At 35.2% G+C, this 144,179-nt stretch overlaps 2 protein-coding genes and 1 pseudogene across 2 annotated transcripts; 2 read left to right on the top strand and 1 right to left on the bottom strand.

Moving 5' to 3' along the window:
• The first annotated feature begins 36,953 nt into the window (after window positions 1-36,953).
• LOC149541065 (glutamate receptor 3.4-like) lies at window positions 36,954-98,773 on the top strand. Its single transcript, XM_089802057.1, has 8 exons — window positions 36,954-37,997; window positions 73,016-74,355; window positions 74,485-74,762; window positions 96,346-96,578; window positions 96,694-96,846; window positions 96,988-97,388; window positions 97,531-97,936; window positions 98,071-98,773. Exons 1-8 carry the CDS (start codon window positions 37,721-37,723, stop codon window positions 98,649-98,651), a joined length of 3,669 nt encoding a protein of 1,222 aa, XP_089658183.1. The 5' UTR covers window positions 36,954-37,720; the 3' UTR covers window positions 98,652-98,773.
• Window positions 86,868-89,850, bottom strand: LOC149541066 (uncharacterized). Its single transcript, XM_089800309.1, has 6 exons — window positions 89,391-89,850; window positions 88,545-89,196; window positions 88,173-88,405; window positions 87,905-88,057; window positions 87,356-87,756; window positions 86,868-87,218 (listed from the first exon to the last, which is right to left on the bottom strand). Exons 2-6 carry the CDS (start codon window positions 89,165-89,167, stop codon window positions 86,868-86,870), a joined length of 1,761 nt encoding a protein of 586 aa, XP_089656435.1. The 5' UTR covers window positions 89,168-89,196; window positions 89,391-89,850.
• A 3,946-nt stretch (window positions 98,774-102,719) lies between the features above and the next one.
• LOC149541064 (glutamate receptor 3.3 pseudogene) lies at window positions 102,720-103,641 on the top strand (annotated as a pseudogene).
• Window positions 103,642-144,179: the final 40,538 nt, after the last annotated feature.

Below are 144,179 nucleotides of genomic sequence, written 5' to 3'. Positions count from 1 at the left end.
TCCAAGCTTCTAAAATAGTGTAAGTGTTTATTTGTTCAATTAGTACATCTGGACCTTGGATAAAAGATCCACCCCCCCCCCCCCCCAACCCAATTATTTTAAACATTATAATAGAGGTTATTCCTCATTCTACTACTACTACTAGAAAACAAGTCTCTCTTTATACTAAATTGTATTATGCTTCACTATGACATGCCTTCCTCTATAGTTATTGATAATGGAGGATAGTTCAATAATATAGACCTTAAACATTTGTATAAGTTCAAAATCAAGCAACATTGGTCTCTGATCTACTACTCTCAAGGTAATGGCCAAGATAAAGCTTCTAATAAGATTTTTTTGAAAATATTACACCGAATAGTTAACAAATTGGGTAGAGACTGGCATTTGCAAATCAATCCTACACTATGGGCTTACATAACTAGAATTTATACACCTACTAGAGCTACACGATTTGCACTGGTATATGGATTTGAGGCTATTTTATCTATTGATTTTGAGATACCTTCTTTTAGGGTTTCCTTGAAAGGTGTCATTACTGATGAGGACTATAGAGTCATGCATATATAAGAGTTTGAACTTCTAAATGAATGTAGAAAAGTTGTGCTAGATCATATAAGGGTCTACCAAAAGAGGATATCACAAATTTAGAACAAGAAAGTTCACTGTAGGAAATTTAAGGTTGGAGAACTTGTTTTGAGAGAGAATCCTAAGAATCAACAAAATAGAGCACAAAAAGGAAAGTTTGAACCTAATTGGATGGGTATTGCTACTTTAGGGTCCAGTGCATATCAACTTTCTACACCTAAGGGAGAACAACTCCCTAAACCTATCAACATCCTTCGTTTGAAGCAATTCTATGCATGATGCTCTTTTTGTCCAGAGGTTTTTACATATTCTAATGTCCTAAAAGAATCCATAAAAAAAAAAATGATCTTGAAAAACTCCTAAAAAGAAAAATATGTCTTGAAAAAAGACCATCTTAGTGAAAACCTAGCAATATGCACTTTGATGTATCACCATAAAAATATCAAATAAAAAAAAATCTCTGCCAGGTGGTGAAAACTTGGAAAAAAGTGCCACTTGAGATCTATGTTCTTATATCTATCAGCTTGTCTCTTTGCATTCTTAGACACTTTCACTTTCATCTTGTCTTTGTCTTCTTCATCTAAAACTGATCTTTGTTTAGGTCTAGGGGGCACAAATTATATCCTACTTTGGTCTCTTGTGTGCGATGGTATTTCTTGGCGACTCACCCCAAATAGTATTTTCCAATGCTTCCCTTGACATCAAGTGTTTCTCAACACTTACTAGATATTCTACCTTGAGTTGATACTTTGTTTACAGTCTAGGGTTATGGGATATTTCTCACCTATAGGCATGGGTCCTAGTGAGTCAGTATTTCTCTTCTTTTTTCTCACATCGTGCTTAAACTAAAATGACTAAGACATATTATGACTTATTTTTCTTTGGGTGATGATTGATGATGATTTTTTATTGAGTGTTCTCTCCTTAGTCTCTCTAGGATGCCACTTGGACTAGAGGATTGGGGGCATGGTGCATGTTTTCCTTTGACCTAAATCTGTGGGTGCAGACTTGATGATCTTAGGTTCTCTTACTTTGACCCCTTAGACACTTAGGATAACCAAGGCTATATACTTCTCTATTACATTGTGTTTTCTCTGCAAGACTGTGCTTATGGCCATATTGACATTTTGTGTCTCAGTGTGAGCATAATCTTTTTGTATTAAACCTAGGGAATCTAACAGAATTGTCATCTCGACCTCTATGTATTTGATGCATAGGTTGTGTTCCCATGTCTTATCTAATATATATTATATTCATATCTTCATAGTCTTGTCCTAGTGATGGTTGTATGATCTTGCAATGTCCCATAATAAATCTTGATGATAAAAATAAGGACCTCTTTGTTTGACCCTTTCAATTGTATTCTTGCATTTTCATGTTAGCTTGCACTTAGGGTTTCATTTCTATTTTGCATTATGAGTTAGAAGAGAGTCTCATGCTAACTTGTTGGAAACATCATCAAATGCACTCGATCAAATTTTTCTTCTATCTCTCAATCACATCTCTTATCTTTTTATCATCATCTTCTTTATTTTCTTGCCATCAAAAGGATTTAATATTATCATCACATCTATCTACCCTTTTGGACCCCTTATAAAGCATTTTAAGCTTTAAAAAAATCAATCATCTCATTTTTCTAGGATAAAGTGTACACTAACCTTATTTTGACATCCTAGATTCATTTTCAAGATTGAAATCAAAATTTGAGTTCATCTTGCTTGTCAAAATTGTGTTTTAAATTCTTCCTTCTTCTACATAGTTGATCAAGTTTCTAAGGCTTAACCTTCACATATTTTTATGAAATTATTAGTTTCCCCTTCTACATAATTTTAAAATCTCTCATTGCCTATCTCTTGCATCATCATTTCATCACCTTTCTTCTTTCTTTGACCTAATTCTACTATTTCAACATTTCAATCAAATTGGGGCACATTCTCAATGCTTGGTGGTCAAACTTTTTTCCTTTACTCTTTGAATCTCTTATCTATCATCATGGACCTTATCTTATCCCAATTTTATCATATCTATCTCATTTTTGTATCTCCTCTACCTAATTTTGATTCTATCCTGAGGAGGCATAAATAATCTATTTGCAAATTGATTCTTCTATCTATCTTCTTTCTTCTTTCTCTAGGGTAGACTCTTGACCTATCTATTTTGATGTATAATTTTCATATTATCATTATGGGTTCTAAATTATCTTGATCTCATCCATCTATTTTGGTGCATCAATTCTCATCTGATCATTATGAGTTGTGATTTATCTTGATCTATCTATTTAACTTGGTCATATCATTTCTTCTCTTATAGTTATGGGTTATGATTCATCTTATCTATCTCTTTATGCTTTGTTTGATCAAGTTTGGAGTCAGATCTTTATTATTTTATCTTGACATCATCATTCTTTGACTTAATGTATCCTCAAATTGCTTACACATAAATCAAAGAGGGAAAACATAATCACCCAAAAATGGTCTAGTGAATTATAAGCCCCCTCCTCAACATTTTTAATCTTTATGCTAGACTGTATCTTATGCTTGATCAATTTATGAATAATTATTTAATTACTGATCTTTGATCAAAACACCATTTTATTATTTATTCGATTATATCTTATGCTTGGCAACCTTATCCTAAGTCTTTACTTAATTAAATTAACATGCTCCCTATTAATTTATTAAATCCCCTATATCCTATGTGTGCGCATGAAAAAGGTATTTCCTACTTTAAAAATAAAACAAAAAAAATTATGTCTATACTTTAAATGCACACTTTCCAAGGCAATGGAATCTCTTTTGCCTCTTATTCTCCTCCACACATTTTTTTTAACCACATCCATTGATTTTTCCTCTTGAGAATCATGTGCACCAAAGTCAACATAGGGATTATTCACCATCATAGATTTTTACTCTTAATCTTCTACCATCCACTATTCTTTAAAAGGAGGCTCTCTCTACAATCTCTCATATCTTAGACTCTCATGTTATTATTATGCTGCTAGTTTCATTCTTGAGCTATTGGAGAATTCATTGCACTTGCATCTTGTCGGAGCATTCATGCACTCATCATAGCTCACTTCCATTTTAGCTTACTTTCATACTAGCTTAGTTTTCTGTATTGCATTTATATTATCTATCATACCTTAAATAGGAGTTATTATACTCTTGCTCTTGTTAGTTTATCTTTCTTTCTTGTTGTTGTATTCCATTTTGAAGTAGCTTGTAAGCTCATTCTAGTTCATTGATATTGGTATACTCTCTTGATTCTTGGATACTATCATTATTGCTCTTATCTTTGAATCTTTCATTCTATTCTATGGCACACCTTGCAAGGGTCTCCCACTGAAGTTCCTTTGAGATCCCCATTTATATTATTTAGATTCTTGCTTGTCATTAATTTGAATCTCTAAGCCATCATTCAAGGTTCCTAATATATTGTATCCCTTGGATAGAATGTCTTAGAGAAGTGTGTGACATTTTTGACATATATTCTTCACTTTAGTATCTAATTCCCTTAACTCAATAGTTCCTATATGTAGTGTTGCCCCTAGTTTGTATTTTACTATCATTGTCGAACTCTTTTAGGCTAGTTTTATGCTTATGATTAGTAGCATTCTTTTGAGATTATTAGTATTGTTTCATATTCAGTTAATTTATGATGAGATTACTTGATACTCTATACTTCATGTATGCATGATGATTACTCAGTGATTTCAGTTATTGATGATGATTAGTTAGATGGATTATTATGTGTCTTCTTATGGATACTTACCTCATACTGCATGTGTATGGTGTGCGTGTTTGTTTTCTTTATGTATGGCATTTCTGATGTGGTTAAGGAAGGGAGTTGTAGTCACCTACTAGTCGAGATCTACACAATGCACCACTTCTTGCCATTTCTTGTTTAGCTTAGAATATTGTGTCTATACATGCGTGGATTTTATGCAGGTTATAGGTATCGGGTATCGACTTCGTTGAATTGCCAGGATGAGCGTACCCTATCACATTATTTCAATGGTAAGAGAGGGGAGATAAATTCTTAAGTCCAAATCCCAAACCCTTAAGCCATTTGTCCTAGATAATTAGGACAAGTATCCGAGTTGAGTACCCTCTAACTGTGTCGAATGACGTTAATTCATGATTATAACCCTTTAGTTTGATTTTGTATGTGTTTTTCTTTTATGGGTTTTCGTATGTTGTTTTATGAGTCTTTGGTAAATTTTCTATTAATTAAGTCTAATTAAAAGTATTTAATTAATGATTTAATTTAATGGAAAATTATTATGATATTTTAATATTTAATTATATTTAATTAATTTGGAAATTTATTAAATAAAAAGAATTAAATTTGAAGATAAAAGTTATGAGAATAAATTTAGAATGTGATAATATTTATTTAATTTAATAATAATATATTTAGACTTCATTTTTAAATAAATGCTAAATATTATTATTATTATTATTTTGATCAGTAATAGGTGTGTTATTATATAAATATAAAAAATAGGTTAACCTTGGCCCGAACCAGTAACAAAAAGGTAATACAGCCAACCCAATAACCAATACAATAGGGAGACAACAGGAAGATGCTACAACAGAAACAAGAAAAAGGATCTATGCCTTTCCTTTACCCTGAGACTGTGACTGGAGGATCATCTCAAAAGGCTCTTTTGCCCCCTGCTTCTCCTTTTTGCCCTTCACCACCTGCCATCCATCTTCCACCATCTTTCGTCAACCATGCTGACTCCATCTGAAATGGTAAAACTCCTTTGTTATCCTTTCTTAGTGAAGCCACTTGTGCTGCAGCCTTTTCATAGTGCTTCCTCTTCTCCTAACCTTCTAGTGTTTCTGTACCTACAAAGGCTTGTTGCAAGCCCTTTCCTCCCTCTATTGATACATTTCTATTCTTTTTTGGAGGCACATTCATCACTGCTGGAGATATCTTTTGCGAGGATTCTATAACAATTTGGGAGAAACTTTTTTGTTTCTCATCTCCTTCCACGTTCGTCACAACCGTATACTGTTGTTCCTCACTATCTTTTCACCAAGATACTTCTCTTTGAACTCTCACTTTTGAGCATTTTGAAGCCATATGTCCCACTTGATGACATCTCTTGCATCTAAATGGGATGCCTTCATAATCCAAGGGTTGAGTCCAGCAACCCTTTGAAGTTTTGATCTCAATTTCTGTTGGTAGCCCAAGTGAAACATTCATTTCATCTAAAACCCAAGCATATGTGGAATGTAAAAGGTTTGAAGACCCTTCATCAACCATTAAAAAATGTCCTAATGAATTCCCAATAGCTTCCAGACATGAATTAAACCATAAGTGCAAAGGAAAAAAGGGGAGCCTTACCCATATTGGAACCTTTTCAAAACCTTCTGAATTCGGACAAAAATTTGGGTGCCATGGCTTCAACATAAGGGCATTTTGATCCTCCCAACACCAAAAATGATCACATAGGACCATCTTTCTATCTTGAGCATTCTCAAAGACTACAATAAAAAACCCTTTAGCAACTGGATATATCTAGACTGTTCCTGTTAACAGGGGTCCCCAGTTCTCTGAGATTCATTTATGCAACTCGCTCAAGCTTGTCTGTAACCCACTGAACCTTCCTATTAATCCTAGCTCAAAAAAGATTGACACATTGTGCACAACTTCCTCATCAACACCTGTGTCTAGAACAACATACACACCCCCTTCCATTTGTTGCACAGGGGGTCTTGAAAATAAACCCCCATTACTTCTTCCTCCCTGTTGTTCCTGACAGTCATAGCCAACACACTTATCTACCTTTTTGCTTCCACCTACATATTCCTCTCCCTTACCATTGAAACCACCACCATCAGCTGCACATCCACCTGCATTGCTGCCCTTATCATCTTTGCAGTTGTAAACCCTTGCTAAAAAATGGTTGCCTTCGCTAAAAAGCACTACCCTTCCCTGTGCATCCTTTTTGCCTCTCAGCGCGACATATTCTGCATCATCAAACCTTTGCCCTCCTTTGTTAAAGCTCCTAGGTTTATCATTATGGGGAAACAATTTTTTTTTGCGAGCTATTTTGTCCTTGTCCATTGCAAAAAATTGATCGACTCCCGTCTTTGCCTGAAAGCCCTTAACCAATCCACCATTATCCTTCACCCTTCCATGCTGAGCCTACAAGGGTGAAGCTCTTCGAAATCATCCATCATCGTGCAGCGAGGATAGAAAAACCCTAGGCATCGCCGCAATAGCAGAGGTAGTCGGAAGTGCCATTTCTTTCTTTGTACCTAATTATTATTATTATTTAAGTTAATAAATATTGTATCAATTAAGTTTTGAAAATAAATTAAGAAGTGAAAATATATTATTTATTAAGCGTTTTAAAATTGCATGATGTATGCATGAGATGGAATATAAGAAATTAATTAATTAAAAAGATAAAACAAGTGAAGTTAATAAAGATATTTTAATTGCATAAAGTGCACATGGGATTCAATTTAATAAATTAATTGAAAGAGGAGTCAAGTGAAAATTTAAATAAAGTAATTTAATAATTCAATAATCATGCATGGAAAAGATTAAGAAAAGATTAAGAAACGCTAATAGGAGTTGAAGTTTGGTGAGCACGGAATTCTCCTGGGTGAACGCACAATTAGTGCCCCGATTTAAGGAGAGAACTCTTTTTCACAATTTGAGGGTTCATTTTTGGGGTAGATTAATTTGGAAGGGAAATTTTGGGAAAACTGTTAAAGAGTTCTTGGATAGAAGCAAATTCTCTCGCAAATCTTATGGGCGTTGTGATTTTAGCATCAGAATCCAAGTAGATTCTTATGTTTTGAATTGCACAGATAATTACATTATTTAAATAATTCTCTCTTCTTTGTGACTGTGGATTGTAAATCCGAATTTCTCTACGATGAACTATGAATATTTCAATATTGTAAATTACTGAGTGCATGTCAATATCTCCTACATACGTGGTGGATAGAAAAGTAATAAAGGAATCCCCATTTTGTAGATTAAAGAAAATATATTTAAAAATTTATGTGGGGGGGGGGGGGGGGGGGGGGGGTTGTTGTTCATTTATTATTAAAATAGAATTTAATTTTGAAGGAAATTAATTTTAAAAGAAATAAAATAATAATAAATATATATAATTTTTGGGTGGGCAGGGGCCACCACCCCCCACCCCCCCTCCAATTCTCCTCCTTACGTTGGCGGTTGCGGCTGCTACAATAGACCGCGGGCCTACCAATGGAGGCCACAGCTGCCTTTGGTGACTCGCCGACTGCTCATAGTAGCCCATATATATATAAGGGGGTGTTTTTATTAAAATGATTTGGGTTTAGTTTTATATTATTTTATTGTTATAATATTATTAAATTTTAAATTACGTTTATTATTTATTGAAAATTTATTAATAAATTTATTATTAATTATTTTAGTTAATTAATGAATTAGTAAATATTATTTATTAAAAAGATTTAATTCAAAGTTTTAATTATTAATTATTAAATTATTTAATGATTTATATATATTGGTCATAAAATAATTTTGGTAATAGTTGTTGATTATTAATTAAATTAATAATTATTAAATAATTATTAATATAGTAATGTAAATGGATATATAGTATCTAGTTTGAATTAGTGATAAATATCATTTAATGATGATAATTATATTTATTATTTAAAAATTCAAATATTAATGGAATTGAGATTATTTTTATTTAATAATCAATTATTATTATTTTAATAATTTAATAAATGATTATTATTACTTTTAAGTCATGATACGATTTTCTAATTATAAGAACGAGAACAGGTTAATTCATAGGGGTAAACTATGAACTTCATTTTCTTAAACATACGTTAAACTAGAAACTAAAACATTACACTTAACTCAATTGCATGTTTTTAAATCAAATCGAACTATGAGACTATTATGTTTTCTATGTATTGTTTATGCTTTGGGGTTTCAGGGTTTGACTTAGCCTTGACCAGTCTTAGGATGTTACCAGAGGCTCGGGAGTTATGTGATTGTGGTGTTGTGATGTACGATCTCGATTTTTTTTTAACCCAACCATGGTAATGTGATGGTATGCTCTATGATATGTTTGTGTTTACTATTCCTTATTGCTTTCCAGTGATCTTGTGTAGCACTGATGTGAACGTATGACCTACATGACTTAACCATTTTTGAGTCCTCGATTAGTTATACTTGGGTTACTTTCCAGTCGCCTTGATGGGACTAAAGTGTTTTCTTTGATCTTGGTGGTGTCATGTTGTGACATGTTTGACTTAACCATTCGAGTCATTAATCAGTATTATTGGGATACTTTTTGGTTGCTCATTGAGAATCGATGGGTATTGTGATTTTTCTTGGGATGTTTTCTAGTTGCTCGTAGAGGACTTATGTGATTATTGTGAATTATCTTTTGATGCTTTCTAGTCTCTTGTGTATGGCTGAGGTGATTTTACTATGATTCTTTGATTTGTGACTTTATGAGCCTAGGGTAGGTAATCTATATGTAGTGTCAGGAAGTGGCTTGCAATGGGGGTCAGGGCCCTAAGTGGTTGCCAGGGTAACCCATTGTAAGTTGTTTAATAAGTGAAAACATTACACTAAATGAGAGTAAAATGAACCTAATAAGAGTCTTTGTATGTTCTCACCCACACCTCGAGTGCTAATACATATTAGGATGGGAGGAGAGAGAACGCTTGGTAGTGACCTTGCATTCCGTAGTATGCCTTGTCAGTACAAGAGGATACTAGTGGCTGCATAGGGATCACTAGGGGGCCAAGTTCCTAAGAGACTACCAGGGTAACTCTAGTGTGATTCATGTGATGACACTTGCCTACTTTTATAGTAGGTTTCCTATGTGTCTTTGTGTGCCTCTGGGAATTAGATGTCGATCTATCTTAGAAACTTTAGGTTAGAGTACTTTTAGGATTTCCTGGACTTAGAGAGTATTTTGATATTTGGTTATCTTATCTAGAACTTGAGACTATCACCTTAGCATGGTGGGAGTGGGCCATTTAGGTTCCATGTGGTCAGGTGGTAGTGCTTTTTTCACTCTTACTATTTAGGTCCATCCATAGTCACCGTGACTAGAACATTCTTTGTTTGCATTTCCTTTCATTCTATCTATGTATCATTATGATGGATGTTTATATCTTCTATGATGGATGGATATATCATGTATGGTGGATGGTTTCATTTATTTTATTGTACTTGTATCATGGATCCGAGGAGGATGTATTTCTAGTTATACATATGTATATTATTTTAGCCTTTCATACCTTGTGACATGTATAATGGATGATTGAGCATTCCAAATTTCATTTACCAAGAGGCATTCAGAACAAATGTATATTATGGAAATTGGAGTTTATTATTATTCTTTCATGTGGATATGGTAGTTGTTTGACTTAGTATTAATTAAATTTAAATGTGATTCATCGTCATGGCATCCTTAAGGAATGTAACTTGTTATGTATGCTTATAGTTGAATGTATGTTATTACTTTCGCTACTATGTGTTTGATGTGTATGTTTTATCTTTCTTGTTTTAAAAAAAAATGTTTGGCAAACTTAGTAAAACTTTAGGTTAATTATTTTGGATCCCTTGGTGGGGCGTTACACTCTAGGACTCATGCTATTGACAATCACAAAAAAAGTCTTCTTATTACTTTCATTCGCTGAATTTTTATATGAAAACTCTTCTTGTGCCAAAACCAAATCCCAATTATAAGGTCCATCTCTAATCAAATATTTTAAAAGGTTACCCAAACTTCTTTTTACAACTTTAATTTTTCCATTAGTCTATTGATTAAATGTAGAACAAAAATTAAGCTCAGCATTCAACTTTTTCCAAAGTGTCCTCCATAAATAACTAGCAAACTCAGTATGTCTATTAGATACAATGGTCTTAGAAATCCATGAAGTCCTATAATCTCTTTGAAAAACAAGTATTCTATGTGTACTACGTCTAATGTCTTCTTACAAGGTATGAAATATGTCATTTTAGAAAATCTATCAACCACTACAAAAATAGAATCATTACCTATCTAAGTTCTAGGTTATCCAAAATAGAATCCATACTGATATCTTCCCAAGGTCTACAAGGAATAGGAAAAGGTGTATACAATCAAACATTCTGAGTTCTTCCTTTAGAAAATTGACATATTTTGCAACCTCTAACCATCTTCTAAGCATCCTTAAATATCTGGTTAAAAGTATCTATCTAAAATCAACTTTATTATCTTATCAATCCCAAAATGTCCTACAAGTCCAGCACTATTTTTCTCTTCAATGATATTGTCCCTAATAGATCCTCTAGGTATACACAACTGAATTACTTTAAACATGTCTTCCTAAATGAAATAATTAACCCACTTATCTTTTTCATCAGTCACAAGGTTCTTACAAAATTTTGAAGGTTCTACAAAATTAGGGCCAGTTTCATACAATTTCTTCAAATCCAAGCATTCTAACTCTCATCTCTAAAAAAATAAAATCTTCTCCTACTGAATGCACGTGTTACCTTCTTTGATTGTCCACTCTTATGTTTCAATACAAAAGAAAAGTTCAACATTTACTCAACCCACTTCATATGTATGTAATTCAACTTATTCTAACTTTCCAAATATGTTAGGTTATGGTGACTGATCAAGGAAGTACTGTACATAATCTATAACTCTTAACATTTTGGGGCAATACATACCCTAAAGAAATAAAAAAATACTTGCATAAAATAGCTTAGGGTTAGGTATTTTATAGTGTGTGATGCAATAGTTACTTCTTGCAGCACGATTGAGTTGTAGGAGATTACAAATGGTAATAAGGTTGTTATCACAAGATAACAAAATATTGGACTCACTATCGGTTGATGTAGCCCAGGGATTGGGTGAACCACATTAAATATTTGTGCCTTGTGTTCTCTTCTATGTGCATTATTATTTTTCTGATATTGGTTATAATGCATGCAGTTGTTATTTCTATCTCTCTAAATTCTAACAAAATATTAGAAAGCTTCATGATCAGTGTATAAAAAAAATTCTCCATGCATCAAATAATGTCTTCATTTCTATAAAGATTGAATCATTTCATAGAAGTGATGGGGACACAACAGAAAAATAGAATGGACACACCAGAAAAGGGAAATTGTATTAATTGAAAAATAAGCTAGTACATTCAGTACAGAGAAAATAAACTTCAAAACATGCCCTAAGGCTTACAATAGCATAAATGTGGAGATAATTTCTCCTTTTACTACCTCCTCTCAAACTCCACTCCGAACTGCCTTTTACAATGTCAAAAATCTCCTTAAATAGACCCCAGAGGGTTAAGTACTAGGAGTACATTCTAGAAAGTGCTAGTAGGCATCCACCGACCAAATAGAAGGTTCCAGAAGCTGCGTTAGAAGTTAACGCAAATCTAGAAGAATCCATAAATAGTAACCGAACTTTCAGGAGGCATAACTTTTGAACCGTAGCTCCGATTAACGAACCGTTTACATTTTCAGAAAGTTGGCGAAGCGCTCTATAGCCTTATGGACAAGCTTCACTCGTCCTCCATTTTTCAGCCCTTTTAGAGGTCATTTAATGCCCCTAATCTGACTTTGAAGCATTCTTAGGAGGTCTCCACAACCCAAAAAATTGCAATAACTTTCGAACCGTGGGGCCTTTTGACTTGATTCTTTTTCTGGAATGCTCTAAATTACAATTACATTCATCTAGCCAATTTACACCTCCTAGTTCACCAAAATGATGGCTCAATTACATACTCCTATTTTTTCAAGATTTACACGAACACTGATAGTGGAACTGTGAGAGTTGGAACCTTTATTTGACCCAAATGGGTATCCAAAAATGAAAACACATAAAACAAAAACTAAGTCTAAGTATTTTTTTTTTGGTGACACAGGATTGCCCTTATTCCTCTGGATGCTCCTGCATCAAGAAGTCTTGATCATAGACTAAATATTTCCTCTTAACATCATTCAATTTCTCACTGAAGAAATCTATAGGCTTTCCTTCTTGACTCAAAATAGCACTAATGACATTCCCAGTAGCATCATAATCAACTTGAAAAACTTTGTTAATATGTGGTAAAGTTTTTGTCAAGAATAAACCCAAATATCCCCCAAATCTCATGGGTAAAAATTCATCTAATCAAAACATGGTGAACAAACTTGGGCTGATTATACATAGAGCATATGTTAAAATCCCACCCATATTTCTTGAAAGGAAGTTTGTACAATAGAAACCTCCAAAGAAAGTAGATGGGTTTAGGTTAAACAGGTCTAGCTCACATGTTGACAAGGTACTTTTTTGAAATGGGAGGTTAAAGAGAAAATTTGAAGTAGGAATTCAAATTCTCAAGGATGTCGGAGGAGGAGTTAAGAGTTGAGTAGATATACTTAGATTTGACCAGATGAAGGGGGAGGAATCAAACCAACAGATTTGAAAGGTAGATGATGCATGGGAATAGTAAGAAAATTTAGATCCCTTATCGAAAAGTGCATCCATGGATAAATAATAATTTCTCCAATGATTTTATGGGAGGCAATATCTTTTTTCAAATTAGACCACTATAATAAGGCACCATTACTACAAATATCCTTGAAAGTGCAGATTCTAGCTTTAGCCCATTTTTTTGTTGAACACCCTTGTACAAGTTCAAGTGGTTTTCCATTAGTTTTAAGGCTCTACTAAATAGAATCCTATCCACACAATTTACTACATCTCTGTTTCCCTAAGATATTACCAATCAAGGATCTTTCTTTGGACCAACTTTTCCACAGTGACCTAAACACATTGGATCCTCTCACTGTGATTTTACCTTCTAGGGATAAGAGGTCCAACATGTCCAACTCATTCCCAAATTTAGCTCTACTAGGGTATCCTCCTACTAATATTATTGTTAATAAGATATTTCCAAGTTCATCCTCTTGAAAAAATTTAGCAATCCACTTAATTTCCAAAAAATACTCCTTGAGTTCTAAGGTCTTTTAAACCTAGGCTACCAATGTCCTTACCCATGGCACACCAATCCCACCTTACAAAATGAGTTGTTTTGCAACCTTTATCATCACACCATAAGAAATCTTGAATGAGTTTTTGTATAAATCCAAACTTGCTAACATTGTAAAGCCATGTGGAAGAGAAATAAATTGAGTATGAAGACAAAATCTTCTAACATATTTAGACTCTTGTAGACAAGGTTAAATAGGAAGAATCCCACTTATTCAATTTTGTACTAATTTTCTCTTTAATCCACAACCACATATCATGTATATTTGGGCATACTACAAAAGGGTTTCCATGATACCTAACCACATGGTTAGGTCCCCCCCCCCCCCCCCCCCCCCCCCTCCCAACCAATACCATGCTTGTTACACCATGTTGGGTTAGGAAGTCCCATCCGGGCAACATAGATTAGAGATTGAAATCTTGCTTCCTTAGGTAGAGCAAAAAAGTGACAACTTAACCATTAGGTGACCCATGTTAGGTTCTTCAAGAACAAACAATATTTATGTATCATTAGAAAATTGAGCATTATCTAACATTTATTCTTGATTGGGGAGAATAGGACCTTGAACCCTAGGTTATAACAAATTATCTCTCAAAAGATTATACAAGGAATCAACAACTATTAAAAACAATGCCAGTGTCAATGAGAAACCTTTCCTGATAGACCTGGTTCACTCAAAGGGCTATGATTTCTCCCCATTAATTTAAACAACATCTTTAACCCCTTTCATCAAGGTGTAGACCCTTTGGTAGAACACTAGATAGAAACTCAATTCTTCCAACATCATTAGGATGAAGCCTCATTCAACCCTATTATATGTGTTTTCATAGTATATTAGTAACATCCCAACATTCTTCCTAGAGGTTTTTCTCCCACTCTAGGGTTTTCCAATAGGTGATTAAGTTTTGAAGAATATACCTCCCTTTGACAAAGCATATTTACATAAGATTAATGACCTTAGGTAAGATATTTTAAATCTTAGAAGCTAAGATATTAGCCAAAATCTTATAAGTAACATTAAGCAAAGCAATGGGTCTCCAAACTTAAATGAGGGTATTGTCTCCTCCTTTATGAATCAATTTAATAAGCCATGGGTTAATTTATTTCCCCAAAGAGCCTCACCCTAATGCATAGTCATAAATTTCTTTAAGTTTTGAATAGATCCATTTAGAATTGATTTTTAAAATCTCAGGAGGCATCCCATATGGTTTAGGGGCTTTATTCCTGCTCATAAGTTGAATAGCATTGTTGATCCTCCTTCACATCTATTGGAGCCTCAACAATATTGACATCATTTGAGAAGACTTTTTTTGGAATAAGAGATCTAAATTTATCTCCATCTTCCTTCATTTTATTTCCATCATCTTTGGATTGGAAGAGATGTTTACAATTTTGAAGAATATCCTTAGGGGAAGTAAGTGTGGCTCCATTCTCACAGATGCAATCAATTTTATCTCTTAATTCTTTACTTTTTAGAGATTTGGAAGAAGCATGTTGAATCTTTATCTCCAAAATTCATCTAATTAACCTTGGATCTTATTTTAGCTCCTTGAATCTTTTTATCCTGTAACTTTCTAAGGTCATGCTTAACCTTAGCTAGTTTAGTAGCATTACCATCAAACGGTTGATTTTGAACCAAGGATTCAACTTCATGAAGTGAAGTGATCAAGGATAACTCTTGGGCCCTAACATCTTTGTCCTTTTCCTACATATTCTTTTAAAAATACTCTACCAGAAGTTCAGATTTTGATTACACCTACTAATTGGGTCTTTATGTAACCAAACAGAGGGGTTATACCAGTGAATAATTTTAACAATTTCTAGAATATCTTGATCTTCTAGGAGAGAGCAGGAAAAATATTTGGATATATTAATAGAGGTATTAGGGTATCCAATTTAGAAGATTTCAGAGACTATAGGGAGATGGTCAAAAAGAGAGAAAGGTAGAACTTTGACTAGATTGTCATTAGCAAGTTTAGAGCAGTTGAAGACATCTCTATTAACTTAAATTCTGTCTAGTTTGCAATAGATCCTTTTGTCTCCTTTTTAGAAGCTAGACTAGGTATACCAAATACCCTTAGAGTCAATTTGACAATGGAAATAGGCATATGTAAATTCTTAAAATTTTGAATTCTCTATTTGGGTGCACTGAATTATAATTGTGAATAGGAATACATGTTCCAATTTTGGCTCAAAGATGAGAATTTGTAATTCCACCTAAATAGGTGGAATTGGAATACCTATTCCTATTCCTATTTTATTTATTTTAGAAAACATAAATTTTTAGGTCCGTGAATTCCCTATCAAATTATGATTGAACCAAACAAGAATAGAAATATATCTCTCCATTTTCTATTCTAGAATAACAATTACAATTCCCATATTTCTATTCCCCCAGCCAAATGGACCCTTAGAATGTACTTTAAATCAGCTAGGGGATCCATGAGATTTAGTTTGCCAAAAAGTATGTTCCATATGTACTGCTCATTACTTTTTCCATTCAAACTTCAACCCACCAAATTTGTCTTGTGCCCTTTCTAATGTTGAAATCTCCTAAAATAATCTAAGGTATGTTGGGAAGGGAGGAAAGTCATTGCCAGAGTTTAATCATGTCATACAGTTCATTATTGGGTGCATAGATTGAACAAATACCAAATAATTGTTTAAAAGATTTAATAATTATTATCAAATATAAATTATGAATAAATTATTTCTCAAAATTAGATTTAAAAATAACCATAAGTTTGCGAAGATGATTAAGAAATCTTCTTAAAAATATTGGAAATTTGACTTATATATTTAATTTTTGAATTTTAGATTTAAAAAATGAAAAAAAACTTTGACAAAAACATAAAGATCCATTTTTTTAAAAAAGAATCTTTAAAAATTAAAATTAAAATTAAAAGTCTATGAAAGTATGCCATAAATCCAATTTATATAGATTATTATACAAAAAGGGTTGTCTTCAATCGAGTTATATAAATACATGTAAGGTCCATATTTTAAATTTAGTTTTAAAAAGTTTCTAAATCTAAATATAGTAATTTTCTACAATCCATTAAATTAGGAACACAATCTACCAAGAAAACACAACAAATAGTTTCGAAGTCTCTCTTAGAAGTTTTATATCACCATGAAAATAATAGAATCATGATTGAATGTACACCAATTTAAGTCATACTATTGATGGATAATATTTAGAATAATTATCTTGTAGTGGTTATTTAGGTATTCTTAAACATATTTTATCATCATGCATAAAAATATAAATGGTATTAATAAAAAAAACTTTTAAAAATGAGTAAATGTGCCATTACATTTTAGGTACATTAGAGACTTTAATTATATTTTTTATCAACACAATATCTCCAATTAGACACTAATCATTATTTTGAATACACACACACACACACACATATACATTTACATATACATGTACATATGTATTTATATTTGTGTGTGTGTGTGTGTGTGTACATACATATATATTTATACAAATATATGTGTGTATGTATATAGATATATATACATAACAAACATATACATATATGTGTATATATACACATACATATATATGTATATGTGGGTGTATATATACATACACATGTACACAAAAAAAAATCTACTATGGGGGTAGCAACCATTTATTGTAATGAAAAATGTGTCATAGACATAAAGACACTAGCAAACTGTAAAGAGCACAAAACCCAATTAGATAGGATAGAGGAAGGCCACAAGATGAAAGAGGAACAATGGCTCGATAGAGTACAAATTCTATCACCACAAAGGTCATAGAAGACAATACATAGAAAATAATCCCAAGAAAAGCATCTCCTAGAGAGATGAACAACAAAAGACAAGAAAGAGCTTAGAGAAGAGAAAGAAAGAAATGAGAAGATGTCGACCACAAAAGATGTGATCCAATACATACTGATAGTAACCCACTAAAGGCATATAATTGAGTAGTCAAACCAACCGATACAACCATAAAAGATAACAATAAATGAAGAGAGACAAAAAGATATGCACAAAACATAAGAAATCATAATGTCCAATACCATGACACTTGAGATAAAAGAGAACCAAGGGATGCACTAAATGAAGTATACTGACAAATGGGCCATTACCAAAAGAAAGGGATAGTTAATCTCCTCTCCCCCCATCCCCCCAATAAAAAAAGAAGAAGAAATACATTCATCTAGGGGGAGCTACCACTAGGGTGGATAGTTGCACCCTTGGACCTTGTGAGGTATGTCTTAATAAATGAAATCTTCATTTCACATGTAAATTATTATGACTTCTTCTTGTTTGATTTGCTTCTATTTTTATGCTTGGGATGTTCTAAATTGATCACACAAGAAACTAATTAATTTTGACTCAATAATATCGAGCTTATCCATGAAGGGGTCTTTGGAGAAATTTTTATATGAGGTATCCTCAATGTTTGAATTTGTACACTAGTATAAGTGTAAAACTAGTAGCTAATATGAGTAATTAGTGTCAACTCTAGAATAATGCATATAATCTCTTGTAATATTTTGAGTATCAATCATGGGGGCAACAAGATTGCCTAACATTGCTATTAAAGAATCCATATTTTGAATGCCTAGATCTGAGGTTAAAGTGGTGACGTGATTTGGATGGACAACCCCAACATTGGAAGATGAGGGGGGAAACATTGGGGTGAACTTCAAACCTGATGCAAGAGCATCTTGGGTTCTTGGTAATCATTCATTGTCTTTAAGGAATTTCCTTTTTGATCTATTGAAGTTCCTTGTCTTAGGTAGATTTTCATATGTATGAAAAAAGATTTGTCACTTGTTGTTTTCACAAGTTATACCTATGATAATGCTTCTTTAGGTGTTGTGGATTGTGTGATTTAACACATTCTTGGTGACTAGTTTTTTTCTTCATTTCATTGGTTCAATGTTTATATCAATTTGACTGGTTTACTATGTCCATCATTTTAACAAGCACATTCTTCATTCACTAGTCCAATTGTGTTAATTGGTTTGATTAACAAGGATTGTAGCGAAATAACCTATTTGATGAGGTTGAATGACACAGATCTCAAGGTAGACCTATGCATGGGTGAATTGGTTGCTAGATCACTCTCAGTGAATTACCTTACTATATATTGTAATAATTTGGATTTGGACTGACCAATCTAATACATTTTTCTTGGGATATGTAATGTTTGAATGATGACCTATGGTAGTTATGTGTATAAATTTAGGGCTTGTGATCGTGAAGAGTAGTTAAGAAAGAAAGAGGGGATTAGGATCGAGGAAACATGTTTTTAAAATCTCTATAGGTGGTTAGGTCTTGGATAGATCTAGGAATGGATATGTTTGAGTTTAATGTGTAATGATTGTAGCCTATAATACCTTACAATCTGACACATTATATGATCATTTCATATAATTAGATCTCTGGTGAATAAAATATGGTTTCTTAATTGTATCTTGATGTATTTTCTTTATGTGACTCTTTTATAAAAGGATTTAACATCTCCTTTAGGGGTTCTACATCGTTGAGATAGATCAAGTGGTATTAGAGTTGTAGGTTCCTTCCTTGGTGAATTGATTAATAATTTGAGGAAGTTTCAGTTGAGATCTCAAAGATAGCTCTAAGATAAATCAAAGGTATTATGGATGAAAGTTTTAGTGCCTTAAAGAGACAAGTATAGGCATTTTAAGATGAAATACAAAAATTAATTGCATCAAATGTTAGTCAAGATAGCGGTGAATAATTTAAAGAAGAAGAAGCATTAGATAAATTTGTAGAAGATGACATGGAACCAAAGGAGGAAATTTTTTTTGAAGCTTGTGTCTAAGATAGGAAAGAGACTAAAAATAAAATATTTGAATTTTTGTGCTTGCTTTAAACCAATGTATTTTCTTGATTGGATTAATGAGATGGAAGAATACTTTGGGTATGAAGAAGTAGAGGATCTTGATTAGATTCACTCCATAAAGAGTGAACTGAAAGGGCATACAATTATTTGGTGGAGACAAGTTAAATTGGAAATAAATAATAGTGGCAAGGAGAATATTTTTTAGTGGTATCAAATGGTTGAAAAGTAGAAAAGGAAATTCATATTGGTTGATTATGAATTATAAGTGTTCAAGAAGATGCAATCATTGAAACAAGATGGAAAATTAGTACATGAATATACTAGTTAAGGAGTTCTACAAAATCATGATTAGGGTTAGTCATTTAGAAACTAATAAGGAAAAGGTTGCTAGGTATATCTTTGTTTTGAGACCTAGTGTTCGAGAGGAACTACTTAAAATTTTAATGGTAATGATCAAAGATGCTTATCAGATGACAATAAGAACTAACAAAAAGCTGAATAAGTGATTTGAGTGAAGGCAAAGTAAGCAAACCCAAAGTGGTAAAATGAGCATATTATCTTTTGGGAGTAACATGGTGAATATTCCTAAGAAAACAAGGGAAGGATCTTGTAATAGTAAGAGCATGAAAGGTTACAATGACAAACAAAAAAGAAGAGGTGAATTCAAGGGTACTTAATTTTAGTTTGATGAAATAGAGGATAGGAATTTTTAGTGTCCAAAGAGAAGGATTGCACATTTGGATAGAGAGACCGATTTAGAAAGGATACATTAAGCATTGTTGAGGATATTATCACTGGAAGAACTTCTACATACATTGATGAACAGGTCCAAAACCTTGTTAAAGCTAGATTCTAGTGTAAAGATAAGGTATGTAATATTATTCCTGATAGAATTTCCACTAACTTCTTTAGAGTAAATACGTGGTAAATGAATCATTTATCCAAGGTCCAAGTGTACAAATAAAACTTTTTAGCATTGCAACTTATACTTATGCATCCATTGATCATTCAATATCTTAAACATATGCATATTGTTGTCCTAGGTCAAAATAACTTTGTAGAAATGTAAACTATCATGCCCAAATTTTACAAGGCAAAACACAACCAACAATTTATTTATTATTATTTAAATCAATTGTTGATTATTTATTATTTCCAAACTCCTACAATGTATTACCCGACATACAATTTATCAACAACTTCCTGCACTTTTACTAATTGAAGGATACCTCAAACTATTTCAAAGTGATTATGTTCAAATGTTCTAAATCTATAGATTTACATAGCCACAAGAGGTATATATGTTATTTTATATATTTTAATATATCCTAAGTTAATATTATTATTAAATACCTACTTATTAACACATATCCAACATAATACTCAACCCACATAAAAAGGATCATATTGAATATATTTATATTTAATTGCTAAACTACGACAATCTTCAAAATTATCACTGTCTAATGATACCCTAACTAACCCCATATCCCAACTACAAATCATACCCGTACTGTTTAATAAATAAAAATAAAAGAAAATAAAATAAACCCAAATAATTACTAACCTACATTCCCATCCCTTCCTAACTTACTAATTTTTAATCTAATCAACACCCTAGTTCTTTACCACCTACTAATACCACTAAAACCACTAACCTTCCTTAATACTATCCATTAATCCCATTTCCATGCTTATACTACTTACACGTGCCTTCCCTCAACTCCTAAGTGCATGCACTACCCCAAGTGCATCTACCTAGGTCTTTCTAATCCTAGGCACCCTGGCTAGGATAAGATCACATCAGAAGGATGGGGTCATGTGCCTTAGAAGGCATTTGATTTTTCAAGTGGGAGAGGATGGTTTGGGGAGATGTACGCACATTTCCATCCCCTTCACACGTGTGGTGTTTTTAGCTAGGATTCCTCCTCTCTTTTCAAAAGGGTTCACTTCCATGCATTGGGGTATTACAAAGCATTTCATTCTTCTTTTATTGTCTCACATGAATCAGTGGGTACATTGCTTTTTGAATTATGATTTCCTTTTGATTATGACCATGTTTTGATTGATTAGTCAAGGTATTATATCTTTTCTTTTAGTTAGGGAGATTGTTATATTAGTTTTCTATATGAGAGATTCTAAAGAATATTCCCTTATGATTATTTTATTACTCTGTATTTGGGAGTGGAGTTGTTTCTCACTCCCAATACATTTTCTAGAGAGCTTATTTCCCTCTTCCAGCCTAGTGTTTTGGCTCACATAGTTTGTTTTTCCATTGCTCTTCTCATGTGTAATCACCTAATTCATTTTACTCTCTAGTAGGGTGCTAAGATTTTAAATTAAATGTTAAAGCTAACCTCCCATTAAGTGGTTATGAAGTGTATTATTTAGTTAGCTATGAGAGAATACAAAGATGATGCAGATTAGCTTAGGATGTATATTTTGGAATTTATATCTACATGACTTAAGAGATCTATATAAGATGTGTAAATCAACAATTTAACTAAGGGACTCATTAGCTCATTTCAACACAAGTTCATTGTAACTAAGGAATTATTTATATATTGAGCTAGGAGCATTACCAATATCTTCCACGAAATCAAACATACTTGAATGCATTTCCTCATGATATTATATTCAATCTATATTGAAATAACATCAATTACACAATTACATGATTTTCAATGAATACAATGGAATAAATTTCTTGCAATGATTTCATGATACATTACAACAAAACCTATCAATGTCAGTTCAAGACTTCTCTTCATGGACATGCAAATGAAATAATCAATGATATAAATGAAGGTTTCAACTTTCAAATTCATTATACAAATGACATATCCTTTCCTTGCTACTATGCATTAATTAATTGCAACAACATGAATAAGATGGAGAAAAATTCTCCAATACACATACAAGCACAATGATAGGTTTTCTTCTTCAAGGAACATCTACAAGATGATTATTCCAAGATTTTTCCCTTGCTCCCTTGTGGAAACAAATCTATAAATACATCACAACAAAATAACAAAAACCATGGGTACTCTGCTCCCAACCATAGGCCTCCAAGAGACCACCCCCGAGCTCGGGGAACAAGGCTCAACTGGGTTTTGTTCCAATCTTACAAATGCATACACATCACATTACAACATTTAGCAATTCTATCCCAAGGATATTTCACAATGGTTCACCTATGGAACCATGAACATAGGGTGAAGGTGTGCTTTTCAAATCGAGACTTGCCATATCAAACAATACTTGCAATAAACAATTTCCGTGCCCTTTCAGGGCTTTCACAAAATGAACAATTCCATGCCCTTTTGGGGCTTTCACAATCATCCTCTGAAATACACTACCATCAACTGTAGCTCCCTTGGAGCACGTATTTCATAAAAATCCCTCTATACACCATACTTCCCTTATCACCCCCAACAAGGTATGAATTAATATGGCATACAATGGAGCCCATACTCCAAGGTTCTCAATACATTTCCAAGCCCAACTAACCCATTCACCCTAGACTTATCCTCCCTTCCCAAAGGGTGAGTGAAGTCCTTACACCCATAAACAACATACATAACAAAATGGAGAAACAAAGAGAAAATCAAATGCAACAATAAATTTCATCTCAACCCCACAATACCACAGTATTCCCACAACATGGAACACCATTCAAACATTTACATGAGTACTACATCACAATACAAAACCATGAATTCTACTTACAATATGAACTCACACTCCTTCATCCTCATGAATGCAATGCCATTATGCAAGTTTGAAGAAAAATACTACATGGGCAAAAAAGAAAGAAACCAACTTTGAATCCTTTTGTAAAATGGTGATGAATGGTTGTAGAAGAGTTCCCTCCTAGTTTCCAAAACCTAAGAGTCTCTAAAATTAGAGAGTGGGTAGACAAGCCCCTAATTTTATCCCAAGTCCTCTCGAAAGGATCTCCAAAACCCCCACTATCTAAAAATGGTCATAACATAAGCTTCCTTTACTTACAACATTGTCTCTTTCTATAAATCTAGCCTTGAACAACTAAAAATGTTGTGGAAGGAGTGATGTGACACTCTTAATTTCGAATTTCTTTGAAAATGACTTGTTTGGAGGGTTCCCAAGGTCATCTAGGCCTACTAAAGGTTAAATTTAGACCCCCAACTCATAGTACTATCATGTGGGCACTTATTTTTCACCAAGGTAACCCACTAGGGCCACTTTTTGATCCCCAAAAGTTAATGGAAAGTTGGAATTCGAATTTCCCTTGATGGAGACTTCTCCTAACACTCTACCATAAGAGGTTAACTTGGGTACTGCCTTGGGTTAGGTTTAGGTTAGGTGACATTTTCTAAAAACCCTAAATGATAATTCACCAACACATGGACAACACAAGTGTCAAGTGACACAATAAAATAACACATTACATTTATAGTGACATGTCTCTAATTATATATATGAATTAAACTATTGCACACACATACAAATTCACATTTACAAAACAAAATACATTTCAATGAGGTTTGAATCTTTTCCACCGATTCAACCTTGGCTATGTCATGTTTACAGTGGTTTGAGCCTTGGTTCCCCATAAAACTCCATGGTTAAAATTCTACACACTACAGTCGAGCATCAGTAGTCCAAGAAAATCATATAAGCAATATATATATATATATATATATATATATATATATATATATATATATGTATATGTCTATATATATATATATATATATGTATATGTCTATATATATATATATATATATATATATAGACATATACATATATATATATACATATATATATGTATATATATGTATATATATACATATGTATGTATACATATGTATATATATACATATACATATGTATATATATACATATGTATATGTATACATATATACATATGTATACATATACATATGTATATATATACATATGTATATGTATATATATACATATGTATATGTATACATATGTATATATATATATATGTATATGTATATATATATATATATGTATATGTATATAGATATATATATGTGTGTATATATATGTATGTATATATATATATATATATATATATATATATATATATATATATATATAAGTGTAATAAATCACTTTCACATTCAACATTAGGCTTGCATATTTCATCTTTTCCAACTAACTTTCCCTTTTCTAATCATTTTTGTATAAAACATTCAAAACGTTAAAATATCAAATCTACATATCCACTTACATTGACACACTTAAATCTACATTCCTAACATAATACACCATGATCATTCTTATCTACTCCAAATGAAAAACCAACTTACATACATCAATGTAGGATTCAAATGGAAAATAAATAATTAAATTATTCACATTAACAATAATGATATATGAATTATAACCCCAAATACACAATTATGCTAAAACATAAGTAATTAGCATCACATAGAAACCATGTCTGATAACCAAAGTATCACAATTAATCTATCAAATTAGTATCATTATGGCCTATAGAACATCACATGGAATCATCACATAGTCTAGAGGATCCAAAATATCAATGTCTATAAAATTTCCTAAACAACAACACATGAGATCATCACATTGTCCAAATGAGAAAAATATCACTACCCTCCAATAAACAAATACAACATAAATAATTTACACTTGAATCTCACATAATGTTTAATTCCTTTCCATTTTAGAATCCTTCTATCTAGTGCACATCCTTCTTGTCATACTCCCTTTTCAAATTATTTATTTAGGATTTAATATTACTAAATCATCCCATTATTATCCTGAGATGAGGCATAATCCTAGATTTACTTAACTAATAAAAATTCATACTAGTTATGTCATCGTAGATTTGGTAAATTTTTATAGCATTTGGGGTAGATGAGAACAACTTCAACCAACATATCTAGCTCGCCTATTTATTTTAGTTAAACTGTAGTTAAATTTCTATCACAATTAAATCATCTACTCTCTCGAACATCTATAAAAGTAACTCGAACTTACATTTTTTTTAGTTATCATTTCCATATAGATATTCCATACTCACCATAGTATATCACTATAACATTTTACCACATGTAGCACATTAATTTATCTTAACACCTAACATTATGTTATCGCATTATGGTGTTCTAATTCCTCAATGAAAATTCCCATGAAGGTATATGTAAGACCATTGTTACCAAAATATCCTTTAGATTTGAACAACTATGGTTTTATTTAATGCATAAGAGGAGGGGTCTTACACCCTCCCCCATAAGGATTTGACTTCCTCTTGGAAGTCGGCCAAGATTTTAGAAGGTATGCCTCGACCAAGATTCTAGAAGGTATGCCTCATAATGGTTGTAGAAGAGTTCCCTCCCAGCTTCCAAACCCTATGAGTCTCTAAAATTAGAGAGTGGGTAGACAACCGCCTAATTTCATCCCAATTCCTCTAAAAAGGATCTCCAAAATGCCCACTATCTAAAAATGGTCATAACATAAGCTTCCTTTACTTACACCATTGTCTCTTTCTATAAGTGTAGCCTTGAACAACTAAAAAGGTTGTGGAAGGAGTCATGTGACACTCTTAATTTCGAATTTCTTTGAAAGTGACTTGTTTGGAGGGTTCCCAAGGTCATCTAGGCCTACTAAAGATTAAATTTAGACTCTGAACCCATACTACTATCATGTGGGCACTTATTTTTCACCAAGGTAACCCCCTAGGACCAATTTTTGATCCCCAAAAGTTAATGGAAAGATGGAATTCGAATTTCCCTTGATGGAGACTTCTCCTTACACTCTACCATAAGAGGTTAACTTGGGCACTGCCTTGTTTTTTAGGTTTAGGTTAGGTGACTTTTGCCCAAAACCCTAAATGATAAGTCATCAACACATGGACAACACAAGTGTCAAGTGACACAATAAAACAACACATTACATTTATAGTGGCATGTCTCTAATTATATATTTGAATTAAACTATTGCATACACATACAAATTCATGTTTACAAAACAAAACACATTTCAACAAGGTTTGAATCTTTTCCACCGATTCAACCTTGGCTATGTCGTTTTACAATAGTTTGAGCCTTGGTTACCCATTAAACCCCATGGTTAAAATCTCGCACATTACACTCGAGCATCAGTAGTCCAAGAAAATCATATAAGCAATATATAAATAAGTGTAATGAATCACTTTCACATTCAACATTAGGCTTGCATATTTCATCTTTTCCAACTAAATTTTCGTTTTCTAATCCTTTTCATATAAAATATTCAAAACATTAAAATATCAAATCTACATATCCACTTTCATTGACACACTTAAATCTACATTCCTAACATAATACACCATGATCATTCTTATCTACTCCAAATGAAAAATCAACCTACATACACCAATGTAGGATTCAAATGAAAAATAGATAAATAAATTATTCACATTAACAATAATGATATATGAATTTAAACCCAAATACACAATTATGCTAAAACATAAGTAATTAGCATCACATGGAAACTGTGTTTGATAACCAAAGTATCACAATTAATGTATCAAATTAGTATCAACATGGCCTATAAAACATAAGGTAGTTGGATAAGCATGTCTTAAATAACATCACATGGAATCATCACATAACCTAGAGGATCCAAAATGTCAATGTCTATAAAATTTCCTAAACAACAACACATGAGATCATCACATCATCCAAATGAGAAAAATATCACTGCGCTCCAATAAAAAAATACAACATAAATAATTTACACAAGAATCTCACATAATGTTTAATTCCTTTCCATTTTAGAATCCTTCCATCTAGTGCACATTCTTATTGTCATACTCTCTTTTCAAAATAATTATTTATGATTTAATATTACTAAATCATCCCATTATTATTCTGAGATGAGGCATAATCCTAGATTTACTTAAGTCAACTAATCAAAATTCATACTAGTTATGTCATCATAGATTTGGTAATTGTTTATAGCATCTGGGATAGATGAGAACAACTTCAATCAACATATCTAGCTCACCTATTTATTTTAGTTAAGCTCTAGTTCAATTTTTATCACGATTAAATCATCTAGTCTCTCAAGCATCTATGAAAGTCACCCAAACTTACATTTGTTTTTAGTTATCATTCCCATATAGATAATCCATTATCACCATAGTATATCACTATAACATTTTACCACATGTAGCACATTAATTTATCTTAACACCTAACATTATGTTATCACATTATGATGTTCTAATTTCTCAATAAAAATTCCCATGAACGTATATGTAAGACCACTGTTACCAAAATATCCTTTGGATTTGAACAACTATGGTTTTATTTAATGCATAAGAGGAGGGGTCTTACATAAACATGCAATACCACAAAATCAATCACACATTTTGACACAAAGTTTTTACGTGGAAACCCAATTTGGGAAAAACCACCAGTAACATGCTACCAATTTTCACTCTTTTGAAGTGAGCTTTGTGAGGAGCCAACCTTGTTAAAGGTTATAATGCACATTGTTAAATGTAACTTGATTAAAGGATTTTGATCACCCTGTTAGGAGTGAGCCTTGTTAAAGGAATTTATAACATTCCATTAAAATGTCACCCCATTAACAAATTTATTAACGACTGTTAGGTCAATCTTAATCCAAAGGATTTATCCAAACTAATATAGTTGTTAAAAAGTAAAAACAAGACTTGATCTGATAACAATAACAACTCACTTGCAAATTACAAATCTCAAATTTATCCTCCATTCTACTTGCCATTCATCCTCTTCATCTCTAATTTTTTTTTCACTCTTCAAGCCTCCATCACCTTAAGCCTTCTTGCTTTGTATGCCAACTATAGACTCTTCTATTCGGCCACCATATGAAACAACACCCTAGATTTCTTATATTCCTTAGGTTCTCACACATGACAACTTGCTTCTAGCCCGTTATCTCAATAAATAGAGAACTTAGATCTTTTTTCTCCTAACCACAATCATCCATTCTAGGGTTAGGTTAGATTCATTGAATTTTCCCATCTTTCCATTTTATTCCCTCCTAGAAAATTCCTCTACAATCCTCTTTTAATTCACCTCAAAATGGTTAATCTTGAATTTTGTGCCACCAACTCATCATATTAATCTTCCACATGCTTCACACAATTCAAGAAATCAACTTTGTCAGCTCAGAGTCATCAACTCTTCAATCTAACTCAATTTACTAGCACTCAGTAATAACACTCTATTTGCTCGACAAACACTATCTTCCAATGCTTAGCCAACATTAGATTGCGCGATATCCACTAAGTCTTTATTGGTGCTCGACACATATTAAATTTATTCACTCGACACCAACTAGATTTCTCTTGCTTGACTCATACTAACGTACTGCTCGAATTCCACTAATTTTCTTCTTGGCCTGAACTAACTTTGCTCAACTTGCACTATTTGCTTGTCCAAACTTGGTAGATACATTTCTTTACTTAGCCTACTTATAGTCTTTTCTTAAGTATCCTTTCATTATATCCTTAAGTAGATAAATAATACACTATATCATCAATTTCTTGCTTGGTCTTAGTGCTCCTTTTATACACCAAATAACTCAACTTTTCTCTAGGTTCCCTTGTTATCCTTTCTTTTCAAATCCTCTTCATCAATCAATCCATTGATAGCATTCAAACCAAAGTAAGCAATTGTCTCACCAACAAGTAGTAGGTTTGACATCAGGGACAAAATAATGATTGTTTCATGATAGGTTTCATCAATCTTCTTCACTTCAACAATAATGAATTTTGAAAGGAGAAGACAATCTCATCCATATCTGGTTAGTTATTTACAAGATGATTCAAAGGATAAATTCATCGAGAAATGTCTACTTAGTTTCATGATTGGAGCTTATCGTGATGAGATATTATGTGATGTATTGCCTAAGATTTTTCACCTATTGTTTGGTAGGCTATGGAAGTTAGACAAGAATATATTTTTTTATGGTTATGCTAATACTTTTGTATTGAGACAAGGAGGTTCTAGACATAAGTTATTTACCTTTGTAGAATAAAGGGGATGAATGATGTGGCATCATTAGGATTTTTCCACTTTATGATTTCAAGCATTAGATTCTTAAGGTTGAGGAGATAGTTGAGGAACATAATATTCTTAACAAACTTAAGGAGGTTAAGGTACAATTGGATTATTTGACTTCATTAGTTCAAGAAATAATGAGAATTAAAAAAAAATGATGTTATACTAGAATACAAAGGGATCTGAAGGACATGTCCAATGTGGTATATATGAATCATAATAGTAGAAGAAGATTGTAAAAGGTTTATAACTGTTGGAAATATATGATAGGCTAAGTTATTGAGAGGGGAGGGGTGAATCAGTAACCAATAAAACTTAATCTTTATTTACCAATTAATCCTTCAATTGTATTTTGATCTAATGCATGCATGAAAAAATGAAAGCATTAAAACATTCATAACACTTTGACACACAATATGGTGACCTAGAAACCTTCCAAATAGAAAGTAAAACTGGGGCAGGGATGAAACCCACAAGCTTTAGTACTGCAGAATAAAGTTGGCATGTTAAGGCTTACAATGATCACTTCTGATGATCTACCCTGTTAGGAGCAATAAGGACTACTAGGTGTACCTTGTGAAAGGATTTACAAAACATATAATGAAGAATGCACTTGATAAAAGAGATTTATAAAAGATTGTTAAGTCTACCTTGTGAAAGAATTTAATTGTTCCACATGTTAGGATAAACCAGTGGTTGATCTCTGATCTGTAACTATGATTTGCTAAATGAGATACCCTTTGAGTGTAATGATCACCTTTCTATGATAGATAAATCTTTGTTGCTCCTTATACTGCTTGTAGCTTTTTACTTCACACTTTTTCTTCTTACTACTTGTTACATGCTTATTTGGATGTGATACAATACATTACATATATACCAATCTAAATTACAAATCATCAAAGTTGGCTACAATACAAGTTTCACCAAAATACACAAAGTCATACCAACTACCAAAACTTGGGTTCTGAAGACTAACTCAGTGAGGTTCTGATTCTCGGCAACCATTGCCAACACTCGACATTGTCATGCACTCGGTAGACATAGAAGGTCGGTCCATATTGGTCACTTCCAAGTAGTCTGAACTCAGTTTGCACTAGTAACTCGGTGAACACTACAAAACTTGGCATATAAATGGAATCACTTGGTTGAAACTACATAGCTTGGTCAATGCTATTATTGTGAGCTCGGTATAAACTAAATCACTTGGTTGACACTATATGGCTCAATGAACACTAGATTCACATTGCTAAATCTATGAACTTGATAACCACTGTAGAACTTGATTTGCACTAATAAACTCGGTAAACCTTATGAAGCTTGGTTTACATTGATAATCACCAACTTGGTGTAACTACTAGGTGCAAATTGAATATTATTCCTAAAACTCGGTAGAGCCTAAATTACATGGTTAACACTATTAACTGTACAATAAGCTCAGTAGCTGATATCTGTTTGAATAAGTGTGTCACTAAGAGACAAATTTGACTGAAATGTCAACAATCTCCCCCTTGGTATAAATGAAAAAAAAACTTATCAATCAGAATTGAATTCTCAATAAGTTCAAAACAATCTTTATTCTCCATCCTATTTCTTCAACTCAGTAAAGTACTTTGTTTTTTATTTTTTTTTAAATTGCTTTTGTAAGAGATGTTTATCTGAATAATGCTCCCCCATACATATATATTCCGTATACATTATATACATCTTCTCATCTTCTCCCTTTTACATCTTTTATTACATCTTCTCCCCCTTTATCCTTTACATGATATATACATCTACATCTTCTCCCCTTTTTGACATAAATGTCAAAGGTGCATTCTATATGGCTATTCCAAAATGTGACAAGAAATCAGAATGTATCGTAAGAATTAAAAACATTGTCTTGTCCCAATTTTCTTACAACACCTTATTTGCATGCAATGCAATCTGCACTTGTGTTGATAATTCTATCATGTGGTCAGTAATGGAGAAGTTGTTATCATGGATGAGGGTCTTAGTAGGTGCAATATGTTTCTACAATGCATCCATGTTTGGGAGAATCATGCCTTGTATATCTACTAGTGTACATCTTATTCTAGCTTCTTCCCTTAGCAATTTTTCATGTATATCAGTTAGAAATCTAATTTTTGTATAGTGAGCAGAAGTGTAGCTCGAGTCAAGTGACAACTGGTGTGCACTTGCCTTCAGATCTTCATCTATCTTGGTGAGTTTATCTTTAATTTCCTGTGTGAAAATATATGTGTCATAGAGTTTTCCAAATGGAGAAGTCACATTGTTGGCAGAGGTTTCTAGTGAGCCTAGAATAGTAGACAAGTCTACTTGTTGTATGGAAATCTTTTGTGCTACTAGTTCCAATACTTTATTTTCAATTTTCTTCTCTACTCTTTGCAACAATTTCTCTTGTCCATTCAAATCTTCATTGAATTTTTGGGCCACTTCTGCTAGTTGAGCCAAAATAGGTTGAGAAGTGTCAACCTCAGTGCTGAGTGCCTCTGCAAGAATGTTCTTTACATCTTCAAGCACTTGAAACTCTCTGTTTCTTTCTTCTCTAAGCCTCTGTTGCTTAGCTTTCTTTTGTAGTAGCTCTCCTACTATATGCATTTGATCAGAATTTAGATTGGCGATATCCCAATTTGGGATAACTATATCCTCATCAAGATCATTGTGTTCTTCCTCATCTTTGCCTTTGCTAAAAAAATTTGTACTCAGTTGAGGCTTGGTCTCAACTATCTTTGTACTTATTATTTACATGCTCGAAATGGAAATAATGGTAGAAATAGGACTAGCAGTAAAAGTAGATATTGCACTTATTGAGGAAATACCTTAATGCTAAGAGACCAAAATTGATGGAGGAGGAAGTACTGACTACTCGATAGATGAAGTGCCGATCACTTCTATCAATGAATATTGAGTTGAACAAGTGCAAAGATTGGTTGAGTGCTTGTATTAGTAGTGTTTGACACAACCAACTCGACAATAGTTTTCTCTAAGCTAGATGGCTTTGAAGCTTTGCTTAGAGAATGAGGAAGTGAGGAAGTGAAGATGTAATGACTTCACATACAATCATGTCATCTAGATCAACATGAACCATTTGATCCTAATCACCCAAAATATCTTTCAATGTATTGAATTCTTGATTCAAAGAAGAAATTGAGTCATGTAACATCTCTTCAACACCTGTAATATGTTCAATAACTTTGACTGCATCTTTGATGACCTAAACTCCTTTGTAGAAAACTTATCCAAACCAAGTCTTTGTCACTTCAATTATCCATTTTTTCTAAGCTATTTGAGACATGGTGACTATATGTTGTAAAGACTGCCAACAGATGACCTCAATCAGATGAGTAACCTCTTGCTTAAACTGATTCTTCTTCTCCCAAAGCTCATGATTTCTTTTAGACACATTGGTAAGTGCATCTTGGGTACCTTGCAAATACCCCATCTATGATTATTTACCAAATTCAATTTTGGTGAACTTGTAATCTGAATGGGTAAGATCCTCAATTAGTTTATTTGCCAAAGGTTCTACAATTTCTGCAAACTTAGTCTTTTCAGAATCCAAAACAATCCTTGAAATAACCTTGTGTTTCAAAGATTTACACTTAGTTTTTTTAATATAAAGATTGTCTGGAGGTACTATGACCTTTCTTCTCCTCATAGTGAGTTTCCCCAACCATTCGAGAAAACTAAAACCCTCATTTGTTTAAATAGGGATAATGGCCACCACATACATTGATCTTGATTGTACTTTCCTTATGATTATGCATGATTTAGTTTGCACGACTGAATTCATGGGTGCATGATGAGAAGATTCTTCATGAACATTTCAAAACCAACATGACATGAATTTGAACAAATGGACAAAGATAAGTCAAAATATACAACAAAATAACAAAGTAAGCAAGAAAAGACAAACAAAATTGAAATCTTCTACGTACTTGGAGCTCAAAGAGCCAAATGTGGAAGAGAAAGAGGTTGGAATGAAAGACTTTGCTCCAAATTTGATTTTTTCAAACAAATATTTGACTATTTCAAACCTTGTAAATGTAATCCTCCAATGGGCATTTTTACATGTAGATGCAAAACATGACTCTTTACACCTCCAAATACAAAAAGCATTTGAGAAAACTCATGTATTTGGGTAAAAACATCCCCTTCAAAAGCATAAGTATGATTTTTGCATGAATGATAAAAAATGTGGATTCCAAATGCAAGAATATGCATAAAAAGCTAAAAAAAAAAAAACCCTTGTTGATGGATTTCTTGGCTTGGAAAGGAAGATTTCTAGATGTTTTTGCTAAAAATGTGCCTTCCAAATGTCAAAGCATGAGTTATTTTTGGCTTTGAGATGCAAAATAGTGGTCTCCAATAACATTTGCATGAGTTAAAATGTCTAAACACACTTTATGGAGGAATTTACATGTTCAAAATGCATACCGATGAGGATTGGGAAATCAAATCACACTCTCTATGGGTAAACACATATTTAAAAATGCATGTAAACAGAGTTGGAGATGTAAATCACTCTCCTAGCCCTATTGCATGTTTAAAAATATTTAGTACACATTATCCTTTGTATGCTTTTGGTCTTGGAAGACAAAATCGTGGACTTGGGATGCATTTACATGCATGAGAGTGCAAAATCACACTCTCCATAGAGCATTACATGTAACACACAGTATATAAAAATTTATTTCTATGCAAATCACACCCTTGGATGACCGTTACATGTTTTAAGAACTTAGTTTTTATTTGCCCAAGTTCATAAATTGCCTTACTAGTGCAAATCACACTTTCAAGAGATAATTACATGTAAAGTGATTTACATGTAAAGGGGATTTTTCATGTAAACTGGACTCTAAGAAGTCCATTACTTGAATTTCTAAGCCAAAATCATACTCTAGGAATGCATTTGCATGAAAACATGTAAATTGAGTTTGCATGACTTAAAATATCAATTAAGCACATGTTTAATTGATTTTTGAGTCAACATTACTTAATTGGGTCAAAAAGAATATTTACATTATATAGTTTATATATCATGTAAAAATATTATTTCAAAAAATGATATTTAACTTAGATGTTTTAAAATAAAACATAAAGTGTAACTCTCAAAAATAAATTAAACTATATAGTTGACAAAGTTAAGTGAAAAGTTTAAAAACAACTCAAAATGAAAATATATCAATCAAAAAGTGCTTTATAGTCGCTTAAGTGATAGAGTAACTTAAAAACATAACAAAAAGTCAATTTATGTTATATTTTTCAAATGTGAATTTCAACATTAAAATATAACATTATATTTTAAATATACAATTGCATCTCGAGAGTCCACCTTTTGGGTACCTAAATAATCATATCTTTTGACTGCCAAGCTCGATTAAGCCCTAAGATATATCGAATCAAAGGGGAAATCGAAAGCAGGGATTTGACAAAATCAAAAGACTAAAGACAACTAAACACACACTAAAAAATGAAAAAAAAAGGACGTTAAGGCTTCAAAAATCAAGCACAAGCTTAATAAAATGAAAAATGAAAAGAACTTGACTAAAACCTTCAATGTTAGCCAATTAAATATTGAATTATATCAGTGAAATGTGAAACTAAGTTGACAAAGTTTCATACTATTACCTAGATTTTGTGGTGACAAAATGAAGGACAACTTCCTAGATGATATTTTCATCACAATTTGAAAATTTACTACATGATTTATAGAAATAAGTAGAAAACCTAAATGTGGGTTTATATGTTTAACATAGATTTGAGGCATGTGTTTTCTCACAAGTATGGCGTTGATTTGTTTGTGGTATTGCCAATATAGGATAAATGATGATACTTGAGCGAGTTCCAACATTGCATCAATGGTTGTGAGCTTAATGTTGTTAGTACAATGATGACTACCTATAATTGAATGAAATGTATTTTTAGTTGTAAAAAAAAAATCAATGATGTGATGCAACATGAACTCTCCAAGTATGGGTACCTTTTTTGTACAACCACTGGTTTCACTTTTTATTTGGGCTGTTTGGACAACTCGATAAAAAATATGGTGTTCTGGCATCATAAGTGAAGATGTGGACTTAAAACCTAAGTTATTAGTTATGATTTTCTCTAATAATAAAAAACAACATCGACATGAGTTTTATTACAACAGAAGTGTTCTTGAAGAAGTTGCAGAGTATGAATACCTTGGCATCGATTTCAACAAAAAACTAAGCTGGTCTAGTTGCAAGCATAAAAGGACATTAGGTGGGTGGAAGACTTTTTATGCTCTTTAGAACAGGTGCCGTGAAGCGGAGTTGTGGGATTGAAAAACTATTCAAACCTTGTTCGGTCTCCTTGTGCTGCTGGTTGTTCTTTACGAGAGTGAATTATGGGCCAGCAACACTACTATAGCATAATGGAAACAAATCGAAGGAATCCAAAAGCGTTTGATCACAAGCAAATTTAAAATCAAAAGCATTGTTTCATATGATATCATGCTAAGTGAAATGGGGGCTGCTCCTATCGAGGCACTTGCTATGGTTCGCCTTTTAAGCTATCTAAAAAGAATCGAAAAAATGGAAGAGGATAGATGGCCTAAAGTTGTCTTTAGTGAGACACTATGTAATTGAAAAAGGACATGGATGCAAAAAAACATCAAATGGATGAGTAAATGGAATATTCAATTCAATATGTGCCCCCACAAATAATAAAGAAATAAAGGTCTTTGTTATGGATAAATTCTACAAGAGAAATTGGGGAGGTGAGATCGGGAGGAAGAAAATATATTATATAAATGAGTTCAACCCCACTCGTGATCAACTTCAAAAAGCGTAAATAGGAGCCAACATTTCTTGGAGGGCTAAAATTCTTATTGCGTAGCTAAGAACCAACTCTCACCAACTTTGTTGTGAGACCGGGTGTTGGAAGAGGCCAAAGGAGGCTTGGGAAGAGAGAATTTATAGATTCTACAATTCTGGGAAAGTGGAAACTGAACAACACTTTATTTTAGAATGTGAGGCCTACAAGGACAGTAGAGATAAATTTGCGGATACTATATGTGATAGTTCTTGGCATAACCTATTCAACGAAGAGTACATTGAGCAATTGGGTGGCCTCATCATCATCCTACACAAGAAACGAACGAAGCTACTTAAGTCTGCTTAAGTTGTCTTGCTGTCCCATAGGCTATTTTTAGCCTCGAGGATGTTAAAATTTTATCTATCATTTATCTATCTATCTATCTAAGCAGATGACTTATTAAGTAAGTTGAAGTAAAAAATTAAAAGTGATTTAAAAATGTGTAATTTTGGTAAGTGCAAAGTTAAGATGTCGAGTATAGGTCCTCCCTATATATCTTCTATTGCTGTTGCTGACTGAAGAGAAGATGAAAACACAAACAAAATAGAGAAGATCCGTCATATGCATAGAAGAAAATTGGACCCTTTCGCGTGCTTAAAACCCTTCAGAGGACCCCGCGCGCTGTTCTCGCTGAGCAATCAGACCCACTTCCTTTGCCTTAAAAGACTTTCTGCTTCAAAACGGCACGCCGGAGATCGACGTTCATCGTTAAAGCCCTAAGGCAGCGGCTGAGATCATTCACAGACTACAGTCAATTTTTCTTTTGCTTGCATGCATGTAAACAATAATAAGAAATCACATTTAACGTGTGGAACGTGGAAAAAGAACAGAAAGCGTAATGCGGGCGGAATGCGGAATGTGGAACGTGAATTCTCATTTCAAGCAAACTTTGTGTTTTAGCTTCTCAAGAACAGCCAACACAATGGGTTCAGTACGGCTTTTCTGTCTTTTCGTTTCTTCTCAAGGAGGCCTGTTGAAAAAAGTTAAAAGAAATATTATCAGCCTCAAAGCAACCGTTTCCATTTACGATTCATACATAAATGAGCTTTTGAGTTTATATGTGATATCGATCAAGCCCACATATTAGAAAAACAAGATTTCCTTGTGGAGATTGTCCAAGTCTCGTTACACGACCAAAAAGGGAAAACGTCTGTCTTTCGGGTTCTCTATAAATTTTTTGATGCGAAGGAAATAATAAATTTTAGGGGATTTCCCGAACGATATTCACTTGGTTTTCATTTATGGTATCGGTTTTTGCCTCACCAAACAGAAGCTCTTTCAGTGGCTACTAATTACTGAGTTGGCGAACAAGAATATTTTTTTCCCTCATGATGAATGTGGTGGCATTTCTGGGATTGGGTTTTGCCGTCATTGTTATTTTCCCTGATTGGGTATGCTTCTGCTTAGCCCAAAATGGGGATAGACCCTCTACTGTGAACGTCGGTGCTCTTGTAGCCTATAATTCCACTATTGGGAGAGTGGCCAAAAAGGCCATCGAATTGGCCGTAGAAGATGTTAACAACGACGGAACTTTGCTCAATGGAACGCAGCTCGTGCTCAACATGATAGACTCCAATTGCAGTGCTTTCATTGGCACTGCAGCAGGTATGTTAAGTTCTCTAGCTTGGAGTTCACTATGGAATATTATATGTACAAAACTGGAATAAAGTCGTTGCTTTCTATTTGAAGCACTGAATTGAAGAGAATCTAAGATAATATTGCAACTATTTGTAAGCTGTTTGCCAAATTGATAATATGAAACTTCGTAATTATTGGATCAAGAAAGAGCTGTACCTTTAGGCATCTAAGCACCGAAAACTTCTAATATTAGGAGAATAGCGGCAGAGTTTCATTTACTCTGTGACAGCAACGAATAAGTAGTAGCATCCCAAAACTGCCCTCCTTCGCCCCCTCTTTCAGTTGCAAAAGATGAGAAGGAAGCATAAATGAAACAGTGAAACCCAAAAGTCAGAAATTGTGTTTGGGCGCCTATGAATTTGTGCTGTTTGTTGGTACTTAAACATAGACTTCTTGACTCTGGACAGGTGAGGCTTTCACTTATTAACATTCCCGGTGTGAGCTTGGCTTATCAAGAAGATCGTTATCATGGCAAACTCACCTATTACTGTCACGAAGTGGATCTAATGGCTTTGGGATTTGCCCTCAATTGTAGGAGCTGTAAGAGGCTAATGGTCTCACTAAAAAGGCTTTGCCTTATTAAATTGAGCACTCACTCAAAGATAGACCTGCTCGTGGATTTTCAGCGAAACACAAATGGAAGACAATTATGTTACAGACAATTTAGCGTAAAATCTCAGATCTCTTATTCTCCTCTGCAGAAACCAGGACCAATGAAGTCTTTGACTAGAATTTTTTTATAGAACAGAATAGTTGGCGTGTGTATTTATGGCATAAATAAAAACTAATGCATAACAATACCGTGAATCTTGCCAGGCTGAGCTGCAGCCACTCTAATACAAATTCATATACATTCGACCAACTCAGAAATTTTATGTGGATTACATGTGAATTGATACAATTGGTCATTTGCAAACAATATTTGCCATATTTGGTACTTCTCTGTCCAATATGTTCCTCCGTCGAATTTTTCTTTCAATAACTCCCGGTTCCACACACAGCTCTGAATTTTATGTCTATAAAAAACCTTATAAACTGCTGTTCTCAAACATTCTCGGTCATCCCTTACGCCCCAAAGCAACAATTATGTTCCAAACCAGCAAATCTGTTACAAAGCAGTAATTATGTTGTATCCTCCCACTTCTTTGTTTCCCCGAAGCTTTATTTCACTTCCAGTTCTGCACAGCTATATCCTTTATCTTTATTTGTTTTGCTCAGCAAAGAAATCTCCTCTGTTTTCTTTATTCTTCTGTGCGGCTGTATATTTCCTTCCTCATGCAGCAGCAAAACTTCCCTGTTCTCCTCTACTTCGCACACACTGTCCAAGAGTGCTCACCTCTTCTTTTACTATCCTTTTCCACGGTTAGACTTGTCTGGATCTGTCTCTGTCCCATTACTTCCTCTTATATTTTATTTGATCCTTATATTTATTTTTTTATTCTAAGAATGCTACACTATTCAATTTGGTTGGCTAGAAAACAAAGAAAACAAATTTTAATTTTTTTTTTATCAAAATTATTTTGATGCTCCCACATCAGATACGCTAGGTAGGAAATTTATGAGCATAGCTCCCAAAGTGGAGTTGAGTAATTTAATCACTCCTCCAACTTGAATCAACCTGCAACAAACTCCATCTTTAGGGCAATCTTTCATCATTCAAAAATATTTCATTTCAGTTGTTTGAATAAGAGTTGTCTTAATGCAAAGTTACTTTCTGTGGAGGCTTGCTACTTAGTAAGTCGTTTGAACTCGGAATGTCCTAATTTCAAAGGTGGATGCTCATCTTGGATATATCAGCCTACTAGTTGAGGCTTAGTGCCAATCATGCATATTCATGGATTTATTGCAGATTTTTGGTGTGCAATTTTGTTTACAAACTTCAGGCTCATCGTTGAAGGCCTAAATGTGCCTGGATGAGGCCCAAAAACTTGATAGATGGGCGCTTGTGTGGATTTGAGCCTACAGATCAGAAGCTAAGGATTCTGAAAAGTGGTTATAATAGCCAATCAGAGCAACGGTTCAAGAGTTTTGTCCTTCGGAAGTTGGGCCGACCAAAACTTCCAAAATAAATTTCAAAAATGTATTTGGCCAACTGTATATGTATTGTTAGGGTCTGTAGGCCCTAGGTATTAAGTTCCAGTGTCTAGAACCTTTTTGGGCAGCATAAAATTGCATATTTAAGAAATGCCCCAACATTGTCTAGGACAACTCTGGGTGATAGTTTGCAACTTTGTCTTGAAGATTATTGTAATGAAGTCGCCAATGTGGGTTAGCATATTTTAATTCTAGATTTTGTAATTCCACAATTGCGGCGATAATAAGAAGCTCATATTTTGTTCTCGCAAATTGTTGTTACTTCTTTGTTTTTGATATGTGTTTAAGGTATTAAGGGGAGCACCTTTCATCATTGTGTCTTCTTTTTACTTGTGCTCTTTTAGCTCTTTATCATGGGTTCTATTGCAAAATTAACTCCACATAACTATGCTACGTGGAAATATAAAATATGGGAAGAGTTATTAATGAAAGGTTTAAATTCTTATGTGGATGATTCATTTAAACAGCCTACTGATGATGCTGATAAAGATTCAATAGTTTCTTGGCAAATAGAACAATCTCAATCTTTAGGAACCTTGCTAAGACATACATCAGATGTAGTCAAATATCATATCAAAAACATCAGCAATGCTAAAGAAGCTTGGGATAAACTTGTAGACTATATGGTGAAGGAGATGAGGATATGGCACACACCACCGAGGAAAATCTTCTCCAATTCCATCCTAGGAACTTTGACACCATATAAGATTATCTCAACAAAGTCAGTGAATATAGAGCACAACTTGTAGATTGTGGTGAACCCATTAAGAGTAGGAAGTTGGTTAATCATTTGTCGAAACATCTTCCTCCAGAATCTGCAACTTTTGTTTCAAGTTACCAAATTGATCAGTTGACCATGGGAGATGCCTTTACTAAGCCTTCATTTGAGTCATTTGCACAAATGTTGGTCTTAGAACAAGATAAGTTGATGAGCATGGAGATTCTCAAGTCTTCAAAGTCTAAGGCATTGGTAGCTAATAAAGGTAATCAAGGTGGCAAGAATTCCAACAAGAAGCAAAAGTAGTGTAAGGTCTAATCACAAGATGAGACACTATAGTCTTCCTCCTCACGACAAGGCGAGTCTTTTTCCAACAATAATAAGAAGGGGAATGACTTCAACAAGAAGGAGAAACTAATTTGTGCATACTGCAAGAAGCCTAATCATGATGGAGCATCATTGCAAGGATAAGCGAATTGATGAGTTGACAAACATAATCAAGAAGCACAACATCAATTTGCGAAATGGTTGCAAGGATAAGGGGTCATCATCTACCACTTGAAAAGTTAGAGGTTGGTGACAAGTACAAATAATTGGAGGATTGGGTTTTTGACTCAGGTGCTACACATTATATGGTTACTTCAAAGAAGCATATTTTTTTCTTTGAAACCATTCAAGGTACCTCACATCTATGATGAAGATGATACATAAGTAGAAGTTGAAGGAAAAGGGGATGTTGAGATGGACAATGGAGTTTTCAAAGATGTTCTTCATGTTCACATCCTTAACACCAACCTCCTTTCAATCTACCAAATTACTCACTATGGATGTGAAAACAAAGTGGAGTCCCTTTTAGATTTAGTTATGGTAAAAAATCTTAAGGATGATGAAATGTTCCAGACCTCCCCTGGTAAATAGACGATTGAATAATGGTGTGAATGCCCTGTAGGAGAGGGTTGTACGGTTGGTGTATGGAGTAGAAATGAGGGATGTTTGCTTGGGAGTCCGTACGGAAGACCACAAAGGCCGTACGATGAGAATAACTAAGCCGTACGGTGAGGAAGGATGATGGCATTTGATGGGCGTACGGTGAGCAGGTGACTAGCAGTACGGTGGAGATTGTCCAGGTCATACAGGGGAAGTGGGCAGCTGTACGTTGAGGATAGATGTCGTGCGGAGACTGGACAATGGTTTGTGTAGTCCGTACAAGGAAATAAGAGGCCATACGGTGGTGTATGAAGGCCATATGACTGAACTAGAAGATTGTATGGTAGACAGGAAACATAGCCGTACAATGACAGTTGGGTAATGGGGATGGAGGGATGAATGAGGGGCTGTACGGTCAAGTAGTGAGCAGTACGGAAGAAGACAGGAAGCCACACAAATAGGTATCCGAGTCCAATACGGAATACAATCTAATTCATACACAAAACACAATAGTTCTTGATAAAACTCACGCAATAATAGAGATTTGAATGCGAATAATAATTGCCGAAAGATGGTGCTCCGATTTGCCAGATCCGAGTGAAGTAATACATGCAACAACGGAATAGGGTGAGGGTTGAATCCCACTGAAACCGGAAGAGCCAAATAGGGAAGATCTTTCACTTCCAAAATGGAAAATTACAGAGAACTCCAATAGGAACTCACTGTACAAAGAAATATAATCCAAAGCATGCCTACAGACTTCCTGCAAGCCATGCTTAAATACCCGTTGGGAAACCTTTTTGAGGGTGTACAAAGGTAGCCAACAGCGACACAAACTAGGGAAACAAAAATACAAATGGGTCCGAGATACATTAAATCAATCGGCTCGTTACAAAAGTTTACTTTATTATTTATTTTATAACGGGAACATTACAGTCCTCCCATCCCAAAGTTTGCTTGTCCTCAAGCAAATGTAATGCCGGGTCCTAGAGCATGTGCTTGCCTTCCCACATTGCGTTGTCTAACGGTAGGTGTCACTAGCGTACCGAGTATTCCTTTACAGTGCGGTTCCGTAGGGTCTTTTCATGTACTTCGAGGATCTTAGCTAGTTCCAAAATGAGCTTTCTTTCTTCGTTGAGTGGCGGAAGGTCGGTAGCAATTGTGTCGTGTTGCCCTATGGCTTTCTTCAGACAAAAAACATGGAAGACATTATGATTGCGGCTTCCGTCCAGAAGTTCCACTTCGTATGCTACTTCAATGCGATGAACCACGCGATAGGGGCCCTAAAATCGTGGCTTCAATTTTTCCTTTCCAATTCCCTTTAATGAAGATTGTCGGTATGGCTGGAGCCTGAGATAGACCAGATTCCCCACTTCGAAACTCCTCTCGATTCTGTGTTTGTCGGCATACATCTTCTGTTGATTTTGTGCTCGTTGTAGGTTTTCTTTCAAGCACCTCAGTATATCCTGTCCCTCCTGAAGCCAGTCCCTCGCCCTTGGTGCACGACTATCACCCAGAACTATGTTAATGAAGGAGAGGGGTTCGTACCTGTGTAGAGCTTTGAATGGTGCCATTCCGATGGACATGTGGTACGTGGTATTGTAGCAATATTCTCCCAGATGGATCCATTTTACCCACGCTTGCTGTTGTGCCGAAACATAGTTCCGGAGGTAGCTTTCAAGCCATTTGTTTACAATCTCTGTTTATTCGTCTGTCTGCGGGTGGTAACTCGTACTTGGCGATAGTTGTATCCCTGCCATCTAAAACAGTTTTGTCCAAAAGATACTGATGAATCATCCATCCCGATCACTGATGATGTTTCAGGGTAACCCGTGCAAACAGAAGACTTCTTTAAAGAACAGATTGGCAACTTGTGCGGCCTGAAGGTCGGAGGGGATGGCAAAGAAATGTGCGTATTTTGTCAATTTGTCAACCACCACGAAAATACAATCCTTTCTGTTCACCTTGGGAAGCCCTGTTATGAAATCCATCGATATACTTTCCCACTTACATTCGGGAATTGGCAAAGGTTGTAGCAGCCCAACAGGTAGAGTATGTTCGGACTTGTTCTGCTGGCAGACCATACACTCTCTTACATATTGTAACACGTTCCCTTTGAGTCCTTTCCATGAAAACCTCCCTCGAAGACTTCTGTAAGTTTTGAGGAAACCCAGGTGTCCAGCTAGGGGTGAGTCGTGTATTTCCTTCAAGATTTTCTGCTTTAGTTTGGATTCTGGCACCAAATATATCCAGTTTTTATACTAGATGATGTCATCCACCACTTTGTACCGATCATCGTGAGTGTGGCCATCCATTATTTCACAGGCAAATGTGTTTTTGGAATATTCCACTAACAAATGTGCCTTCCAGTCCGCTGAAATCTAGTCTAGTGAGCAGATGGTGGGTTTTCGGGACAAGGCATCTGCAACTACATTGTTCTTCCCTTTCACATATTCAATGTCAAAATCAAAAGCTTGAACTTTGCTTACCCATTTTTGTTGCCATTCATTCAAGTCTCGTTGCTCTAGAAAATATCTTAGACTTGTGATTTGTACAGACCACAAACTTGGCACCTACTAGATACTGTCAGAACTTGGTTAGCGCATGTACGATGGCTAACATTTCTTTGTCGTAGATGGAATATAGGCGTTCTGCTGGCATAAGCTTCTTGTTCTCATAAGTGATGGGATGTCCATCTTGCATGAATACCGCTCCAATGCCTTCCTCGGACGCGTCGCACTCCAAAATGAACGATCGAGTGAAATCAGGTAGTACGGGACAAGTGCTCATGGCCTCCTTCAGCTTATCAAAGGTGAGTTGTGCCTTTTCATTCCACTGGAAAGACCCCTTCTTTGTTAGATCCGTTAAGGGTGTGCTGAGCTAAGAGAATCCTTTAACGAACCTCTTGTAGTAACTGCACAGTTCGAAGAATCCTCGCAAGTCCGTGAGTGATTTTGGGGGAGGTCAGTCAAGGATAGCTTGAATCTTCTCCTGATGCACTTGAACTCCGTATTTACTGACATGCCCCAAGTACAATATTTCTGTCATATCAAATTCACATTTGGACTGCTTGGCAAACAAGGACTGTTCCTCCATGATACTTAGAACTTCATTCAAATGCTTCAGGCGCTCCTCCCATGTCCTGCTATAAATAAGAAGATTATCAAAGAATACTAATAAATACTTACGCAATTGTTTGTTGAAGATGCGGTTGATGCAAGATTGAAATGTAGCAGGTGCATTGGTCAATCCGAACGGCATGACCAGAAACTCATAATGTCCGTAATGACAATGGAAAGCCGTCTTCTTCACATCTTCCCTCATGCGGATCTGATGGTATCTAGAACAGAGATCTATTTTTGAAAAATAGACAGTGCCATGCAATTCATCCACCAACTCATCTATCCTTGGAATGGGATATTTGTTCTTTATTGTTTTTTTGTTCAATGCGCGGTAGTCCACACACATGTGCATTGTCCCGTCCTTTTTGACCAAGACCATAGATGATGCGAACGGGCTAGAACTAGGACGGATCCATCCTTTCTCTAGCAATTCCTGAATTATCCTTTCGATCTCATCTTTGAATTTCTTGGGATGGCGGTATGATGTGGTTACGATCGACTTTGCCCCTGATTCCAACTCGATAGTGTGTTCAAACCCTCGATGAGGTGGTATAGCAGGAGGAATATCTATGAAAACTTTATCATGTCTACTTAAAATATCTTGGAGTTCATCATCTTGTGGAGGTGTTCGACGCCCCTTTATAGGTTCCGTTGAGATAAAACAATGCGCAGCCCGCGCAACATCATCGTGCGGGAAAATTGCCTCCATCCGATGCGTAGAAACTTCCTTCGAACCTTCATTTGCCACTCCTCGGTGGACAACCTTCTTTCCATCAACAACAATGGTGAAGTCCATCTGTTTGAAACTCTGAGTGTATTCATCCAGTGTCTCCATCCACTGTATGCCAAGAATGACTTCCATGTCGGCAAGGTCCACTATGAAGAAATCTTCAGTCACCATGTGATTCGCCATTGTGATACTCAGCTGAGGAACAAGGTGCGTGCAGGGTAGAAAAGTCCCTTTGGCAACCTTGACCTGAGAGTCTGCGTGCGCCTCCGTAGGTAGATTTCTTCGCTTTACCAAGGACGAGCTTATGAAATTTAGAGTAGCTCCACTGTCCAACATCACCGTAATCCTTTGTCCTTGAAGGGTACCCTGTACACGGAAAACTGTGCACCTTGGGCTGCTAGCCAATGCAATGATTCCTCCGTGTTGTACCAAAGCGGCAATTCTCTCCGTACGGTTCAAACTGATGTTGGTGTCATTGTGGGGTTGGTTATCTTTGGCCGACATTTCTTCCTGTTCGTCCTCATCATCAGACACGACCTCAATGTAATGGATCTTCCCCTTTCCGAGGCATTGGTGGCCAGGCTCCCAAGGTCCCTTCCAATTGAAACACAATTTCTTCCTTCGGAGTTCTTGTTTGGTAGCTTCATCCAACAACGGCTTCTTGGGTGGAGGTTTGTCCCTCGGAAACGTCGGTGGTTTAGGATGTGAGAAACTTCGAGAGGATGATGCCGATGACGGTGCCATACTCCGTGCTTTATTGACTGCTTCCGAGAGGGTGGTAGGATTGAACCCCTTTACCCAACCCTTTAGAGATTCTGTCAGTCCCTCCATGAAGAGCACTACTCGTCTTCTTTCAGAAATGTTTGTGACCAAAACAGAGTCTTTGAAATTCTGCAATGAACTGGTCGACCGATCTAGTTTGTTTCAGTTGTGCCAAATATTTGAAATTGAGCTCCGGATTTTTACCATTGAATCGTTCTATCAATCTCTCCGTGAATTCCGCATAAGTATTTATTTGATCATGCCCTAATGTGATGGTGTCGTGGTGCCACCATTCATGCGCAACTCTCTCCAAGTGCAGCGCGGCAAATTTGATTGCTTCTTCTTTTGGCATAGGATTCAATTGGAAGTAGGTATCGGCTTTCATTACCTACGCTTGTGCAGATATGGAATCGGATCCGTCAAATGGTGATAGATTTACCTTACTCAACTTTTTTCGAAGATCATCGTTAAAGTATCCTTTGTTTTCGCCTCCCAAATATCTCATTCTCAAATCCGCGTAATCTTTGTAGGATATATCTTCTTCAAGGTTTGCATTCCTCCAGTCTTCTCTCAATTGTTCCTGCATCTCTTCGAAGGTTGGTTGTCTCCCTCCGTATTGTGCCTCCGTCCGTGGTGGAAAAGTCGGCATGGAAGGTCGATAGTGTGTTGGCTGAGGGTGTGATTTACCCGACACCGAGTTTGTGTTGTGACCTTTTTGTTCTTCGGATATTTTGTTGTCCGCCAACTTCCTGAGAGTTTCTTCCATGAGTTACTGCGTATCAGTGATTTGTGCTTGATTCCTGGCAAGTTCCCTCAGTAGTGCCACAAGTTTGGCAATGGTCGGTTTCGGTTCGGTATCCATTCGATCAAAGGAATGTGTCCTTCTCTTCCGGCTATAAACTCTCATTCATTGTCTACAGGCTAGCAGGATCGTAGTGCTCTAATACCACTGAAATGTTCCAGACTTCCCCTGGTAAACAGATGATTGAAAAATGGTGTGAATGCCCTGCAAGAGAGGGTCGTACTGTTGGTGTATGGAGCAGAAATGAGGGACGGAGTAGATATGAGGGATGGTTGCTTAGGAGTCCATACAAAAGATCACAAAGGCCGTACGGTGAGAATAACTAAGCCGTACAGTGAGGAAGGACGATGGTATTTGATGGGCGTACGATGAGTAGGTGACTGGTAGTACGGTGGAGATTGTCTAGGCCGTCCGGGGGAAGTGGGCAGCCGTCCGGGGGAAGTGGGCAGCCATACGTTGAGGATAGATGCCGTATAAAGATCGGATAATGGTTTGTGTAGGCTGTACAAGGAAATAAGAGGCCATACAGTGGTGTATGAAGGTCGTACGGCTTAACTAGAAGGCCGTATGGTAGACAGTAAACACAGTCGTACAATGACGGTTGGGTAATGGGGATGGAGGGATGAATGAGGGGCCGTACGGGCAAGGAGTGAGCAGTATGAAAGAAGATAGGAAGCCACACGAATAGGTATCCAAGTCCAATACGGAATACAATCTGATTCATACACAAAAAACAATAGTTCTTGATAAAACCCACACAATAATAGAGGCTTGAATGCGAATAATAATTGCCAAAAGATGGTGCTCCGATTTACTAGATCCGAGTAAAGTAATACATGCAACAACGGAATAGGGTGAGGGTTGAATCCCATTGAAACTGGAAGAACCAAATAGGGAAGATCTTTCACTTCCAAAATGGCGAATCACAGAGAACTCCAACAAGAATTCGCAGTACAAAGAAATATAATCCAAAGCATACCTACAGACTTCCTACAAGTCGTGCTTAAATACTCGTCGAGAAACCTTTCTGAAGGTGTACAAATATAGCCAACGGCGACACAAACTACGGAAACAAAAATAAAAAAGGGTCCAAGATACATTAAATCAATCGGCTCGTTACAAAAGTTTATTTTATTATTTATTTTATAACGGGAACATTACAGATGATTCCATGGTGGCAATTGGCAAGGCTAATCATGATACAAGGCTTTATTCTTTTTCTCACTTTGTGCCTATAAGTCTAGTTCCCTTGCCTTGTTGGCACACACCTATTCACAAAGTAAATTTTTCCATGAAAGGTTTGGACATCTCAACTATCGCTATCTTCAGCGGCTTGGCAGCAAGGATATGGTCAAGGCTCTACCTCAAGTCAAGTATTTAGAGGTTGTATGTTCAGGATGTGAAGCAGGCAAGCATCCATTAGAAAAATTTGACTAGGGAACGTCTTGGAGAGCAACAATTGTTCTTGAAATGGTTCATAGTGAGTTAGTTGAGCCATTTCCAAAGCCATCATTTGGCAAGGCTTGCTATGCACGCACCTTCATTGATGACTTTTCACACTACATTTGGGTCTTTTTTTTCTTACTCATAAGAATGAAGTGTTTGATAAATTTCTCACCTTCAAGGCTCAAGTTGAGAAGCAATTAGGGAAAGCCATCAAGATTCTTCGTATAGACAATGGAAGGGAGTATGTGAACTCAAGGCATATAGACTTTTGTACACATGAGGGTATTGATCTTCAACATTTAGTTGCATACACTCCATAGCAAAACGGGGTTGCAGAGAGGAAGAATGAAATGCTTAAGGAGATGACCACTTGTATGCTACAACAAAAGTTTCTTGATCAAGTTTTTTGGGCTGAAGCTATGTGTTGTGCCAATTACATCCAAAATAGAAGTCCTCATAAGACATTGGATGGAGTTACTCCTTTGAGGCTTGGTGTGGAAGAAAATTGGCTGTGTAACATTTTGGAGTCTTTGGTTGTCTAGCTTGGGCAAGAATACCTCCACAAAAATGCAAGGTATTGGAAGCACAAAGTAAACCTTGCATATTTGTTGGTTATCTTGAGACTCTTAAAGTATACAATCTTATGGATCCAGAGATGCATGAGATTTTCTATGAGAGGAGTCTTCACTTTGAAGAGAATTGTCCTAGCTTGGCTTCTTCAACTCCTCCTTCCTCCTTCATGGAAAGTGTGATGATAGTGACTTGGAAGATGAAACTCCTTCACATCCAACTCGTAGGCTACCACCTTTGTAGGTCAACAAAAAGTTGAGGATATTCCTTCTTCATCTTCTTCCACTAGACCTCGTTGGGCACAACAAACACTTGATTCAATAGGTTCATCGGTGGGGAGTCCTCCTAACACTGGGAGGACAAGGGCATAACACAAATAATTCCGACATGCTTATGTAAAGGTTTCTTTAGATCCATAGTCATTTAAGGAAGCATCAGGGGTTCCTAAATGGGACAAAGCTATTGAGGAAGAGTATGTCTTTGATGAGGAATAACATTTATGACTTAGTTCTTCTTCCATGGGAAGAAAATTGGTTCGATGTAAGTGGATCCGTCAGACAGAGTTTGTAGTGGATGGAAGTGTAGATAAGTACAAGGTTGGACTTGTTGCAAAAGGTTTCTCGCAGGTTCCCGGTGTTGATTGTATGAAGACCTTTGCACGGTTGCCAAGATGAACTCTATTTGTTTGACACTTGCTATTGTTGCAGCTCATGGTTGGGTTGTACATCAGATGGAGGTTAAGAGTGAAATTCTACATATGGATGCTTCTTGAGGAGATTTATATGGAGCTGCCACAGGCATTCATACAGGATACTACTATGGTTTGTAGGTTGAGGAAGTCTATCTATGGACATAAATAGGCTCCTAGGACTTGTTATGCCAAGATGGATTGCTTTCTTCTCTCTGTAGGATTCATCAAGTGTCATTTAAATTCGAATGTCTACATTCTTCAGAGGGAGGACTCACACTTGATACTTGTGCTTATGTTGATGTCTTGATCATTACAGGATGTACTTAATCCATCATTGACAATGTCAAGTCTTCTTTGTAGGACATATTTTCTATGACAGACTTGATTTTACTTCACTATTTAATTGGTATTGAAATCACATAGTCCTCAACAGGGATCACACTTTCTTGGCCCAAGTATGCTCTTGATTTACTTGCTTGGTTTTGCATGAGTGATTGCAAGGCTACACCCACTGCCTTTCTTTTAGGTATCAAGTTAGAGGCTAAGTGTTCCACACCACTTGCTGATGCTACATTGTATAGACAACTTGTTGGAAGTCTCATCTACTTGACACATACATGCCCTAACATAGCTTTTGCAGTTGGCATGGTTTCTTGCTTCATGCAAGAGCCGCATGAGCTTAATTGGAAGGTAGCCAAATACATCTTGCACTAAATACAGGGTACACATACACATGGGATACACTGTGTTATAGGTACTGGACTTGATTTTTTTGGATACACAAACTTAGATTATGTAGGCAATCTTGATGCTCGCAAGTCTACTTCAAGTTACACGTTTCATCTTGGTTCTGGCTCCATTTGTTGGCAGAGTAAGAAGCAAAATTCTATTGATATTTCTTTGAGTGAGGATGAGTATCGAGGGGCTGTTAATGCAACTACAAGGGCTATTTGGCCATATCCTGAAGGAGTTTGATTTCAGCATTCCACAACCTATAGTCATTCATTGTGATAATCAAAGTGCTATAGAAATCTCAAAACATCCATTTCAACATCAGCAAACAAAACACATTGAGCTTCATATGCACTTCATTAGAGAGCTGATACAGGAGTAGGTCATTGTGTTGCGGTATTGTGCTACAACAAAGCAGATTGCAAACATCTTCACCAAATCCTTCACTAAGATCAAGTATCTTCATTTTGTGAGATCTCTTGCGGGTGAGATATTTCACTAAGGGGGGGTCACTTGACTTATCTATTCTCTATTATGGGAGGGGATCTTTTTCACGAGGTCTTCTCTCTCATTTTCTATTATTGTACTTCTCTCTTTATGGAGGGTTTTTTTTTCTCATGTGGTTATCACTCTTTCTCCGCTTTATGAGAGATTGCATTGCAGACCATTTGCACCTGTAGTTTGTTTATGGGTAGCTAACATGGCCTATTAGTTGGGACCTAAGTCACAAGGTTCAAGTTCGAGTTTGATTTCTATAGCTATGAAGTTTTGATGAAGTTTGACAAGGCAAAAAAATAAAATTAATATTAAATTCCCGTTGTATAATTTAAAAAAAATTATATATATAAATATTTATATATATATTATTTTTAAATGTTTATAAGTTTAATGCAAATAAAGTTTCAAATCAAATCTACAAAACAAAACATCTCTCCAACAGCATATCCAATAAATTATCAAAATAGTTTGACATTACAAATTAGATTTGAAATCATTACATAAAAAATATCATTTATAAGGTATAAGCCATAAAAAACATGTGAAATAAATCATATGTTAAAAACATAACAAAATAAAATCAACTAAATTATTTAAAATGTAAAATTGAAGTATAAACAAATTATTTCTCTTTACTAATAAGCAAAATAAAATAAAAAATCTTCTTATTTAATCTTATACAATTAAAAATATTTTACTAAAAAATGTTAATAATCATAACTAAACATAGAAAACATTAATATATTACTAGTAAAAATAAATAAAATATAAATGTTTTCCTAAAAAATATACATAAATTATTTTGCTTTGATAAAAATTATTAAAAATAGCATATATTATAAGAAATGTTGAAACTTGTAATAATATTTCGTTGTTGAATAAGAATAAATAAAAAGCTAATAAACTTCAAACCTAAAAAACAAAATGAAAACTTGATAAATATGTTACATAGCCAACCATCGGTGATTGGGCAAGTTTGGAAATGGCGGAGTTGCCGCTGCTGGGAGATTGTTGGGAAAGGCAGAATAACAATTGTTGGGCATTAGGATGAATAGTCAACGAAATGAATGCAAGCTTCAGATCGTTGAGCAGATGTGAAGAACAACAATAGATGAACGAGAACTTCAGAGACCAAAGATGAATGACAGTTTTAGATGCCAAAGATGAACAATTGCTACTGTGCTAGGTTGAACAATAAACCTTAGACGCTTTCAGACACATATTGTATTATGCAAAATGGTAAAGGTAAAATTCCGTCGAAATCTTCAAACGAATTTAGTGATTTGTTTTTCATTTTTTGGGGTTTGCCGAATTTCAAATTTGAAGCTGAAAATTTGGCAAACCCTATGACTTAGGTTGGGACCCATCTTGCATCTTCATCTAGATTTTGTAAGCTTAAGTGCATTCCCCTAAGTTGCACTTAAAGGGGGTTGTTGGTGGTAGAATGGTTACACTATAGTCAATATGAGTTCGATGTTATCAGCATCAACGTAATTACCAATACGAAGCATACCAAATAATTATGGGGGAAAACAATATTTTTTTATTGATTGCCAAATATAGCAACTACATCATTCATGTTCCAAAGATCTTAAATAGTGCTCGGGTGGTTAGGCAGACCAATCGATGCATCCCCTCGCTACTTAACTACCCAAGCCCAAAACTATTATCTTTAATTACAATATTGTTTTATTACGACCTACATTATCACCCCTCAAAAAGGAAGTCGTCTTCTAGACGACTACCCAACAATAAACTAAAAGAAAACTAGACTTCAAGATGTAGCATAGGAGGACGTCCCTAAATTGGATGCACATTGCTGTAAATGTAAAGTTTCTTACCATATTATCTTGTAAAGCTTGACTGATGCTCAATTTTGATTGTAGGTTTAACCACTAATGCCAATGAATTTGATTTGCTCCAGAATTTGTATTTATTACTACAAAAGTAATAGAAATACTCTTATACTTGTGATGCTTACATTCCTTTGATATGCTAGCATTAATAGATTTCGATGCTTAGCATAATTGGGCAGATGTATTATATATACATCACGAAAGGGTGTGTGAATGGGCATGTCTTCGAATGGAGACATGACCGTTCACGATCATACTCGATCGAAGTTAACAAGTAGTAATCACCAATTACATGTACACCATCGATAATGATATCAATAACCAATATAGTGATATTGCAGCCTAATATGAAGAATTCAAAATAATATTGATTCAAAACAAGGATCGATAAGTATAAGATATTATTGTGATACAATATATGATATCGGTTATGATATAGAGATCAAGAAATACATAATCGATAAAATTAGAATATAATGTGTGTGTGTATATATATCAGTATGCAATCATATTGATGTATATATCCATACGTATAGATTCTAATATCGATTACAGATCTTGTCTAACCGAAGCTACAAACCTTAATACTCCCTCTTAGCTAGGGAAGACAAAGTATATATATATATATATATATATATTTCAATAAGTTCTTATTTTGAAAAGTGATATCACCTAACTTGTGATATGCTTAAGAACATCAAGGCTCATGATATTCTGCTTATTTTATGGTGTGTGCATAGACATCAAGTCTCATGATGCCTTCCACAAGAGATCATGGTATATCCATAGATATTACATCTCATAATATCCATCGTGATAATACAACATAATGATCTTCTACAGATATCACATCACATGATATCTATCAATATGTCCTTTTAACTATCATGACTTGTCCATGACAGTCAAGTCACATGATATTCATCATGATAGTAATCTAATCATTATAAAGTCGTCACCTTATAATGTTAGAGTCAACATTTCATTATAAAAGATTGTCACCTTTTAATAATGTACATAGGGTAGGCCCATAAGTCATAGTCACACATATGACAAAATAGTTTACACTATAAACATATTTACTAAAAATAATACAAATTTACAAAGTTGAGTCTCAATCTCATAAACTTACATTTCAACCATACCAAGTTTCTTTCTGAAATGATCAACCTTCACTTTAGGAAGACGCTTGGTGAGAATGTTGGCTATTTGATCATCTGTATTAATCTATTCTAACTGAATAGCTTTTCTTTCCGCCATGTCTTTTACGTAGTGGTAAGGTATTTCTATATGCTTGGATCTATCATGAAATATTGGATTCATGGACAACTCGATACAACTTTGGTTGTCACAGTGAATAGTGGTAGGTTTCAGAGGCTCACCGGATAAACTAGAGAGCAATTTTTGAAGCCACACTACTTCTCTTTCTCCCATTGCTGCTGCAATATACTCTGCCTCAGTAGAACTTTGTCATGTCCCCATTTTGGAGGCAATTTGATTTAATTAATTTAATTAATTAGGTTGTCCAAAATAATAAATATTTTATGAGGATGACTAATTAATTATTTTAATTAAATAAATAAGTGGTATTAAGTTAATTATTTATAAAGTTATCCAATAAATAAATATTAAAAGGTAACTTTATATCTAATTAATTTAATAAAGTGACTTGAATTATAAAATATTTTATAAAGTCACTTAATAGATAAAATAAAATAATGTTCTAGAAGTTTTTGGAGAAAATGGGGAAAAAAGAATAAATAGGCACCCCGGGCTTCATTTTGATCATCTAGATTTGTTGTTGTTGTTGTTTGTTGTTGATGGTTGTGGAGCCTAGGGTTTCTGCAGTGGTCTTTGGCCATTGAGAACGAAAACTCTCAATTGGTACGCAATTTTGAGGGTGTGAAATATCACTTGAATTATTGCAGCTGGGAGAAAGTTACTTCAGACTTTCTATTTGAGCTTCATTGGTTAAAACTTAGCGGCCTTTGGCCAAGTCTTTTGTATGGTTTGATTTGGAGCATTGCTGGAGATAATTTGTAATCGAAATCTTCATTCTTGGAGGTTGATTTGCATTGTGCATACTCAGATTTAGATTTCAGTCCATCCAGATTCTCATGGCAGTGTATTGAGTCCAACGATTTCATACATTGAAGCCCTTATGTGCATCGATTCTCTTCTTTCATCGGGATACACCATTTGTGGAAGCCTTGTGTGGGTCTGTGGTAATTGGAAAGTGCATTTGGAGGCATTTCGGTGCCCCTGTGATCAGATTACAGTCACAGTTGCTGCAGATAAGGATACCATGTTATTGTTCATAGAGGTTCCTAGAGCCATCGATTTCATGCTCTAAAGGTGGCGCTTGGTTCACAAAGGAGTGGAGATCATTTTAGGTGCTTGTGTTGGCACTTGGAGGCAGCCAATAATTTATTAAAAATTATCTTCTCCAGAACAGGGGCGGCAGCTAGAGAGGCACAACTTGGGCACTTGTGGAGGTTATTTCCTGTGCAGTTGTATTGCAATTCATCTATTCTCTAAGATGACTTCATATACCAGGTTTATGTGTATTTTCATAGTTGCATTTCACTGTAGAGTGCTATTGTAACTGTCATTCCATATCAGACCTATCATTCATGAATAGATACATCATGCATTGTTGTATTTCTCACAATGGTATCAGCAATCCATGGATTCAGTTGTATTTAATCGTGCATGTGATTAGTGTACTGCTGTAGGGGAGTACTGAACTTAGGTTTTAGTATTGCATTAGTTTTCATTGGCAGCTGTAGGTGCATATTACTTTACCAGCAATCATCATATTTTATATCTTGTAAATGCCGAGAGTCTTGGCTAACTTAGTATGAATATTGTATTGGATACTACTTCTCAATCAAGGAGATACAATTGCTGGTCATTAATAGTTGCCTTTGAGCATTATTATATCATTTATTATCAACTAGTTCGTTTGCATACCAACTGTTTGTTAAAATACCAGTTGGCTGTAGGTGATCATTTTTCATGATTAGAACTCATATATGCATTCAACATTGCCAAAATTAATTGCACATTCATGTTAGGTCATTGTTTAGACAATTTAGAGTCTTTTGTAAGCATTCTCCTTGATGCAAATCCAAATAAGAGTCATTGCAGCAATCTGAAAAGTTATATTAGTCATATGACCCCTTGCTTGCAAAGTGTTTGACGAAATGTCAAACAACTGAAGTATAAAGATTTTTTTGGTGATTGAAGAAGTTATAACCTGTTGGGGTTATTACAAACTTTGAGCGACTAAAGCTTGCTTCCTGTAGATCTATGAGATCATAGCTGATCCTAAACTAAAACAACATCTTGATGTGCTTTTTCGGCCTTTTACACTTTTGGCCCAATCAAAATTAGTATATCCATGTAACTCGAAGTTGGTATTCTCATATTTAAGTTCATACCCAATAGTGCCTTGAAGGTACCTTAATATATGCTTCAAAGCAACAAGATGTATTTCTTGAGGTTCACACATGAACTGACTTAATACATTCAAAGCATAGCAAATATCTGGTTGAGTATTCACTAGATACATTAGAGACCCAATCGTTTGTCTGTATAAAGTGGGATCAATAAGTTTAGATTCAACACTTGCTTTCTTTAGCTTGTGTAAGTTGGTTTCTATAGGTGTTGACATAGGTTGACAGTTCCACACTCCAAATCTTTTTAGAATATCGACAGTATACTTCTTTTGATGTAGGAAGATATTCCCAGATTTTTGACAAACTTCCAATCCAATGAAGTAACAAAGAATCCCTATGTCCTTCATGTCAAATTTAGAAGTCAATTCTTTCTTACGCTAATTAATCAGATGGTCTTCTCCTGTAATCAGAAGGTCATCAACATAAATCACCTTTAGTTACTTTAAAGTAAAGATTTGGATCAGCATCATTTTTGGTGAATCCAAGACTTAGAAGATATTTATGAATCCTTTCATACCAGGCTCGGGGAGCCTGTTTGACTCCATATAGAGCTCTTTTCAATTTACATACATAGGAGGCAGCATCACGAGTCACAAATCCTTTTGGTTGTTCAAAGTATACTTCTTCCTCAATCGTTCCATTTAGAAAAGGAGTAATTACATCCATTTGATGAATTTTCCAACCTTTAGCTGCTGCAATGGCTATTACAATTCTAACTGAGGTATACCTGGCAACTGGTGCAAAAGTTTCTTCAAAGTCGATTCCTTCCTTTTGAGAGAATCCTCTAGCCAAAAAACGAGCTTTATGTTTTTCAATGCCACTATTTGCAACATACTTAACTTTGAAGGGCCATTTGGATGAAACATCAGTTTTTCCTTTGGGTTTAGGAACTATATCCCAAACATCATTTTTTAGTATAGACTAATATTCTTCCACCATTGTAACTTTCCAAACTTGATGTTTAAGAGCTTCAGAAGCATTAGAAGATTCAAAGTTTGGAATCTCACTCATGAATGCATTGTATGTTAATTTTTGAGGTCTTTTGCTTTCTTTGAATGTCCCTAAAGGTGCTACAAATTCATCTCCTTTATAATTTTTTTGGCCCAAAGTGGCCTTTTAGAATTATTGTCAAGACTCCCTTCTTGAGTCTCAGGAAGTATCTCATTTTTATTTGAAGTCTCTTCAGGGTACTCCCTCTGAATCTCAGGAGCAAGAGCCTCTTCTATGGAACAAGATAAGTCATCCGTATCTAGTTCATCTGAAATTTTGGCTCTTTTGAAAGTAATGTCTTCTTCAAAGATGACATCTCTGCTGAGTTCTATTTGTTTCTGTCCAGGTATGTAGATTCTGTAACCCTTTACTGTTTTACTAAAACCAATAAGAATTCCTTTCCTTTCAGTAGGTTCTAACTTTGTCCTTTTTTCCTTAGGTACATGAACATACACACAGGACATCCAAATATATTTAAATGGCTAATGTCAAGTTTCATACCTGAAAATGCTTCTTTAGGAGTTTTTTTGTCTAAATGTGAGTGAGGACATCTATTTTGAATATAAGCTATTGTATTAGATGCTTCAGCCCAAAATGACATGCTCAAGTTTTGATCAAATATCATAGCCCTAGCAGCTTCTACAATGGTTCTATTTTTCCTTTCAACAACTCCATTTTGTCGAGGGTTGTAGGGAATTGTAAACTCGTTAATCCCAACAAGTTTGCAGAATTCTTTAAATATTTCAGAAGTGTATTCTTTCCCATTCTCTATTCTTAGAATTTTAATTTTCTTTTCTAAGGAGTTTTCAGTGATAGTTTTGAATTTTTTAAATTTAGAAAGAATCTCTTCAGATTCTTTACACTTAAGGAAGTATATCTATGTCTTCCTTGAAAATTCATCAACAAATATTGCATAGTACAAGAACCTTCCTATGGATGGTGTAGACATGGGTCCACATAGGTCCGAGTGCACTAGTTCTAACACATCTTTAGTTTTGCTCAAACTGTGAGGAAATGGTTTTTTTGTGTTTTTCGCCAAGGCATAACCTTTGCAAGATTCATTATGAATTTGACTTAATTTGGGCAATCCAATTACCAACTTCCCCATAGATGTTAGAGCATGAAAGTTGATTTGACCTAATCTTCTATGCCAGATTTCATTTGAATTTGAAGTCTCGTGAACAAGTGAAAGATTAGTCTTAGTGCAAAGCTCATATAATAGTCCTTGTCTTACTCCTATTGTTTGGGCCTTCTTTATGGTTGAATTCTTTGCCGATGCTAGTACTTCACCTTCCATGAATGTAATTCTATAACCACCATCTTCAAGTGCTGATATAGATATTAAATTTTTTTTAATACCTGGTATATATAGAACTCCAGAAAGATGAATAGATTTTTCGGATTTTAATTTGATGATGTAGATCCCAATTCCTTTTACGGAGTGTGCAAAATCATCCCCAGTTGTAACTTTTTCATCTATTTCTATTTGCATGCTTTCTAGGTTATTTTGATATCCAGTGATGTGTCTTGAAAATCCATTGTCAATTATCCAAGTGTTGGACTTGGTTGATACTTGACTAGACAAGGCTGAGTAGAAGGCATATTTCTCAAAATCTTGATCTTCGATTGATTTATCAGTTTTGGCAAATGGTGCTTGAAGTTTTGATCAATCAGGACAATTTACTGCATAATGTCCATATTGATCACATCTAAAACATTGAATTTTAGACAAGTCTTTCTTTTGTTTTGACTGTCCTTTTCCATGAAAGTTTCTTTTCCTCTTGGTGTTCTTCTTACCCTTCTTATGAGAGTTGGTGTTAAGAACATGAATGTCTTCATCTAAGGTTTTATGTTTTCCTTTAGTCATTAATCTTGACTCTTCTTGAAGACAATCAGATCTTGATTGATTTAGTTTTGGAATTTTAGATCTTGCCCTTATACCTTGTACAAATGACTCCCAAGAATTTGGTAGTCCTCCTAATGCTACTAAAGATAACTCTTGGTTGTCAATCTCATAACTGACTGAAGATAATTGATCTCTCAATTCTGTGATTCTCATGAAGAAAGCATTTATTGTTTCTCTTATATTCATGCTAATATTATTCATTTGTCTTTGTTGGTTAACAATTTGTTCTCCTATTATATTTGATAATCTTGACTCTTTACAATTGTTTGGAGAAACAAAAGGATGATTACCAACAAATGGTTAGAGTATGTATCCTATCGCTGCCCTCTGAATTGATTAGGTACAACTCCTTATGATTCTTGCAATAATATGCAATGAATATGTCTTTATGTGATCAGAAATTCTTGATATTATAAGCTCTTAACTTGAGAGTAGTAAAGGATAACCAAGTTGTTTGTAGGCACAAACAACTCAGGCAAGATGTATATGAATTATCTATCACACTTAATGGAATGATTGCAGTAGATTATCTTGATATTTTCTGATTTCTAATTCTATTCTAAATGCAAATTACTCATCTAAATGCAGAAGTAGGAAAGAAAGGATTATACATATGAGGGCAAGTGGAATTGCTTTGGCTATTAGCCTTGACTGAAATGGAATTCAACAAGTATCCAATAGATTCGCATACATTATCTTTTAATTCCCAATGAAATACCTAACATGTATGAAACTATCAAGAGAAGAAACAGAAACATATATGTTATATCCCAAAATTTTGACCTAATTTTAAATCTGTTTATAATTGTTGGATTTAATGGATTATCCTTTCATGATTATGTGAAATAGGTAGTTATTTATATATGTTGTATTAACTGTTAATAAAGATGGTCGTTAACCATTAACTATTATTAGATGATTAGCAGTTGCTTGATATAAAATAACGATTATTATGTTATAATGAATTATTATTGAATTATTATTATGGCAGAAGTGTTTCATGGGTGATTGCAGGAGAAGATGAAGAAGGGGGGGGGGGAAGCATTGCTAAACGGGATCATCGGAATGAGATGTTCGCTTAGTTCAGTCATTACGATCAACAGGTATGACCTTAAACTTCTTTGGAAAGGGCACAACAACTTGATCAGAGGATGCATTTTTGGAACTCGCATGAGCTATTAAGAAAATGATCTAAGACAACATAAAATAATTTAAATTAAAATATAAAACATACCTCAAGGGATTTTTAATTGATCTTCATCATATTATAATAAATATTTACATACGTACATATAAATATAAAAATGAAATGGCACCGATAAATTATAATAACATAATTTAATGATGTCACCCCATCGATATACTTACATGAATGTATATAAGTATATATTATAATAACAATTGAAATTATAATCTTCCAACTCTTCTTTCCAACCTTTTATTTTATTTTTCTTTCCCTCTCTTTTCTTAATTGATTTAATACTTGGAGATTCGAATGGTTTATAATCTTGAAAACCGATGGAAGCCAAGAAGGCACGACTCTCCTTTTAATTGAAGCCGTGCATGAAGTCCTGCACCTTATATTTTTACTTGTTTGCCTTGCCGTGGAGACACAATCAACCTTCATTCTTATTGTGTTCTTTTTCCTTCTTTTTGTCATCACTAACACTCGAATTCAAACCATACTATGAGCTGAAGTTCTTTCTTCCAGTCTAAGCGTCCACTTCAAGTAGTAACCCTGCCGTACGAACTAGGCATTGAAGTATTCTGCATTATATGTCTACAACGTCAAAGAGAGAGTAGATTCCAATTTGGTTACAGGGATTCAAATATATCGAATACATACATCAGGTCATGTTATGATATATCAGTATTATCTTATTGCTTTCCAAATAGCTAGTTAGGCAACTAGGATCTTCTTTCTTTTTTTCGGACCTATTTTCAAGATACAATTATGAATTTTGCTACATATTCAACATCCTTGTTATTTGCATTTTCCTTAAACCTTCATAGTAATTTAGATACCACCCTTATGTAAGCTTTTTCAAGTACAATAAAATCTGGGATGAGATACTATCCAATGAATAATGCTGAACTCAAGAACAAGTATTATGATGTTACAAATTATGATAAAGGATAATAAGAACAGAATGCTCATCACATTTCCAAAACACCTGGGATTCATCGGCAATGTAGCCTTGAAGGGTGAAGAGGTGTAAAAAAAGGTAGAGTGCTCATAAATCTTTCAAGCACCTGGGAATCACCAACTATGTAGCCATGCATGGTGAAGAGGTGAACTGAATCTGCAAGAAAAACAGAAGAGAAATCAAACATGAATCACTTAAAAGAAATATACTTAATAGCTCATGCTCAGTCCTGTAATGTAACTTGTTGTCAAGTTGAGCGGTGGTGATCAGGACATTGAGCCCATTGGAAATCCTTGGCCAAGGTAGTTTTATAGGCATGTTTGTCATCTAATGATAACTTGATGTTAGTAGTGCTAGTTATGTAAGAATGTCCTTTTCATAACTAAGCGGATATTCGAAACACCAGGATGCTCAAGTGGTTGGATTGAAAAACATCCCAAGCCCGATCCCGAGGTAGGGAGGGCCATTCTAATTTAATAGAATGAGTGGGGATAAGTATGGTCCGAGGTTGAGAGGTTAAGCCTATGTTAATGCTTCTCCTCTCACCAAACCTGAGGCTTGCACAATTAGCTAAAGATCCTCCGATGATTCTTGTATGTTCTTTTCATTCTTTTCTTGTTAAGCATTTACTTTACTTGTTAATCAGTTGATCATGAATATAGTTATGCTAGTTAATCGTTAATCTATTTATTTCAGCTGATCATGAATATTGTGGTGAATAGTTAATTGTTGATCTAGTTATTTCAATTGAATGTGATTACGGTTATTTTCTGCTAATTGATAAAAGCAATTAATGTCATGCGAAAAGGATTCAGTTATCTATTTAAAATGCTGGGAGTTTTTAGTTAAAACCTGTTTGATTTAGATATGAAAACCGTTTGTTACAATATATGAAACAACAAATGGAATTACTGTACTGCAAATATCAAAATGAAGTGGAATTCACCTGATTATTTATAGGGTCATACATAATTGTTTTTCAGCTCTAAGTGCAAAACTATCCAATGCATGGACTACAAAACATGAAAAGAAAATACTATAAATGGAATTACGTAACCATTCACTCTCAAGTTTGCCAACTCATTCATTATCAAATGAGGTTACATTTATAGTTTACTGTCATTTCTTAATTCTGATAGAGCAACAATCATATGAATAAAAAAGAATAAAATACAAAATTATCCAATCTGCATCATGATACGAGCATGTGGTATTTCTTTTGCTGACGATTTTGAATCCATGATATTCCTGAAAACGCCCTATGACTGTTCTTCTTCATGCGATCTCAGAAAATCTTGAAGAAAATGGTTTATTCTTCATCTTTTGTTGTTTCGCGCCAAACCCATGTATTTCATATTCCAACAGTCACTACATTTTCGAATTCCCATCATTGATCTCAAATTGACGGTCAAGATTAAAATTTTATGACATCCTTTATAACTTCCTCCGTGGGTCCCTCCATATACATGGGTCTTCTTGTCGCTTTGTCACATAGAATAATGATCGAGTAACTTCATATAGCGAGATAGTGACATCCGTGGATCTCTTTCTGATCTAATGGTGATAACAAAATGATGTTAGGTCTCTTTGTTTTGCGGTGTGGGTCCCTTCGTATATATGTGTCTTCTTGTCGCTCTGTCGCATAGAATAACGATCAAGCAACTTCACATAGCGAGATAGCGACATCCGTAGATCTCTTTCTGATCTGACGGTGATAACAAAATGATGTTAGGTTGTGTGGGTCCCTCTTTCCAACTAGGCATTACCATGGCGAATAGTTGGCACCATTCCATTGCTTGAACAATCTGATGTTGACTTTCTTCCCTTCATGGCACATAGTGACTAGATTCTGACTGCGCTTCATGAAATGTGATGGATCACTAGACACATGCCTTCACGTCGCTTTGTCGCATAAATTATCAAACGGGCATCTTTACATAGCGACATTACGACCTCCATAAATCTTCTTTGATCTAACAGACGAAGGCATCCAACTTTGTTTAATATTTAAATGGAACCCAATCTAATAGGCAAGCATTTGGACTTTTCAACTGGTCAATAGTACAATTTCTTTTGTTCAATTGACTTTTCAACATTGGTCTCGCCACCTTTGACTTGGTTCTTTCACCATTTCTACATTTTTTAACGTTCATTTTGTATTGGATCTAACTGATTTTGTTTTTGAACTATACTCACGATTTAATATTTAAATGGAACCCAATCTAATAGGCAAGCATTTGGACTTTTCAGCTGGCCAATAGTACAATTTCTTTTGTTCAATTGACTTTTCAACTTTGGTCTCGCCACCTTTGACTTAGTTCTTTCACCATTTCTGCATTTTTTAATGTTCATTTTGTATTGGATCTAACTGATTTTGTTTCTGAACTATTCTCACGATCTTTATATCAATCTTCAACTTCAATCTTCGGTGTTCTCTTCTGCATTTGCTCTGTATATATTTGTGAAAATGTATCCTTCTCTAGATATAGATCTTTGACCATGGAGTTAGAAACTTTCAGAGATGAAGAAATGCTTTCATAAAGAATTGTTTCTCAACATGAATCTTGTATTCAACATGATTAGGAATAAAGAATATGAATCATTAGAGATATTTAGACCTTCTCATTAGGAAAATGCATAACAAACCCTCCCAAACCTAATCATGTAGCCAAGAATCAATGTATTGCTCATATGATTTCCCACATCAGGTTATCTCAAAGGGAAGATGAGAAGAAAGGCCATCCTATGGGCAATTTATATGCGGACTCAATAATTGACACTTGACTTAACTTTAAACCCTAAAGAAAAAACATATGGATTGAAACTTAGGTAACAGTCTTTTAAGAGCAAGTTTTCTACCAGTGTAATTTACTATGAATGCATTTTCAAGAGCTTTAAACATGTGATATGCTGTTGCATGTTTTGCCACAATAGGCACTATGTGATTTCGAACAACATCCACTATTATTTTCACGGCCTTCTCATTATTCTCGATCCATAGAGGTTTCTCCAGATCATCTTTAGGTTCTTCTCTTCTTTTACAAAGGAATCTAATTTGTTCTTTTTTAATAATATAATTATACGAAGTTTCCAAGATTCAAAGTTGTCAACACTTGTAAGGTGCTGTTCGAATCTTAACATGTTTGTCATCTTCAAGAATAATGAGAGACTGCAACTTAATGTGAAATCTGATCTCTTGAACTTAATAAAATTTCTCCTTAACAAGGCTCTGATACCATGTAAAGTTTTTTATTAGATTTCAATGTAAAGCTTGACTGATGCTCAATTTTGTTTATAGGTTTAACCACAGATGCCAATGAATTTGATTTGCTTCAGAATTTGTACTTATTACTACAAAAGTAACATAAATGCTCTTATACTTGTGATGCTTACGTTCCTTTGATATACTAGCATTAATAGATTTCGATGCTTAGCATAATTGGGCAGATGTATTATATATACATCACGAAAGGGTGTGATTGTGAATGGGCATGTCTCCAAATTGAGACATGACCATTCACGATTATACCCAATCGGAGTTAACAATTAGTAATCAACAATTACATGTATACCATCGATAATGATGTCAATAACCAATATAGTGATATCGCAGCCCAATATGGAGAATTCAAAATAGTATTGATCAAAAACAAGGATTGATGAGATATTATTGTGATACAGGTTATGATATCAGTTATGATATAGAGATCAAGAAATACAAAATTGATAAAATCAAAATATACATCTGTGTGTATATATCAGTATGCAATCATATTAATGTATATATCCATATGCATAGATTCTGATATCGATTATAGATCTTGTCTAACCGAAGCTACAAACTTTAACAGTTGATCTTGTTCCACTGCGATTTGTTTAGCTTGGACTCCTTGTAGTAGTCATAAGGCTTCTGTTGTATCCTTTTGTGCATATGACAAATTTTCTTCTATTGATGGCAGTTTCTCTGCTTGAGCTGCTCTCTGCACTTCCCACTCTTCTTCTCGTCTTTTTGTCAACTCCTCCTGCTGGAGTTTGAGGAATGTTTCCTCCATCTGAGCAAGTTTACTTAGGATAATGCATTACTTAAGTTTACTTAGGATAATGCATTTTCATATTAGTTGTCATTGAGACACTTGGGAATTTGCATTCTATTTTAGCACATGGTGTAGGAGAAATCCACTTGCACATAGTTGTTGTCTCACACCTTGTTGTTTGTGAGCTCAACCTTTGTTCTTATTATTACGAAGTAATTGGTAAAATACTTGCTTGTTATTAACAGAGATCGAGAGATCTATCCATACAAAAGAATGAAATGATGTCTCCTTAGGAAACGATCATAAATAATAGAAACTTTCTATTCTACCTAAGAGAAAACTAATAGTTATCTATAGCTAACTAAATATTAGATCATTTTACTATTTACAATAGATTACAAATAGATTACCATTAACTTAAAATAGGTGTTTATCTATTCTCGTAATACCCTCTCTAATGGTTAATCTATCCACAACACCAAGCTATCCTCTGAATTTGACAAACTTATCAAGACCAAGAGGCCTGGTGAGAATGCCTACAGTTTGATTTGTGGTAGGAATATACTGCAAGTCTTTTGTGTTAAAGTTTGTAGTTGCGATAGAGATCTTTATCTCTCGAAATCTGGACATTATTACCGTTATTATCATTTTTAGCTGAAAATGACACTTAAGTTTAATTTGTAATATTAAAGTTAAATGACGTGTCATTCGCATGCATTTAGGCATGAATATTCGAAGAGTTATAATTAATTATAGGAGTTATGAGAATCTCAAGAGACCTTCGGTTATAATGTGAAGAGTCTGTCCTATTGTTATACATTTGCATCAAGCAAAGGATATTGTACACTTGAACATTTCATTATCAATAAAGATATATTTTTGTTGTGTGGTTGGGTTTTTTCCCTTCCTTCTTGAAGAGTTTTTCCCAGGATATTTCTGGTGCATATTGGTTCAGTTTTGGCTCCTTATTGCTATTTATCACTATTGATTTTTGGGCTCTAGATTTAACATTTTGTGCCATCTTCAACCAACTATCGTATGTAGTGACAGTGAACATCCACATGCTTGGTTCATTCATGGAAGACTGGATTTCATGCTAACTTGATAACGCCTTCGTTATCAACAAACAGAGTAGTCGGTCTTGCTAGTGACATCTGCATATCCCTAAGCATCCAACAAAGCCAAACAACTTCACATCCTGCCCTAAATAGTCCTTTTGTATTTGGCTTCTGTAAAGGAGAGAGACATTGCCTACTGCTTCTTATTGGTCAATGTGATGACATCGAATCCCAAACTAAACACATATCTAGAAGTTGACTTTTTATTGTCAACAGAGCTTGCCCAATCTGAGTCTGTGAACACACTGAGTCTAGGATTAGAACTTCTAGAGTAAAAAAAGTCCATAATTTGAAGTGCCCTTCAAATAACGAAGCACACACTTTGTGGCCATCCAATGATCAGCCTTGGGAGCTGTCATAAAGCGTGAGATGTAGCTGACTGCAAAGTTGATGTTAGGTCTAGTAGTAGAGAGGTAGATAAGGCTACCTACTAATTGCCTGTATGTAGTATCATCAACGGGAGGAGAGTCAGAGTTGGTTGATAACTTGAGACCTTTCTCCATGGGGGTAGATACAGGCTTGCAATCTTGCATACGAAATTTGTCTAACAGAGCCCTGACATATTTGGATCGAGAGATGAATATACTAGAAGACTATTGCCAAACCTCAACACCTAGGCAATAATGCATGACCCCAAGGTCAGTCATATTAAAAGATTGGCATAAATTCTGTTTGATTCCCTGAATCAAAGATGCCGAACTGCCAGTGATGATCAAATCATCCACATAAATAACCAGAAGGGTGATGTTACTGTCAGTAGTCTTGATGTACAAATTTGAGTCTGAAGAAGTCCTCTAAAAGCCTTGATTACTAAGTTACTTAACGATTTTCATGTACCATGCCCGAGGGGCTTGCTTCAAGCCATAGAGAGCTTTCACCCATTTGAGAACTTGATGGTCTTTACCAACAACCTTGAAACCTGGAGGCCGTGTCATGTAGACCTCTTTGTGGAGATCACCATTTAGGAAAGTACTCTTGACGTCCATCTAATGGACCTTCCAGCCAAACTCTGCTGCCATGGCTAGGACTAATATGATGGTGCTCATCTTTGCAGTAGGAGCAAAGGTCTCCTCATAATCAATGCATTGATGCTGAGAAAAGCCCTTCGCAAGTAAACAAGCTTTGTACTTATCCAAAGTATCATCAGATTTGTATTTGATTTTGTAAATCCATTTGCACCCAATGGGTTTCTTCCCTGGTGGAAAAAGGACTCAAGTGTTATTCTTCAGCAGGCTTTGGTGTTTAGATGTCATGGCCTATTTCCACTCTAGAATTCTTTTAGCCTCGAAATATGTTTGAGGTTCAAAGTTCAAACACACTATGAATGTTGGCCTTGAGAGCAAAGTTAACAGACTCTGTAGGTTTGCACTTTTTCCAAGCAATTTTCCCATCAAGGAGCTCATCATCACGAAGATCAACAAGTGTCTTAGCCTACCACTTAGGCTGAAGAGAAGAATGACCAACATTAGTATCAGGAGATGCTTGGTGATCAGGTTCCGCATTAGAAGAATCTGGATTAAACTCAGGTGAAGCATCTACAAATCGAGGTGATTCTGTAGGAGAAGTTGAGGTATCTGTATAGGGATCATTGGTTTAACTAGAGCTGCAAGAGCTACTGGAGCCCTCCCATTAGGTGGACCTAATGGAAGACTAACTCCTAAATCATGAGCCTTCCTAGGTTGGTTTGTTGGAGTAGGAACATGAGAAACAGGCATGAATGGTCTTCACTGCTCATCAAAGACAACATCATGACTGTACATGAGACGAGATGTCACAGTGTCAATCAAGCGGTAGGCTTTGTGAAGAGTACTATAGCCAGCAAGCATGAGTTTCCGACTCATGGCATCCAACTTGGTGTGTGACGCATCAAGGAGCCAAACAAAAGCAAGGGAGCCAAAAACCTTTTAGTGACTGATTTTGGGCTTCCGACTTGACCAGGCCTCTTCCAGAGTTTTACCTTTGACCGCCACTATGGGTGACCGGTTCAAAAGATAAACTGCAGTGTTGACTGGTTCTGCCCAAAACTTCTTTGGAACATGTTTGTGTTTGAGCATGGATCGAGCCATCTCGGTGATTGTTTTGTTTCAATGTTCAACTACACTATTTTGTTGTGGTGTGGTTGACTGGCGTTTGATGCCATGAGTATCCAAGAAGCTAGAGAATTCATTAGAATGAAATCCCCCTGCACTATCTCATCTAAGAGTAATAATAGATTCCCAGACTCTTTTTCAACTATAGGTTTAAACTTTTGAAATACAAGAAATGCATTTGATTTATTTTTAAGAAAATACACCTACATTTTTCTACTGAAATCATCAACAAACAATACCTGGACCCAAGAATAGAAGGAGTGGCCATAAGGCCGTAGATATTATCATGAACAAATTGAAGTACTTGAGAAGCTTGCCATGAATTGCCATTGGTGAAATGTGTGTGATGTTGCTTCCCAGCCTGGCATGCATCACAAACTCCAAGCTGTTGAGTTTGAATCTTTGGCAAACCAAGGACAAGCTCTTCCCGAGCAAGCTGAGAGAGATAATGCACATTTAAATGCCCGTATCGCTGATGCCAAAGTGTGCTAATAGAAGATCGTTGAGCAGACATAGCTATGTCTTGAGAATCACCAAAATTAGTAAGTTGGAAAAGACCATGATCCTCAAGACCCACTGCAACAGTAGACTAAGTCGCACGATCAGTGATGGTACATTGATGTGAATTGAAGGTGACATCCAAGTGTGGAGAATGTCAAAGTAATTGAGTAACTGAGAGTAGATTTAGTTCCATCCTTGGAATGTAGTACACATTGCAGAAAATAAGATTCCTCCCAACAGATTGAATTTGAATGTTGCCTTTGCCGACAATAGTGTACTCTTCTCTACCAACAAAAATAACAAAATCTAAATAAGGGTGGTAGTCAGTAAACCGGTCTCTATGGTGGGTGAAATGACGAGAAGCAGCTGAATCAATGTACCAAGCAGATGACTTGACATGATTGGCACGACTTTTAGCCATAAAGGCGTAAAAGGCAAATTATGTTTGCTCAGTGTACTCTGCACAGTTCACTTTGGGCTATGAACCGGATTGCTTAGATTGTGCAGCTAAGCGTTTCTAACATTCAACCTTCATGTGCCCAAACTTGTGACAATAGTTGCATTGAATCATGTTTTTCTTCTGGGAGTCGTCTAAAGCTGGAGCATAAGACTTGTATTGAGACGACTGCTGAAACTTGCCTTTATCCTTCTGAAAGGATTTAGTAGCAAAGGCTTGCTTTGTGGAGGTGGAGGTGGAGCTGCTATTGAAGTGTTGTTTCCACTTATCTTGTTGAAGCAGAAGTGTGTAGAGTTTACTGAACTTCAAATCAACACCATAAGACATGATGTTGAGAGTCTCGCTAAAATGCTTGTAGGACTTTGGTAAACTCCAAAGAGTGATAACCACAATGTCCTCTTCCTCCATCTTGCAACCGATGGCAAACAATTGATTACGGATTTCCTAAATCCTATTTAGCTGAGCTTGGAGCGTGGTTCACTCATCCATGATAATAGAAAACAGCGTGTTCTTCAAGAAGAAGGCTTTGCTTTTGTCAGAAGTCTCATGAAGACCTTTGAGATGTGCCCTTATCTCAATAGTTGTCTTGGCGGATGGAATTTGAGAGAGCTAATCATCGGCCACCGATAATTTGAGAAACATCATTGCCTCTCGATTATTCAAATCCCATGAATCTTGATCAGTGCCAGGGGCAGTCGGACGTTGTGTAACACCCAAAATAATTGATCGGTATTCCAATATTCAAAAATTGCTGCAATTCGTTGCTTGTAAGTGCCATAAGTCAATGATGCCATAGTGCACTTTTCAATGAAAAAGTGTGAAAATCTGTGAAGGCACGTCCTTTGAGGCAAAAAAATGGAAGACCTATAAAATTTGAAGGATGATCCAAAAGAAAGCTCGAAAAACCCATTAAGAATATGTTGTTGATTTTTGGATCTGCTGGCTCAAAAATCAAGGCACCTAGAAAAAATGAATAACCCAGTTGAGTTCTCAAAAAAAGCTCAAAAATTAGGGTTTTGAAGAAAACCCTAGTCGGTGGCCATGGAGTTTGATATGCAAAAAAATGGCATTTCTGGAAGAGAAGGTCATTTTTTTCCTTCGAAGAGGGGCGTTTATGGTTGGGGAGTGTAGAAACAACACCAAAAATGGTGTTTGAAGTGTGCGGATTGGAGTAAACAGCTGCCAAAAAATGTGAAAAACGGCTCTGCTTAGATGCGAGTTTTTGGGATCTAGCTATTAGCAAGGGTAGATGCGTGTATGGAGATCACTAGCAGCTTGCGATGTGTGGTCAATCCAAGCCCTCAGCGAACAGAAGAACCAACAACCTTAAGAAAACATAGATACGATTTGTCCAAATTGAGTTTTTAAGGCATTACCAACTCGGGATTTGTGCAAACAAAGATGAACTAGTAGGCACATGATTTTTGTCACGCCTTTGATGCCGTGGTTTGAACAGAGGAATTTCTCTTAAAAACGGAAACCCTAGACGGTTGTTAGAAAAACTCAAAAATAATTTTGAAAGAAATTATTAAATTTGCAAAAAAATTTGAAGTATTGGCTCTAATACAATATTACAAAGTAATTGGTAAAATACTTGTTTGTCATTAACAAAGACCGAGAGGTCTATATATACAAAAGAATGGAATGATGTTTCCGTAGGAAACAATTGTAAAGAATAGAAACTTTCTATTCTAGCTAAGAGAAAACTAATTGTTATCTACAACTAACTAAATATTAGAAACATTCTAATATTTACAATAGATTACAAATAGATTACCGCTAACTAATAATAGACGTTTATCTATTATCGTAATACTTATCACGTTATCATCCTCTCATTGTTGCTCATGTTGCACATACTTTATTGCACAATGATGATCCACCTTTGTTGGACACCTAGTTGCATCTTGTCTAGTTGATAGTTTATCATTAGTATCACTCCTAGTTATCGCACATTGTCTATATATTGAGAAACATCTACGATGTATTCCTCCATTATCATTTGATCATCATTGTTTCTCTTTTTTGTACTATCTCTTGAGCTTCTAGATCTTGGCATTGCATTCATTGCCTTAGGCAAATTCGTACACTTTGATTAACTTTTATCAAAATGCTTTAACACGTTGCAGGGCTTCAATAAGGAAAAATGTACCCAGTTTTTTCTATGAACATCAAGCTTTATATATTTCCTCTATTAAATTCTCTTTTTCTTTAAAGACTAAGCTTGAATTTTGGTTCTTTTAAAAAATAAATTTTAATTAACCTTCCTTTTTGATGGCTAATCTCCAACAATTTGATAAATTAAAATCTGAATTTTGACACAACCACCTTTGACTCAATCAGTAACAACTATTTCTGATTTAGTAACTTTGATATACAAATGATTGATTTTTGATCATGAAGGAGTTCCATACAACACAATCAAGTTTCATATTGGGTACAAAAAGTTGCCTCAAGGAACTCTTATTGAAAGGAAAATTGCTCATTACTTGTGAATTGAAATGCGACTTAATGTAAATGGCAAAATAAGAGCAATTATGAGTATCATTTGGTTGCTTCATTTGCATCACAAGAAAAGTTTCAATGACATACTTCATGTATCACACTCTATTGCAAATTGAGTCTCTTTGTTTAGGGTATTTGTAGGAGAATGTACAGTGTCAAAGAACAAAGTGAAAGCATGTGTCTTGTGCTGATATTTTAAAGTTAATCATCAATGCTAGCTTGTTTTTGTGAGGACAAAATAAACTCACCATTCTCTATAAATCTCAAATTATTTGAAATTTGAATCATAGACAAATGGAGTAACCATAGAGTCACATAAATGCTCCAGAGTCTAGATTCATGATATTGTAAAGAAACTACTGTGCCAAGATGCCATTGCTGTAGAGGAGAAATCTTTACGCATGATCTGCAGCGTGTTACTCAAATGCATCCTGTATATTTTAATCTTAATGTTGCCTGACTTATTATTGAAATGACATTCATGAGGCTACTTGAGTATTTGGCATTTTTAGTGAAGGATATTTTACAAAATATTGTTATATAATGCCTTTTGAGGTTACTTGCAGTTGATTGCAAGGCTTTAAAATAAACCTTAACATAACTTAGATTTATGCAATGAGAATGGTTTGGTCCCTAAACGAGTTTAGCAGCTGATATCCTGTGTACACATAGATTTGGATTTGGCTACTGTATCAAATACTGTATTTTACATTTTTTTATGGCACTTTAGATTCTTAGTGCTGTGCAGGAATGTTTTCATTGCTGTCCTATGAAGAAAGAGGTAATCACAATAGCTAATTCCTGTTACTCGATGTATTTCCACTGCAGCTATTGAGTTGTCAAAGAAAAATGTATTGGCAATTATAGGACCACAATCCTCTGTGATTGCTCATACTATTTCTCACATAGCAAATGGACTTAATGTGCCACTTTTATCATTTGGAGCAACTGATCCGAGTCTCTCTTCACTTCAGTACCCTTATTTTCTTCGTTTGACACATAATGATCTCTCACAGATGACAGCAATAGCCAATCTAATTGGTTTCTTCAATTGGAGAGAGGTAATTGCAGTTTATGTAGATGATGACTACGGAAGAAATGGAATAACTGCTTTGGGTGATGCACTTGGGAATAAAGCTAATATTGTTCATAAATATCGAATGCCTCCAGACATTTCTAGAAGTAGCCTGGGTGATAGCTTGAAAGATTTGGCTTTGATGACAACTAGAGTTTTTGTTGTTCATATGAATCCAGATGTTGGTCTGAAATTTTTCTCTGAAGTACACTACCTTCAAATGTTGAGCAATGGCTATGTATGGATAGCCACAGATTGGCTATCTTCTGCTCTGGATTCCCTTGAGTTTGATTCAGATACAATAAAATCATTACAAGGGCTCATTACTGTGCGGCGACATATTCTCAATTCCTATCGGCAACATGATTTCTTGGTAAGATGGAATAATCTACAAAAAGTTGGAAATGTTGATTCAGGCCTCAACGTGTTTGGATTGTATGCTTATGATACAGTGTGGGCAATTGCCCGCGCTGTTGATACTTTTTTGGGAAAAGGAGGAAATACATCCTTTACAGATTATCCTCACCTATCCACTGCAAGTGGAAGTGTTTCAGAGCTAGCAAAGCTTAAGGTCTTCAGAGGAGGTCCACAGTTGGTCAAAATATTATTGCAAACTAACATTACAGGCTTAACAGGTCAAGTTCAACTGGATGAAGGAGGCGACATGCTTGGTTCAACTTTTGAGATAATTAATATAGTTGGAAAGGATTTTCGCATAGTGAGCTACTGGTCAAATATATCAGGCTTATCTGTTATTCCTCCTGAGAAGAGACGTGTTAGTTCAGAAAACAATGCAGGTTCAAATAGAATGGTGTATGATATCATATGGCCGGGTGATAGCAAACAGGTGCCTCAAGGCTGGACAATCCCAGACAATGGTAGGAGGCTTCGGATTGGAGTTCCTTGGAAAGGGGGAGAATTTGAAAAGTTGGTGAAAATAGAAGGTTCCAGAGCAGGAGATTCTTACTGTACTGATGTGTTTGCTGCTGCAGTAAAGATGCTGACTTATCCTCTTCCCTATGAATTCATAGTTTATGGAAGTAAAGAATCCCCTCCCAATTATGATGATCTTGTGAAAAAAGTTGCTTTCAAGGTTCATCTAAACTTCTTTTAGTTTCTTAAATGATTCCTCCATCTCTAGTTTCCATATATTGTGATATTTCTGGGATTGCATGGATTTATTCATAAATTCAGGCAGCTACTTACAGCTGGAATCCTACAGGAATTTGATGCAGCAATTGGGGACATAACAATTCTAACAAAGAGATCCAATTATGTGGATTTCACCCAGCCTTTTGTGGATTCTGGCCTGGCAGTGGTAGCTCCTGTGAAAAAGCTAAATTCAAGTCCTTGGGCTTTCTTGAAGCCATTTACACTAAAGACATGGTGCACGATTGGGGCATTCTTTCTTGTAGTAGGAGCTGTTGTTTGGATTTTGGAGCACAAACTAAACCCAGACTTCCGAGGAGAACCAAGAAAACAACTTGTTACCATATTTTCGTATGTACAAATTTCAACTTGCCTATTATTATATTATAGAATACACTGCAAGTTTTTTTTTTGCTGCTTATCATTGTGTTTGAGTTTAATACTCAGCATTGAGATTCTCTGTATATTATGACAACTTACAGTCAAACAAGCACTGGTTTATATATCTATTTAAAAAAATACTTGTTTCTCTAAGTTTCCATCACTAGGGGACAGTTCCAGGAAGTAAAAAAATAATCCCCGACTTTTACAATGATAGTGTGCTTGGGAGGCAACAGTAGATAGAGAATACAAAATAAAAATTACAAATAAATTTTATCATTTAATTGTGTACTTAAACAACATTTATGATTCTAAAGGCCCAAAATAACTTTTTTGGTATCGAACATCAAAAGTTGAATGACATACAAAAATGTGTAGCAAATTCTAATGCCAAACAATAAAAAGGAATATCTGATTGCTATTCTTAGGGGAGAACACAGGTTCAAATCTGAAGGAGGGTAGCACTATAAACCTTGTGTATAATATATGAGATAAATAGAAATAAATTGACCCCTCAATTACTTTATTGGAGTTGTCTCATATATCATTGGTGTATGATGTATCAATGAGTAAGCTGACTACGAGAGTTTCAAATGAATAAGAAATTAATAAAATAAAAAACTGTATAGTGTTCATGTTTTAGCCCAGAAATAGAGATAAACAGTAATAAAAGAGCATAAACAATGCACAAAACACTCAAAACATTTATCTTGGGAAAACCCATCCATTGGAAGGGAAAAATCCAGCCACACCAGTAAAAAAGTCTTTTATTGATCATAAAAATATTCAAGTACATGGCTTTCCACTTGATTGATTTACAATATACCAAACAATCATACAAATAGATTGCATAAGACTCTTCATTTTTCACATGAACGTTTCTTTGAGTCCCAAAAATAATACCTTTCATATTTTCACATATTCAACACTTAACATTTCCATACATATGCCTCTTCGCATGACGTATGACACATGTCTTTTTGCATAATCACAAATATCTCTTTCAGCTGAAGATGACCATAACAGTCATAACAAACATATTTCTATCTCATAAAATCAAATATAAAGATCTCTATTGCAGCTACAAACTTCAACATAGAGAAGTTGTCTTTGAGCCATGACAATGCTTTAACCTAACAGACATCTTTTTGCTTGACTTTTGAACGAGGTTTTCTATTTTCCTACCTACAAAGTTGAGTGGCCTTTGGAAGGTCTTACCATCCTTTGCAGTCGGGTTTTGTAATTTCCCCTTCTCAGGCATACAGAATATCAGAGATCCGTAGCCTATTTTAATTTCCATAGGCTAGTTGGGATGTTGTAGGGGGATATTCAGTTAATCAACTTAAATTGTACAGAGATGCTTATTTTCAAAAGACAACTTACCTTCAATTAATTATTTAAGGATGGTCAGTATTATTGATTGAAATTTAAAAGGGACTATAACAGTGACTTAACATGGGGTTCAAATTAGTATTAATTTAAAATATTTAATATTTAAAAAAAAGTTCTTCTGGAGAGAAATGAATGATAATATTTTATTATTCTGAAAGTGCATATAAAAGGGGGATGATGAGAAAAAAGCTCATTGTTATTTTGTCAAATATCTACAAAATAATAAAATACGAAAAATAGGGTATTTTTTAGGCTGCCCTAAAAAAACTGGCAGATAATAAGATGGCCTGAAAATTTCAATTTTTTTATGGATATCCAGGGTTCTGGCTATTCCAAAGACAACATGGAGGCTGAAAAGGGGATGTTTGACATTTCTTTCCCAAAATTGGAGGTGGCATATTGTTGGTATTTGCCTCCAGAGAGTGACACAGTGTTACATCCCAAAATTTTGACCTAACTAAAATAAGTTATAGCCGTTAAGATGATTAGTTAAAACTATCATTTTTTTGATCATGTGAAAAGGAAAGTTATAGTTAACTGTTTAATTCATGTGGAAGTGGTTGATATAATGGAATTGGTTATCCATTATCATATTTCTTTGTTTATGGAAAATGGTAGTTAATTGTTGTTTTATTATATTTACTTGTTATTGATAATGGTAATTAACCATTGCTACAGTTATTTTTTAATATATTCTAACAGTCATTTAAATGGGAGAACTTGTTATTATTGTGGAAATGTTGCACTGGCGGTTGCAAGAGCAGATGAAGGGGAGAAAACATCGCTAAACGAGATTTAAGGAATGGGCACTATTCTAGTCCATTTGTTTGATTGCCAGGTATGACCTCTGTCTACCTCGATAAGGATTTAATGACTTCACAATAGAGTACACCACTGGACAAACATATAAAAAAATATAGCTATCATTATTAAAATGCATGTTCAGAACCATTACCTTTGTTGTTTGTGATGTCATTTCCATTGTCTTTTATCTTCACCTATATATATATATATGTATGATACCACCACAATATTAAAATAATGTCTATAGTTCATATGTATATATTAATATTTATACAGAAGATATGATCTTAAAATAAATCATATTTCTCCGACTATGCATGTATATAGATATACGTATTTTAATGGGTGCGACCTTAGATATAATAATTGCATGATGGAATCTTTTAAAATTTATATATATATATATATATATATATATAATTTTAAAAAGATTCCATCATATATATATATATATATATATGCATATGTATATTTATATAAAAGTTTTTCAAAAGGAACTCTTTAATAATTTAAACATGTATCTCTCCATAAGAGGCGACCATGTACACTTGGTGCCACCTTTTTAAAATTTGGTGACCTTGTAACAGAGAGTCTTGAAAAAACCATCACCTTGAGCCGTGACTCGCTTGGGCCCAAGGAAGGACATAAACATTTCACGTCTGACATCGGACGTTATTCTTTCCCCTCCCTCTGAGCATAATACTTCTTGGTTTAGATGCTGGTTTTCCCTATCATTTTCTCATTTCATTCACAACAAGAGTTGATTCTAAGCCGTGCATTTGAAGCATCAATCGGACCACGCAAGAGACTTTTGTTTAGGTTATGTTCAATGTGGATGCACCCAATTTTTTATGATTCTAAATCACTGCATCAGATTTTATGTTCAATATCTATGCACCTGATTTTTATGATTTTAGATCAATGCATCAGATTTTATGTTCAATGTCTATGCACTCGGTTCATGTTCTATGTCGAGGCTCTATGGCCTCTCCATTCAAGATCTCTGAAGTTGTTAATTTCAAATGGAGGCCGATGTACAAAATGAGTAATTTTCACTGAGATCAAAGTTCTTTCTTCTCTGTCTTATGTCTGTAATATTTGCCTTTTACTTTGCCACGAGTTCTGTTCTATAGTGGTACTGAAATATAAGCCCGACATGTTGCTAGAATTGATTTACATCATTGCACAAGTTTGGTGCTTGTGGTGTACCCGCCAATGGATAGGAATCCATGCTTAATCAAGATGATCTATATTAGAATGAAAATTGTTTTCTCCAAGGACTCACCCTGGTTGGAGTAGCCAATGAAAGGGGGTGAAGAGGAAGGAATCCCAACCAGGGAAAGCAATAGAAATCAGAACTTCAATTTATGTAAACATAATAAGTATTATAATAATTTCCAACAAAACATCCAAGTAAGCTCATGTTTGTCCAATATGTACCATGTTTTCAAGTTGAGCGGTGGTGATTGGGTATTAGAAACCAATCTAAGTCCTTGGCCAAGGTTGTTTAGAGGCATGTTTGCCTATTTTTGATCTCAAGATGTCGGTGGTGCTAGTTAATCAGGCATGCCTACCTTTTAATGAGCAGACATTCTGAACATCAGTATGCTTGGATGGCTAGACTATAGTGCCCCAAGCCTAACCTTGGTGTAGGGAGGGTCTTTCTTGTTAAAATATTGTGTGGGGATTTATAAGGTCCTGGTTGGGAGGTTAAGCCTATGTTAATGCTTCTCCTCTTACCGAAGAGCCGAGGCTTGAGCAACTTCTTTAGATACCTCAGTTAGATTCAGTATATTTTTATTTTCTTGATTTTTTCTTTCAAGTTCATTTATCATAATTATTATATAATTCATGGAATATATGGAATGATTTAGTTTCTTTTGAACTATTATTGATATCAGTTATTTAGTTATTTTAGTTCCTTTACATGAAATAGATTGTAAGGTGCAAAAGATGTTTGCTTCGGTAATATGGTTATGTAATTTAATTTTCCTAACTGTTTTACATTCTTTCGGATTTTTCTTTCAAGATACGAACTTCATAATTTAGTATCTAATTATTTAGTCTAGTAATTTGGTATGTTAAATATGGCACTAGAGCACTGGGTTCAACATTGAACCTCGGGCACATCACCTAGCAATTTAGTAAACTTGAAATTTTCTTTAGATTTAAATGTAACAGGATGTATACACGAAAGACTCTTTGCAAGAAGATGCGACATCCCATATTTCCCTACTTGATTAAGAACATGCCAAATTATGATTACTCCTATTGTTCCATGCCTCAGGACAATGAAACCCTAAAAGAAGCTCTGCAACAAATGAAGAAGGAAGGGTTAGATGGACTCCTACCAGGAAGGCAACTTATAGAGATAAACTCATCAAAGCATGGAATGCCTGACAGACTAACCCCCTTATGCTCTTCCAAAAAACTTGGCTAGTGCGGGATATGCACAGAATTGAAACAGATCAAAAAACCCTAGAATAGGGCATCAAAAGGTTCAAAATTATATTATAAAACCCTTAGAAGAGGAAATTTTGTAATGGAAAACTGCTACAATTTTAGCTAAGGAAATAAAGAAATTAAACAAAATTCTGGTCTTGTGTGATTCTCTTTTAAGAGTATGATCGAGAAATTGACTTAAACATTTTATGTAATTTTTTTCAGGCCCACTAAAATAGGAAACATGAACATCAATGGAAACACCGTAGACAATGAAATAATCAATGAAAACAATTCACGCTTCCCCTTGGGTCTGTTGCTTCAGGTTTTGCAAGACACGCAAATGAAGCTATAAAGTATGGAAAAGAAAATGAATGATCAGGCAACCTAGATTGGGTGAGGTCAAGAGGAGATGCAATCTTCGCCTCCTCCTAGAATTGAACATGAAAATTCTGAACACAGTGAAAGGAATACTCAAGCCTCACTCACACAAACTGACAATCAAAAGAATTTGGAAATAGTGAACGACTTATCTCGGATATCAAAAAGATCAAACATCCCAAGTTTTCCGGTTTTGAATCCGGAGAGGATGCAAAAGCATGGTTGACCAAAATGGAACAATATTTTGAGATTAGAAATTACTTAAAAACCTCAAAGGTAGTTTGGGGAATATACCATTTTTTAGGGGAAGCTGCTACTTGGTGGGGAAACACCAAAGTTGAATTGAATATTAAGACAATTGAAATTACCTGGAAAAAGTTCGTGGCCATCTTTAAGAACCATTGGTTACCCCAAACCTTCTACGACCAAAAGTTGTTGGACTTCCAGAACCTTAAGTAAGGGGATATATCTGTACACAAATATTGGGAAAAAATCACCTGCTTGTTGAAGTATGTACTTCTGTATCAGCAAGATAGGAATCTGAAGCTGAGAAAATTTATCATGGGACTGAATAATAGGATCCAAGGAGCAGTTGATGTTCTCACTCCCCAAACCATGGAAGAAGCCCTAGAAAAGGTTGTTTGACAAGAACATAAAATAGAAAAAAATGATCATGGGTTTGTTGGTTTTTGGTCCTTTGGTTAGGCATATTTTTGATTTTAGGGGCAACAAAATGAGTTTGGGTAGGTTGGGATTCTTTGACAAATTTAGTAAGTCTATCTAGCTGATCCGGATAGGCTTGTAGGTATTCTACCTTAGACATCTGAATTTTAGTCTTCTTAGCATGATCTATGATATCAAAAGCTTGGAAAGAATTTGCTAAAGAAGAATTGAAATTTTCAGCCTGAGTTTTAGCGCTAGTTTTATGTTTTTGAGTGTGTGTTTGTTGGCTTTTAGTCCTTTGATTTTGCTCAAGTCATGGCTTTCAGTTTCTTCTTCGATTTGATCTAACCTAAAGTGTAATCAAAGTTGTCAGTCAAGAGATATGGCTGTTTTAGTGCCCAAAAAGTGGACCTTTTTGATACAACAACATGAATTAAAAATATCATGTTATATTTTTAATTTGACATTCACTTTTTGAAAAATATAACTTAAATTCACTTTATGTTATGTTTTTAAGTTACTTTATCATTTAAATTTTCACTTAAAGTAACTGTAGTGCACTTTATGTTATATTTTGTTTTTGATGAATAGTCATTTTCTATAAATAAATTAATATACTTGTTACAAATTCACAAAAAAGGGGTCGGGGGATACAAGATCACCTCATGAGAGTTCACATGGCCTTAGCCAGAATCAACAACTATTCATAAAAAAAATATTAAGCAACCCCTCAGGCCGCCAAAGCAGTGCAAGCCAAGTGAGGTGGTTCATCTTGATCATTAAAACCCCAATCATCCCTAAGATTAGCAGGTGGACTAGGAATAGTCTAGCCATCAACAACGTCATCAGGAACCTTGTTCCTCTGGCTGCAACGAAGAGATAGTCAGATTCAGGCGGAAAGACCACTTGCTAGAAGCAACAGGAAGAGCACCAGGAGGGGGAGCCACCAGACCTGGGCACCAGCCAGAGCCACGATGAGGCGGAGATGCCGAGCGACAACATTGCCAACCACTGTTGTCACCACTAGGAGAGCGGTGGTAGGGAGCCTGCGAGTGTGGCGTGTGTGAGCGGCAAGTAGAGGAGCTATGCCCCTAATGGCGGCCCCTGGGTAGAGTATGGTCAATCGAGGTGTTGGGAGTCACTTTGGCGAATGTACAGGGTGCACCCCAATGATTGAGTAACTCCTAAAGGTGGGCCACCTCTAGAGCCACTTTTTTAGCCTAGACTTGAATTTGCATCATGACATTATTACAAATGCATGCTTTAGTGTACATAGCAATATTGATATGAAGAAAGCTGTGAGTGAAAAGAACAATATTCGTATCCTTCCATAAAGTAAACAAAATCTCCATCTTGTAAGTATGCTAGATCTGAGAAAATTTCCTAGCAATCCTGGAGGAATCACCCAACATAACCATATGCCAAGAAAAGGGTTCTGGCTTGAAAGGCTTAAAAAAATCATGTATCCAATGCCAGTAATTTTGAGTATGCTTACGAAACCAAAAAATATGCATAAATGATTCAAGATGCCCACAAAAAGGACATCGACGATCAGGAACCCCAATATACTTGAGCCGTGACTCAAGGGGAAGCCCTTGAAACAATAGGCACTAGGTAAAATGGGCAATCTTGGGCTTAGTGATAGCGCTCCAAATAGTATCAAAACACATCCTCGAGTGAGAAAGAGAAGACTGCAAACGCCATCGCTGTTTGAGAGATATTTTTAAGTTGAGTTTACTTTTTGATTTTTCATGTGACTATATTAACTAAATAGTTCAATTTAATTATTAGCATTTAAATCGAATGCTCTATTAAATGTTATTTTTAAAATGATATTTACATGTTATATTATAAATATGATATGTAAATATAATTTATGTCCCACTTAAGTAATATTTTAATGAATTTAAATTGATGTGTTTATTAAATCACTTAAATCTATCAAATTGTGGACATTTTATGTCATTACATGTAAAATCCATCAAAACTGGATTTTTTACGTCATTGCATATAAAATTCAACTACAAATATAAATCCATCAAAAGTGGACCTTTTCCATGTCTTTGCATGTAAAAGTCATCAAAAGTGGACCTTTTTGATGCCATTGCATATAACTCACTTGAAATATGCAATGACATAAAAAAGGTGAGATTTATAACTAAAATATGCTATTGCACCTAAAATGTGCGCTTTCACTTAAAATATGCAGTCACCCCAAAAATGTGAGTTCTTAAGCTAAATGCATATTTTAAAACATGCAATGCTTCCCAAAAGGTGTGATTTGCATCTTAGCATGTTTTTAATATATGCCATGGACACCAAAAGGTGCATTTTGCACTAAAAAGTTCATGTTCTTGCCCTCAAGAAACCCATTTTTGGAAGAACACATGCAAAGAACCTCCAAGAACCCGTTTTGAAGATTGTGGGAGATTTACTTATGTTTTTTCACGAAATGTGCATCGTATCCCCAGTGGAGTCGCCAAAAAACTGTTGGGTGGGTATTTTGCAACTGACAGTTTTGTGTAAAAATCCAGTCACAAAATAGGATGACCAGCCACAGCATGTGAGACAGAGTCTCTCCTACCTTTAAGGGAAGGCTCTCCTTTCTCACCGTTCCTTGGATCAACTCAAGGTAAGCAAGAAGTCGAGAGATTTTATAAAATGGGTGTTACCAATATCCATTCTTCTTAACTTTCAAGAAAGAATCCACTTAACTCGAGCGAGTAATGGGCAGGGTGAATCTCTAACTACACTTCTATCAAGAGCTGGAAACAGTGATATTGATAAACCTTCACTAACTCAAAGGCTAGCTGAAAATGTACCGGTTTGACTCTAAGTCCGGTCGTACTTCTATATGGAAAAACTTTACAATTAGGGCACAAAGACTCCTAAAAGTAAGAATACTTAGCTATTTTGCGAATTAAGAAGAAAATATAAGCTATAGACAAAGCTTCTAGCTATACAATTCCACAATTGCTCTTGGTCAAAGCTCTGGCTCCAATTGCTTCTTAACTCTTTTCTATTCAATTAATGAGATACAATTACCAATAACACAAGATAACATGAATCAAAGATAACTTGGATGAATTATAGACAACGCTTACAATTCACACAAATAACAATCTCACTTAATCAAAGTTAAGTCTCAAATGCTCCTTTGTATTCACTTTCTCTCAAAATAGTGCTTATACAAACAAAGTTTTGCTAGCACAATTCCTGCAGAGCTCTCTTGCATAAAGATAATGATGATTTTACAATGAGGGGGCATCCTTTATATAGGCATGGGAATTGAGAAAAAGGTGGAGAAAAAAGTGAGAGCAACTCAACCAAATTTGACCTAGTATAACTACAGGATAAAATAAAGGGTTACTTGCAATTGCACGTGCAACTTGCATTACATCCTTTACATAAACATGTAACTCGCATTACATATAATTACACATCCTCATGCAATGCATCCGCTCCAACTACAAACATGAAAGAAGAAAAAGAAGACGAAAGAGAAGGAAACAATCTTAAAGGGCCTTGTACTTGACGATGCAATCTCGGATGATCACAGGATTAGAAGTTCATGTACTTTGTACCGCTGCATTCACTTTGACAACCATGGTGTTGCGTCTTTTGAAAACCTCTAACTCTCTTTGATGAATTGTCCATTGTAATGTGGAAACTTGATATGATCCATCTTTTCTCGCTCAAGTTGTCGTGAATTCTCCTTTGTAGATCATCACAAATTGGAGTCTTTGACACTTTGAAAACCTTCTTGACAATGTCTGGATGAACTACTTTCCATCAGCACCTTTTAACTTTTTTTTTTTTTGCAGTGCTTGGCGCATGGGAACGCGTGCAAATGGAGATTGCTGATTTCCAAAATGTGACTTGGGCTTTCAAGATGTCATTGCACGGAAAATGGATTACATGTAAATGCAACATGTAACAAGGGATGAAGGATGAGATGGAAAGCATGGAAAAATGCGGAAACATGTATTTGCTCATGAAGGTGCAAATGCATATGGAGAGATGGAAATGGAAGAAAGTTTGAGGGAAAATGAACTTTATAGACGCCTTTGAGGAAAAGTAGGGTCAAAGTACATGGGAAAACATGCACATGACATCTTTTTGACTTTTCAAAAAGTGACTTTCAATCAAAATTGGACCTTTGAGATACAATTACACGTAAGACATTTTGTGTAATTGTGTCGTGCAAATGGATGTAGAAAGTGAGATGAATGAAAATGGAAGCTGAAAATGAGATTACATGCATGTGCGAATGGTGAATGAGATGAAAAACATGTAATCGCATTTTGTTGAGTGAGAGATGAAGTGTTGTGACATGGAAAGATGGAAATGGAATGTGGAGTGAAGTGAAACGTGCTCAAGTTCTTGGGAGAGAACTTGCAATTTCTCCAAAGTGGAGAAAACCGGCAAGCACAAAACACAAAAGCTTAAAAGAAAAACATGCCTTTGGAAAGTGACTCAAAAATGCCAATATGCAATGCACTTCAACACTCAAATTCGAATTTGGAAATTGGGGAAAAACCAAAAACAAAAAAATGAACAATTTCTTCATTTTTAAAGAAAAAATGCACTTTCCATGGCATTGATTTCAACAAGTGGCAATCATCAAGCAATAATGTGCATGGAAATAGCAAGATAAACACGAATTGATGAGCAAGTTTGAAAATGTCCACTTACTTGGAGGTTAAAAAGCCAAAATAGCAAGTTTTATAGACTTGAAGACCAATTCTTCCTCAAATCTGGTTTTTCAAACAACTTCTTGACTTTTTCGGTACTTGCATTTAACAAAAAATAATGAGTAATGAAGGGTCGAATTTGACATGAAAGTGCCAAATAAATCGTCTCCAAAGACAATATCATGCATTTAAAACTCAAAAAGAATCCCTCTTGATCAAAGTTATGGGCTAGAAATGCATTTTTTTGAGTTTTCTGAACAAAAACATGACTTTTTAATGCAAAAATCTGAGTCATTTTTGCAAAAACGTGGCCAAAAATGCATGTTTTTAGTCATTTTTGACTTGTGAATGCAAAATCGACTTGCCTAAATGCATATACATGGATCAAAATAAAAAAAAGTGGCTTCAAAATGCATAAAAGTGGATTTAAACCCCAATTTTCCGTGCATTTTAAGCAAAGAAACGTGAATCGGAATCGGATCGGAATCGGCAAGGTCGAATCGAATCGTGAATCGGCAATGAATCGGCAATGAATCGGCGATGAATCGGCAAATTTGAAAAAACCCGTTAAATTTAAAGATTTTAACAATTTAAAACTTATTTCATGCACCCTTTATTGAATATAACTTAAGCACACTATAACATCATCAAATAGAAGTTAAAACTTAACATACATAAACATGAAACATAAAATCCATCACATACGTAACTATGTTATCTAAGATTCTAAAATGTAAATTGTAGGCTAGCTGAAGTAAATAGAAATCAAATGATCATAATGATTTAAATCATAGAATGTATGTAAGATGATCCATAAGACATCAAATCATAAATTTATGTAAGAATCTAAGATGAAGATCCATGAAAGTTTGAAACTTTGAAACATATGTCTATCAATGATTCAGTATCAATATCTGTAAACAAAATATAAAAACAAGGCTCCAGCTCAAGCCTCAGGCTCATAGTCATCATCATCCTCAACATCATCCTCAAGCTCGGCTATAGCCTCAGCCTCAGCCTCTGAGTATCCAGTCTGCCTAGTAGCAAGGCGTCTAATGTAGGTCCTAGAGGACTGTCGAGCCATATCTCCCGCATATAAGATGGGCTCACGAATGTCGCTAGGGCCTGTGTCTGTGCGTGCACGTGTGCGTCTACCAATGCCTGAAGAACGTGCTCTAGCTGCCTCAGCCTCTATATCCACCTGGTCAATCCACGCACGGTCTTCCTCAGTGAAGACTGGATCTACAACCTCTGTGAGCCACTCTGATTCTGGATCAATCTCCTCCAGAATGATCGGAGAGGAGTCAGTGCCCAAAATCTGTCTGATCCTAAGACGGAGGTTGTAATGAACGAAGACAAGATCATTCAACCTCTGCACTGTCAACCTGTTTCTCCTCTTCGAGTGGATGTGCTCGAACATGGACCAACTGCGCTCACATCCAGAAGCGCTGCTTGGCTGACTCAGAATACGAATGGCAATTTTTTGAAGTTTTGGGGTTGTGGCCCCAAACATTTGCCACCATCTATCTGAAATAAGGGAAAATAAAAATAATTAGTCTCATTTACAAATTACAAATTACAAGTTAACTCTAAAATTACATAATCAACTTTAAGTTTAGAATCTAGATTCATGAACATTGAATATATTATTTAATTTTTACCTGACTGTATTGTTTCCCGAGCATCTATGGCTACCCTGCTAGAGAAAAGTGAACTTATCAAGCTCAATAATTGCAACACTGCTATCCTCATCAGTACTCAACCTCTGGATCACTGTATATAATCCGGTGAGAACCTCCTCATCCGCCTTGAAGTCAGGACGGAAACGAAATGCCGAATTCAAAAAGTAAGCTGCTGCATGGATGGGTCTGTGGAGCTGATTCTGCCATCTCCTATCAATGATGTCCCAAATAGGGGCATACTTCTCCTGCACTCCTGCATACTGAGCTTTAATGGCCTCCTTGGCCCTATCCATGCCCTCATATATGTAGCCCATAGAGGGCTTCTCCCCATCAGCAGTTCGTAGGAGAGATACAAGAGGCTCAGTGGCCTACATATAAAGTAAAACAAAAATTTGAGTCAAAACTTAAACATAGAATAATTCAATAATATAAGGTAAAACTAAATCATTAAACAATTAGCATAGTAAACTGTAAAATATTAAATGTTAAATTGCAATAAAATTACCTTAAGTATTTCTCTAGCAGGTTTCCAAAAACCATCATCATCAAATATGCAATCCACCACATCTATCCCTGCAGTGGTCGTAGCATAGGAAGATGAAATCCACTCCCGCCCAACAAACATGCTCCTCAAATCATCCCTTGATGTCAACAAGGACTGCAAGGTGATGAAATTCGAGGCAAACCTCGTGATCCCTGGACGAGCTAACTCTTTGTCTCCTGTGTACTTCCTCATTGTGCTAAGGACAAATGAATGATTATAAATAAACTTACATATGTTTTTTGCCCTTTCCACACATGACTTGACCCACTCAAGTTTGCCAATTTCCTCCAACATGAGGTCAAGGCAGTGTGCTGCACAAGGGGACCAAAATATGGTGGGGTGCCTCTCCATCAAAAGTTTGCCTACAACAATTTTAAGATAATTAGAAATTCAAATTTCAAACATGTTAGAACTTAGAACTTAGGAAACTTAGAAATTCTAAGTTAGAATTAGAAAAAGTTCAAAATTCAAATAAATTTATTTTCAAAACTTAAAAAGTTAAAAGTTTACCTGCAGCAACATAACTTGCTGCATTATCCGTCACCACTTGCACCACATGTTGTTCCTCCACCTCTGCTATAACTTCCTCAATAACCTCACATAAGTATGTGGCGTTTTTTACATGAGCAGAAGCATCAATGGATTTGAGGAACATGGTATATCCTACAAGTAACAAAACAACGAATTATAATTACTATTAGCAATCAACAAATCAAAATTTGAAATAGTCAATCACGATTCAAAATTATGTATGTAGGAAAGTAGAATGATCAATCACCTCCACAGGATACAAGAAAATTGAGGAGTGTTCTTCCCCTCCTATCTGTCCAACCATCAGTCATGATGGTGCAACCCTTTTCGATCCACTCCTTTCGGTTGTCCTCAAGCTCATGCCTCATATCCTCAACCATTTCCTCCAGGAGGTATCCACTCAACTCAGCCTCAGTTGGGGCTTTAAACCCCGGACCACAAATGGCAACTGCATCTATCATGTTCTGCCAATAAGGAGTCCTGTCACAAATAGATAATGATATTGATTAGAAATTTAGATGTCAAAAACTAAAATCATAAAACAAGTAGATATAATTAAAGTTTTACTTTTACTTTTAACTTTAACTTTGAAGATAACAAAGAAAAAAGAATCAATTACCTGGCTGCAATAAATGGAATGTTGCAAAAGTACCAGAATTTGCAAATCTCTTTTCTGGCAGCATCATGAATCTCCTTGTTCAAACCCATGCCCTCAAGCGTGGGTTGGGAGCCAGGAGTAGTGCGGGGCACAAAGTAACTATCCATTCTGCTTTTCCGCACTCTAGGCCGCAATAGGTTGGTGTTGGACTCTGTCTCAGTATGAGACCGACTACCACTAACACTCACATGAGCACTAGCACTAGGATGAAAAGGAGGCCTAGAAGAACCCTCCCCAACACAACCTACAGATGCGGAAGCTGATGCAGATGCACTTGCAGATGTAGATGCGGTTGCGGATGTGGGAGCACGGGAGCCAATACCTCTTAACCCTTCAAGTTGCATTTTCTTAGTCAACTTGTCTTGTTCAATTTTTTCTAATGCCACTAAACAAGAGCGTTTTGCCTCAGCGGTTTGTTGAGTGCAAACTGTGACATCATGGCCAGGTATGCCAGCAATGTGGTATTTCAATCTATAGATACCTCCCGAATTTATTTTTTCTTTGCAAAATATACATTTTGTTTGATATTTGGTTCTCCCAGGAAACTCTTCATTATATTTCCAGCATTCATCTTTTTTACCCATTGTGGAAATTGGAAAATGAAAGCAAAGGGCTGCTGCAATAAAAAAATTCATGTAAAAAATCAAAGTTTGCAACTAATAAACAAAAACTACAAAACAACAAACCCTAGTTTGCAATTTAGTAAAACTAAAAATAAAAAACATTCAAGATTTGCAAATGAACACTAAAAAAATTTAACAAAAAATGCATGCTACACTAACATGCAAAAAAAAAACCAACACTTACCTCTTGCAAATGAGTTGAGGAGTGTTGATATTGACTCCTTAATGCTCCCAATGCAATTTATGGCCTCCCCAAATGGACTTCTGATCTCTTTGGTGCTCTTCCTTCTTGCCGGTTGGAAACCTATGGATTCTCTTTTCTCTTCTTCTCTCTCACTCTTCCTCTCTTCTACTCATACTAAGCAAATAGAAGGCTCTTTAGGGTTATAACAAAGAGGAAAGTCAACTTAGAAAGCAAATAAAACATGTGTTTTTTTTTAAAAATTGAACTTTCTATCCTTGCTGCCGCGGCCGATTTCTGGCGATACCCGATGGCGATTCTGGCGATTTTTTCCATGAATCGCCGATTTTGGCGATTCAGGCGATTCATGCGAAAAAATCGCCACCAGCGATTTCCGATTCCAAAAAAATCGGGAGCCATGAATCTTATCGCGATTTCGGCGATTTCGGCGATTTCATGGCGATTTTTGGAACTATGATTTTAAGCAAAAACGTGATTCATAAAAAGACATGAAACAAAAACGTTTTGGCTTCTAAAGTTGAAAATGTGTATCACAATGCAACGAGAAACACTTAAAATGCCAAATCGATTTGGTTGGGAGGGAAAACATACACTAAAAATAGATTTTTTGCAAATTTCTTCAAAAATGTGATCCATTATGAAAGTTTAAAAAATGTTTTTGAGGCAAATGAATCCATTTTAGAAGTAAGGAAACTCATTACCATTCAAAAATGTTTCAAATGAAACAAATCCCATGCAAATCCATTGAGTAAAACTCAAGTTATGAGCAAAAATGAAGGAATTTGGAGTTTTTCTTCAAAAACGTGCCCTAGGATTGATTTCCAAAAACTATTTTCAGCATGCTAAATCCATTCTTGATGCAAAGAAAATCATTGCCAAGGAAAAACGTCTTGAATGGAGATGATTTCATGCAATTCCATCAAGAAAATTTCAAGTTATGAGCAAAATCGGGTTCTTGGAGGCCAAATGCATATTTTTCCTTTCAAAATTAGACTTTTTGGGATGGTAACATATTTTAAAAGATGCTTTCCTTGAAAATCAGACCTTTTAAGGTGCAATGCATGTTTTAAAATATGCATCAAGTGAAAATAGGACCTTTTTGGGTGCAATGCATATTTTAAAATGTGCTTCCAAGTGAAAATTGAACCTTTTGGAAGGGAATGCATATTTTAAAATGCATCATTTTTTAAATGCATAAGCATAAAAACTCCACTTTTCATGTCATAGCATCAAAAAGGTCCACTTATGATGAACTTTTGATGTAATGATATGAAAAATGTCCATCAAAGTAAACTTTATATGCAATGTCATGTAAAAAGTCCACTTTTGATGGATTTTACATATAATTGCACATAAAGTGTCCACTTATGAAGCTTTTAAGTCATTTAATTCACTTAAATTTATAAAAATATTACTAAATAGGTCAAAAACAATATTTATTTATCATATTATAAAATATAATACATAAACATCATTTTAAAGTAACATTTAAATAAGTATTTGATTTTTAAAACCAAAAATTTAAGAGGAAACTATATAGGTATATAGTTACTTTAAGTGAAAAATTAAAAAGTAACTCAACTTAAAATTATAATATAAAGTGCACTATAGTCACTTTAAGTTATAAATTTAAAGTGAAAATAACTTAAAAACATAACAGAATGTAAGTATAGTGTTATATTTTTCAAAAAGTGAATTTCAAATTGAAAAATATAGCATTATATTTTTAATTCGTGCTATTGCACCTAAAATGTCCACTTTTGAGGCATTAAAACGGGCATAACTCTTGACTGACAATTCCGATTTACCTCTAGGTTAGACTGAATCGAAAGGCATGACATGAGCAAAACCAAAGGACTAAAAACAAGCAAACACAAACTCAAAAGCAAAAAACGGACTGTGAAAGCTTCAAAAATCATGCAAAGGCTCGACTGAAAGCGAAATGGAAAAGATTTGACGAAGGCCTACAGTAAAAGTATTCATTATATCAATTGGTACTGATTGGTTGATCAATACTAACCAATTAAATAATGAACTAATCTTAGAGAAATGCGAAACTAAGCTTGAAAAAGTTTTGTACTGTTACCTACATTTTGTGGTGACAAAATGCAGGACAACACAGACATCGTCAAGAAGGTTTTCAAAGTGTTAGAGAATCCAAATTGTGTCAATCTGCAAAGGAGATTCATGACAACTTGAACGAGAAAAACTTGATCACATCAAGATTTTAAATGACAAGAGACAATTCATCAAAGACAATCAGAGGTTATCAAAAGACACAAGACCATGGTTATCAAGGTGAATGCAATGACACAAAATACAAGAACTCCCAATCCTTTGATCATTTGAGATAGCATCGCCAAGTACAAGGCCTTTCAGGACAATCCCTAAGATTGTTTCAATTCTCTTCCGTCTTTCTTCTTCTTATTGTTTCATGTTTGTAATTGAAGAGGATGTATTACATGAAAATGTGTAATTACATGTAATGTGAGTTGCACATGCAGTTGCATGTAACCCAATAATTTCTCTTTTAGAGTGGGTTAGAGTTGGTTGAGTTGGTCCTACTTTTTCCTCCACTTTTTTCTCAACTCCTTTGCTTATATAAAGGAGTGCCCTTTCATTGTAAAAATCATCTTTTGTTGTATGCAAAAAAGCTCTGCCACATTTGTGCAAGCATAACTTTGATTATGTAGTATGAATTTGGAAGATAAGTGAATAAAAGAAGCAATTGGATTCAAAGCTTTGATTGGAAGCAATTGTGATAGAGAAAATTAGAAGCTTTGACTGTAATTTGTGCCTATTGTCTTTGATTCATGTTATTATTGTGTGTTCAATAATACAACATAGTGATTTAAGAAGCAATCAGAGCCGAAGCTTTGACTGAGAGCGGTTGTGGCAATACATAGACTAGGAGCTTTGATTGTAGCTTATATTACCATCTCAAATTCACAAAAAATAGTTAGAATTCTCTACTTCTGGAAGTCTTTGTGCCCCAATGGTAGAGGTTATTCTTATAGAATAGGTTAAAACATGACTTAGAGCCAAATTGGTACGCTTTCAACTAGCCTTTGAGTTAGTGTTGTTTATTGGTATCATTGTTTACAACTTTAGATAGAAGTGTAGTTTGAGGTTTCATTTTGCCCATTACTTACTCTGTGGGTAAGTGGATTCTTTTGTGAAAGCTAAGAGGAAAGAATATTAGTAACACCCCTTACAAAATCTCTCAACTTCTTTCTTACCTTGAGTTGATCCAAGGAATGGTGAGAAGGGGGAGCATTCCTTTTAAGGTGAGAGACTCTATTTCACTTGCTATGGCTAGTCATCCTATTTTGTGACTGGATTTTACCTAAATTGTCGGTTGCAAAATATCCATCCAACAAGATATAAACCCTTATATTTTTGGAAGGGAATGAAAAGAGAAATAATGGATTATGTGGCAGGATGTCTAGAGTGCCAGAGAGTCAAGGCCGAACACTGCTATCCAGCTGGCCTCCTACACCCAAACAAAATACTAGAATGGAAATGGCAGATAATCACCATGGATTTCATACAAGGACTACCCATGACTCGAACCAAACACAACACCAATTTAGTGGCAGTAGACAAATTAGCCAAAGTGGCCCACTTCATACCCAGTAAGTTGACCGATGGAGCACTAGAAATTGCTCACAAGTTCGTGTGAGAAATTTTCAGACTTAATGGAATTCCAGAAAAGATTATATCTGACAGGGATGCTAGGATAACATCTAGATTTTGGCAAACACTATTCTCGGCTTTAGGAACCAAACTAAATATTAGTTCCACTTATCATCTGGAGACCGGCGGCCAGACAGAGAGAGTAAACCAAGTTTTGGGAAATCTTCTATGAGTCTATTGCATGGATTGATAGTACCAGTGGGAGATGTACTTGCTCTTAGTAGAATTTTCTTATAATAACTCCTATCAATCTGCTATCAAGATGACATCCTTTGAAGCCCTATACGGTTGTAAATGTAGAACTCCTATAAGCTGGAATTGTATTGAAGACAGGATTGTAATTAAGCCTGAAATGCCAAAAGAGATGGAAGAACAAGTAATTCAAATCCATCAGAGATTGAAAGAAGCAAATGATTGATATAAAAGTTATGTAGATGCAAAAAGAATACTCGGGGAATTCTCAGTAGGAGAAAAGGTTCTATTAAGAGTAAAACCCCAAAATAGTACCATCAAGTTCGATAAGAATGCCAAATTGGCCCCAAGATATGTGGGACCCTTTGAGGTGCTGGAAGTTGTGAACCCAGTAGCCTATAGAATCGCACTACCTTCAGCCCTTGCCAGGATGCATGACCTCTTTCATGTGTCATATCTTAAGAAATATATCACTCATCATGAGCATATAATTGATTGAAATCTTTTACAAGTACGAGACCTAGGGGAGGTGAAAATAGAACCACTCTGAATACTCAAGGTGTGTAAGCTTCACTTATGAAATCGAGACATAACTCAATGCAAGGTCCAGTGGGACCAGTATGTTGAAGAGAACGCTACTTGGGAAGACTATGATGATATCTTCCAGAAATTTCCTCATCTTTTCTCCAGGACTGGAGCATAAACATTTTCTTGTTTTTAATTTAAAACATTATGTGATTACATAGGCATCTTTAAATTTCTATTGGTAATTCATTGGGGATGATGAAAATATAAGGGGGAGAGTATGTTACATCCCAAAATTTTGACCTAACTAAAATAATTTATAGCCGTTGAGATGATTAGTTAAAACTATCATTTCCATGATCATGTGAAAAGGGAAGTTATAGTTAACCGTTTAATTCATGTGGAAGTGGTTGTTATAATGGAATTGGTTATGAGTTATCATGTCTATTTGTTTATGGAAAATGGTAGTTAACCGTTGTTTTATTATATTTACTTGTTATTGATAATGGTAATTAATTGTTGCTACAGTTATTTTGTGATATATTCTAATATTGATTTAACTGGGAGAACTTGTTATTATTGTGAAAATGTTGCACTGGTGGTGTAGGAGCAAAGAAAGGGGAGAAAGCATTGCTAAACAAGATTTAAGGAATGGGGTAGTATTTTAGTTCATTTGTTTGATCGCGAAGTATGACTTCACTGTAGAGTACACCACTGGACAGACATGAGCTACTTGGACAAACATATAAAAAAAATAGCTATCATTATTAAAATTCATTTTCAAAACCATTACCTTTGTTGTTTGTGATGTTGTCTCCATTGTCTTTTATCTTCACCTATATATATATATATATGTGCATATATATAAAAATGTATATCACCATGATATTAAAATAATGTCTATAGTTCGTACTTATTAATATATTTATATATATACATGTGTGTATATCAAGAGGATATGATGTTAAAATAAACCATATTTCTTCGAACTACGCATGTATATAGATATACGTATTTTAATGGGTGCGACCTTAGATATAATAATAGCATGATGGAATCATTTAAAAAATATATATAAAAATCATAGTTCCAAAAATCGCCGAAATCGTCGAAATCGCGATAAGATTCATGGCTCCCGATTTTTTTGGAATCGGAAATCGTTGGTGGCGATTTTTTCTTGTGAATCGCCTGAATCGCCAAAATCGGCGATTCATGGCAAAAATCGCCAAAATTGCCATCGTGAATCTCCAAAAATCGGCCGCGGCAGCAAGGATAGAAAGTTCAATTTAAAAAAAAAAAACACGTGTTTTATTTGCTTTCTAAGTTGACTTTCCTCTTTGTTATAACCCTAAAGAGCCTTCTATTTGCTTAGTATGAGTAGAAGAGAGGAAGAGTGAAAGAGAAGAAGAGAAAAGAGAATCCATAGGTTTCCAACCGGCAAGAAGGAAGAGCACCAAAGAGATCAGAATTCCATTTGGGGAGGCCATAAATTGCATTGGGAGCATTAAGGAGTCAATATCAACACTCCTCAACTCATTTGCAAGAGGTAAGTGTTGGTTTTTTTTTGCATGTTAGTGTAGTATGCATTTTTTGTTAAATTTTTTTAGTGTTCATTTGCAAATCTTGAATGTTTTTTATTTTTACTAAATTGCAAACTAGGGCTTTTTGTTTTGTAGTTTTTGTTTATTAGTTGCAAACTTTGATTTTTTACATGAATTTTTTTATTGCAGCAGCCCTTTGCTTTCATTTTCCAATTTCCACAATGGGTAAAAAAGATGAATGCTGGAAATATAATGAAGAGTTTCCTGGGAGAACCAAATATCAAACAAAATGTATATTTTGCAAAGAAAAAATAAATTCGGGAGGTATCTATAGATTGAAATACCACATTGCTGGCATACCTGGCCATGATGTCACAGTTTGCACTCAACAAACCGCTGAGGCAAAACGCTCTTGTTTAGTGGCATTAGAAAAAATTGAATAAGACAAGTTGACTAGGAAAATGCAACTTGAAGGGTTAAGAGGTATTGGCTCCCGTGCTCCCACATCCGCAACCGCATCTACATTTGCAAGTGCATTTGCATCAGCTTCCGCATCCGTAGGTTGTGTTGGAGAGGGTTCTTCTAGGCCTCCTTTTCATCCTAGTGCTAGTGCTCATGTGAGTGTTAGTGGTAGTCGGTCTCATACTGAGACAGAGTCCAACACCAACCTATTGCGGCCTAGAGTGCGGAAAAGCAGAATGGATAGTTACTTTGTGCCCCGCACTACTCCTGGCTCCCAACCCACGTTTGAGGGCATGGGTTTGAACAAGGAGATTCATGATGCTGCCAGAAAAGAGATTTGCAAATTCTGGTACTTTTGCAACATTCCATTTATTGCAGCCAGGTAATTGATTCTTTTTTCTTTGTTATCTTCAAAGTTAAAGTTAAAAGTAAAAGTAAAACTTTAATTATATCTACTTGTTTTATGATTTTAGTTTTTGACATCTAAATTTCTAATCAATATCATTATCTATTTGTGACAGGACTCCTTATTGGCAGAACATGATAGATGCAGTTACCATTTGTGGTCCGGGGTTTAAAGCCCCAACTGAGGCTGAGTTGAGTGGATACCTCATGGAGGAAATGGTTGAGGATATGAGGCATGAGCTTGAGGACAACCGAAAGGAGTGGATCGAAAAGGGTTGCACCATCATGACTAATGGTTGGACAGATAGGAGGGGAAGAACACTCCTCAATTTTCTTGTATCCTGTGGAGGTGATTGATCATTCTACTTTCCTACATACATAATTTTGAATCGTGATTGTCTATTTCAAATTTTGATTTGTTGATTGCTAATAGTAATTATAATTCGTTGTTTTGTTACTTGTAGGATATACCATGTTCCTCAAATCCATTGATGCTTCTGCTCATGTAAAAAACGCCACATACTTATGTGAGGTTATTGAGGAAGTTATAGCAGAGGTGGGGGAACAACATGTGGTGCAAGTGGTGACGGATAATGCAACAAGTTATTTTGCTGCAGGTAAACTTTTAACTTTTTAAGTTTTGAAAATAAATTTATTTGAATTTTGAACTTTTTCTAATTCTAACTTAGAATTTCTAAGTTTCCTAAGTTCTAACATGTTTGAAATTTGAATTTCTAATTATCTTAAAATTGTTGTAGGCAAACTTTTGATGGAGAGGCACCCCACCATATTTTGGTCCCCTTGTGCAGCACACTGCCTTGACCTCATGTTGGAGGAAATTGGCAAACTTGAGTGGGTCAAGTCATGTGTGGAAAGGGCAAAAAACATATGCAAGTTTATTTATAATCATTCATTTGTCCTTAGCACAATGAGGAAGTACACAGGAGACAAAGAGTTAGCTCGTCCAGGGATCACGAGGTTTGCCTCGAATTTCATCACCTTGCAGTCCTTGTTGACATCAAGGGATGATTTGAGGAGCATGTTTGTTGGGCGGGAGTGGATTTCATCTTCCTATGCTACGACCACTGCAGGGATAGATGTGGTGGATTGCATATTTGATGATGATGGTTTTTGGAAACCTGCTAGAGAAATCCTTAAGGTAATTTTATTGCAATTTAACATCTAATATTTTACAGTTTACTATGCTAATTGTTTAATGATTTAGTTTTACCTTAAGTTATATTATTGAATTATTCTATGTTTAAGTTTTGACTCAAGTTTTTGTTTTACTTTATATATAGGCCACTGAGCCTCTTGTATCTCTCCTACGAACTGCTGATGGGGAGAAACCCTCTATGGGCTACATATATGAGGGCATGGATAGGGCCAAGGAGGCCATTAGAGCTCAATATGCAGGAGTGCAGGAGAAGTATGCCCCTATTTGGGACATCATTGATAGGAGATGGCAGAATCAGCTCCACAGACCCATCCATGCAGCAGCTTACTTTTTGAATTCGGCATTTCGTTTCCGTCTTGACTTCAAGGCAGATGAGGAGGTTCTCACCGGATTATATACAGTGATCCAGAGGTTGAGTATTGATGAGGATAGCAGTGCTGCAATTATTGAGCTTGATAAGTTCAATAATAAAGAAGGGCCACTTTTCTCTAGCAGGGTAGCCATAGATGCTCGGGAAACAATACAACCAGGTAAAAATTAAATAATATATTCAATGTTCATGAATCTAGATTCTAAACTTAAAGTTGATTATGTAATTTTAGAGTTAACTTGTAATTTGTAATTTGTAAATGAGAGTAATTATTTTTATTTTCCCTTATTTCAGATAGATGGTGGCAAATGTTTGGGGCCACAACCCCAAAACTTCAAAAAATTGCCATTCGTATTCTGAGTCAGCCAAGCAGCGCTTCTGGATGTGAGCGCAGTTGGTCCATGTTCGAGCACATCCACTCGAAGAGGAGAAACAGGTTGACAGTGCAGAGGTTGAATGATCTTGTCTTCGTTCATTACAACCTCCGTCTTAGGATCAAACAGATTTTGGGCACTGACTCCTCTCCGATCATTCTGGAGGAGATTGATCTAGAATCAGAGTGGCTCACAGAGGTTGTAGATCCAGTCTTCATTGAGGAAGACCGTGCGTGGATTGACCAGGTGGATATAGAGGCTGAGGTAGCTAGAGCACGTTCTTCAGGCATTGGTAGACGCACACGTGCACGCACAGACACAGGCCCTAGCGACATTCGTGAGCCCATCTTATATGCGGGAGATATGGCTCGACAGTCCTTTAGGACCTACATTAGACGCCTTGCTACTAGGCAGACTGGATACTCAGAGGCTGAGGCTGAGGCTGTAGCCGAGCTTGAGGATGATGTTGAGGATGATGATGACTATGAGCTTGAGGCTTGAGCTGGAGCCTTGTTTTTATATTTTGTTTACAGATATTGATACTGAATCATTGATAGACATATGTTTCAAACTTTCATGGATCTTCATCTTAGATTCTTACATAAATTTATGATTTGATGTCTTATGGATCATCTTACATACATTCTATGATTTAAATCATTATGATCATTTGATTTCTATTTACTTCAGCTAGCCTACAATTTACATTTTAGATAACATAGTTACGTATGTGATGGATTTTATGTTCCATGTTTATGTATGTTAAGTTTTAACTTCTATTTGATGATGTTATAGTGTGCTTAAGTTATATTCAATAAAGGGTGCATGAAATAAGTTTTAAATTGTTAAAATCTTTAAATTTAAAAGGTTTTTTCAAATTTGCCGATTCATTGCCGATTCACGATTCGATTCGGCCTTGCCGATTCCGATCCGATTCCGATTCACGTTTCTTTGATAAAAATTTAAAAGTTTTTCAAAAGGAACTCTTTAATAATTCAAACATATATCTCTCCATGAGAGGGGACCATGTACACTTGGTGCCACCTTTTTAAAATTCGGTGACCTTGTAACCGATGGTCTTGAAAAAATTGTCACTTTGAGTCACGACTCGCTTGGGCCCAAAGAAGCATATAAACATTTCACATCTGACTTCAGACGGTATTCTTTACCCTCCCTCTAAGCGTAATACTTCTTGGTTTAGACGCTGGTTTTCCCTATCATTTTCTCATTTCATTCACAGCAAGAGTCGACTCTAAGCTGTATAGTTGAAGCATCAATCAAACCACGCAAGAGACTTTTGTTCAGGTTATGTTCAACGTCTATGTACCTGATTTTTATGATTCTAAATCAATGCATCAAATTTTATGTTCAATATCTATGCACCCGATCTTTATGATTATAAATCAATGCATCGGATTTTATGTTCAATGTCTATGCACTTGGTTCATGTTCTATGTCGAGGCTCTTTGGTCTCTCTATTCAAGATCTCTGAAGTTGTTAACTTCAAATGGAGGCCTATGTACAGAATGAGTAATTTTCATTGAGATACAAAATCTTTCTTCTCTGTCTTACGTTTGTAATATTTTCCTTTTACTTTGCCACGAGTTCTATTCTATAGTGTGGTATTGAAATGTAAGCTTGTCATGTTGCTAGAACTAATTTACATCATTGCACAAGTTTGTTACTCGTGCTGTACCCGCCAATGGATAGGAATCCATGCTTAATCAAAATGATCTATATCAAAATAAAAATAACTTTCTCCAAGGACTCACCTTGGCTGGAGTAGCCAATAAAAGGGGGTGAAGAGGAAGGAATCTTTGCAAGGGAAAGCAACATAAATCGGAACTTCAATTTATGTAAACATGATAAGTATAATAATAATTTCTAACAACAAAACATCCAAGTAAGCTCATGTTTGTCCAATATGTACCTTGTTGTCAAGTCGAGTAGTGGTGATCAAGTATTAGAAACTCATCTAAATCCTTGGCCAAGGTCGTTTAGAGGCATGCTTGCCTATTTTTGATCACAAGATGTCGGTGGTGCTAGTTAATCAGGCATGCCCGCCTATTATTGAATAGACCTTCTAAACACCGGTATGCTCGGATGGCTGGACTGTAGTGCCCCAAGCCTAACCCTAGGGTAGGGAGGGCCTTTCTTGTTAAAAGATTGTGTACAGATTTATAAAGTTTGTGGTTGGGAGGTTATGCTTATGTCAATGCTTCTCCTCTTACTAGAAAGCTGAGGCTTGAACAACTTTTTCAGATACCTCAGTTAGATTCAGTATGTTTTTATTTTCTGGATTTTATCTTGCAAGTTCATTTATCATAATTATTATATAATTCATGGAATATATGGAATGATTTAGTTTCTTTTGAACTGTTATGGATATCAGTCAGTCAGTTATTTCAGTTTTGAAAGAATATTTCAGTTTATTTCACATGAAATGGATTGTAAGGTGTAAAAGATGTTTACTTTGGTAATATGGTTATGTAATTTACTTTTCCTAACTGTTCTACATTCTTTCGGATTTTTGTTTCAAGATATTAATATCAGAATTTAGTATCTAATTATTTAGTCTAGTAATTTGGTATGTTACACCATAGTAACGAAAATCACCACGAAATCGCTGGAATTGCCAGTTTGGTGATTCAATTTATGGCTGCTGATTTTTTTTGGTGTCGGTGAATCAGATCGTTGATTTCTTGGCATGAATCGCATGAATCGCCAATTCATGGGATTCATGCAAAAAATCCATGAATCTCCTCCATGAATCAGGTAGCCAAAAAGTAAAGTCATTTTTTAATAAGCACACATTTTTTAAATAATTTTTTTTGCCTTTACTCTTTGTTTTAACCCTAAAGGGCCTTGTTAGAGCTTTGTTTTTTCATCTTGTTTATAGATAATGATAGACATACGTTCCATGGATCTTCATCTTTGATTCTTACATACATTTATGATTTGATGTCTTATGGATCTTCATCTTACATACATTCTATGATATGAATCATTATGATCCTTTGATTTCTATTTACTTTAGCTACAACCTACAATTTACATTTTACGTGTGACGTAGTTATGTATGTGATGGATTTATGATTTATGTTCCATGTTTATGTATGTTAACTTCTATTTGATGATGTTATAGTGTGTTCAAGTTATAATCAATAAAAGGTGCATGAAATAAGTTTTAAATTAAAATCTCTAAATTTCAAGGGTTTTTAAAATTTTCCAATTCGTGGCTGATTCGATTTGGATTCATGGCCAATTTGTGATTCGATTCGGCCTTGCTGATTCCGATCCAATTTTGACTCTCATTACTTTATGTTACACACAGACCCTAAAAAAGTGGTCAAAATGTATGGTGCATAAATATAATGCATGAACAATTATACACAGATTGAAAAGCACATAGACATATGATTATGTGCCTTTTAGTTTTATCCTTCAACTAGTGATATTTTTTCATGCAGAGGTGTTCTACAGTTGCAAATTAAAGTAAAAACCTTTGTCAATTTATAGGTGAACCATGTAATTTGCACCATCTACAATATCACAATGAAAATTTGATTAAAGAACATTAACGATGCAATGGACGCATTCCATCATCATTGCTGATTGGATGTTATGAGGTCATACATTTTGGTATACTTGGAGCACTGTTAAACTATCAATTGATGTATGAACTAATATAAATTCTTTGATCAGATGCTCTGTTTGCCTCAAATTTTAATAATACTTGTTTAGAAGCTCTACCATTGCACCAAAAATATGTGCTCTGCACTCGTATATGATGAAGTCTCTCCCCTGTGCTTCTTTCTGAGTACAACATTATTTAGCTTCTCTGTTATATTGTATCATTTGGGTTCTTCAAAGGCCTACGAAAAACTGCTTCCCTCAGTATTTTTTGATTTCCAAATGTAACCTATTAAAAAATGTTTACTTTTAAAAATGTATTCAATAAATTAAATTAAGTGTTCTTGGCCGCATTCAAACCTTCGAGACTGATTGATAATGAAAATAAAGATACTCATTTGAAACAATAAATGCCATTAAGAATGTTTCTGAGAGCCAGTAATATTTATTTTGAGGTTTTTGAGTTCCCACATTATTTTTTATCTTTAAAGTGCATGCCAAAGAATTCTTTAGATCCATTTAATTTATATTATGCAATTATAAAAATTTGCATGACTTACTATGTTGTGTAATCATACTGTGCAGGTTTTCTTTCTCGACAATGTTTTTTGCCCATAGTAAGTTGATAACTTTCTGCTCTAATTATGTCTAGTAAGCTTCTTTATTATACTAAAAACTAGAGGTGACAGCCAAAATCAGTACTTATCTGCAAGTTTTGTACTTAAATGACTGTTCCGATTCCTGGAATTATCTTCCCAATATTAGTTCCTCATTAGATTCTCTAGTCGGCGCCACAAAAAAGTGGGTCTGTCTTGTATTTGAAAGGAAGCACAAAATCTAGTTTTTTGAATTTTCTAATATCTTCAAGGTATAAAATCTGAGGCAAACAATATTTGATTTGGTGCAGGAGAACAAATTGTGACCAGCCTTGGACGAATGGTTTTAATTATATGGCTGTTTGTAGTTTTGATCATTAATTCAAGTTACACAGCAAGTTTGACCTCAATCCTGACTGTGCAACAGCTTTCATCTACTATTAAAGGAATTGAAGATTTGATATCAGGCAATCTCCCAATAGGATATTTAAATGGGTCCTTTGTTAGAAACTATCTGTCAGGGGATCTGGGTATAGCTCAATACAGACTTATTGCTTTTGATTCTCCTGAAAGTTATTCTAACGCTCTATTGGAAGGACCAAGTAAAGGAGGTGTGGGAGCAGTTGTAGATGAACTTCCACCTAGCCAACTCCTAATAGCAGCTCGGTGTGATTTGAAAATAGTTGGTCAGCCATTCACTAAAAGTGGATGGGGATTCGTAAGTAGTTTTCATTAATGGCCTAAACTACTCTTTTCTGGCAAAGATATATGATTATACAAGCTGCATTTTGGATTAGAGATACTACTTTTCTGCTTTTGTGGTTGATGCTGAATTGTGTTTTTTTCCTTTCTCATTTTTCTTGGTTTTACAGGTTTTCCAAAAGGGCTCCCCTCTACAAATTGACATATCAACAGCAATTCTCAACCTTTCAGAGACAGGTGAACTTCAGCATATCCATGATAAATGGTTGGGTGCAAATGGGTGCACTTCGCAGTCTAATAAAAATGGACCAAAGCAACTTGGCCTGAGAAGCTTTTGGGGTCTTTTCTTGATCACTGGAGCGGCATCCTTTGTTGCTCTTCTTGGATTTCTATGTTGTTTGGCTTTTCAATTCAGGCATCATCCAAGAACTTCTGATGATTTGCAGAGTGTTAAGAGTACTATCAGAAAGTTTGCCTCTTTTGTTGATCGTAAGGAGATTAACCAAAGAAAAGAAAGTTCAAGGGGGAGACAGACTGATGAGCAGGAGGAAATAAACTAAATTACTTGTGATTTTACACCCTAATACTGCACCAATTATATTGGCTGTCATAGTCACAAATCATTAATTGTGGTAAATCTCTACAAAAAATCACACCAACTTGCAAGTAATCAGTAGATGGAAGATCTGGTATTCTGATTTGAATTGGACTGGCAATTTTTGCTCCATACTTGGGTCCAATTCCAACGTACCCAAGAAGGCTTAAATTTGAGATTCAATCCCAATTTGGCTTGAAATTAAAAAAACAGCAATTTTCTCTATTTTGATGAATATCAGTGTTTTTCTAATTGCCCGATTAATTGAAAAATTCTTTTATCTTTTAGTTTGTTGAGTCGGTCCAGAGAAAGATTCTTGCTACTATGGTCACATTAATTATATCTTAAAGACTTAGTGATGCCTTGCTTAAAGGCACATCTTAACTAGTTGATAGCATGTGCCATTCATAAAGCTAATCTAGTGAGCTTGAAGAAAGTTATTAGCCAACCTTGCCTCTGCAGATGGAAGCACTGTGTGGGTGTGAGGTGAATTTCAATTCAAGTAACAGGTCCTCTCAATGTCAATATCAAACAAAATACTAGATAGATGATATCCCCCCTCAACAATGAAAGTAAAGAGGTGTTCCTTTGGTAAAGGGAATGCCTCTTTCAAACAGCAAGCGACTGCCTCTGCTCCAGATGCTATCATGGAGACTCTAGTCAGTCTTCTATCTGACTTTGGATTGTTTTGGCATTTCATGTTTCCCTCGTTAAATGGCACATAGATATACTCTCGGCGTCCATTTTGACACTTGCTTGTTGCTATGTGGGTATATACTGCACTGTCCAGTATCATGATTTATTAATTTGATTGACCTGTAACTGATCCAAGCACGACTTCACCTTTTCGTCTGAGAACTCAAACATATTTTCTTTTCTTATTGATCCCATGCATGATTTGCTTTATTCAAGTGAATGTAAAGATTTCACCTTTACTAAGGAAGTATAAACCACTTGCTTTCTGAAATTCAGTTAATACCATGCGTACTTCTTGTCCCTAACTTATAAAAACGAATGGTAACCAATCAATTTTTTAAGGCTCTAGACACGTTCTGAGGCATTCCTTCATCTCTAAGGAATTCAGTAACAAATCGAATTTGCCTATGTTACTGCTAAGTTTTAGTGTTTCAATTTTGTATTTTAGAGGTTGTATTGCAAACTTTCCTTCAATGTCGAATCTTTGGCCTGTAATTGCAAGTAATTGTCTATTACAAGTAGAATACATGTCTTGCCTACTTGCACTTGAAATGGCTCTCACAAGACATGATTTCGGCTTATCGTTTTGCGTCTTCTTTGTGCTTTGAAGTTGAGTTACCTTTGGCTTAAACGAAACTTGGGTTTTGGAAATCTTTTCGCAAGTTCGTAATTTTATGTTATATGTACAGAACAGTTGCATTTCGGGTTCTAAAACCCAAAATCCATGTAAAGTCATTTTATTTCTACAAACTAATAAAAATACTTGCAAATCCTACTCCCAATCTCGAAATGCAAGTAATGTCTTTTATATTGTTTTTAAAATTATTTCAAAAAGAGTAATTTCAAGCCCGCCCAAACAAAGAACCCTTAAAACATATAGCATGTTTTCATTTATTTTGGGATTTGCATATGTAATTTTGCTGATTTTGAAAAATCTTCTAATTAAAAAAAAAAAAAAAATTGTCCAAAATAATAAATTATAAAGTGATGTCTTTAGTTTCAATTAATTTAATTAAAAGTGACTAAATATATATAATTAAGTGACTTATTTAATAAAAAAATTCAGGAAGCTACCATTAGAAAAATTCCCGAAGGACCATTAAACTGTTATGAAAAGTAGGGTTTCACAAGGCATTTGATATTGTTGGAGATGGAAACCCTCAGAGACCACATGAGCTGGATGAAAACACGGTTCTTCAAATGGTGGTTTCGTGATAAAATTTGTAAGGTTTTGAAATTTGTTTCAAAAATAAAGATTTGCATGCATTTGACAATAAGACCATATATTGTGAAAATAAAATATACATGCATTTGAGATTTTGAAGTTATGAGCTTATATTTTGTGAATTTTATTATTAGTACCAATTTAATGAAGTTATGGACTTGATTGTGTAAGAATTTGCCTAAAGAAAAGAATAAAAATGCCAAGATCTAGAAGCTCAAAAGATAGCATAAGAGAGACAAAATGATATGATCCTCAAATGACTAGAGTCAATGATTATTAATCAATAATGTATAATGGACAATTAAACAATTGACCTAGACAATTACATCATAGATGTGCTTGAATATATAGGCAATATATGATAACTAGGAATGATGATAGAGATAAGCTATCAACCACACAAGGTGGATCATCCTCTATTGTGTAAGAAAATATGTGCAACAATGACAGGATGATAGCGTGATAAAAACACAATAATGAGTCTTGCAAAAAAGGTGTGAAACATGTGCTCAAATAGAATGCACTCTCCTAGTTGCCTACATAACAACTAATATGAAAATGATGTTGGTCCCAACTAGTAACGAGGGTGGGGGATTAGGGAGGGCGAAGGGGAGGGGGAGGGGTTGGTTGGGGAATCAATACCATTCACAAAATCGGTCGTTCTTGATTCTTCCTATTATCCTTAGCACAACCCACTTTACTCCTAGAAACAAGATAAATGTTTTAAGATAAAAATAAGTCAACTCATATGCCAAAGCATTCATAAAGTTGATATAGATATTTTGTTTGTGGAGACCCTCGATGTGAGGATGGAAACCACGGTGGCGATAATATACCCACTAACCCTTATAATGCATGTAAAGGGGTGCCCTGTTAAAAGCTACACATGCTTCTTCTAGAAGCACATCTTGTAGGAATGCCTACAACCTGTTAGGGTTGCGAGAGCTTTGTTAAAGCTACCTGGTTAGAGGATTTACATATCTCCTTCTGAGAGACGCTTTGTTAGAGGATTTACAATAAGCTTCCTAATGAAGCTTGCCATGTTAAGAGCTTACAAATAGATGCAATGGTAAGAATGCATACTAAGTGTTTGATATGAATGTGGCACTAGGTTTTTGTGTAGATCTCTGCTCTGTCTCCTTTTGAAGATGCATTGATCTTACTTCTCGCTTGGTGAGAGCTCTATTCTCACTTCTTCCTTGGTTGCCTACAAAAGTTCATCATTGTTCTCCTCTCTCTCTCTCTCTCTCTCTCTCTCTCTCTCTCTCTCTCTCTCTCTCTCTCTCTCTCTCGCACTTGCTTCAGTTGGATTCTCCCCACTTAACTTTCTCTGTCTGCTCTTTTTGTCTTCTTCAATGGTTATCAATCTCTCTCGACAACTCTCTACACTTTTTTTTCACTCATCTTCTATTTGATACTTGTTGCATATATTCTTCTATTGATGTCAGGGCACAAGTAACCATGACCAAATTATGCCGCTCATTCTTGAATTCAAAATTTGAATTCCGAGTTTGTTCCATTCATAGAGGATTTGTGAACCCTAGGCCTAGGGTCTAGGCTAGTAGAGCTGCTAGTCTCTTTGTGAACCAATGGCGGTCTTTCATCCTTACGTGCTTGGACCATTTATCTTTTATCTTTTGTGGCATCATTGGCGACTCATCACGTTGATGAATTGGATATGTTATAATCAATATCTAACCTCCTATGTGAATGTGGGTGTGTCATAGTGTATCTCAGTATGCTTCTCAATCGATAACTCTAGACTTCTTTTTCCTACTACTTCCTTTGACCAGTTGTCACACATTTTGCCAAATAGATATTCTTGGCCATCAATGACAACACTCAATACTTCTCTTAATCTCCCCATTGAAGATGCATGTGAGGTCAACAATCTCCCCCTTTGGCATTGATGGGAAAATATTATTTACCAACATGTCCACTCTTTCCTTTGCAAAGTTATGCTGATGGAAAAATTTGTTACCATGTCTTTGCCTGTACCGGTAGATGATGGTGGTAGATGGATACTCCTCCTTTGATATCTCTCCCTTTGGTTCTTCATTCTCCCTATACATTCTTTTTGTTTTTCTTTATTCCCTTATTCTTCATTCTCTTTTGTCTTTCTCCCAGTTTTGTCATTCTTCCCTTCTTTTTATTATTATTACTCATTCTTCCCCTTTTTCATTTCATTCTCTCACTTTTTGTCATCAATGACAAATGTGACAGTGGAGTGACTACAAGTTGTTGAATATATCTTGATATTAACCTTGTATGGTGGCAAGATAAGTGTCCCATGATGTTTTCAGATTTGTGAGAGCAATGATCTCACTCTTCATGTCTCCAAAGAGCGTGGTCAATTCATTTATGGCATTGCCTAGGAGTTGGTTGATAATTGCTTCTTTTGCAATTTGCATCTGGATGATGCCTATCATTAGCTATAGTTTGCATTGTACTTCCATAAGCTTGAGGGCCCGCTTCTCCTACTCATTCATAATCTCATGTATGAGATGCAATGCCCCTTAAGTTTTGGACAAATAGTTAGCTGTAGAGTCATTGACTACATTGTACTATCTTTTAGATTTTGCAACCCCTTTTGACCTTGTTTTAATTTATGTTCCAAATTTGGAGATAATGCTTGTTGATTTGATGACTTCTTCATGATCGGGGTCGAAGCCTATAAGGTTTTTTTTTTTCAAAATTTCCTTTTTTCTTGTAGGGTGGTCTGTTTTTTTGCCACTTGTTCATGTAGAGTGTTCATTCTCTTGGTCTCGATCTTCTTCTCAACCAATGCTTCTACACTTTCTTGGTTGTCTTTGACGTTGTCAACTAGTGTGGAGAGTTGGTTGATGAGATTTGTATCAGGATCATATTGGACATCAAGATTTAGTTCTGCAATGATGTTTTTGGCGATCACCAGTGTGCCGGATCGTTGCTTCGTCTTAAGTTTTTCTTGCCTCTTCAGGTGTAGCTTGTACTCATTGATTTCTTCAAGATCCATGTCTTTAATATTTTCCTTCTTTTCAGTTATGAGCGCATCTAGCTCCACCTTTCCTTTGGCTAGTCTTACATCATTCTCATAAAGTTCTCCCCTTCATTTCCGAAATTTGAAGATGATGTTGATGAAGATGAGGACGACTATGTCATCATGTTCTTGGTTAGTCTTCTCTTCTTTCTAGCATATTCTCCTCTTGTTGTCCTAGATATGCTTGGTGCTCTCTTTCTTCTTTCTTGTTTATGTGTGTTTCTCTCAGACACTTTTGATGAAGATACATGTAACGTTGTTGTACCTTGTCTTTCTTCTTGTGGTGTTTCTTCTTCTACACCTTTGTTGGTTGGTGACTCTATATCTTCCTTTATTTTCAAGGATTTCTCACCTAGAGGTTCATCGTCTAGTATTTGTACTACTATAGGTGATTCACTTTCATTATCACCATCCTTATTTGGTGACGAGTCAATAGATATAGTCGTAGTCTTGATTGTCACATCAATCTGCTGTTGGGTCATACCTTGTAGTGACTTAACTTGCTCTTGTGTGGTCTTCTCATTGGTGCATGCAACTGGTAGAACTCCTATCGATTGTTCTCTCCTCTCTATTCCAAGTACAACACGAGTTGCTAGCTTTGTTGGTTTGGTTTTGTTTGTTCCCTTTTCCTTTTGATTGGGTCTTTCAACTTTGTCTCCTGGCAATTGATTTGTCTTCAAGTATGCGTCCATGTATGGAGTAAATTCCTTCTGATGTTGAATTACACTTTCTCGGGATTGGTTCATTTGATTGATTATGAGATCAATTATATCCCTCTATGATACCTTAATTTGTATATTTCTATCAATTCCTTCTTTCGAGACTCACTCATATTCGGTGTCAACTTGATCAGAGAGTCTTCAACCATTTTCTCATAATCTTTTGCTCTTGTATTCCATTTATCATTCAAGATCTTTTTCAAATATTTGGGTAGTTGCAACCCAACATCATATGGCCTTCTTTCTATTATCCTCAAGCTTCTTGACACAACACTTGTAGCTTTTGCATTGTTTTCTTTAGAAAATCTTGTAAATATATTCTTCATAATAGTATAATCATGGTTCTTTACAATTGTATTCACAATTACATGACAGGAATTGGTTTATATTTCTTCTTACCTTTTCGTGGTGTTGGTGATGTTGTTTCTCCTTCTTCTTTAGTGGCTTGCATGATTGTACCTGCTCCTACTACATCATCATCAAATTGTGTTTCTTTGGGTTGTGGATCTTCCGCGGATGGCTCTCTTCTCTCCAATGCTGAGGCCATGTGAGGTGGATGGGTCACTAATTCTTCTTCCGTTTCCTTGGCACTCATTGCCTAAGATGGAATAACTCTGAAGGGATTTGGTACCTAACTTCTTGTTACTCTTTGTGGTGTTGGCTTTTGTGTTGCCTTTTGTTCAAGAAGTATCCTTTTTCTTATTTCTTTGCAGGTACCAAACCTTGCCAGGATAATTATTTCATCTGAGGCTAATATCTTCTGTATGTAGGGCCTGGTTTCCTCATCTCTCACCTCATATCCAAACACCATTAGTCATTAGACTCTTGGTTGTGCTGAGCACATAATGCACTTTTCTGTGCTTGCTAGAAAGAAAATCTTGTCCTTGCAGCTTTCCACTAGACTTGTGGGTATCTGTTCTCCTTGATTCGTCTCCTTTTGGAAGTTCTTGAAATACTCCCACATCATGGCATTTCCACCACCTTCCAACTTTTGTATAGTTCTTCTATCTGAGCCATGACTAGTTGGTCTTTGCTCCATTTGATGTTTGGGGATCCAAGGAACTCTCCCCTTAGAAAAAAATACATACTAGTATGGATCCAAACCTTAGTGTCTGACTTTGATGACCATTCATTATCTTCCCAATGTTTCCTAGTATCTACCTGCAAAGATATCCACATAGATCAACCTTGATTTGTTGTGGACAATCTGAATTGCTTCGCAAGCGACATTTGTTGGAACATAAATACCTCTACTAGTGTGGCAAAACTTGTAGCCTAACACCATGTCCACAAACCTCAATTTGGGGCTTGGAATTTCACTACAGTGCATCCCATTCCATCATGTGTTATCTTCTCTCCACATAACAAAGTAACTTGCCTCTTCGAGACAACAAAATGTGTTTGACCCAATTACCCTTTCAATTAGGGCCTTAGTGATCTTGTACGATTTGTCCAACCATACATATTGTTTGTGAATTTTGCAAAGAGAAAATATTACCCACTCTTCATTGAAGAAATTGGGTATTTCTTGTTGGAAATGATTGAAGAGGTCATACATAAAAAGTAATGGAACTGGTAAAGAATGTTCTCAATAATTTTTTTTTCATTGATGTCAAATTTGCTACTTGTAGGAATGACAATTGCTTTAGTGATCCAAATACTATCAATTGGTTGATTAACAAGGAGGCAATCAATAAGATGTAACTAGAACACCTAGAGAAAGGTTGACGTTATGATGTTGTAATGAAGTACAAGGATCAGCTAAGCCATTGATGGAATAGTGCATTGATGACATGCTCTAAGACACAGAGAATGGGCACACTAAAACACATCAAAGATGTAAGGTTTTAGCTAAGTCATTTGTAAAGTCTAACTATGTTCATTAGAGAGAGAGAGCCGAGCAAGCTAGTTAGTGCCAAACAGATTCTTAATTGAAGCCGAGAAAGTTCAACTTCAAATGCCAAGTGATCTTCAAATGCCGAGTGGTCTTCAAATGCCGAGTGATCTTCAGGTGCCGAGCGAAGATCGAGTGCCGAGCAAATACAAGTGCTGAGTAATACAGAGGCGCCAAGCATCAGTAAACCAATAATGCTGAGTTGTTGCATTATTTCAAAGATCGAAGATTCGCTAGATCTGAGCCGACAAGGTTGTTATCTAGAATTTTGTGAATTAAATAGAAGATAACAGTGATGAGCTGGTGGCACAGAACATCATGTAAAACATTTTTGGAGAATACAACTGGACTCTAGATGAAGTTTCTAGATAAGAGCAAGATATGGGGTAGATACATTGTATCCTACCTAATACATTTTGAAACCCTAAAGTTGGAGAGGGAGAATTGAGCTGAAAGGCAATCCAGATTTCTATTTAAGGAGTCATAAGGTTATGAAGCAAGAGCGAGAGGAGGTTAAGTATGAAAGCATAAAGTGCTAAAGGAGGTGCTAAGGAGTAAGAGAGTACAATTACTCTACTTCAACAGATGACCACATATATGATTGCATTGGTATGATGAGTAATAAGACTCAAGGAGACGAAGCTTGAGATGACAAGCTATTAGAGCTGAAGTGATTAAAGCCAAGCAAAAGGACTGAATTGAAGTGTGATTTGTAATCTGCAAAATATGTTGTAAGTTGTATCAGATCAAAAAGTCATTATTGTTACTCTCTAGCAATTGTAACAGTTAGTTTAAATCCTATGGACTAAGGTTGGTTTAATAGCCATGTTATAAATCCTTTAACAGGGTGACATTCCAAGTGAATGTTCTAAAGTCCTTTGATCAGGCCCATTCCTAACAGTATGGTGGAATCATCTAACAAGGTCACATTTAACAGTGTGTTGTAAGCCTTTAACAGAGCAGGCCTTTAACAGGGCATCACTTTAGAAGAGTGAGAATTAAGTAGCATGTTACTGGTGGTTTTTCCCAAATTGGGTTTCCACGTAAATCACTGTGTCATGTGTTGATCTTGCATGTTTTACTGCTACATAATTTGCTGTAACTTGCTAGGATGATTGATTTAAGCTTGGAAGGATGAAAAGTTTATAGATTCACTATAATTTGAGAAAAAGTATTATTAGGGCATTTAGACCTTGGATAACTGATTCACCCCCCCTCTCAATTATTCTAAAGCATTCTAACAATTTCCACCACTTTTCTTAGCATGAACTCCACAAGATCTTTGTGTTATTGTTTTAGGGCTCCTTTTGAGAAGAATGTGTCAAATAACTTCCTTATTTCATTATCATCGATATCTTGTATCTTGGTCTCCAGGTATGCACTTATATCTTCTATGAGAAAGACATCATTGCGTAGAGATGATACTACGATTTCATCTTCCATGTGTTTCTCTTTATCTATGATTCCTTGATATTTAGGGTGAGTACATTGCATGCTGCTAATCAGATTCACCTTGTTGATCTCTTTTCCCATAGTTACACTTGATTCCAACTTATTTATTCTACAAAACCATAAGAGTTTCTTCTTGTAGATGATACTTTTCGCTTTTGATCTTTAAGGGTTTCATAGTATGAAAACACAAGTATTTTCACAATGCAAAGTATCAAATGACTTTTGATCTTTATATTTATGTCACAAGATTTTTACCGTTAGGGTTACAACAGTCAACAAAATCTTTACCTACCATAGGACATATATTATTAATGCTTTGAGTCATTTAGCAACGATTACTTTTTCACCACTTTAATCAATAGGTTATGCTTTGTTTCGAAGTTTGCACTTCTCTTTATAAACATTACTGTAATGCCCCACCAATAGATCCTTGGAACAAGGATAAATATAAGCCAAGATAATTTTTTTAAAAAACAAGTATGGATGCACATGACATGCAACATACGAAGATCACAAAGATCATAACTGAAGACTAAACAAAATCCAACCACCAATGGATCTCCAAATGCCACTACTGACCAAAATGACTAACCATGGAAGGACACAAACAATTTCGAATTCGAAAACATTCCAAATTTAAAATGTAGTTCCAAGATATTCGAGAAAACCAGAAAGGGTATCCAAAACACCTCTAAAAAACTTTTGATCAAACTAAAAAGTGCCCGTTGTCTGCTTTAACAGGTTTTTCCAAAACCTAGTTAATACATCAAATCAACACTGTGCAATACTTTCTAGTATCATACAACCTTTCTAAAGGAGTGCGATACTTTCAGGGTTTGGGTGACACTTCTCTTGAAGGAGTGCAATAATTTACAAGTATCATATGACCTTTCTCCAATGGACGTGCAATACTTCAAAGTGTCGCAGGATAGAGTTTTTAAGAGCGTGCAATACTTTCCAATATCACATGATTCTTCTAATTTGGGTGTGCAATACTTAAAAGTATCACCCAATGCTGATGCATGGTCACCTAGGGAAAAAAAGAAATGCACCAAGGCATACAAGAAACAAGAAACCAAAGTCAAAACCTCCACACTAGAGAGTACTAGATCCATAATCGAGGCATAGACACTCAAAACAATAACTACTAGATGGAAAACTAAATCTAACCATCTAACATAGCAGTGAAGGGAAATAACTGAAAGCAATATCGTAGTGTACAGAAGTAACATCACAAAGAACTGAAATAACAAACTAAGTGTGTGGTTCCTCCCAACCGTAATAGCATCATGAGACCTCAAAGGTCCTAGGCATCCCCCGCGCATAACATCCAAACCTGCCAACTAGATATTCAGAGTTGTCTTATAAGGACATCACTACTAAAGCATAATAACATCATAAGAACAAGAAATCTACCATGCTAACTAAAAGAAATAGATACTTCAACTAAGAAGATAACATCATATGGTAAAACATCATAATAAGGAAATGCATCCATACTAACATCATCTAAACATGATATACAAGCATTTGAATGAAAATATAAAACATAAGAAAGCATACTCCAGAACCTGAAGTACCAAGTGAAAACATCTAGAATGGCCACCTTGGGATAATAGACCACCTCTATACACCAGTCCCCAATAGTGGTGAAGGTAGCTATACCTCCCAACCACGTGAAACCTATAGGTCCACTCCCACTGTGCTGATGGAGATAATGATCCAACCACAAACACACATAAAGAAAAGGTCCATGGCTAACACTCATGCTAGAGAGTATGATGACTGAAACCAAGAACAAAGACAATGCATAAACTATAGGTCCTGGTTAGACACTCAATGGTCTACTATGTAGTGGCTAACATCATGAAGAGTCATTTGGTATCGACAAGCCCAAACTAGTATTGGAAGTTGTTCTCCCCAAAAAAAGACACACAATCCAATTTTAATTATATTAAGTTTATTAGCACCTAGTATTTTTATTTAGCTATAACTCACTTAAAACTTCCCATGCAATGCTTTGGGCACAGACACCAAGCTGCGAAAATAGAAGCCCCCTCCATGTGCTACCCTACCCTACCCTACCCATGCTCATCTAATAATGAGTGCCCATAGGCATGCATATTCCCAACCCAACCCCAATGATCATAAATCTCAAAAGTACCATGAAAGAACGAGCCTCATAATTCACCCAACAAATGTATGCGCACATACTCATGTGTGGTGCACCACCATCACAAAGATCATAACATAAGGATTGGATGAGAACACAAGAAAAATATCACTCAACCAAAACAACTTGGGAGGATGGATGTGGCACACATCCCCATACAACAAAAAAGTGCAATAATAGTCTAACTGACATCCAAACGAATGATCCAAGTCCACAACCAACATCATGCCAAGAAAACCTAGGAAAATAGAGCGACACACAAAATGAGGTAAAAACCCCAAAAACTAGAAAACTTTGAAATTATAACCCATTTGATCTTTGGGTACAAAAGCCTCAAAAATCCAATCAAATTTGGGTTCAGACACTATATGCAAAAATGACTAGCATAACAGTGTGAAACCCCAAACCCTCATCCCAACAATAGGGAAAATATTCATACCTGACCAACTGGGTATAGCTAGCAAATAAAAATGGAGAGGAACATTAGTTCTCAGCCTTTAGGCAAACAACTACCAAAAATAGATACAAAATTTGAGTTGAAACAAGAAAATGAGAGAGCCCTACTTGATAGCAAAAGGTGATGGAACAAAAATCACCCTGATTAAATATAAATCTTTCTTGGGAGGCCATTTTGGAATAGACAAAACATTAGAGTAGGTTTCTAGGTATTATCATTGGCCTAGATTACAAATTAATGTGAGGAAGTTTGTGGAGCAATGCCATGTGTGTCAGAGAGCTAAAGGACATAGTAGTATTGCAAGGTTATATCAACCAATCACCATACCACATAGACCATGGGAATGCTTGAGCATGGACTTTGTTTTAGGACTTCCTAGAATACCTAGAGGACATGACAATGTGTTTGTGGTTGTAGATCATTTCAGCAAGATGAAACACTTTATTCCATGCAAACAAATGAATGATGCTTCACACATTGTAGGACTTTTCTTTAGGAAAATAATGAGGATTCATTGCTTGCCAGTTAACATTGTGAGTCATAGAGTCACTAAGTTCATAGGGCACTTTTGGAGGACCCTTTGGAAGATGTTGGGGACTAATTTTTCATTTTCTTCATCTTACCGCCCTCAAATCGATGGGTAAACAGAGGTGGTGAACAGATCTTTGGGCAATCTCTCAAGGTGTTTAACCAAAAAACATGGTCAGTCTTGGGATCATTGGAATGCACTATGGACTCCAAGGTAATCAAAAAGACCAGGAAGGGTACCTACAAAAACTACTTGGTAAAATGGAAGGGACTACTAGATGCTGAGGCTACTTGGATGATTGGAGCATACATTATGAAATATGGGGTCACCATTGAAGACTTCCTAACTCAAGGGACTTGAGTTCTTTGTCCTAGGGGAGTATGGTGTAGGGCACCTCCCTAAACTTGAGTTTTTGGTGTGATTAGGGGTTTATAAGGTGTGAGTGTATGTTCAATAACTTCCACATGTCCTAGGAGGACAACTACTCCAATTGTAAGAGCTCAAATACTCACTAGGTCTTAATTGCTCAAATATTGCTCATTGAGCCAAAATTGCTCAATAGGGAAAATATGGGAACCAATGAGTAAGCAGGGTCTTTGATTAGCCAAATAGGTCCTAGGTATTCTATCTAAGGTCCTATGATGGTCCTAGGTGGACCCATTTTTCCACAAAGTCTTGTGAGCAAAAGTTGCTCCAAAGTTGCAATATTGCAAAAAGTTGCTTGAACAACTTTTGCAATTTTCACAAGAAAATGCATTTTGAGGGGTAGTTAAGCTCATGGTCCTTGAGTTTTCTAGACTCATATGCAATCACAAGACCATTTTGCATCAAATCCACATCCACACCTTCCAACGAAGCATCTATGCAAACCATAAAAGCACCTACATGATTAGGCATTACAAGGACTGGTGCACTGGTCAAACACTCCTTAAGACTATAAATTCTACCTCATACTTGTTCATACAAATATACTTCTTTCCTTTCCGCTGAAGAGAAGTGATCAGATGAGCTCCAAATGAGAATCCTTCACAAAGTGGCAATAATAACTTGCCAATCCCATGCAACTACGAACTTTAGAAACATACGTGGGTACCGACCAATCCATGATAGCTAGATTTTGTTTGGATCCAATGCAATACCATCACTAGTGAGGACATGTCCCAAAATATTTACCTCAATTGGAAGAATCCACATTTACCCAAGTTTTCGTACAACTTATGATCTCACAAGCATTGCAACACTTGGCACAAATGGACCTCATGTTCCTCTACAGTCTTCGAATAGATCAATATGTCATCCAAGAATACAATAAAATATTGATCAAGGTACATGCAAAATAATCCATTCATTAGACTCATGAACATTGATGGTGCATTGGTTAAAGGGTACAACCGTGAACTCATAATGTGCATATCATGTACAAAAAGCTATCTGATGAATGTTAGCCTCATGAATATGAAGCTGATGGTATCCCAACTTAAGATGAATCTTCGAGAACACTTGCACTGCCTTCATCTAATCAAACAAGTCATCTATCCTTGACAAAGGGTACTGGTTCTTCACTGCCACCTTGTTCAATTGCCAGTAGTCAATGCATAGACACAATTATCCATCTTTTTTCTTCACAAAGATGACTGGTGCACCCCACGGGGATACACTGGGATGGATATGGCCCTTGGGCAAAAATTCCTCCAACTGTAATATGAGATCACTCAACTCCTGACTAGTCATGTGGTACATAGCTCATGAAATCAAATTTTCTCTTGGTATGAGATCGATCTAGAAATCAATGTCACGCTATGGTGGCTACTTGGTATCTCATCAAGAAAAACATATGCATAATCATGAAGGAGTGGGTGATCATCTAGTGTCACCATATGGCTCTCAGCCTCCTCAAGATCACTAATAGAGACTAAAAATATCTAACATCCCTTCCATACACTCTAATTCAACTGATTAGCTAGAATCATTCAAAGTGAGATTGATCTCTAGAGCCCTAACAACTCCACCTACCCACCTATGTCATCAACACATTGTATTGACTTACAATGGTAATCTATATTCGCATGATGGGTGGCTAACCAATCCATACCCAACACAATGTCATACAATCCTAAAGGTAGGATGTGAAGATCCATTGTGGTGGTAAAGGTACCCAAGCTCAATCTACAACCACTGACCAAGGATTTTGTAACCAATTTGGATCTTATGGCTAACTCAACTTGCCACCTATCGACCTAACATTCTTCCACTAGTCCACATTGCTAAACAAGAGATGGTGATATGAAAAAATATGAAGCATCTGAGTCAAATAATATATAAGATGGAATACCATGCAACATACCTATAGCCTTGACTACAATACCTTAGTGCTTATCTTGATAGTTATCAACCACCACAAATAATCGATGGTTTCTACCCGAGTCTCCCATAGTAGGCTCCAACCTAGCTGCACCTCTACTTGGTCCTGAAGAAGTCTTTGAAGGACATTCCACTGCTCTATGGCCAAGGTGATTGCATGAGAAACATGTCATTTTTGCAAAGGAGCCTTGCCCACGTCCACCCTGAGAAGCACTAAAATAAGGTGCACTTCCCTTGCTAGAGTTCTGCTAACTACTCTGAGATGGGTGATCCTGTTGAGAATTTTTTCCATGACTCTGGTCATCTCCTTTCTTCCCTAAGGCACTTGAATGTTGTCCACCCTTAGTCCAATACCCCTTTTGATTTTTACAATATTGACCACCATGAGAGGGTGCTGATTGGGCTTGGCCCTTTCTTGAGGACTAAGTAAAATGTGCATCCTACGCTAAAGTTTGTGCACTATGGTTTTGAGAACTTGATTTATTACTAAACCCCTTATCCAAATCACTCTCTATAATTTGTACCTTTTCCGTTGCAAGGATAAGTGTTCTAGGCTAATGCATCCACACCTCTCCAATGAGGGATTCCTTCAGAGCTTAGACAAAATGCTCAGTAAGGAGTATCTCATCATGATTATAGCATGAGTACTACCTAAGCTCAAATAATCTAATCTCATACTGGTCCACTAAAATGTTCCCTTGTTTAATCTCATGGAACTCATCAACACGAGCCTCCCTGAACTAAGGGGATACAAATCTCTCTCTGAATCTCTCTTCAAAGATCTCCTAGGTGAGATCTATGATGCTTATTTGGAGCTTCTTCCCCTCTACATTCAACCAAATGGATGCATGGTCCCTTAGTTGCATGAATACGAAATGATCCCTCATATTGGTTGTATATGGATACATGGAAAAACAATATTCCATGTCCAATAACCAAGTCTCCATCCTAAGGCCACCTCCCTTGCCATCATAAAATGGTGGTTTGGACTGCTGAAGAGATTTCATGATATCCAAATAGATGGAGTCCTCACCATCACGGTCCCTACCACACCGATTGTGCCTTTTGCCACTAAGTGATGTGCGGGAATGTTCATTCTCATGTTCCTCCTCTCTATGCTTAGACATGTGGGAATTTCAATGGTGAGATTCCTCTTCCTAACCACAGTTGCATTGGTTTTCCTCTACATGAGGCCCAAACCAAGCTATGATCTACTATAACAAAGGCATTAACACCCTAATGCCACCTTGATCATTATTACCCTGTTCTTCCCCAAAAAATTTACATTCTTCCTCTTGGTGTTCTTCTTCATGGTTATTTTGTCGATTACTACCCCAACTAGTAGGTCTACATATAGGAGGTATCACTATGGAAGCAACAAGATAAGGTTAGAGTCATACATCACAATCATAAGAGTCCCCAACATGAACCACAACAAGATATCAAAATAACAACATAAGGTAACAATATCTGCACTGAGAAAAATATAGTGGAAGCATAACAAAGAGATCCCAATTTTGCAACACGGGCTTTGATACCAGATGTAATGCCTCGCTCGGAGATCCTTGGAACAAAAACAAATATAAGCCAAGATAAATTTTTTTAAACAAATATGGATGCAGATGAAAATCAACATACATGGATCACCAAGACCACAATGAAAAACTAAATAAACATCCAATACCAATGGATCTCCAATTCCACTACTGACAAAAAAAATGACAAAGTACGAAAGTCACAAAATGCATCCAAATCCAAAATGTTCCAAATTTAGAAGGTCCAACACTAGGGTTTGAGAACTCCACAAAGGGTATCCCAATCACCTCTCAAAACCTTTCGATCAAGTCAAAAAGTACTTGGTGGTTGCCCAAGTAGGTTTTCTCACAGGCCCAGGTGATACTTTCATACAACCTGGGCAATACTTTACCAGTATTGTACAACATTTCTACAATGGGCATGCGATACTTTCAAGGTTTGGGCGATAAAGTTCCAAGGCCATGTGACACTCTTCCAATGTTATATGGTAGTTTTCCAATGGGTGTGCAATGATTTCTAGTATCACATGACATTTTCCTATAAGGCATGTGATACTTTCTAGTATTACATGATATTTCTTTTGTGTGTGTGTGATACTTCACAAGTATTGCCCAATGCTGGAACACTATCGCCTAGGAAGTGCAAGAAATATTCCAAGAACATTCAAAGGGATAAAACACTGAGTGATAACCTTCACACTGGGGAGTACTGGATCCACAAATTGAGGCTTGGACACTCAAACACAAGATCAACAATATGGAAATACAACTAACCATCTAAACCATAACAACATGTGAAAATGTATTGAGAGCAACATTACAATGTACAAAAACAACTATACTTTTGCATGATTCCTCCCAACCATAATAGCATCATGATACCTCGAAGGCCCTAGCCATCCCATGCATGTAACATCACAAACTTTCGACTGGATAGTTAGAGCTATCTTATGAGGGTGTCACTACTACTATGTAATAACATCACAAGAACAAGATCATCTAACATGCTAAACCCATAAGAATTAGATATCTCAAATAAGTAAATCATATCATCTAACCATATGCTAAAATTATAAAAAAGGAATGCATCAAGTAAACCAACATCATCTAAACATGATATCCAAGCATTCCAACAAAAGCATAAATCAAAAGGAAGCATACTTTGGAATCCCAAATATACCAAGTGAACATCAAGCGCCAGTCACACTGGAATAATAGACTATCTCTATACACCAATCCCCAGTAGTGGTATAGGTAGCTACACCTCACAAACACATGAAACCCATAGGTCCACTCATACCATGCTAATGGAGTTAATGATCCATCCAAAAACACACATAAAGAAAAAGTCCATGGTTAACACTCACACTAGATAGTAGAGGACTGTAACCAAGATCATGAGATAATGTAAGTGGATCAGGTCTTGGATAAAGACTTTGTCACTATGTAAGGGTTCCCTAGAGGGTAAATATTTTGGCATTAGGTAGCCCAAGCTAGTGGTGGCAGCTCTACTTCCTCAAGAAGGAGCACAATCCTGTGTCCTCGGACTTGATCGGGTGCTCACATAACAAGTGTCCTCATACTGAATCAGGTGCTCACTTGAAATTTTACTATCTTAAATTTATTACTACCTAGTTAATTTATTTAGTTATCACTTAATTTAAAACTTCTTCATGCCAACCCTAGAGAAAATGGTCACCAGGTTGTGAGAGAGAAGCCCCCTCCATGCTACCCTACATACCCATACTCATCACATGATGAGTGCCTATAGGCATACATATTCTTAGTCTAACCCCAAATGAACATAACTCCACTAATGTACAAGTGGGAGTTCAGGCTTCACAAGTCACCTGACAAATGCACGTGCACATGCTCATGTGTGGCACACCACTATCACAAAGATCATGAAACAAGGACTGAATGAGAACACATGCAAAATAACACTCAACTGAATACAAGCTCGGGAGAATGGATGCAACATACATCCCAATGCAACATAATAGTGCAAAAATGGTCTGATTGACATCCTACCTATAATCCAAGTCCATGACCAACATCATGCCAATAAAACCTAAGAAAAATGGGTGGCACACAAATAAAGGTAAAAACCTCAAAACTCAAAAAAATTGAAATTAAAACCCATTTGGTCTTAGGGCATGAAAGCCACAAAAATCCAATAAAATTTAGATTCAGATACCGTATGCAAAAATTGCTAGCATAACAGTATGAAACCCCAAACCCTCATCCCAAAAATTAAGAAAATAATCATACTCATCCAAATAGGAAGAACTGACAATCAAAAATAGAGGGGAACACTAGTTCTCAGCCTCCTAACATACAACTACTAGAATCAGAAGCAGAAACAAAGTATAAACATTAAAATGGGAGAGCCCTACTTGACAACCAAAAGTGTCAAAATGGGAATCAACCAAATAAAATAAATATCCCATGGAAGTTGTCAAAAGTCACAACAAACTAAGGTATCCCCAAGATGGATCCAACGAGACTGATCTTGTGAAGATCCCACACTCATAGCTCCTACAATGAATAGTGACACAATCTTCCATAATATGATTTGGGAAAAAGCTCTCAATTTTCTAATTTCCAAAAATGAGAAATGGGAATAAATTTCCTCTTTGGATACTTATTCACTTTTCAAGTGAGTAATCGATTAGGGTAAATAACTGGTTAACCTAGTTAAACCTTGAATCAATGAAAATGAAAATAGGCCATTCCATAATTGGAATTCAACTACAACAAAACTGTTGCGAATTAAAATTAACTAAAATCAAGCTTGAAAACCTTTAAACCAAAATCACAGAATTTCTTAATAACTTTCATGACAATTGTGAACCTCTAAATACACAAACACACTCACAAGTCTAATCACACAATGCAAATGAGTCTGGATTTACTAATTCACTAAAAGGTTTAATTTAAACAATCAAATATGATATGTTGACCATGCTGGGATGACATTGGCTAGATATTAATAGTTGAATCACTAACTCCATGTGCCACTGCTAGGGATATAAATCCTACACACTAAAACACATGATCAAGTGCAATTACATATAATAACATAGCTGAAGCAATACATGCATTAAATAACCTAATTTAACCATTTATTTAATTATACTGAATTTATCCATTTACATCACTCACATTCGCATAAAGCATCACAAAGAAAGAATGCGGTAAATAACCATAACATTAATTCTAACATAAACATAATCAGAGATATGTCCAAATATTGGATAACCAAATATCATCATAAAACACACTGTCATCTCAAAATGGCATCATCATGCAAATATGATCAACTGCACAACATAGTAATCTAACTTCTATGATACTGGAAATCAAGCTATAACATCTGACCCTTAGGTCATATCAAATGTAAAAATAACATGAGTAACAAGTATCTCTCAGATCAAAATATAACAAGGTACATACTACAAACACGAGAGGCACTACATTCTAATCCAAGGTTTAAATATCTAATTGTATTGTCCATACCAAGAACTTTGATTACTTGTCAACATGACTCCTTAGGTCTAGAAACTTATCAAACACTTCATTCTTTGATAAGAAAAGTAGACCCATGTGTAGCATGAAAAGTCATCAATGAAAGTGAGGACATGGAAATATTTGCTGACTGATGTCATCGGAAGGGGGCATCCTAGAATAATGTGAACCAAATCAAGAACAATTGATGCTTTCTAAGACTTTCCATTTTAAAACTTCTTTTCTAGATTGATATGCTTTGAATAAGTTAAAGCATTCACCCTTAGAAAAATTTATTTTAGTTAGACCTTTGACTATATGTTTTGACATAAGATGATGAAGGTAGTAGAAAGAAAGATGTCTATATTTCTCATGCCATAATTTACTTTGTGATTTTGTATGTGTAAAAAAGACTTGTGAAGGAGACCTAGGCACAAAGTGGGAGAAAGAATAAAGCCTTGTGCTATGATTAGCCTTATTCTACAACTAATGAATCATCCTTAAGATTTCACAACATTACTAAATTAGTCAACTTTATTTGCACCTCCATAGTGATTTATTTGGTAAGTTAAAAGCAGATTGGTGCTATGGTTAGAAACATAGTTGACATCCTTGAACTCTCCATTTTCCATCTCAAATTATCCTTTCCTTTCAACTTCTAGGTGTGTATCATTCCCTACAATGATGTGAGGTAACTTAGATGTTTCCAGTGAAGAAAATTGTCCCTTTGAGAACCCATATGATGTATAGCACTCAAGTCAAGAATCCATCCATCTTAAAGAATTGAAACTTTCCATGAGTCCTTTCCCTTTCCCCTTTCAAGTTAATGGAGTGAAATCCTTGGAAGCATTTGACACATTGATTTTATTCTTCCTAAATTTTTTAGATTCATCAATTTTCTTAGTCTTGCAATGATTCTTATAAAAAATTTGTTTCTTGCAATTAACACAATTTTTTATCCTTCTTGTTTTTGTTTCCCTTCTTCTTGAAATGAGGATTGACTGGTTGTGAGGAGGAAGATTGTCATGTCTCTGATTGTGATTTTGGATTTCATTGTTCATTCTTATTGTTGAAATTTTTTCTAGCTTTATTTCTATGGTTCTAATTATTAGCAACCAATGCCTTAGAATTTTAATACTTGATAATTACCATATCCATCAACTTTGACTATTCCAACATTAACATTTTCTCAAATGCATCAAATAAAGGCTTAGTGAAGGTACTTCCAATGGTCAACTTGTGAGTATAGAAACTCAAAAGAAAAGTTGCATATTCTGAAGGTAGCCTCTTTAAGATGTGATAATGTGGGGAATATAGTGAGTTATATGTATTAATGGTTTTCATTTATGGCAACATATACTCAACATTTCATTTATGTATTCAGAGAGAAAAACTATTTAAGTATTAGATAGTGTGTAGGAGTACAATGTACATATCTTAAAAATACGAATGATGCATAGAGAGTTAAGCTTATGCACAACTAAGGATGGCTCATAACATTTTCATGATGACATATACTAGTGTGCATGTGTGTAAATTTAGTACGATGCAAGTTACAGTAAGTTTAACTATGCTATTAGTTAATAGTGCAGAACAAAGCATAGTGGAAAATATAGTTGTATGACTTTAGGAATTATTTTAATTTCAAAATAATTAGTAAGTCATGTTAAGATAACTATGTGGATATTATTTTATATTATGTAAAGCATGTGAAGACAAGGAAGTTGGCTAAGCAACAATTTGTGAATGTGCAAGATATAAGTAAAAATCTTATGTTGCGCAAATAGTGTGTAAGTGTGTTGTGCAACAAATAGATGTGATGCACAAATTCTATTGAAGTTGAAAAATTTGATGTGACATGTGAACTATTGTGAGAAATATTTGCAAGGCTTATGTGATGCAAAATTTAATGTAAAGATCAGAGCAAGTGCGAGTTGCAACAGGAAGCAAGTATTGTATGCATATCTATTCTGTGAAGGAGTTGAATTATATAATTGCCTGTTAGGGAAGTGGGATCTTCTTGCATACATTGTAATTGATTTAGAAACTCCTAATTTGGTTGAGGCTTCTAACAAGTCCTAGTCCTCTAACAAGGTCTCCAGACACTATATGTACTTCATAGACTCCTAACAGGGTCAATATCTTGAACCAGATCCTATTGTTTAGTGAATCATCTAGTGGGTATCATCCTCATCAGGGTTTTCCCTTGGCTAGGGTTTCCCTAGTTAACAAATAATAATGTTATGAGTTATTTATGTGTACAATTATATTATCTATTCAACATTATTGGTTTTCTTTCATATGCAAGTTATAAAGTAATTAGCAATATTCAGTTGTGGGCAAAAGTTTGTAGAATACTAACTCACCCCCCTCAGTACTATATATTTCTAATAATTGGTATCAAATCATAGTTACTTTGAAGAGGCTTAATCGCTTAAGTAAGATCTCAGTGAATATGAAACAATTGAAGAAGAATCTTGAAGAAGCTCTTGAACAGATTGACCTTCTTACTAAAGAGAGAGACAACTTGAAAGATAGATACAAAGATGCAAAAGCTTACATTGGTTAACTGAAAGATGATATTGATGATGTAAAATATGGAAAGGAATCATTTGTGTAGATTTTTTTCAATGATGATACAAAAAATCTCAAGAAAGAGAATAAGATCTTGACACATGAGCTAAAAATTGTTGAACTTAAGTTGAGTCCTAAGACTGGTGACAATAAGAGTGAACCTGATCTAAACTTTGAGAATGTAGACCTTAGATCCCAGTTAAGTCAAGTGATATCTAAATTAGATTCTATTAAGATAGAGCATGTAGAGTTGAAAAAATACATCATCATGAAAAGAGAATTAACACAAGCAAAACAACAATTACAGAAACTTTACACAAGTTCTAAGAAAATTGATTAACATATACACACACACACACATATACATATACATATACATATACATATACATATACATATACATATACATATACATATACACATATACACATATACATATACATATATATATACATATACATACATGTGTATATATATATGTGTGTATATATACATATATATACATATATACATATACATATATATACATATATATACATACATATGTATATATGTGTGTGTATATATATGTGTGTATATATATATGTATATATATGTATACATATATATACACACACACACATATACATATACCTATACATATACATATACATATACATATAAATATACATATACATATACATATACATATGCATATGCATATGCATATGCATATGCATATGCATATGCATATGCATATGCATATACATATACATATACATATACATATACATATACATATACATATACATATACATATACATATATATATATATATATATATATATATATATATATATATATCACCAAAGACCTTCTTATGACAAGATAGGCCTTGGATATCTTATTGGAGAGAAGTTAGAAAATAAAGATGAGATTAGGATAGAACTAGATTCTATAGTAGAAATACCTAAAGAAAAGTTCAAGTGGTCTAATGAAGTTGAAAAAATTGAACTGACAAAGAAATTTGATGAACTTAGAACAACAGAGCAAGTTGAAGAACCTAAGCAAGATGATTCATCCAAAGAGACAAGACATGAATTAAAAAAGGTAGACATTTCACATGAAATGAAGTTGGAAATATGAAGAGAGATTTTATAGGTAAGTCTCTTAAACCATTACTAATTTCTATTGTTATAATTGTCATGGTTATGGACATAAGGCAGTAGAATGTAAGAAACCTAAGTTTGTTGATGACAATAAGAATAGTAGAATGTTTAGGAATAATGATCCTATAGGTAATGGAAGAAGTAGATCACAAAGTGGATCTAATGATGGAGAGAAACCTAATGGTGAAAGGAAGTAGTTTGTTTGTTACAAATGTAACAATCCTAGACATATTGCAAGGAATTGCAGAGCATCTAAGAGTTAGAATGGAAACAATCAGAGGAGCAATGCACCTATATGTTAGTTATGAAATAACTTTAGACACACAAAAAGATTCTATAGAATGGACATAGGGAATTTGACAGGAACCCTAATCATAGAAGGAACAATAGGAATGATAGAAGGAATGAAAATGGAGGCAAAAAAAGTCAAAAAGAAGTAGTCAAGGAACATGTTGAGGAATTCAAAGAATAATTTGTGAAGGCTTATAATATAGAGAGTTCACATAAAATATTGGAAGATCAATTCTTTGATGCACCTGATGGAAAGTTGAAGTCATAGATTGTTTGTGACTCAACCTGCTTGAATTAAGCTATTACAGTAAGGAGTAGAGCATTAGTGGTTAGAAATGATGTTAGAGAGTGAGTTAGAGATTGCACAGTTAACAAAAGGTAGAAGACATAAAGAGAAAGCTATGTTTCAGTGCACAAGTCTTGATGTGATAATAGTAAGCTAGAATTGTAAGATCAAGGTTACTGGTAAATAGTGCCATTATTCTGAGTTTGTGGTAGATACACAATTATTTTTGAGTGCGATTTGAAATGATTTAAGGATCACAAACAAGGTTTGATGTACCATTTGTTCATGCGAAGTTTCTTGAGCGAATTGAAGAGCAATTTGACAACAAATGACATGAGAAGCAAGTTTGTGAAGTCAAAAGTTGCAAAAGCCATAAAATCATGAATTTGAGGCATTTTATTGAATATTGAATCCAATTCTTTGAAGTATTTATAGTTATTGAAGAATGGCTAGTCAAATAGTGCATGGTCTTAGTGATAGACCAAGTTATAAGTTTAAGAAATACCCATTGATTTCTTTACTATATGATCCTATAGGCATATTTTTGCAAGTTCCAAAAAATGTGTTAAACATAGAGGATATAAGGAATTATATACATTGCAAAATAGAGAGTATAGGTGATGAGGAGATTTAGAAGGACTTAGGAGTCATGTGTAATAATTATTTATCTCTAAAGTTTGAGTATGCACACTTTGAAGATTTGAATTTGGTAAAATATATGTTCTACACATTATTCGACAATCATGAGTGGACCCAAATTATACTGAGAAAAGTTAATGATGATATGTTCTGGTTAGGTGATGTACAAATTATCAATGATAATGACCTAATCCACAAGGTCACAAGATTCATAAATGATGGTTGTAATCTTGTTAATGATAAAAGCATTAGGAAATTAGTAGAGGCAAACCTGAAATCCAAGTCTGACGAAAGAAATGTGAGGGTTGATCCTATTCAGGAAAAAGCAGTCAAGTTGTTGACTAAAATTTTAGGGTACAAGTTGAACCATGGATCAAGGCTAAGCTTTGTAATAGATGAATTTATTTCTACAACATATGTGATGGCTATTGAAAGGAGAAAAGTTAATTTGTGAGACATTGTCAGAGTGCAACTTTTGGACAATATTGCAAAGATAAAGAAAACTAAGAGCACAATATTTAGATTTGAGTCCCTATTGACTCATTTATTCTTTTATATTACTAAGAAGTTTCCTAGAGTTATAAGTAGGGATAGTAGTGAGTGATTAATGAAGATTGTAACTCAAAGCTATAGATCTAAACCTAAAAATGTCAGAGACATTGATATTGATAGAATGATGAAGCATTTTTAGTCTGAGATGAAATTGAGGTATAGGATACCTCCCTCTACGATAGAGAAGTATAAGGATGATTTTTGCTTCATGGTGGAAACTAATAGCACATGCATGGAAGTAGTGATACCTAGAGTGAAGTTCATTGAGCCTATGGCTTATGAAATGAGCACAAAACTTATTGAAGGGTATGGAAAGATCATACTCAAGTCCAAGCAGGATACAAAATGTCCTAGATGGGGGAAATATGATGAAAGGTCAGTAATTGTAGAGTTTGAGCTCCATGGAAAGGAGACTAAAAATAAATTTTAGAAGGAGATAGATTCCATACTCAAGGAATCTGGCATTACTAGATAGGATTTTAATGAGATAAAGGGAATTGTGCCAGAGATGAAGGCCATTGAGTAGACAGAAGTGTTGAAAGCAACACCTATTGCAATGGCAAGACCTTTAGAAGGTGTAATAGTGGCACAACCATGTGGGAAAGCTCCAATTGTACCATGTGTAGTAGTTGCACAAGTGCAACCTATAAGAGCAAGCTATGAGAAATCAATAAGGTAGTTAGAGATGGAAGCACCTATTGCACATAGGAAGTTAGGAAGACTGGTGAAGGTTAAGCAAGAACCTACACCCCAAGAAAAGAAATGGGTGAAGCAAATGAGCAGTGGGCTTGGAAAAAGGAGGAAAACTATGCAAGTGAGTAGTTCTAAAATCTCAGAGGATGATGATGAAGATAAACCTATTGAGCAAGATGCACAAGAAGCCAAGATAATCACAAGAAAGAAAGAATGGAAACCAAAGGTAGAGAATCTAAACATGCAAATTATAAATGATGATAATTTTGTTCAATTGAATAAATTTTATAGTATCTACAATAGTATGGATAGGAGGCAATAGAGAATGCTTTAATTAGAAATATGATTATGAGGAATAAAAGATTTGATAGTATTTAGAATAAGATTCCATAAGACCTCTACAATATGTTGATCAATAGAAAGAGAAGGGTAGTAGAAGAAGATCTAAATATGAGGATCTCATCCATAAAAAAGTTATGTGATGTTGGATCAAAAGAGTAATCTGAGACAAATTTTGAAGGATATCGAGCCCTTGCTAATGAACAAAAGAAGATAAATTATTTTTATAGGAGGCAATTATGAGGAGGTTAGGCAAGAAATGAAGGCTATAATGAAATATATGTCCTCAGTACCTAAGGAAAGTGCACAAGCAAAGGTTGATAGTCTAGTGTATGTACAAGTAGATACACCTTCCAATGAAGAGGAAGAGGTAGAAGGGACACAAAAAGCACTATCTCCACCTCACATTATTATTGATACTAAATTCATGCAAATGGATAGTACACACATAATTGTGGAAACATAGGATAATCCATTTGTAGTGTATGGGGAAAATATTGTTGGAAATATCACTACCTATACTAGTTTTGATGATGAAGAGGAAAAGAAAAGGAAGAAGGAAGAAGAAGAAAATGAGAGAAAGGAACTCGAGGAAAAGAAGAGGAAAGAAGAATAGGAGAAGTAGAACTAAGAAGAGGAAAAGATAAAGTTAGAGGAAGAAGAGAAGAAGAAGAAAGAGGTTGAGGAAAAGAAGAGTAATGAGGAAAAAATGAGAAAGACTACTATATCTTCAGTAGTATTAGTAGCTAGAACATCAACAAAAATACCTATTCCATCTGATGATAAAGACTAGAAAGAGCTATTAGGTACTTTGAGCAAATTGTTTGAGAAAAACAAAATTTTAATGTCTTTAGAGAAGACTCTTGCTAAAGTCTTGGAGCTCATGTAGAAGATAGCTTCTATAACTATATCTAATCTAGACTTGCAAGCTAAGGAAAAAGAGTTGGTGAAGACCTTTGATGGGGAAATCACAACCTTAGCTAAAGTAGAAGTAGCGCAGGCATAGAGAAATCATGATGCAACACTATTTAACATAGTGTGCACCAATGTGCACTATGATTTAAAGTCACTTGATGGAAACATCAAGGAGTTGAGATAGTGTATTGTTGAAGGGAAGAAGTTATACAAACACTGTACAATATCCTATACTTATTTGATTTTGATGCAAAGATCAAAGGCCATATGAGCGAGCTTTAGTCACTCACTACAAGATTGCAACAAATTGAGATCATAATTGAAGATTCTGAGAAAAAGATTGAGAAGATACACAATGCTATCAAAAGAATTAAATTTGATAAGGATAAGGTAATAATAAGATTCTCCATTCTTAGAGAGTATATGACACCCAAAGTTGTAATTTTGTAAAGGCAATTAGAGGAATGTCTTTCAACAAAGAATTCTTATGACAAATTCCCCTATACTAACTTGAGTGCAGTTGAAGTGGCATCCTATGTACTTTTTGCACTCATTAGTATATCAAATATAATTAGAGGAAAATGGAAGAAGGACTTTGACAAGACAAAGATTGATTTTGTAGATTGCATATCTAAAATGATGAGCTAATCATCAATAGACAACAATTTTTGTGATATAGTTTTCTTTTTGACACCTTTGTCGTTGATGTCAAAGGGGGAGTATTATGTAGAGAAAATTGTATAAATGTAAATATATATGTAAGAGGTATATTATGTATGTATCAAATGTAAAGGAGTGATAAGGAATGTAATGATCAATCAAAACATGAATAAAATTGTTATGTTTTGAAGGCAATTTGAGTATAGTCATTTTATTTTGTTTTTGTTGTGTATGACATCATTTTGAGACTTAGCCAATTTTCCCAAATGTTTCCATCAATTCCAAAGGGGGAGATTTTTGGAAATATAGTCAGCTAGATGTATTGATGGTTGTCATTTATGGCAACATATACTCAACATTTCATTTATGTATTCAAAGATAGAAAATTGTCTAAGTATTAGATAGTTTGCTGGAGTACAATGTACATATCTTAACAATATGGATGATATGCAAAGAGTTAAGCTTATACATAGATAAGGAATATTTTTAACATTGTCATAATGATGTGTACTAGTGTGCATGTGTGTACAGTTAGTATGATGCATGTTATAGTAAGATTAATTATGTACTAGTGTGCATGTGTGTACAGTTACGAAGGTTTTTAACATTGTCATGATGATGTGTACTAGTGTGCATGTGTGTATGGTTAGTACGGTGCAAGTTATAGTAAGTTTAATTGTGTTGGTAGTTAACAATACAAAATAGAGCATAACAGAAAATAGAGTTGTACGACTTTAGAAATAATTTTGATTCCAAAATAATTATTAAGTTATGTTAAGCTAACTATGTGGATATTATTTTATATTATGTCAAGCATGTGAAGACATGGAAGCTGAGTGAGCAACAATATGTGAATATGCAAGGTATAAGTAAAAAACTTATGTTGTACAAATAATGTGTAAGTGTGTTGCATAGCGAATAGATGTGATGCATAGATACTGTGGAAGTTACAGGATTAGATGTGACATGAAATTTATTGTGAGAACCACTTGCAAGGCTTATGTTATGAAAAATTTAATTTAAAAATTAGAGCAAGTGAAATTTTTAGCAGCAAGAAAGTATTGTATGTATATCTATTCTGTGAAGGAACTAAATTGTATAATTGCATGTTAGGGTAGTGCGCTCTTCTTGCATACATTGTAATTGATCTAGAAACTCCTAATAGGGTTGAGGCTTATAACAAGGTCTAGTCCTCTAACAAGGATTTGAGACACTATATGTACTTCATAGACTCCTAACAAGGTCAATATCATTAAGCAGATCCTATTGTTTAGTGTATCATCTAGTGGGTATCATCTCCACTAGGGTTTTCCCTTCGCCAAGGTTTCCCTAGTTAACAAATAATGGTGTTATAAGTTCTCTATGTGTATGATTATATTTACAATTCAACATTGTTGGTTTACTTTCATATGCAAGTTATAAAGTAATTAACAATATTTAGTTGTGGGTAAATGTTTGTAGAATACTAATTCACCCCCCTCTTAGTATTATCTATTTCTAACAAATAAATGAACATATCATCCTTGATGGGATTGCCATAATCTTTAAGTAGTGCTCTCAACTTATTGCTTTGTTTACATGGTCTTGAATTGTGTCAAAAATTTCTAGGATCCAAGAGAAGTAGATCATCTTCAATCTAAAATCCCTTTCCTCATCGACCTTACCATACAAATCCTCAAGTTTTCCCCAAGCAACCTTGGCATCCTTAAAACTAGAAGTGTGAAAGAAGAGATATCTATAGACACAACTCCTAATAATTCCTAATGCCATGTTTTTTTTAAATTTCCAATATTCTTGTGCATTAGAATTAGTGGCTTTTACAATTGTACAATATACATAGAGATTTAAACATTTTCCCATTAATTAACTCCATAGAATATCTTTCCATGTTGCATAATTATGTGAAGTTAAACTTGGAGTTTTAGATGGATCCATGACACAAAACCAAAAGAGAATAAGAGAAAAATAGACACAAGAATACAAGATACCCCTCCAAATTACTCAACCAAAAACCCACCCCCAAAAGTGATGCTTTTGGCACTTTATATATAGTGTGTTTACAATTTCCACTCTCCAAAAAGGGCCAAAGTGAACTTTTGATTTTGATGTTTAGAACTACCTCAATGATGCAAAAAGAGAATCAAATGAATGTTGCTTAGAATCAAATTAAAATCCAAGCATTACAATGAGTATACAAGGCCAAAAAAGGACGTAGATGTGAAAGTGATATATTTTCCCTTTAATAAGACTATAATATTATAAAAATATGGAAAGTACTCCAAAAATTATTCACTTAAAAAAAACATGACACCTTAAAATGTGTCTAGATGATCGCAAACAAGCCTCTTAAGTTGAAAAATTGAGGATTACTTAGTTACAATGACCAAAATACATGATTTCTAAACAAACCATGCACTAGAACCAAAAACCAACTCCACCACTAATTTGTTTGGGAGATTCTACCCTCCCCCTAACCCCATCCATGCCTCCCCTCCCAAAAAAGATTTTTTCTTAGAAAAAGGAGTTAAACTAAGAAAGTTGTTTCCTTCAATGTCAAGCTAGAAAACCAAAAATTAATATAATAAATGCTAACACTTTCCAAGCTTTGCTGATGTCATTAAACTTGATTGGTAAAAATTGATGAGTAACCAAACATCTTAACATTGAAATAAGTCTGAATGGGATAATTAAATGAATTCCAAGTTCAACTACTTGTTTGATGATGAAATCACTAATTTAAATATGACACTTCCATGACCATCAAAGCAATATGCGACACTTGTCAAATTTATAACCACAAAATAATATAGTAAAATAATATTTTTTGGAAATCTCAACAAGAGAGGATGCTCACTTGAACCAAAGATATAATTATTATGGTAGGAAGAACTACAAGGATGGGGTGTGTACAAGAATATTGTGTTCGAACTCATGGGCACTCGCTAGCTTGCAGAGGATCACAATTTTTTGATATTGAGCCACATGTTGATTATTTTTGGAGGAGTAGAAGTCAAATCACTTGGATGCAATCCTTTCTTTCTCAGTATCATTGAGAACTTACCGCAAAATGACAATGTCATGTTTAACACAATAACTTACTAAGTTGTTGATAAGATTGTTTGTGATCAGTTTTGATCCTATGGAAAGAAATATTGTCAATTAGTGCCAAAACACTTAGTCATCATAAGAACTTAGTATAGAGCGAGCTACTATATAGAAGAGTTTTAATTGAGCTCATGTATGAACTGAGCTTACAGTGTCAACTAAGCTCTAGTGTAAACCAAGTTAGTTTAGCATTCTAGTTTTAAAATGAGAACTAAGCAACTAGAGTAGTATGAACCGAGCCAACTGAGCTTTCTAAGTGATTGATGTGAACCAAGAATCTAGAGTCAGCCGAGTTGATAGCCTTTCTCGAGTGTCTCCATATTACCAAGTAATTTATTAGACCTGAGTATCAACATTGATCTGACTTGGTAAATTGATTTTGAAATGACTAAATTGCTATTATAGCTGACCTAATGCAAAGTTACTATTTGGATCAGTATATAAGGAAGACACTTTGTTTCATCCAAAGACATATCATGGAATCACATTTATTATCACAAGCGGATATGGATGATGGAAGAGAAAATTGATTAGGAGACTATCAAGTAGTAAAAAGGAAAAGCAGAGACTCATCTATCATATTTAGGTGATCAATATATTATTCAAAGGATCTTCATCAGTAAACAAACTTGTATAACAAAGATCAGCCTGCTGATTCATCCTAATAGGTATACTAGTCTCAAATCCTCTAAAAGGAAAACCTAACAGTTCTTGGAGAATCTCCTAACTAAGTGCATACTTTATTGTATTGTATAAATCATTTCACAAGGTGGACCTAATAGTCCTACTTACTCTTAACTGAGTAGGTCACCATAAGTGATCAATTGTAAGCCTTAAGATACCAAGTTTATTATTATAGTAGTGAAGCATTGTGGGTGTCATCCCCACCCCAATTTCACCTTCTCCTTAGAGGGTTTTTGGGTTACCAAATATTCTGTCAAAGTTTTGTGGTGTTGTTACTTTCATTTCTTTATGTTTCATCCAAGCAAGTAGATTAGATAATAAAATAAAGTGGGATTAAGAGAAAGAAATTTTAAGTGGTTCGTAATTCACCCCCCCTCTCAGCCACCCGATTATCATTATATTTCCAACAATTGGTATTAGAGAAAGGTTATCTTATGAGAAGTTTAATAGCTTGAGAACAAAGATAAGAAGCAATGGAAGTATACAGGCTAGAGAAAGCTATTGAGAATGAAACATTGGATCTACACCTAGCTATGGAACAAATCAAGAAAATGTAGAATCAAATATCTCAATCCTTGAAAGAAGAAAATAGTTAGCAGTATAGATGAATACTAATATATACAAAAAAATAAGAATTGAAGATATTTGAATAGAAAGAAGTTTAGAAGAAGTAGATGCAACTATAGAACATCTAATTGGAAGGAACCTCATCCTGCAAGAAGAAGTTAGAAAATTGAAAGAGAACAAGATAAAAAGATGGCGGATGAAGACAAAATATTACTCAACATTAGACTAGAAGAAAAGAATAATGAAATCCACCATCTATCACTACATTAGGTAGATATGATAAATCAACTTAATAGTGCAAATCAAGAACTCATCAATTTAAGGACATAAAATGATAGACTCAAGAATAATCTTAGAACCAAAAAAAAACCAATGAAAGAATTATGAGATTACAAGAAAGCATGAATTTGTTGGTTGAAGTATCTTAGAAGAGACACAAAGGGAAAATAGGGTTGGGTTAGACTAAACAAGTAGAATCATTAGAGTAAAGAGTTCAAAAGAACAAAAGGCCTACATGAAATCATTGTAGAAAGATAGGACACTCATCAAACAAATGTTGTAGTAATGGAAAGTTAAAATTCAATGAAAATTGCTATAGTTTCAATAAGCTTGGTCAAAGAGAAATGAATGTAAAGATAAAACAAAGTTTGAAGGAAAGTTCTTTACATGCAACAAGTAAGGTCATAAATTGTTAGAGTATAGAACAAAGCAATGGAACATTGGATGAAGACTAGGAACATTTATTAGTTGGGATTACAACACTTGGTACATATGTTATCTACGTAGAGAAAATGGACACATTGGAGCAACATTTATGAGGACTCACTTAAGAAAAAATAATCCTACCAAAAGATGCTATGTATGCAAAGAACATGACCATTTAGCAAGAAAATGAATGAAAAGAGCTACTATAAATACTAATAGAGAAAATAAAGGAAAGACCAAGATTGATGAGATCAATACTCAAAGCAATCAGTAATGGGTAAGGAAATCTTTAGAAAACTCAAGCCAAAACTCTAAAGTCATTGACACCCAAGTCAATGAGTTGGGTTATTCAGTCACCTCTAAGTAAGAATTCAAGGAGATTATTGGAGCTGTGAACAAAATAAGTGTTGGAACAATTGATTAATTGGGTATTGTCTTTGATGTTACACAAAATATCATATCATTACTAGTCAATGTATGCTAAGCTCACTTGAACATTGAAAACAATTTTTGTGTCTACCGAGCGATCCAGAGTTTGCCCAGTTCAGAAGGCAATGTCTACCAAATTCTCTCGGCCGCCAAAGGGAAGTCTATGGAAGATGAATATTAATCAAGCTCACTTGGTTAATATAGAAAATATTGGATGGAACCAGTGCTAACTAAGCTCACTTGGTTACCAAAAGAACTTTGCAAGTATGTAGTGTTAACCGAGTTCACTTAGTTAACATAAGAAAATTGTTTTTGAGTTAGTGTTTACTGAGTAGGGTTGACTAATGAAGGATTTTCTTGTTTTGGCATATTGAGTTCAATTTATTTATTTGGTGGTTCTAGCTGATTGAGAACATGAATATTAATTATTCTAAGTTGTATTTGAATTGACTTGACAATATGAAAGATATAAATAAAAGGTCAAGTTGAGGGTTATAAAGTGCATGAAGTATGTGAATGCATGGAAGTTTTTTGTGTTAAGATAATGAGTGTTGTAAACATTGCATAATACTATTATATTCTATTATTTTATTTTATTATGCAATGTGCACCTAGATTGACATGCAACATGCAAAAATTCCCATGGGATATACTTGATGATTAGTATTCTAACATTGTGATACTATTTCATGTAATTATTTAATATTGAGGAAAAACAATTAAATTTCCAATATTAAATATGGGGTCAATGGGTTAGGTAGCACATGGTTTATATAATACCACTTGGTGGTTTTGTGGGACTTGCTACTATATAAGCAACCACAATGGTAGTTGTAGAGAGAAGAGAGAAGACAAAAGGGAAAGAGTCAAGTGGGAAAAGACTTGATAGGTTAGCCAAGGGAGCATTTGTGAAGGTTGGAAGCATGGCATGAGATGTGTGGATTCATGCTTATTCACATAGATTACTTGGTAATAGCTATGGCTTTGAAGGCTTCCATAGTTGTATTGCAATGGTTTTTTTGTTGAATAATACATGGTGATGGATGCTTTTAGATGTTGGGTTTTTCCCTCAATGAGAGTTTTTCAGGGTATATATTGTGTCACATTTTGTAGGTATGTTGTCTATTATCTTGCACATGGATTTTAATTACATATTTATTTTAGATCTATTATGGGTTATGTGGAAAGAATTATATTTTCTTTGTTACAACTTTCCTTACAAGTGGTATCAGAGTTGTGATTTTATTATTGTAACCCTAGATTGAATCCATGAGAATGCATGAGATGATAAAAGAAAGGGAAAGATATATGAGTTGTTTATTGCAGATCTAATGGTTTTAGGTTTGCTATTATGATGGGATGTTGGCTGATTTTGAGTATGTGAAATAGTTGGATAAATGGATTTTTAAAATGTTTTATTTCAATGAGAGTTTTAGAGGGAGCTTGCAGAAATGACCTCCTAGGTAAAAACAAACCTGACCATTGGATCCAAGTTGATATTTTCATAAATTTTGATATATAATATGCCCTAGTTTGGCCATGTTTAGAGGAAATGAGAATGTTTTTTAGTTTCAGCTCATGATGGCCATCAAATTTAATCCCTTCAAAATTTTTGTTACAAAAAAAAATCTCATTGAAAATGTTAAAAAGACTATCTTAGTAAAATGACCATAACTTTCTCTTAGGCTATTAGATTTTAGACTTCTTACAGGTATTGGAAAGCTAATTCAAAGCACTACAAAATTGTGTAGGTTTGATTCTATGATTTGGACATTTTGTCAGGTTTTAAGAATCTAAAAGTTAGATGTTATTTATTTTGAGCAAAAATTAGGGCATAACTTAGGCATATGGAGTCAAATTTTGGACTTCAAGTAGTCAATAGAAAGCTCTTGGATAGCTCTAGAAATTGGTTTAGATTTGGTGAAGGTTTGACATGATTTATTTGGTGATATATTAATATGAACATTTTATGTTATATATTGACTATGGTAGCATTGTGAGTTTATGACATTGTATGTTTGTATATTTAAGATTTGATGTCATTGTATACTCAATTCATATTTTAGATTGGTCTCATGATGATATGGTTATCATTGTTTTGTTTGGATATGTATGATGATTTGTTGGGTCTTGTAAGAATTTGGTATAGCTCTGATACCATATAAGAATTTACCTTAGAGAAAAATTCACCCAAGATCGTAGAAATCCAACACAAGCACAACTGTAGACCAAAAAGAGTATGGTCAATATATCATAGCATGTACTGACACATCACTATGTGTTTAAATTAGATGAGTGTACACACTAGGACTGCCTATTTATAAAGGCCTCTCAGGAAGCACCTAGAATGTCTCTAGAAAGAACCAGGAGATAAGATAAGCATGTCAACTAAGCACACATCTTATCCATCATTCTAGATGAGAGTATAAGAATGACAAGGTATATCTCAAGTGGAGATGTTGTAGACACCATGAGCTTAATTAGTGTGCTAACTCCTATGTTGTAGACACCATGTGCATAAAATAGGTGCGAACTCCTATGTTGTCAACATAACAACTTACAAGAGTACACATACTCCTAGGTGATTTACTAATTAAATATTACAATAATGCATTAACCTAAGTAAACTTAAGTAAGTGTAAATAGTAAATAATTATTTACACCAACACCCCCCCTTAAGTGAAACTTAGGGGAACGCCCTTAAGCTCACAAGAACTAGGATGAAATGCATAATGGGTCCTGACTACTAGGCCATGTTAGGTACCCATGTACATAATGAAAATGCAATCTTTCATAAGGTGGAGAAAGAGGAAAAACCCTCCTCCAAAAAGAGAGATGAAAGATGCATGGATGGATGGAGTAATCAAGACCCCCCATTATGACATACATCAAGTATATACAAGAGAGAAATGGGAGAAGGACAAAACCCCCTAAGAGGGAAAAGTCCCCCCATAAAGGAGAAGAAGGAGACAAGGTAGTCCAACCCCCCCCCAAATGTAAGGTGCCGATTAGTGAGAAATGCTCCAATGTAGAAACTAATCCATGATTGCTAAATGATGTTCCTCTCCTTTGGAAGAAACAATGGTAGAGGTATTGGTGAGATGCTTCCCCTGGATGTGGAAAGATCTCAATGATGAAAGGTGTCTCTAAAACTTGTTCAAGTGTCCTTGTACGATTACTAATGGTGGCTCCTTCAAAAATTGCTGAGAAGAAGTGCAGATCTAGCAAGGATTGTAATAAAACCTATTTCAAGGAACCAATTGTCTCCTCAAATGATAAAGAGACCTCTTGCAACTACTGTACCTAAGAATCCACAATCACATTAGCTTATAAAGACTGATCATGTAGAGAATGGACATAAGGGTTAGAGTGAGCCCTCACAACAATTGTAGAAGGATAGTTTGCATCAAAGAGAAACAGTATATCATCAAAGAAGTCTGCCGAGTCTGCTATGTGATTCCATGAAAAAACTTGAAATGTTAGTCAAGAAGTCATCACCTGATGCTGGAACTAGAAGACAAAGTGTACCCTGCTATGTTAAAGTACATGAATTGGTCACTATGGAAAAAGATGAAGAATTCACCTCAAAGAGATGAAAAATATCATCAAATATGTCTCCCACATCTTCAATGTGAGAATCCACAAATAGCTGTGCAATGTCTGGAAGGAAGTCGTCGCATGAAGGTAAAGTAGGAAGACATGGAGTGTCCTGCTGCACTAAATTTGAAGCATCTATGGCTAAAATAAGATCATTAGGAGTAACAAGAGCATCTATAGGTGTGATCTCATCTAGAGAGGTTACAGCTACAACTGGAGGTAAAAGATCTTTGCGAAATGGAGGAATGTGCAGATCTCCATACGTCTCCCAAAGATGCATCCAATGAACATATGGATCAGTTGCCTTAAGGTCAATAAGTGAATCTAAAACCTCCATATCCGTATGTAGAAAGAGAATACTACTAATGAAGTAAAAAGTCTCAATATCATATGTAAGTCCTCTCGAATATGGTAGTGCATTGTGCTGACTGAGATATTTGATAGCCAATGGACTCCGTTCCTAATAGTTGTTTGGTGTCAAGTAAATCAAATCTTCCTCTTCCATGATGGACTGATCAATGTAACCTCCAAAGAATCAAAGAACCCCCCCTAATGAATGATTTGGTGCTTTATAGATGGTGCATGTACAATATGCCACTTGTCAAAATGTACAAAATGGGCTTTTGATTTCGCTAGTTACAACTGCCTTTTGAGGCCTAAATCTAGAGCAGTGCATTGTAGCTTGGATATACAACAATTTTGAAAAGCAATACGATGCAAAAAAGGACCTAATTCTGAAAGTCATATTTCTATCCACACAACCCTATTATCTAATGGAAGAACTAGAAAGTAGATGAAAAATAATGCACTTTAAAAAAAAAAAACCTAAAAAGGAGTCTAGATGAGCATGTACGGAGCGTTTCAAGTTGCAAAATGCAGGATTAAATAGGTACAATCACCAAAAGAATTTTTTTTGAAACATCCTTGCACAAAAACCAAAAAAGAACACCACTACTAAAAAGCTCAGGAAATTCAACCCAAAATCCAAAAAAATTGCACGTGATTTGGAGTCCATATGACCGAGTTATGGCCTCTCAAAGTTAGGCTACCAAGTCTGGAAAGAAAACTATGGGCTTAAATTTGACAGTTAAATGGCCATCATAGTAGTTAAGAAATCCATAAAAATGATGACCAAATGACCATCAAATTTAACCTCGTAAAATGCTAACGGTAGTGAAGAATAACATCCTTGGTGACATGGCAAGGTCGTAAGTTGACTAGGTAGGGTCGTACACTGACATGTCTGTACAATCAATGATATAATTGGCTAACATGGCACTGCATGTTAGGTACTAGAAAAATGGTAGGTGGGAATATGAGTTGGCATCCTTAGTTGGTGAATGAGGTGGACGTTGACTGTGTTCCATGTGGAAAATTTTTGGGACATTAGGCAAGCTGAGCTGGCATCTCCGTGGCTGCTTCAGTGGAAAATGAGTGTGCCTACTACTACTTGCATGGTAGGAAATGAGTGGCCATGTGTCATGCTTTAGTAGTAGTGGAAAGGATATAAACACCAACTAAAATTCCTATTTTTAGGTGCTAGATTGAATTTTATGGGTACCAACTTATCTTCACCGTAGGCCAAGAACAAGTTTTGCGTGCCAAAGTTTCAAAAAATTATGGTCAGGTTCCCAATTTAGTCCCACATTGATGGGATGTGGAGAATCCAAAGTGGATAAAAGAAAAGGTCAGTGGAGGTAAAAATAAAGGAAGTCCTTGAAATTTGGAAAGACTTCAGTCTGTTGTTAGACTTTGAGTGCAGGACAGTCTGTGGAAGGCTGGTGCTGAAATATTCTGCTGAGTTCCATTGACAAAGGAATATGCTTTCCGGTAATGAGATGAAGGAATATTCTCTCAAATTTCAGGGTCAAGGTGTGACTACCCGTTTCTACAAAAAAACTTTATCTGCAGGAGCAACTAATGGAATTTTTTTTCAAAAATCTGCAAGAAAATAAATATTGAGATTTGAATTAAATAATTGTAGATAAAAAATATGATACCCAAACTTGCAAATTGGGGCCTTTGGGTGCCAATTTCCAAATTTTTTTTTCCTCAAGATCAACTTTGGCCTAGGGTAGCTGACTTTATAGTCAATTTTCACCAAATCAATGTTCTAGATGCAATGGCAAGGTTAGATCTGGGTCTAGATGCTCCCAATAACTGTGATACTCTAGATTTGGGTTGAGTTGCAAAAGAAACAATGGTCTTGAATGGATATGTGAAGAGAAAATCTCCAAAAGTTCTGATACCATGTAAGAATTTGGTATAGCTCTGATACCATGTAAGAATTTTCCTTAGAGAAAAATTCACCCAAGATTGTATAACTCAAACACAAGCACAATTGTAGACCAAAAAGAGTATGATCAATATATCATAACATGTCCTAATACATCACTATGTGTTTAGATTAGATGAGTGTACACACTAGGGGTGTTTGTATATAAAGGCCTCTCAAGAAGCACCTAGAATGTCTCTAGAAAGAACTAGGAGATAAGATAAGCATGACAACTAAGCACATGTCTTATACATCATTCTAGATGAGAGGATAAGAATGACAAGGTGTATCTCAAGTGGAGATGTTGTAGACACCATGAGTTTAATTAGTGTGCTAACTCCTGTATTGTAGACACCATGCACATAAAAGAGGTGTGAACTCCTATGTTGTCAACATGACAACCCACAAGAGTACACATACTCCTAGGTGACTAACTAAATAAATATTAAAATAATACATTAACCTAAGTAAACTTAAGTAAGTGTAAATAGTAACTAATTATTTAAACTAACAGGTCTACAAGTTGTGTAGTGGTCTATACTTACAGGTTGCATTTATAGCTTGTTTATGGGTTGTCTTTGCCTATTGATCTTTCATTATTGATGCATATTCAGATTGGTGGCTTGGATTTGCATTGTCTATGCCCTAAGTCACATGATTTGCCAATTTTTCTTCATGTAGAAGGGATGAGATGTTGTTATTAGGTATAGTCATGGTGGAGGATTGTGGTTGACTATTTATGCTACTAGGCTGGACACATTGATAGTTAGTTGTTTAGTTCATGGATGTGATCATGGTGCTATGGATTTTGGCATGACATGATTGGATATGTAGGTACATCCTTGATGTTCATTGGTTTGGATTCCTGATTTGGTTATGGTGGTATATCTTCTTAGTTGTGGATCATGGTTGTTTGGTTTCTTTTAAGGAGCTCATGATGTGCACTTTGAGTTGTTTGATGGTTTGATGGTTTGGTTCATTCTCATGGGTAGAGGATGGTTGTTTCATCATGATGTCATGGATAGATTGGATAAATAAATTTAGTGGGAGCTTGTGATAGTGATGAGGTGATAGTGCAAGATTAGTTCTTGGTTTGATTTGTAACTTCTTGGGTTTGGAGATCTTGGTTTCATTTGGTGCTGGCACTTTGGTTGTGTGAGTATAGACCTAGAGGACCTTCATGTAGGAGATGGAATTTATGATTCCATAGGTGACTTGATACCATAGTTGAGTGGTATTTTTTTGGCATTGATACATTTATTGAGTTTTTGTAGATGGAGGTTTGTCTTAGATCCTGTTGCTATAGAAGCATCTTTGACATTTGCGTAATGCACTTGTTATCATCATGGTGTGCGAAGATGGTTAGATCTTGAGGACTCATGTTGTTCTTGGTTATCTTCATGGTGTGTAGAGATGGTTCTTCATAGTATGTGGAGATGGTTTTTCTTCATGGTGATTGGAGATGGTTGCATCTTGA

The sequence above is a fragment of the Cupressus sempervirens genome, chromosome 9 (assembly GCF_028749045.1).
Source record: "Cupressus sempervirens isolate cs-2001-9-10 chromosome 9, ASM2874904v1, whole genome shotgun sequence".
NCBI lineage: Eukaryota > Viridiplantae > Streptophyta > Pinopsida > Cupressales > Cupressaceae > Cupressus > Cupressus sempervirens.
Note: the sequence above shows the minus strand (reverse complement) of the source record. Positions and strands in the feature narration are given on the sequence as shown.

Bases quoted from the DNA above. Each gene is read 5' to 3' on its own strand.
- LOC149541065 (XM_089802057.1), top strand. From the start codon at position 37,721: ATGATGAATGTGGTGGCATTTCTGGGATTGGGTTTTGCCGTCATTGTT. The intron at 96,579-96,693 runs GTGATTGATCAT...TGTTACTTGTAG, and splicing joins TTTTCTTGTATCCTGTGGAG to GATATACCATGTTCCTCAAA. The intron at 96,847-96,987 runs GTAAACTTTTAA...AAATTGTTGTAG, and splicing joins AACAAGTTATTTTGCTGCAG to GCAAACTTTTGATGGAGAGG.
- LOC149541066 (XM_089800309.1), bottom strand. From the start codon at position 89,167: ATGGGTAAAAAAGATGAATGCTGGAAATATAATGAAGAGTTTCCTGGG. The intron at 87,757-87,904 runs GTAAACTTTTAA...AAATTGTTGTAG, and splicing joins AGCAAGTTATGTTGCTGCAG to GCAAACTTTTGATGGAGAGG. The intron at 87,219-87,355 runs GTAATTTTATTG...CTTTATATGTAG, and splicing joins CTGCTAGAGAAATACTTAAG to GCCACTGAGCCTCTTGTATC.